General features: G+C 43.7%; 2 protein-coding genes across 2 annotated transcripts in view; both read right to left on the reverse strand.

Annotated features, from left to right (window-relative positions):
- Window positions 1-13480, reverse strand: part of SLC25A22 (solute carrier family 25 member 22) — a 219944-nt gene extending 206464 nt beyond the window's left edge. Inside the window, exon 1 of the mRNA XM_068260274.1 lies at window positions 13131-13480. The gene's annotated coding sequence lies outside the window, so the exon portion shown is untranslated. The remainder of the gene's footprint in view (window positions 1-13130) is intronic.
- Window positions 13481-38835: 25355 nt separating this feature from the next.
- PIDD1 (p53-induced death domain protein 1) lies at window positions 38836-97881 on the reverse strand. Its single transcript, XM_068260270.1, has 16 exons — window positions 97697-97881; window positions 82849-83177; window positions 81232-81645; window positions 80126-80332; window positions 77233-77287; window positions 71046-71247; window positions 70733-70867; window positions 65027-65203; window positions 63077-63224; window positions 59920-60055; window positions 54901-55051; window positions 49193-49316; window positions 48450-48568; window positions 45543-45650; window positions 45252-45457; window positions 38836-40070 (listed from the first exon to the last, which is right to left on the reverse strand). The coding sequence occupies exons 2-16, from the start codon at window positions 83105-83107 to the stop codon at window positions 39827-39829; spliced, it is 2685 nt and encodes an 894-aa protein (XP_068116371.1). The 5' UTR covers window positions 83108-83177; window positions 97697-97881; the 3' UTR covers window positions 38836-39826.
- Between the last annotated feature and the right edge of the window lie 4876 nt (window positions 97882-102757).

Here is a 102757-nt window from a genome sequence, read left to right on the forward strand (position 1 = left end):
ATAGGGGATGCAGAGGTTGCGGCCTCATCAGGGCCGTTGGGCCAGAGTGGCCCCGAGGGGCCCTCCCTCAACTGCAGTATTAGCTCTCTATTGGTCCTGTGCTGGTAATAATCACTGCTATAGGTACTTTGAATAGTTGTAATCATTAACAAACTGCTCCCCATCCCCTTCTTGCATCTCTGACACCGTAGTTGCCATTGGCAGGTTTTGGTGTCATATCAATTGTTATGTATAGAGTGCTTGTGGGGCCCCACTGTAAAACTTGCATCGGGGCCCACAGCGCCTTAGCTACGCCACTGCATGAAGTTTCTTTGCTCATATCAGCCAGGTGTCTAGTGGTTTCATTATTAATTACAGATGTGTGAAAGGTATTTAAAGCCCTAGTTCAGGTTCATGTTCTTAAAATGCACATAGTGTGCAACGTCTTGGTTACAGACCTCAACAGAAATGGCCAAGGAACATCTAGCCCTTGTTGCCTTTTCTGTAAAATAATAGGCTTCTGTGCTATGACTGGAGCTACTATAAGCTTGAGAAGGAGAATACAGAGGTAAAGCGTCATGAGGTCTGGATGTGTGTGGTTCTTGGGGAAATTTCTATGGATCTTTGAATATGCTCCAAAACTTCAGGCAGCACTTGGTCTGTCTTTGTGGCCTGTGGTGGCTCGACGACAGATGCCCAAAGGAAGTCTTGCTGTTGTCCATCTACCATGGTATCTGGCTTGGCTACTCCTATTCCTCACATGATACTGATTTGCCACCTAGTCATCTATCTCCCTTTCTTATTGGCCATGTGGGGATGTTGCATGTATACTGAACTATGTAACATAATGGTGTGCTTGCACCAGTCTGCTAATATCACACACTTACTGTCAGCTGTTGCTATTTAAAGTTTATTTTGGTGGGGTTGGGCATCTTGGAGGGGGGATCTGGAAAGCCTCTGGAGCATCCAAGGGTTTCCCACTACTTAAGTATCTAACTTTTTAATTTTTTTTAAGTCACAGGCTTACTTTAGTTAGAGACACTACAAGATTAATAAAACAGTATGAAAAAGCTTCCCAATTCTGCTAGGGTGGACATTAGACATGTAGCGTAATTTGTATGTTACTTGGGAGAACGTGCAGCCTAAACATTGTTTTTGTGACATACCTGCTCAATTATATTATAGGATATACCATACCTGCTTAAAGGGGCTCCAAGCACCTCTCATGGGTATGCCTTTAAGCCAGACAACTTCAAACAAAGTCGTACTATGACCCCTCTGTAGGAGCCTCTTGCAATGGCCATGTATGTCACTTCCTCTTCCTGCTTCATTCAGTGATGCACTTCGCTAATAGAGAAGATGGGGGTGACCCAGAAGTTATAACATAGCGAAGATGGCCACCGCGATATTTAAATTTAAATCGAATGAAAACTATTTGGTGTAGAACGGCGATTCAGGCATCAAATGAAAGAGGAGAGCACAGGCTACAGAAAGGTATCCATCTTTAAGTATTTTGCTGGTTGGAGTCTTAACTACTTTTAGACCGCCTCACGCCAATGGGCAGGAAAGCAGCAGCAGCCCCAGGACCGCCTAACGCCAAATGGCATCAGGTCCTGGAGCCGGCTACTGAAGGAGATTCGCGTGCATGTGTGTGCATCTCCTTCTTGGGGGGGGGGGCGGAGCTCCACCCCCAAGACTGGGGGACAAGAGAGCGATTGGCTCTCATAGGCAGAAGCCTATGACAGCCGATCGCGTGATTGGCCGGCTAGGGGGAGGGAGGGGATTTCTTTAAAAAAAAAAACAGTAAAAACACGAACATAAATATTTATTTAAAAAAAAAATAAACACAAGGGGGGCAATCAGACCCCACCAACAGAGAGCTCTATTGGTGGGAGGAAAAGGGGGGGGGGGGAGGAATTCACTCGTGTGCTGTGTTATGCGGCCCTGCAGCTTGGCCTTAAAGCTGCAGTGGCCAAATATGAAAAAAACAGCCTGGTCTTTAGGGGGGGGGGGGGGGGGGGGAGGACCACTGTGGTCCTCAAGTGATTAAAGGCATGCCCATGAGTGGTGCTCGGAGTCCCTTTAATTATCATCTAGGATTTCTGGTGTGGTGTTTGGTGTGGAAAACAGTACATACACTATTTTATTACATGGCTATTACATGGCTAGTGGTATGGTATTTAGGGCCCTACTGTTTTCTTCCAGGGCTGGGGAACCAGGGCACCCAGAATAATATTGTATTTGGGTGGTAGGGCACTGATGTCTAGCTATACCTCTACCATGTGCATATATGAGCATCATGCAGAAAGTCAGGTTAAGCTCTTCTCTTCCTGTACCACTTGTCACATGACTGCAGACGGATGGCAACTGTCTGCTAAGCCAGAGAAATTCCCTTCGGAAAAGTCAGTCATGTGACCCCATAGAAAGCATGAAGCTGCCAGCAGAGTGGGTGTTCCATAGTTACTCCATCTGCTGCTGTGAGATTCACCCAGCACAGGAAGAAGACGACCTGAGTTACATGAACTCTGGGCACAAGGAAAGACGAGCTGCTGCTACACACAGCTAAACCACAATTACCTCGTGGGGGCAACCATGGAATAGGAGAGAATTCTGGGCAGCCTTTTCTACAGTAAAATTTCATTATCATCTTTATAGGAAATGGAGTGGCAGAAGCCAGCCAGACGGGTACTGTCAATATAATCAATGTAAAAGTACACAGGTGCAATGCACAAAACATTGTGCATTACTAATTCATGCATGTTTACTAGCATAAGGCTAAAACATATTGAAGCCAGAACTAAGGGCTCCTGGGATTTCTCTAGCCCTGGTGGAAGACTTATTATTCTTGATTAAATTGAGAGTGGCCTTATGAATGGATGACACCGGTTATGTTTTATCTCTTGTACCTAACAATAGAGACATGCCTAAGCCTGTGTATTGACATTTCAGTATGATGTGTGCTGCAAGATCAAGGCTAATTTACAGCTATAAAACACGAGGCTTATTATTGAGTACAATACACTGTGCCAGCATGAGCCTTAGCTTTACACAGAATGCTCAGGTGCCATATTCCATATTGCAGAATTTCCCATCTTTGAATGGCTAATGACTTTTGCTAATGCTTTATTTATGTAGTTGGACAATGCATGAGGATAACTGAAGGGTCCAGAGCCATCTTTTACCAGGAAAGCATGAGACTGAATGCCTTTGTTTGGTCCATTAATGCAGCATTTCTACTGAATCACACCAAGTCAATCTACAAAGCACTGTTGTTCTACACTGAGAACTGTAAGTACATTATCTAGGAGAAATTGAGAAGTAGAGGTAGAAAGGAGAGAATCATCATGAAATGAATATCTAGCTTCCCGAGGTGGAAGTCAGGAATGGTCACCTCCTTATTCAGCTATCCCTAAAGCTCATGTCCTGGTAGAAATAAAGCTTAAAGATAAAATGTTCATCTAAGGGTGCATTCCAAGCTACGCGCTTTGTGCAACACAAAGTGTACTGCGCACATAACACAATGTGCACTGTGTGCTGCAAACTGCACATCTTCTCTCACTGTCTCTGTTGATCTCTATGGGCTGTACCCGTTTTGTATACTGTACTATAGTAACATGCTGCAGTCAACACATTACCAGACAACATTCATGCGCACACTGCCCATAGATATCTGCAGGTAGTAGGAGGACACTGCATGCGTAATGCACAATGCATGGTTGCATTATGTGCACAATATGCCATAAAACATCTGGCGTAATTTACACACCACCTTAGTCAACATTAGGGCTACATTTACATATCCAATGTGGATTTCCTCCCATTTTGCATACAATATTGGTTGTAAACCTCTCAGTTGGCGAAGCTCATGGCCAATCTACTAATTACCTGTTTCCACTCAAAATCTTAAGTTGCAAACTCACTACAATGCGATTGTAATTTTTCCAAATTTTAAAATGCACTTTAATAAGCAGTTCCACGTGATTTTCTGGGTATTTTCTGATGATCCATTAATTTAAAACAATGTAAACGGAGATCGCAAAAAAGTTGCATACCATTTGGCATGCAATTTTCTTGTGCTCTTATTGACTTTAACCCAAACATAAATGCAGCAGACACTACTGTCAGGAACCGGCCCGCGGCACGCCTGCGTATACGGTCCCCGACTGCGGGATTGACCAGATCAAGCGGGGGGCAGCCTTATTCAAGCTACAAACAAGGCTGGGACCCCTCAAACAATTCCCACTGCCACCACTAGCCGTTGCTAGACACGTCCACTCAGCTGTCGAGTGCTCAACACGCAATCCGCGTTTTAGTATTCGGGTCAGCTTTGTGCTTTAGGCCGAATACGGGAACGCCACGCACACACACACACAGTTGCAATCTTACACTGTAGTGAGGCAAAACCACTAACAGTCATTCCGAACGATACTGTTAGACTTCCCACTCCGCTGTCGAGCGCAGTGCCCCATACACACAATGCAATTACAAGCTCATACGGTAGTGTCGCTCAATCATACAATCAGGCATGAACCTATACACGGTTACACTTCAGTCTCTTCTAGGCTATGAGTGTTAGTTTAGTACAGCAGAAGTCAAACCTATTAAATAAGAATTTAATATTCCAGGAAAAAAATGGAACAATGCAGAATATATACAAAAGATTTACAAAAACAAAAAACAGTAAAACTTACAAAATTAAGAGTTTACAAAGGTACACACAAGACAGGTTGCCGAAATAAAAGAGAAAAATAAACGTTACCGCGTTGTTTGAACGTGTGGGAGAACGCCGCTTCGACCAGTAGTCGGGCAGCCCTTAGCGTCCTTGCTACCTCCAGAGAGCTACAATTTTTTAGGCATCTGGCCCTGCTTCTTATACTGGGATATATGCCTGGAGGCTGCAACTTCATTGGAATGGGAGGAACTAGTTTTAAAAGTGTCTTTTACAGCAGATCAAAGGTGGGGACTCGACTGCTCTTGGCATAATAAGCCATTTCCTGGCCAGAGGCAGTCTCTTGCCCCAAGACTAACGCAATTTCCCCGTTTGTGACATCACGGTCTGCCGAGCCACTTGTCACATCTGGGCTAGCTGTGACATATGAATTTCAAGGCTTTTTCCTGTACGCTTTTGATCTTTACAGAGATTTCCCATCGTCAGGAGACAACTTGAGCAAGGCTTTCATATTCCAGCAGGATGTCATATGTAAAGTCCTGGCTTAGGCTGGTGTGAGCTGCTTCAACGCATACTGCAGCCAGTCCAGGTGACAATTGCTCCCAAGCACAATACACCTCTGAGACAGTATTCAGACAACACGGTCTGACCACCTGTATAGGCTTCAAAGCAACTGTCTGATTAAGTGTTTCCTAATTACCTGTTTTCTGGCTGTCCAGAGGAACTGTATGCTAATGTCCAAGCCCCCTGCTTCCAGAGGAATTCAATGCAAATGTAGGTCTATTGACCCACACACACAAGCAATCACATGAACAGTGCATGAATCTAGCCTGGCATATCTACACCTTTGACATAATACACAGCAGATTAGAAAAATGATAGAATATGTTCCTGTATTATCCCAACCTCATAACTAGCTGCTATATCATGACAACTACTTTTCCATTTGGGGGAAAAAATCAGATTGCATTAGTGGAGAATGTGCACCATTATTTCCATTGCCCTAGTGTCAGGTAGTGTCAGCTGCACCATGATTTCCATTGCCCTAGTGTCAGATAGTGTCAGCTGCGCCATGATTTTCATTGCCCTAGTGTCAGCTGCGCCATGATTTTCATTGCCCTAGTGTCAAGTAGTGTCAGCTGCACCATGATTTCCATTGCCCTAGTGTCAGCTGCACCATGATTTCCATTGCCCTAGTGTCAGGTAGTGTCAGCTGCACCATGATTTCCATTGCCCTAGTGTCAGATAGTGTCAGCTGCGCCATGATTTTCATTGCCCTAGTGTCAGCTGCGCCATGATTTTCATTGCCCTAGTGTCAAGTAGTGTCAGCTGCACCATGATTTCCATTGCCCTAGTGTCAAGTAGTGTCAGCTGCACCATGATTTCCATTGCCCTAGTGTCAAGTAGTGTCAGCTGCACCATGATTTCCATTGCCCTAGTGTCAAGTAGTGTCAGCTGCACCATGATTTCCATTGCCCTAGTGTCAAGTAGTGTCAGCTGCACCATGATTTCCATTGCCCTAGTGTCAGATAGTGTCAGCTGCACCATGATTTCCATTGCCCTAGTGTCAGATAGTGTCAGCTGCACCATGATTTCCATTGCCCTAGTGTCAGATAGTGTCAGCTGCGCCATGATTTTCATTGCCCTAGTGTCAGATAGTGTCAGCTGCACCATGATTTCCATTGCCCTAGTGTCAGCTGCGCCATGATCTCCATTGCCCTAGTGTCAGCTGCACCATGATTTCCATTGCCCTAGTGTCAAGTGGTGTCAGCTGCACCATGATTTCCATTGCCCTAGTGTCAGATAGTGTCAGCTGCACCATGATTTCCATTGCCCTAGTGTCAGATAGTGTCAGCTGCACCATGATTTGCATTGCCCTAGTGTCAGTTAGTGTCAGCTACACCATGATTTCCATTGCCCTAGTGTCAGGTAGTGTCAGCTGCACCACGATTTCCATTGCCCTAGTGTCAGGTAGTGTCAGCTGCACCATGATTTCCATTGCCCTAGTGTCAGATAGTGTCAGCTGCGCCATGATTTTCATTGCCCTAGTGTCAGCTGCGCCATGATTTTCACTGCCCTAGTGTCAGGTAGTGTCAGCTGCACCATGATTTCCATTGCCCTAGTGTCAGCTGCACCATGATTTCCATTGCCCTAGTGTCAAGTAGTGTCAGCTGCACCATGATTTCCATTGCCCTAGTGTCAGGTAGTGTCAGCTGCACCATGATTTCCATTGCCCTAGTGTCAAGTAGTGTCAGCTGCACCATGATTTCCATTGCCCTAGTGTCAGGTAGTGTCAGCTGCACCATGATTTCCATTGCCCTAGTGTCAGATAGTGTCAGCTGCACCATGATTTCCATTGCCCTAGTGTCAGATAGTGTCAGCTGCACCATGATTTCCATTGCCCTAGTGTCAGATAGTGTCAGCTGCACCATGATTTCCATTGCCCTAGTGTCAGCTGCGCCATGATCTCCATTGCCCTAGTGTCAGCTGCACCATGATTTCCATTGCCCTAGTGTCAAGTGGTGTCAGCTGCACCATGATTTCCATTGCCCTAGTGTCAGATAGTGTCAGCTCCGCCATGATTTTCATTGCCCTAGCGTCAGGTAGTGTCAGCTGCACCATGATTTCCATTGCCCTAGTGTCAAGTAGTGTCAGCTGCACCATGATTTCCATTGCCCTAGTGTCAAGTAGTGTCAGCTGCACCATGATTTCCATTGCCCTAGTGTCAGCTGCACCATGATTTCCATTGCCCTAGTGTCAAGTAGTGTCAGCTGCACCATGATTTCCATTGCCCTAGTGTCAGGTAGTGTCAGCTGCACCATGATTTCCATTGCCCTAGTGTCAAGTAGTGTCAGCTGCACCATGATTTCCATTGCCCTAGTGTCAGGTAGTGTCAGCTGCACCATGATTTCCATTGCCCTAGTGTCAAGTAGTGTCAGCTGCACCATGATTTCCATTGCCCTAGTGTCAGATAGTGTCAGCTGCACCATGATTTCCATTGCCCTAGTGTCAGATAGTGTCAGCTGCACCATGATTTCCATTGCCCTAGTGTCAGCTGCGCCATGATCTCCATTGCCCTAGTGTCAGCTGCACCATGATTTCCATTGCCCTAGTGTAAAGTGGTGTCAGCTGCACCATGATTTCCATTGCCCTAGTGTCAGATAGTGTCAGCTGCACCATGATTTCCATTGCCCTAGTGTCAGATAGTGTCAGCTGCACCATGATTTCCATTGCCCTAGTGTCAGTTAGTGTCAGCTACACCATGATTTCCATTGCCCTAGTGTCAGGTAGTGTCAGCTGCACCATGATTTCCATTGCCCTAGTGTCAGGTAGTGTCAGCTTATCTGTTCCACTGGGATTTCCAGACCCAGCAGCAAACACTATACGTAAGTACTGAACTCTAAAATGTTACACCAGGACGGTCACCTGCAGCCCTCAATTACTGGGCTGCGGGCACCTGCAAACCTAAACCTATTCAGTCCTTGATGTGGATAGTGTTGCCTCTAGGGTCTTCGCACCCTCAGGAAGTGCTGAGCTGCCGTCCCTGGAATAGATCACTGCTGATCGACGGCCTAATGTGTATTATTATTATTATAATAGATCAGGTAAACAATAATTATCTACCTCATACTGATAATTTATCTGGTCTACTTACTACATTTCAACACCAGATATTAGCCAAAACCTCAGCAGATACCTCTTCCGAATTTTCCCATCTTGACTGTGGTGGTGCATAAGAAATAAGTGAAATGCCTGGACTTGCCGGTGGCCACTTCCGGTGCGGCCGTCACCGGCCGACAGGCTGGGAACGCGGCGTTCCCGACCGCAATAGCATTATAGAGGGCGCTATTGCGGCCGGGAACGCGGTAATCAGCCGCGTTCCCAGCCTGTCGGCTGAAGACGGCCAAACCGGAAGTGGCCGCCGGCGAGTCCAGGCACATCGGAGGGACACGGCGAGGGCACCGTTCAGCTGCAGGGGGCTGAGGGGAGCCCCGGGTGAGTAAAAGTCTTTTTTTTTAGCAGACTTAAAGTGAGTGTTTACCATTTAAAAAATAAAAAAGTCGGATACTCACCTAAGGAGAGGGAAGGCTCGGTCCTAATGAGCCTTCCCTCTCCTCTCCCGGTGCCCGGTCCCGCGCAGGATCCCCCGTGGCAGTATTCGAACAGTTCGGTCAAATACTGCCACTTCCGCATGCCGAAGGGAGCTTTCGGAAGCCTTCGGGAGCACTCGAGCTCCTGAAGACGGGCCGCTCCATACTACGCATGCGCGAGCGCCCTCTATGACGCACTCGCGCGTGCGTAGTATGGAGCGGCCCGTCTTCGGAAGCCCGAGTGCTCCCGAAGACCTCCGAAGTCCCTGCGGCGGCGGACGCGAACGGGGGAGCCAGCGCAGCACCGAGGGCACCGGGAGAGGAGAGGAGAGGAAAGGCTCATTAGGACCGAGCCTTCCCTCTCCTTAGGTGAGTATCTGACTCTTATTTTTAATGTGGTACCCATTGGCCCACTACTAAGTATTCCTTTAAGAAGTATGCTAGCTGCACATTTACATGGTAGATGCTTAAAGTGAACCAGAGACGAAGCACCTTCATGTATTTTACCATATAAATCAGTGGGAACATTAGAGAAAACCCCTAACCTTCTCTCTGTTTCATTATTCACTGTTCAGCTTGCTTCTTATCAGCCCTGATAAAATCCCCACTGAGCATTCAGTCTGGCTTTGCTCAGGAATCATCATAGCTGAGTCATTATAGCAGAGCCAGAAGGGGGCAGGCTTGGGCTTAAAAAGACATCAGAGAAGACAGACAAAACAGACTAAGCTATAATGATTCCTGAGCAAAGCCAGACTGAATGCTCAGTTGGGAATTGTATCAGGGCTGGTAAGAAGCAAGCTGAACAGTGAAGAATGAAACAGAGAGCAGGGTAGGTGTTTTCTCTAATGTCCCCACTGATATATATGGTAAAATACATGAGGGTGCTTCGTCTCTGGTACACTTTAAGAAGTATGCTAACTGCACTGCATGAAATCAGATTGTACAATCTTTGTGCAATATCACCATATCAACAGGATATAATGACCCTCCTAAACAATCTATTCCTATTACATTTGTTAACTGTATGGCATAGGTTTTAATAAGACTGGCTTGATACTGTACACATAAGATGTGATGGCGTGCGTCCATTATTAAAGCACCCAAGCTTCTCTTAGTGGTCTATGGTGGTAAATGCTATGCATTTCAGTTCTTAGGCCTCTATAGCTACTGTGCCTGTAATAAGGATCAGGGAAGGTTAGGGCATGCATGTAATTAAGGTGCCAGGAAATTTGGGCGCAGGGCAAAGCCACAAAACGGCTCACCCTGCTCCTGCAAAAGTCCCGGCGGCATTAATTACTATTCCCCATTCAGGCTGTTTGTAAAGTGATTTTGGCTTCGCCTTTTGTTGGTGCTCAAATTACTGTCTGATCACCACTATAGCCGTAATTCACATTATGTTCTTTGGCGGAGCATGGTGCAGCCAAATTTCCTGATCCATTTCTGCCTGTCTCGGAGGTTAGGATGATTACTGTGAGGGCTTTACTTATTCTTGGGGATATATTAAGGTTACGTTACATTTATTTGTGGGGACACTATTGAGCTAGGATGGGGTTAACCTCCTGAGCGGTATGGACGAGCTCAGCTCAGCTCGTCCATCACCGCCGGAGGCTGCCGCTCAGGCCCTGCTGGGCCGATTTTCCTCAAATAAAAAGCAGCACACGCACTTTGCCAGCCGCGTGTGCTGCCTGATCGCCGCCGCTCTGCGGCGATCCGCCGTGAGCAGCGGCGAAAGAGGGTCCCCCCAGCCGCCCGAGCCCTGCGCAGCCGGACCAATCAGTTCCGGCCAGCGCTAAGGGCTGGATCGGAGGCGGCTGACGTCAGGACGTTGGCTGACGTCCATGACGTCACTCCGCTCGTCGCCATGGCGACGAGGAAAGCCAAACAAGGAAGGCTGCTCATTGCAGCCTTCCTTGTTACTTATGCTTGCCGGAGGCGATCAGAAGAACGCCTCCGGAGCGCCCTCTAGTGGGCTTTCATGCAGCCAACTTTCAGTTGGCTGCATGAAATAGATTTTTTTTTATTAAAAAAAAACCCTCCCGCAGCCTCCCTGGCGATCTCAATAGAACGCCGGGGAGGTTAATGAAAGCTCAGAAAATGCGACCAGATTGGGCATTTTAAAATAATGAATGTTAACCTTTTGGGGACCGCCCGTAGTAAATCCTACGATGCACTTGTGGCTATCTAAGCCTGATGCAGGATTTACACCCGCCATTTTCGCTCCCAACGCGATCGTGTGCACCCGAGAGGGGAGATTAAGCTGTTAAATGACAGCTGACATCTCCCCTCAGTGATCAGGAGCCATTACGATTGGCTCCTGATCACGTGATCACTACAATCACTTGTGTTCTAGCCTTCTATTATACGCAGCATGTCTACAAGACCTTTATTTGGTCTTTACTGACATATTTTGGAGAGTTATGACTTAAGAATTGGAGGCTTAAAATTCTTGAAAAAAAAAATGTACTGCTTTTAGACCCATAAATCCAGACAAAAATTAACCGACAGGGAGGTTAAAGAGGATCTGTAACGTCAAAAGATCCCCTGGGGGGTACTCACCTCGGGTGGGGGAAGCCTCCGGATCCTAATGAAGCTTCCCACGCCGTCCTCCGTCCCTCAGGGGTCTCGCTGCAGCCCTCCGAGAAAGATGACGTCAATATTTACCTTCCTGGCTCCTGCGCAGGCGCTCTGACGGCTGTCGGCTCCGAACTACACGGAAATACCCGATCGCCGTCGGGTCTACTCCACTGCGCAGGCGCAAGTTTCCGGTGCCTGCGCAGTAGAGCAGCCCCGACTGAGATCGGGCATTTCCGTATAGTTCGGAGCCGAGAGCAGCCACGGCGCCCCCGCTGGAGCCTGCAAGGGTAAATATTGAACTGACAGTCGGGTCTGTCGCCGGCTGTTCGGAGGGCTGCAGCGAGACCCCCGTGGGACAGAGGACGGCGTGGGAAGCCTCATTAGGATCCGGAGGCTTCCCCCACCCGAGGTGAGTACCCCCCAGGGGATCTTTTTGACGTTACAGAGTCTCTTTAAGTTTGCAGATGGCAAGTCAGGAAGCATCTACAGCCAGCCTTCTATCTGCAAACTAGCCCACAGACACTGCAGATCAATGTCGCTAAGTAAAGCCTATTGGTCATGTGATGCCCTCTGATGCTCAGCAGAAAATAATCCATTTCAGAGCACTGGCTTTCAGACAGGAAAAATCTTTGGTCCAGCAGATTGTTGGGCAATATTGGCAATTTCAGCCTACCAGATAATCCTATCTACATGCATCAATAGTGTAAGATGGGTCAGGAGTCTAGGAGGACCACTATGCCAGGTATAGGAACAAAATGTCAGATCTGGTACTCATCACTTAAATAATATGGTGCCATAGTCATACATACAGCTCTAGAATACAAGAAAGATAAAATAATTCAGCAATTGATTCAACTGAAACTGTAACTAAAATATGATATGTGTGTGAATTGTCCCTTTAAATACTCTACACATACAGAAATTACGATCAAGATCCTGCACAGTAATGATGCATGGAGTCTTATGAATGGAAAGAAAACCTCCATGACTTATGGTGGCCATACATGGTACCATTTTTTTCATACAATCTTACCATTTCTATGTAGTATAAGGGTCAATTAAGTGAATATACTGAAAGGATAATTTAGGCAGTTCCCCTCTACTACATAGAATTGGTAAGATTGGATGAAAAAATTGTACCGTGTATGGCCACCTTTATAATTATGCAAAATGGACAGGAGCACACATACCACAGACAGACTGTATAAAATACATTTAAAATAAAAACACAACAATGCACCGCTTTGCATGAAATGGACCATTTAGACCTGGTACACCATCTCAATTTTGATTGGCCAATCACTGGCCAATTTTACCACTGCCATGTAATATAAGGGTCAACCGATTTTGAATATCATGAGCAGATTGCGCTCTTATACTACATGGAAGTGGTCAAATTGGCCAATCATTTGGCCAACCAAAAGTGGATGTGTGTACAAGGCTTTAAGTTCTAAAGTAAGTTCATCAGCATCAGTGGAGCAAAGAGCAACCACCTTTCACCAGTAGGCTGCTTGGAGAAAAGGAAAGGCAGAAGGTGACTGGCTGCTATGAATTAATACACATTGGTGCTGGACACAAATGATACAATATCATCCATGCCACACTGTCTGCCAGCCTATGCGCTAAGGTGATGACAAGAGAGACAGCCCAGCACTGCCAGGACAAGAGCACAATCCACTCTCTCCTGCCTGGCACACATCCACACACACGGAATTTAAATAGTACACATGAATTAATAACGTAGCTGCAGGAGGAGGGTGAGCTGAAGAGCCCTCCGGGCAGCAGATCTATTCATCAGTCTCTAGGCTGCATCTTACCTGCTGGTGACAGTGCTGGAGGGAGAGGTCCTTGTCACTGAGAGGTAGCAGGAATCCACTGCCTGGTGTGTCTATAGAGGAGATGAGTAGAGGGGAAGACACAGGCATCAGATTCAGGCAGCAGCAGGAGGAGGAGGAGGAGGAGGAGAGATGCAGAGGAGGGGAGACAGAGAGAAAGGAACTCTGCCCCTACAGGAGAAGCACAGGCACAGGAGGGGGAGTGACAGGCAGCAGCGAAACGCACACCACTCATTGATTTCCACGGGAGTGGAGGACAAAATGATAGCTGCTGCTTACTGACAGTAATGAGCCATCAGGAGACAACAACGTGCGAGTTCTATGATGTTATAATAGTCCTGCTCTCTGAAGGGCTGAGGCTGGACGACAGAGCTGGCACACAGTGGCTTAGGCTGTAGAGCAGACTCTCTTTTCAGGGGTTAATATAATGAGGCTACACACAGGGAAAAGGGGGAAGTCTGTTATCATTTGCGGAAGTCAGCGGCTCAAGTTCATTTTTTTAGGCAGTGAAAATGTGCAGCATCAGACAATCTGCCACTTGTTCTTATCGGCTGAGCTGGAAAGTGGTATTTGACCCAATAAACGGCCGTAGGTGAAGTTGCTTTACGCTGGCTGAATGGGTGCCAGGAGCTAGGCCACTGAGGCTAGTGCTCTGACGCCCTCTGCTGAGCAGTATTATGTATTGTTGTACCATAAGAAGGCAGTAGAAAATTAAATCGTGCAGCCGTGCTCACACTTCACATTTAAAGAAACAGGTTTTTTTTCTTCAGGTGTCCTATCAGGCTGGGCGCACTCATAACATAAGGGCCGTTTCTATTAGAAGCCGCGTCACACTGCAGGTGTCCTGAAACACATCCACGGCAATAGAATAGTTTCCATTCCATGCATGTGAATGTATGTTAAACAAGGTGTGTATGAGGATCTGCAGATATCATAGACTTAAGCCGCATCTACACGCGTAGATGCGGCAGCGATGTGGCTTATCAATCGAGCCACTGATCTTATCACCGCCAATTCCCTGCTCGTTCCCCGCGAGGGGACAATGGCAGGGAATCGAGCGGAAGATAAGCAGTTCCGGTGGGGACGAGCGGGGAATCGAATCCAGCGCACGCGCGGCAGGCGGGGACGCGGAAGAGGCGATCCGGCGGCTAATTGAGCCGCTGGATCGCAGCCTCATCTACCCATGTAGATGAGGCTTTAGAATGCATTTTGCAGGAACGGATCTTTTGCAGATACTGATCTTTTGAATGTATACAGCATCTGTGTGTGCAGCATCTTGCAAAGATTTCTATCTGATGAGGAGTTCAGCTCAATAGAAGACTGTGAAGGTATGGCTCTCATACTACATGGAAGGGGGTAAAATTGGTCTGTGATCTTTCATTTTCCAAAGACTATGGTCTGATGTGTGTACGCACCTTTACACACACCCTCCCCCCAGTGACCAGGCTATTTTTTACAAATTAGGCCACTGCAGCTTTAAGGGCTCACTGTAGGGCCGTACAGCTCAGCACACAAGTGATTCCCCCCACCCTTTTCTGCCCAACAACAGAGCTTTTTGGTGGTGGACTCTCATCCCTGCCGGCATGTTTGTTTGTTTTTTTTCTTTGTCTATTTTAAATAAATTTGTCCTTTTAAAAAAAAAAAAAATACTCCCTCCCTCCTCCTGTCAACCAATCACAGTGATCGGTTGTCATAGGCGTCAGCCTATGACAGTAGATCACTACTGTGCCTCCCCAGGGGACAGCCAAATGACACGGCTGTCCCCAGTACAGCACTACCTTAGATCGCAGTGCTGTACATTGCAAACAGACATCGCTTTCGCTGGGAGACGCTCCATCATTTAAGCGGAGATGCGCACACATCGGCGTGTGCGATCCCCTGCAAAACACGCCCCCAGGACTTCACGCCAATTTGCGTTGAGCGGTCCTGGGGCTGCCGCCACGTTCACGCCAATTTTCGTGGAGCGGTCGGCAAAAGGTTATAGGAAACCTGTAATAACTTAAAAAGAGTGTTTCACTTACCTGGGGCTTCTGCCAGCCCCTTGCAGCCTCCCTGTGCCTGCGCCGTCTCTGAACTATCGTCTGGTCCGTTCCCCTAGTGTCTAAGCTTCGTTATCACCAACTTGCAAGTTGATGGCCACTGCGCCTGAACGGCCCTGGCTGCGTATGTCATTCATGCTCCCGTTAGGAGAAAACCCTTGTACTGTGCCAGAACAGGATGCTCCCAGCGAGGGGAAAGCAAATGAGGATGCGGATGGCCAGGGCAGCGCAGGCGCAGTGGCTGTCAATTTGCGATAACAAAACTTTAGCATGGCAGGGACCGGAGGATCATTCAGAGACGGTGCAGGCACAGGGAGGCTGCAAGGGGCTGGTGGAAGCCCCAGGTAAGTAAACTTTCTTCTTAAAGGCTGCCATACACTTGTCAATTGCCACCAGATCGACCAGCAGATAGATCCCCCTGTGATTGAATCTGCAAACAGATTTTGAATCCCCCCCATACATTACCTGATCCAGCCGGCGCGAGTCCCCGGTCTCCGCTGTCTCTTCTTCACTCTGGGCTCCAGCTTCACTTTACTTCCTGCCGGGGGAAGTTTAAAGGGAACCTAAACTGAGAAGGATATGGATTTTTCCTTTTAAAAGAATACCAGTTGCCCGACTCTCCTGCTGATCCTGTGTCTCTAATACTTTTAGCCACAGCCCCTGAACAAGCATGCAGATCAGGTGCTCTGACTGAAGTCAGACTGGATTTGCTGCTTGCTTGTTTCAGGTGTGTGATTCAACCACTACTGTAGCCAAAGAGGCCAGCAGGGCTGCCAGGCAACTGGTATTGTTTAAAAGGAAACATCCATATCCCTCTCAGTTTAGGTTCCCTTTAAACAGTAGAGGGTGCTCTACTGTTTAAACTTACTGTCGGGACAGGAAGTAAGTGAAGCCAGCCAGAGCCTAGCGCGGAGAAGTGACCGCAGGGACACGCGTCGGTCGGAGCAGGTAATGTATTGCCGCTAGCGATGGTCGTCGGACATTCAAACGCCGCTATCGACGTACTCCCGACCCGCCAGCAATCGAGCAAAATCTTCCGCATGGACAGATCGACGGGAACGATCGATTTTGGACGGAATCGATCGTTCGGTCAGCGTTTGCGCAATGATTTCACAGCAGATTCAATTACAGTGATCGAATCTGCTGTATATCGGCAGGAAACTCATTAAGTGTATGGGCACCTTAAGTCATTACATGTTTTCTTTAAAGGAGAACTGTAGAGAGAGGTGTATGGAGGCTGCCATATTTATTTCCATTTAAGCAATACCAGTTACCTGGCTATTCTGCTGATGCTCTGCCTCTAATACTTTCAGCCATAGGCCCTGAACAAGCATTCAGCAGATCAGGTGTTTCTTAAAAGGAAATTAAAATGGCAGCCTCCATATACCTCTCACTACAGTTCTTCTTTAAGGCTTGTTTGCATTAAATGCATTGTAGAACAGTGCAATGTATATGGAAGGCTGCTGGCTGAACATGAACATTGAGAAACTGTGGAATTGTGCGAAAACACAATCATTTTGCCGAAATTGTGTCTCGCCGTGTTCATATTTTCATGTGCATGTTTCTGGAGGTGCCTGGCTCTTCTACTGACCACATATGCTATTGCTCCGTTGTTATTGCCTGATGAAGCGGGGTCAAACCTGCGAAACGCATTGCATATTTGGCGTTCATAAATAAAATATATTGACTGTCTTTGCTATAGTCGTTATGTGTCTACTTGGAGGAGGTAAGTCCACCACTACCTCCTCTATTTACCAAGAATTTGGTTTTTTAAGCTCATTTAGCTTCCTTTTATCCTTTTGGCGCCTCTGTTCTCCTGCATAATATTGAGTCCACCCTGGTTAGAGGGTTAAACCCCCTTTTTCTCATCTACAGAGAGAGACTTCTTATTCCTGAGTGGGGTCAGGAAAATCTCCCCACCTGCTTGTACAGTGGTTGACTAATGGTAACCCCGGTTTCTGAGTATTAATATTTAGAATCAGAATCATTTATTTCCCCAAGTACAACGGGGGTTGTACCCAGAATTATTTTGGGCACATACAGGATCGGTGATGGTACATCAAATACATACAGTACTACATACAGTAAGTACATACAGTAGAATGTTCAAAGCATGGCATATACACAAAGACATAGTGTAGGAGGACCTAGGAGCGGGCTTTTGAGTGCTATGTTGAGTGGAGCTGCCACAATCCCATTGCGGCGCTCAACAGCTCTGCAGCAATTCAGATGCTCTACAGAAGGTCTTGAAGGGATAGTGCAGAGAGAAGAGAATGAGAGAGAAGGATAGAGAGTAGGAGAGAGCGAGAGAAGAGAGAAAAGAAAGAATAGATGAGAAATGAGAGTCTGAAAATCCCCTGGGGTTTCGATGGTGGCTGGCAGATTGGAACACTGCTTTGGTTGGAAAGTCCCCAGGCTTGCGGCCTAGTCTAGTGAGGTTGGATTTGTAGGCCCAAAGAGTCTGACAGGAGCCCAAAAGGAGGCCTTGGGCAGAGGAGAGCATCCCTGGTGCAGATATTCCTAGATGCCTGCTGGCTGCAGGGTTCCAGGGCATGGAGATGCTGTGAGGCCATCGCACCAAGCCAGGGACACAGGATGCACACTAGGCTGAGGTGGACCCAGGGGGCCACAGTGAATTTGCGTTGCTGCTGAGGGGAAGACCTGGTGGCTGGAGCCAGGGGCTGTGATGCTAGTGGCATGTCTGATGTTCCCATTCACAGGCTGGGGGATAGTGGGTAGAGGTAACTGATTTGCTCTGGCCGCAGAGATAGAGCAGCAGTGGCAGACATACCTCCCCCCACTTGCAGCGATGGAGCAGTCCGCACGTAGAGTTCCGGTGGCAGTATCAAGCCCAGTGCTAGGAATCTCCGAGGCAGCTGGAGCCGGCAGTGTTGGTTGCAGTGTAGGCCCATGGATAAAAATCAGGCAGGCCACCACAAAGCACCACAGTCCTCTCGTCTATTTTGTTGTGGCTGGCCTGCAGAGCGGTGGTGCCCAACCCCCCACGGGGCAGGCGGCGGCGATTGCTGGTCTGTCCTGAGATGGTGCAGCTGTGGAGAGGAGAGGCGTGCACAGCGTGGGCACCCCTGGCTGGTATGATGGAGCAGGAGCCGGAGGGAGCTCCTGTCCTGGCGGCTGCTTACAGCTGGGGGAGCAGCGGTGCACAGACCCTTACGGCCTCCTGCTTGTCCTGGCGGCGTCCTGGTCTCACTGGGCAGCGATGGCGTAGTAGTCCATGTGATGCGGATCACGTGGATGCTGAGCCCGGGTGGCCGGCTCTCTCTGGAGTCCTCCACGTGGTGAGCCGGTCCTCAGAGCGAGCGCAGGGGGAGCCAGAGCCCGGAGAGCGAGCGTACCGCTCCGCACTTCGCAGCGATGGAGTGAAGTTGCTGCAAGGAGCCTCTGTGCTGAGCCATGGCCAGGGGGGACCCAGGGAGAGGAGAAAAAAAAAAAAGAAGTTGTTGCCGGAGCCCTGTGGCTGTGGCTTCCTATCCAGGTGCCATCTAGTAACCATTTACCAGTACATATTACACTATTGGGGCTCTTGGTGTTCCTTGTTTTTATTTGGGATGTAATAAATGCATGAACTAAGGTTGGCAGATCTTCTGGGGGGATGAGGTGCTTGATTTTTGCGATGTTATTCAGGTGAAAATAGGATGATTTCACAACAGCATAGATGTGAGTTCTGAAGTTTAAATCCACATCAATTATAACTCCCAGGCTACGCACGTGATCAGAGCTGTGTAGATCCGGGCCGCCTATTCCCAGTGGTGAAGACTGCAAGTTAAGTTGTTTTGTTGTCATGCGCTGCAATTCGAAGATGTCAATCCTCCATGGGAGGGAACCTAACACAAACTAAATCCTAACCTATGTATATGCATAGCCTGGGTGCGGCTAATCAAGTACATTCGAAATTTGAAAACTGCGCAAAAGGTGGATGAGCGCATCACCAGGCTGCCTCCGAATGGCCTCGAATCAGAGGTGCGCTGAGCCCCTCAAGAAACTGCAAACGCAGTTTGACTTCTTCGCAGTGGGAAGGACGAGTACTTAATAGGTTGCATGCAAGCTGTTACGAAAACCAACATCCTCCAGTGGTAGACAGGTCATGTGTACGTTCAGTGTGTATTTTATCCCACAAGTGGGGCTTGCACTCTTTTGCAGGTAGGCACTTGTCTGTTTTTAAGTACCGCTGTTCATTTTCTTGCCATGTACTAATTTAATTCATTTTTGGTCAGCTGCTCCCACTTAACAGCTTTGCTTTTGGTGTATATGCAGAGCTTCCGTTTGGGTTCAAGGTGCGATTGCAGTTTCTGGAGGGGCTCAGCGCACCTCTGATTCGAGGCCATTCAGAGGCGGCCTGGTGATGCGCTGATCCACCTTTTGCGCAGTTTTCAATTTTCGAATGTACTTGATTAGCCGCACCCAGGCTATGCATATACATAGGTTAGGATTTAGTTAGTGTTAGGTCCCCTCCCATGGAGGATTGACTTCTTCGCAGTGGGAGGGACGAGTACTTAATAGGTTGCATACAAGCTGTTACGGAAACCAACATCCTCCAGTGGTAGACAGGTCATGTGTATACTAGGTGTGTATTTTATCCCACAAGTGGGGCTTGCACTCTTTTGCAGGTAGGCACTTGTCTGTTTTTAAGTAGCGCTGTTCATTTCCTTGCCATATAGCGATGTATTGGCAGCTGGACCAAAAGACACAGCTGATTCAATCAGTTGCCCATACACCGCAGGCTAATTTCTAATTGATGTCAGCATGAAATCTCTAGGGGATTGGCCTTGCTGATGTCCCCCAAATGTTAATGTGCCCTCCATTGCCCATGCATTCAAATCTCACCTGCTCTGGGTCTCATCCGTAGAGATGTAGCGAACGGTTCGCCGGCGAACAGTTCCAGACGAACATTGGGGGTTCGCGTTCGCCTGCGCCAGGTAAACTTTTCCGGAAGTTCGATTCGCCCCATAATGCACTATGAGGGTCAACTTTGACCCTCTGCATCACAGTCAGCAGGCACATTGTAGCCATTCAGGCTACACTAAGCCCTGGAGCCCCACCCCCCTTATATAAGGCAGGGTCCGGCGGCCATTAGCCTCACTCGTGTGCCTGCTAGAGAGAGGAAAGGGACAGCTGCTGCAGACTTTTTCTCCTAGTGACAGATTAGTTAGGTTCCAGGCTGCTTTGCTTGCTCCTGACTGATTATTATTGATTTTAAAGCACCCAGCAACAGCTCTTTTCAGAGCTCATCCTGTACATTTTTTTTTTCTGTGTGTCAAACTGACACTTTTGTTGCATGCACAGCCTTGCTAATTGATATTGTGTGTGCCACTGCCAGCAGCCCAGCACATTCAGTGACGACCTGTGTGTGTGACAGGGAACTGCACATTGTACTACCCAGTACTGCATATACCCTAGTACCTGTTGTGTTTACTTAACCCACCTCATCACTGCATATACCTAGCGTTGTGTTGAGTGAACCCAGCTCACTACATATAACTACCTGTTGTGTTGAGCGAGAACCCACCTCACTGCATCTTAAAGGGACACTTAAGTCAACCAAAAAAAATGAGTTTTAGTCACTTGGGGCTTCCAATAGCCCCCTGCAGCTGTCCAGTGCCCTCGCCGTCTCCCTCCGATCCTCCTGGCCCCGCCGGCAGCCACTTCCTGTTTCGGTGACAGGAGCTGACAGGCTGGGGACGCGAGTGTTTCTTCGCGTTCCTGGCCACAACAGCGCCATCTATGCTGCTATAGCATATATCATATACCACATAGCAGCATAGAGGGTGCTAATGTGTCTGGGAACGCGAAGAATCACTCGCGTCCCCAGCCTGTCAGCTCCTGTCACCGAAACAGGAAGTGGCCACCGGCGGGACCAGGAAGATTGGAGACGGCAAGGGCACCGGACAGCTGCAGGAGGCTATTGGAAGCCCTAGGTGAGTAAAACTAATTTTTTTTGTTTGACTTAATAGCTCGCCAGCTATTACCATACAAGCTGGTGGAGTCGGAGGCTTTCCGTGAGTTTGTGGCCATTGGTACACCGCAGTGGAAGATACCAGGCCACAATTATTTTTCACAAAAGGCCATACCCAAACTGTACCCTGCAGTTGAGAGGCAAGTGGTGTCATCTTTGGCACACAGCGTTGGGTCAAGGGTCCACCTGACCACGGATGCCTGGTCTGCCAAGCACGGGCAGGGCCACTACATTACATACACAGCCCATTGGGTCAACCTGGTGACCAATGGCAGCAAGCAGGGAGTACGTGGCTGCGCAGAGGACCGACCTGTCACACCTCCACAGCTTGCAGGCAGGCCTCCAGCCACCTCCTCTCCACCTGCTATCACCGCTTCGCTGTCGTCATCCTCCTCCTCCTTGGCTGGTGCCGCCATCTCCTCTCCAGCTACACAGCCCCAGCACCCCAGGGCCTATGCTGCATGCCAGGTGCGACGGTGTCATGCAGTGTTAGACATGTCTTGCCTGAAAGCGGAGAGTCACACTGGAGAAGCTCTCCTGGCTGCTCTTAACAAACAGGTGGAGCAATTGCTGACACCGCACAAGCTTGAGATCGGCAACGTGGTGTGTGACAACGGCAGCAATCTCATTGCTGCGTTGAATTTGGGAAAGCTGACACACATACCCTGCATGGCTCATGTGCTTAATCTGGTTGTGAAAGATTTGTGTCCAAGTACCCAGGCTTAGAGGACGTCCTGAAGCAGGCCAGGAAGTTGTGTGGGCATTTCAGGCGCTCCTACAAGGCCATGGCACGCTTTGCGGAGATTCAGCGTAGAATCAACTTGCCGGTGAGACGCCTGATTTGCGATAGCCCGACTCGCTGGAATTCCACCCTGCTGATGTTCTCTCGCCTGCTAGACCAGGAGAAAGCCGTCACCCAGTACCTGTATCATTACAGTACAAGGACACAATCTGGGAGGATGGGGATGTTGTGGCCCAACAACTGGACACTGATGCGAAATGCATGCAGGGTTATGGAGCCCTTTGAAGAGGTGACCAAACTGGTGAGTTGCGATGAGGGCACCATCAGCGACTTGCTCCCCTACGCCTACTTCCTGGAGCGTGCCGTGCGTAGAGTGGTGGATACAGCTGTGGAGGAGCGTGAACAAGAAGAGTTAGGGCAGCAGGAGTCGTGGGAGCCATTTACACACGATCCCGATGTTTCCACAACACCGGCGGCAGCACAGAGGGGGGAGGAGGAGGAAGAAGAGGAGTCAGACTCTGATGATGGTGATGATGAGGAAGGTGTTTCTGTGGAGGAGGAAGAGGCGGCGGAAGGAGAACAACCGCAGCAGCCATCACAGGGGGCTTCTGCTGCTCCACGTTCCCGTGGTATTGTTAGTGGCTGGGGGGAGGAAGAGGAGTTGCGTCCCGTCACTGTGGAAGAGCAAGAGGAGATGGAGAGTACGTCTGCATCCAGCTTTGTGCAGATGTCCTCTTTCATGTTGTCCAGCCTGTTGAGGGACCCCCGTATCAAAAAACTCAAGACGAATGACCTGTACTGGGTGGCCACGCTACTAGACCCTCGGTACAGGCACAAAGTGGCGGACCTCTTAGCAACTCAACAAAAGGCGGAAAGGATGCAGCACTTGCAGAACAAGCTGTCGATGATGCTTTACAATGCATTTAAGGGTGATGTGGCTGCACAACGCAATCAAGGTACCACTGGCAGTAACCCTCCTCCTCCCAAGTCCACGCAGGCAAGAACAGGACGCTCCAGCGATCTCAGGGTGATGTCGGACATGCGGACGTTCTTTAGTCCAACTCCTCGCCATAGTCCTTCCGGATCCACCCTCCACCAACGCCTGGACCGGCAGGTAGCCGACTACCTGGCCTTGAGTGTGGATGTAGACTCTGCGAAAAGCGACGATGAACCCTTGGACTACTGGTTGCGCAGGCTTGACCTGTGGCCAGAGCTGTCCCAATTTGCCATACAACTTCTCTCTTGCCCTGCCGCAAGCGTCCTGTCAGAAAGGACCTTCAGTGCAGCTGGAGGCATAGTTACTGAGAATAGAAGTTGCCTAAGTCACGACAGTGTTCAGTACCTGACCTTTATCAAAATGAATGAGGAATGGATCACGGAGGGCTACTGCACGACCGAAGACTAAGTCAGTCCCCACACACAGCATCTCTGCCTGCAGGCCGCTTGACTGCCTTCTCCGCCACTACCAACAGGGTCCAGGACTCTAGGCGAATTCCTGAATTTTTAAGGCCGCTGCTAGCAGTGGCCGCTACACAAATTTTTCTGGTGCGTGTACATGTGCCCATCCCCCTTCGTGATCATTACCTTGCCGCGGTGAAGGGGCTTGCGCATCACAATGAAGCAATGACCGCCGGCTATTTGAGTGTCTCGGGTGGGGGTGGCACACAAAAGATAATACGGTCGTTGCTTCATTGTGGTCAGACCAAATTTGATCAGCTGGACAGTCACTGTTCTGTCATTCAGCTACATCAGCCGGGCGAGCATATGGGCTGAAAAGCCACCATCTCGTCATGGTGCGCACCAGTCCAGCACGGCCGTCACTACACAAACGGCTGTTTGCAGTCACTGCATACCTTTCACTGCATCTGTGACTGCACATTATACCTGGCAGTCAGTGCATAACTTGCACTTGAATGGATACACTTTTAAACAATTTAAAAATACAACCATCTAAACTTTCAAACAATTTAAAAATACAACCATCTAAACTTTCAAACAATTTAAAAATACAACCATCGATCATTTTCAAAAAATTGAAAAAAAAGGGCAAAAAAACTTGCCCTCCGTAAAACATTCTTGGCAAATGCTTTTGACTTGGTTTGTCTTCCGCTGGCTCAAGGGTCCATCTGACCACAGATGCCTGGTCTGCAAAGCACGGTCAGGGCAGCTACAGCATGGGTCTCAGCAGGCTCCCACATCGGGCCGGAATCCAACCTTCATTCCCCGCGGTGACAATGGCAGACTTGCCCTCCATAACAGATTCCCGTTAAAGGATTTAAAGTTAATTCATTTCAATTAGGGCCGCAAAAGGTCCTCCTGAGTCCTGTATTGTTATTTTTGGTCACTACCTCGGGGCGGGCGTGCATGCCTGCCTGCCTCCCTCCTTGCCTGGATGTGTGGTGGTAGACGTTGATAAGGCTCCAACTCCGGAACGCAATACAAGAGGGAGCTCGTCCTCAGAAACAGCTGGGGGCAGTGTCCGGCGCCATGTATCGCCTGCTATGGCCAGACAGCCAACATGCTCTTCAACGTCAGCTGCTGATGCCACCGTAGCGGCATCAGCCCAGGGGGGCTCAGCGGTTTGGAAATTTTTTAACGTGTGTGTCTCAGGTCGGAGCAAAGCCATCTGTCGTCTCTGCCAGCAAAAATTGAGCCGTGGAAAGACCAACTGTCACGTAGGGACAAGTGCTTTACGAAGGCACCTGGAGAGACGGCACAAACAGCTATGGCAAGAACACCTGAGGAAAAGCAGCACCCCTCAAAAGACAAGCCGCGGAGAACAACTGCGGCAGCCGTCACAGGGGGCTTCTGCTGCTCCACGTTCCCATGGTATTGTTCGTGGCTGGGGGGAGGAAGAATGGATACACTTTTAAACAATTTAAAAATACAACCATCTAAACTTTCAAACAATTTAAAAATACAACCATCTATCATTTTCAAAAAATTGAAAAAAAGGGCAAAAAAACCTTGCCCTCCGTAAAACATTCATGACTTGGTTTGTCTTCTGCTGGCTCAAGGGTCCATCTGACCACAGATGCCTGGTCTGCAAAGCACAGTCAGGGCAGCTACAGCATGGGTCTCAGCAGGCTCCCACTTCGAGCCGGAATCCAACCTTCATTCCCAGCGGTGACAATGGCAGACTTGCCCTACATAACAGATTCCCGTTAAAGGATTTAAAGTTAATTCATTTCAAATACACAGCAGGGCCTCGAAATTGTTAGTTTTGGTCACTACCTCGGGGCGGGCGTGCATGCCTGCCTGCTGCTCTCCTTGGATGTGTAGTGGTAGCCGTTTCTCAGGCTCCACACCGGATTCCATCCCTCATTCCCCGTCCATTACCCGGGGTCACAAATGGCAGACTTGCCCGCTTCCATATGATTCTCGTGAAAGGAATGTGGTGTCATCTTTGCCCGCCATAACTGGTTCTCGTTAAAGGATTTAAAGTACATTCATTTCAAATACACAGCAGGGCCTCGAAAGTCCTCCTCCTGTATTGTTATTTTTGGTCACTACCTCGGGGCGGGCGGGCGTGCATGCCTGCCCGCTGCCCTCCTTGGATGTGTAGTGGTAGCCGTTGCTCAGGCTCCACACCGGATTCAAACCCCTCTTTCCCCGGCCATTACCCGGGGTCACAATGGCAGACTTGCCCGCCTCCACAGGATTCTCATTGTAGCGGTACTGAACAAGTACACAGCAAGTAGAAAATGTAATAAAAAAAAAACGTAAGCTTTTTAACAGTGCCATGGAAAGTTGAGAAGGAAGTCATACATTACCTGACATCACTGAGTGAGGAAAAGCAATCTCGCCATGTTGCGCAGTAGTCCAGCACGGCCGTCACAACACACAACAGACAGCTATTTGTGGTGCGTTACACAGTGAGTTTGGTGTGTCAGTGTGAAGCAGTACTCTAATTACACTCCCTGATTGATGTATACACATGCAAGATGTTTGAAAGCACGTTAGGCCTGCAATTTAGCATTCAATGCGATTTCTGCCCTTAAAACGCTGCTTTGCGTCACATCCAGATTTTTTCCCCGGGACTTTTGGCATGTATCCCACTCCGCCATGTCCCCCTCCAGGTGTTAGACCCCTTGAAACATCTTTTCCATCACTTTTGTGGCCAGCATAATTTTTTCTATTTTTCAAAGTTCGCCTCCCCATTGAAGTCTATTGCGGTTCGCGAACTTTTCCGCGAACCGAACCTTCCGCGGAAGTTCGCGAACCGAAAATCGGCGGTTTGCGACATCTCTACTCATCCGCTGCTTCCCCATGAGCACCGACGTCACGAGGTAGCCGCCTATAGCCTGGCAGCCCTCGGGAGAAGCAGGGCTCGAGACCAGGAGCAGCTGGACAGTGCAGCAGCTGGTGCAGGTGAGACATCGCACGCCATTACCCCCAGAGTACCCAATTCACCACGTTGGCCCCAGATTTTCCAATATGCTCGATCGATACATTCAACTGATTTCATAGTGAAATCAGTTGAATAGTTTTCTTTATTGTTTCTCAATTTTTATAAATTGTTATACCCATTTTTAACCCAAACCTGTGAGGTTTGCGCAGGAGGGGATCCTCCAGAGGATTCCCAGTCTTCCTCCACCAAGCCTTTCAGGAACAAGGACCATTATCTTTTTCTTAAAGGAGATCAGTCATGGAAATGTAAGTAAATAGTGGATTGTATGGCTAGCAATAAAAACATATTAAGATAAAAAAAATAAATACACTGCGTTCCAAATTATTATGCAAATTGTATTTAATTTTCATAAAGCTCACAAGCAGAAACAGCTGCAGTGGGCCCAGAACTACAAGAAGACTAATTTTCAAACAGTCTTATTTACGGATTAGTGCCGTGCAACTCTTTATGGTCCAGATGGATGGAGTGGTGGATGGTTGGTTAACAGCCACCATATCCCAACAAGGCTGCAATGTCAGCAAGGAGGTGGCAGAGTAATGTTTTGGGCAGGAATCATGGGGAGAGAGCTGTTTGGCCCCTTGAGGATCCCTGAAGTTCACGCCTTCTCTGAAAAGTATGTGGAGTTTGTGACTGACCACTTTCTTCCATGGCACAAAAAGAACTGTGCTTTCTGTGATAAAATCATCTTCATGCATGACAATGCACCATCTCATGCTACAAGGAATACCTCTGCATCATTGGCTGCTTTTAGCATAAAAGGAGAGAACCTCATGGTGTGGCACCCATCCTCCCCTGACCTCAGTCCTACTGAAAACCTTTGGAGCATCCAAAAGCAAAATATATATGAGGGCGGGAGGCAGTTTACATCCAAACAGCAGCTCTGGGAGGCTATTCTGACAGCTTTCAAAGAAATTCAACCAGAAACTATCCCAAAATCACACAAGTTTAATGGATGCAAGAATTATGAAACGGATATCAAATAAGGGGTCATATGTTAATAAGTAACTTGACCTGTAAAGATGTTTTTGATTGAAATAGCTTTTGATTTCAATAAATATGACCTAATGCAGAAAATGCTACAAATTATCATTTTCAGTTTTTCACAACCTATAAAATGTTTTGAAACTGTTGTGTGTAATAATTTGGAACAGTGCATTTTAAGTTTTTTATTTTTGAAAAATATACCGTTATTAGAGGTTTGTTCAGTAAAATTAGAATTACACTTTAATGGTTGATGACTCACACATTATGCTGGAACAGGTGAAGTGAGGAGCACCTTAACAAAAATGGGTGTGCCACGACCCCGTCCCAGTGCCTCTTGGGACCAGTACAATCAGAAAAATGGATGGGTCGGCACCACCAAGATGTAACTATAGCTGTTTATTGAGTCATAAGACTGCTGTCTTATGACTCAATAAAGAGCTATATTTATATCTTGGTGGTGCCGACCCATCCATTTTTCTCACACATTATGCTGACTGCCACTTGCATCCAATATGTAGGAAAGCCAGAGAAAAATATAATATGCATGATAATTTGGAACGAGGTGTAGTTGGCCTCACACACGCAACTGGAGGGGTTTTGCTAATACTTTGGCCCCTTTCCTCTGTGTGGGGGCGGGGGCACGGATGGCATTTGTCTGTTGTGTTTCTTTTATTTTCTTTTTTCTCAAATGTTTTTTATTATTTTTCCAAACCATTTTGGTCATAGACCATATGAAAATACAAACAGGTTGGTGTGCAACATGCACTATTTGAACAAAATAGACATTTCAACCCCCCCCCCCCGAGCTACCCATCCACCCCCCTACCCTTAACCACTCTCTGATTTCCCTATCTAATTCCTCTTTGGTCTCAGCATCCGATTTGGAAGTCTGTATGTCCAGACCTATTCTATATACTAATCGCCAAAGTCCAGTTGTCCTAGAGTATTAGCTATTCGTCCTCTGAGATACCAAGTAGTATACTTGAAGGGAGTCACCATATTTCGCAGTTCCTCTTTTGACATATTGTCTATTAGGAAAGGTTTCCATTTCTTGAAGAACTTTATAGTGCCTTTGTCTTTGTTCATACTGGCATCTAGTTTTTCCAGCATCATCAAATGCCGTAGTTCCTCTTTAAGATCCCAGAGAGACGGAAGGGAAGAATAGATCCATCTGTTATAGATTACCTTTCTGGCAGCAATAATAAGCACATGTATCATATTTGTAATTTTCATGCCGTTTTCCCCTTCTAGTATAGAGTTAAAAAGCAGAAGCATGGGGTCCTTTGGTAACGTACATTTTCCAATTTTGTTTGCATAGCCTATCACCTCATCCCAGTATGCTTGTATTTTCGGGCAACTCCATATACAATGTACCAAGTCAGCTCCAGGGAACCTGCATTTGGGGCAGTGGTCGTGTTTCTTTTTCAAAAAACACTCCGATTTAGTCCCTAGGGTGAACCTGGACTGATAAATTTGACTCCTGCTTAACATTTACATTTTTTTAAGTGGTGAAAACACACACAAACTCATATTATATTTTCTAATATTTTATTATAAAATTGTACGACTGAAAATGTACAGTATATATAATAGTATATATTGTAACAGGTCCCAAATGGCTCATTTAGTCACATTATTCTGAAACAGCTATATAAATATGTATATGTATATACAAATCATTACAGACTAACTAATACTAACTGATTTCCATAGAAATCCATTTTGTGGATGGTTCCCAGCTTAATAATAACCACGGTTTTATATTACTAATAACCACAATTTTAAAGTCTTATTGTACTTATACTAAACTGCAATTCATACATTTCAAAGTGGGGCTCCAATCAAGGGTGTGGTACACGTGTACTGTATTATGAATTTTACCTCAATTTCACAATACAAGCATTTCATTCTGTTTTTACAGTAAACCCTTGCTCCTTGCTAGTTGTCATCCTGAGGGGAAATAGAACATGATAAAGCTCTAATTCAGACATCATTTCTTTATATGCTTTTAATGTTAGAAAATGTTTTGGGAATAAAAAGATATATAAAAAAAAAAAAAAAAAAAAAAAGCATTGCGATTTTTGAAAAATAAAGTAGGAACATTCACAGCTTCGCATTTCCTCCTTGGCAATCTTTACGTGGTATGATTACTCCTATCTCCTCCCACCTGTCAATGTGGCTGTTTAATGGACAAATCTGTCAGGGTATAACAGTCGTACGTATAATATTTGCCTTGTAAAACTGGAAGTTGGAGATTGATAAAATGGGGATTTTTGAAGATTTGCAACAAATAGATTTTCCAGTCATATGTCCACAAGCAATAAAATAAATCTGTAGTAAGGAATATGGACATATGTTTGCTGAATTTCCTTTACAGCATATTCACACTGTTCAAATTGCTCTGAGCAATAATACTTCTTGGGAACTCCTTGTTCCCCAGGGCTGTATTTAGGGTTTGTGCTGCTCTAGGCATTTCAGACCTATGACGCCCCCCTCAAAAGGAATTTAGTGATGGTAGGCATGGGCGTGGTCACAACAGACTGTGGGCGGCACCAATGAAAGTATCTTAGTAAAAGTGTAACCAAAAGTCTGTGGGCAGGCGTTTCCTCCCAAAATATAAGTGACCCTCAAACTAGTAACTAGGAAGTGTTTCCACCATAAGACCCTGAAAGGTAAGTAAATGCCTACCAACCCATCCCCCCCCCAAGATACACTGCATTTACAAGCCATTTTTGGACCCGTCAACTACATGACTTCTCAGCCCTCCATACAGTTGCCAGCCGCTAGCGACACAGATGGGCTGACACCTTTCCCTCCACTGTGGATTCCCTCCAAGGAGACCAACAGTCACGTCTAGCTACACCTCGCCTCCCTACCTGCATCCTCGACTCCTTGCTCAGCTCTCGTGCCAGATGCTGACTGGAGAGCCCGGTCCCCGACTGCCATCTAAGAGGGATCCAAGCTAACTTAGGCTGATTCTTACCAACAGCCACTATATTCCAAGTGAGACCTGTCCTGGATAGGACAGTGTTATTGCAAACTTCTGCCAGCCTCAGAGTGCTCTTTTTGTTTGTTTTTACCCATGTTTATTGGCCCACAGAGCTGCATGTGAGCAGGATTTCCTGATCGCGCCAAAAGTGGATACTCCAAAACCCCATTCTACCGGACCTGGGGAAAGACATACACTGAAGAAGAGAGGAAAAACCAGGAGGTCAGCTGGCACATAACCTTATCTAAATTGTCGGGAGCTCACACAGGGCTTCTGTCTGCTCCAGACACTAAAGAAATCAGCTAACAATATTATTACCAATATCACTGGTTTCTGCAACACCAGCATTATTGATTAAATATTCTGATCAGAATAATGAATCAATAGCTAAAGTGAACCAGAGATTAAAGGGATACTTAAACAAAAAAAAAATGAGTTTTACTCACCTAGGGCTTCCAATAGCCCCCTGCAGCTGTCCGGTGCCCTCACCGTCTCCCTCCGATCCTCCTGGCCCCGCCGGCAGCCACTTCCTGTTTCGGTGACAGGAGCTGACAGGCTGGGGACGCGAGTGATTCTTCGCGTTCCCAGACACATTAGCACCCTCTATGCTGCTATATGGTTTATGATATATGCTATAGCAGCATAGATGGCTGATAAGTGGCTGCCGGCGGGGCCAGGAGGATCGGAGGGAGACGGCGAGGGCACCGGACAGCTGCAGGGGGCTATTGGAAGCCCCAGGTGAGTAAAACTCATTTTTTTTTTTACTTAAGTGTCCCTTTAATGTAAAGCAAAAATGTATACATACCTTGGGCTTCCTCCAGCTCTTTCAGCCCGATTGCCCCCCCCCCCCCCCCCGTCTCCTTGTTCATCCGCAATCCTCCCGGTAACTTTGGGCATTCGGCACACACGCTCCCGCATTGTATTCCTGCGGTCAGGAGAGGTCTGCGCCTGCGTATTATTACTGCACCGGTGCAGAACACTCCCGGGGACAGGAGCGAGATGGGGAGCACGCACGGCTGGGCCACACATGCGCAGTAAGCAACTACTTTCTGTAATTACCGGGAGGAATTTCAGACAAATGAGATGGTGAGGGAGCAATCAGGCCAAAAAGAGCTCCAAGTATGTATACATTTTTGCTTTGCCACCATCTCAGGTTTACTTTAAGGGCACTTGGGTGTCAAAGTAGCCAATGCACATAACAATGACGACACTGGCAGTGATGGGGAGAGTGAAGCACTATGCCAGCTGCTGACTTTTTGTTTAAACATGCTTGCCTGAATGGCACACGGCTGTCCTCGTCCTGCCACCTATCCCTGATAAGTGTCTCAGTGGAGCTCCACAGTTGCTGCACAGTACTTACACTGCTGCTGTGGAAGTTTAGTCACTGCTGTTCGAGTGGTGGTGCAGTAACTTTTGTGTCCCAGAGACAGATTGAAATTGCCGCTGTGCAGCCAGTAAAAATGGGTCAGGGAGGCATATCCATAAGTACAGGCAGAAGCACAGCGATGTGTACTGCCTGCAGAGGTCTGTAATGCTGGTTGTTTAGCTGATGCTTGGGCAGGGCTGATTACAAAGGCACTCCAGGCCTGTGCCCAGAATGTGCACAAAAATGACCCTTAGGTGCCTGTATGACAATGACAGCTACGATCTATTGTGGGATGCTGGAGGCTCTGTACCACCCATGTTGACAGTGGAACTCGTTGAGTTAAGCCATCCTCACTTCTAGAGACGTTCTCCATTTCAAATAGAGAAAGCGCCAAAAGCTAGCCGATCTGGGGATCAGGGAGATATTCAGAAGGAAAAGACTCAGCAGGTTGTTATAAGTTTATAGTAAAAGACGAACAATGTGCAGCCGTGCTTTCAAAGGCATAAAGAGATGATTTGCATATTGGGGAGTGATGCATCATGGGAAACCACAGTTGCTCATTTACATCTAAATTATTGCAAATACCTTCCGTTTTACAAGGGCAAAATTACATTTAGCATTTCTTTTTTACCACTAAAAACCACAGCAATTTTCATACATGCTCCTCCCTTTCTTTCGCCAATAACTTTATCGTTACTTATCACACTGAAATGATCTCTATATATATCTTTTCGCCAAAAATTTGATATTCTTTGGGTGGTACTTTTTGCTAAGTATTTTATTTTATACACACTTTAAAGGGAATAAGTAAAAAAAAAAAAAAAAAAAATACAAAACCTTATTTCTTAGTTTTTAGCCATTATAGTTTTAACCACTTCACCGGCACCCTAACGGACCAGAGGAATTTGCACCCATAAGTGCTCCTTCCTTTCATTCGCCAGTAACTTTTTCACTACTTATTACAGCAAAATGATCTATACCTTGGGGTTTTTTTTCGCCACTAAATAGGCTTTTTGGGGGTAATATTTGCTTTCAGTAATAACTTTTCTTTCTATGCATTTTACGGGTGAAAAACAAGGGGAAAAAAAATGAAAAAATACACAATTTCTCCAATTCCATCCCCTATAGTTTTTAAATAAACAATGCTACCATACATAAAACCCACACATTGTATCTATCCATTTGTCCTGGTTATCACAAGATTTAAATTATGTCCCTAGTACAAAGTATGGTAACAATATATTTAAAAATAAAGGTGTGTTTTTTTCTATGTTGTGGTTTTTGTTTTCTTATTGCATACCAATGATTACAAGCCCTTATTAGCAAATATAACAGTAATACACCCTCATGGCATACATATTCAAAATGCTGAGTCCCTAAGGTAAATATTTATGCATTCTCTTTTCAATTCTGTCACTTTTAGGTTTTTTTTTTTATTTACAAGTGTTTTATTTTGGTACAGAATGTATGAAATGTATGGGGTTAAAATTTCATTAAAAAGGCCTACCACAATCAAAGTTCAGTCTCTCTACCAGCTCCAGTCACCTCCGATTGCTGACTGACCGCATCTGAGGTGATCAATGAGCTGGGAGGGAGATACACATACATGCCTTATAAAGTCGCGTATAAGCCTAATTTTTCAGCACAAAAATGTGCTGAAAAGTTACCCCTTCAGCTTATTTGCGAGCCAGTGGAGCAGAACGGATGGTGGAGCAGGTTTTATTACTAGCATTGGAGCGTAAGGATCGTGCAATAGTAATCCTGCTCTTACCAGCTGGCTCCCTGCTGGGTCCGTACCCCCCATCCCCTGCAACATGGTGTGCAGAAAGCGTTGCTCAAGACTGCCTGTGTCCACTGGCTTGTGGAGCAGAGCATTACAGCAACCTTTCAGTAGTGCAATGATCGGGAAGTCTTCTTGTGTGGCAATCGTTGTGTCTCACATCTATGACGCCATCTAGTGGCATCTTGAGACACAGATGTATCATCCTTGGGGCATATGGGGGGGGGGGGTTGACTTGTACTGGGAGCACATCTGGCTTCTGTGAAGGGGCTATACTGGGGAGGGTACTTACTGTATACGCAAGTCAATGACTTTTCTTTTCATGTTTATATGGTATTTACAAACATTTTTAACACAGATCGCTGTTACTGGATAGTAACAGTGATCTGTGTCCATATTTGGACCTGATTGGTTCAGGGAACTTGTTCCCTGACCCCAATCACAGGTACAGAGGTTTCTGCAGGTGCACGAGTATGCACGTTCGCGTGCATGTGAACACGCGTAAAACGATTTTTTAGCGCTGGATGTTTTAAAACGTCCATTATCAGGGACCAACTGGACGTTTTAATACTATTGCTGGTCCAGTAGTGGTTAAACTAAAATGTGCTACTGTAGCTAAAGCTCTCTAGATTGTAAGCCTTTGGGAGGCCCCTCTCACCTTGTGCATCATACTTGATTGTGCACTCTACCCAGAATATGTGAACTTGTATTATTAGCACTACCACTCCAGTGTATGATCTGGCATTGAATTCCTACCTGTATTGTGTTGTGTATCATATTGGTTATTACCTGTAGTGTTGTATCTATTGTCTATTACCTGTATTGTGCTGTTGATTACCTATGTTAATATTGTCTGTAATCCTATGTATTGTACATAATATGTTGGCGCTGTATAAATCCAATAAATAATAATAATAAAGCTAAAACCCACACATTTTATTACCTTATTTGTCCAAGTTATGACAACATTTAATTTATGTTCCTAGTACATTGTATGGTGACAATATTTTGTTTGGAATTTTGTGTTTCTTTATACTACATCCATAATTATAAGCCATTATCTGTAAAAATAACAGTAAGGGCCGGTTCACACTTGCGGTTTTGCAAAAACCGCACCGGATGTCCGGACCGCACCGGAGCCGGATCGGACCTGAACCGTACGGTTCCTGTCCGGATCCGGTCCGGTTGCATACGGTTTCCGTGCGGTATGAACACGGTTGCGGTCCGGATCCGGATTCTTAAAGAGATAACAACCTGTAAAAAAATGTTTGGGTCTGGGAGGTCAGCAGAAGGGGGACCTGTGGAATCAGGCCCTCTGCTGTTTAGCACTCACCTCCACCTCCGACATGCTGCCAACATCTCCGGATCCGGATCCAGCTGTGCTGCTCCACTCCAAAATGCTTGCCCATGTGTCCCCAGCCAATATCGCCGCAAAAATCTGCATAGGAAGTGGGGTAGAACATCCGGATTTTTTGCCAGTGTGTTGTGCGCTCTCCGGTTCTCATTGGTTTCCATTGGCCGGATGGTGCAGTCCGGCTCCGCCCCGGATACGGCTGCCGGAGGAGCCGGACCAAAAAATAGCGCATGTTGGAACGGACACCGGAGTCCGGATCCGGTCCGGCTCCGGTCCGGATGAAACGGACACATGTGAAGCCTGGCATAGACTTACATTGCTATGCCGTGCGTCCGTTTCGTCCGGCCAGCATGCGGTGCGGCTCCGGCACGGCTATTCCGGATAGCCACCGCTAATGTGAACCGGGCCTAACACTGGCCATACCATACACTGGCCCGATTCGCCGCCATTTCGACAGCAGATTCGATCACTGGGATCGAATCTGCTGCCAATCGTTTGCGCTACACGCCGAATTTCAATTCTTTTCGTCCGATCGCGTCGATCGCGCCGTGCGGAAAATTAGCGTCGATCGCCCGCGGGTAGGGAGCGCATCGCTAGCGGCGTTCGAGTACCTGACGACCGACGCAATAGAGCCGCATACATTACCTGCTCCGCCGGCACGTCTACGTCCGGTCACCGCTGCTCTGTGTCCGCGCTGGTCTCCGGCATGCTTCAGTTCCTCCTGCCCAGCAGGAAGTTTAAACAGTAGAGGGCGCTCTACTGTTTAAACTTCCTGCCGGGCAGGAAGAAGTAAAGCATGCCGGGGCCGGAGACCAGAGCGGAGACGGAGCAGCGGTGACCTGGGGACTGGAGTCGCGCCAGCGGAGCAGGTAATGTATGCAGGCATGCGGGCGGGGAGAGCGGCGGCAGCACCACCACAACAGATTGTGAACGGTTTCAGGCTGAAATCTGTTCACAATCTGTTTGCAGTAAAGGTAGCCATACGATCCCTCTCTGATCAGATTCGATCAGATAGGGATCTGTCAGTTGGTCGAATCTAATGGCAAATCGACCAGTGTACGGCTACCTTAATATACCCTCGTGACATACATATTTAAAAAAAGTGGAGTTCCTATAGTAATTATTTATGCACGGGGTGGGCAAACTTTTTTTTTTTTTGCAATCGGGCCACATTCCTCTTGAATGCAGCCCACTCCCTCCCTCCCTCTGAACTTGTGTGGCGGAGGAGTGATTGGGTTAAGCCACCCAAATGCTCAGCGACATCCATGGGATGGCGGCATGCAGTGGTATGTAATGACAGGACTCCACCCTTACCATAGAGATCACCACTGGAACAAGCGATTGGGTAACATTAATTGTTGTACGTGCTCTGCACATATATTTTAACCACTTAAAGAGACACTGAAGCGAAAAAAAAATGATGATATTATGATTTGTATGTGTAGCACAGCTAAGAAATAAAACATTAAGATCAGATACATCAGTGTGATTGTTTCCAGTACAGGAAGAGTTGAGAAACTCCAGTTATCTCTAAGCAAACAAGCCATTAAGCTCTCCGACTAAGTTAGTGGTGGAGAGGGCTGTTATCTGACTTATTATCTCAACTGTTCCTGGACTATTTACTTTTCCTCTGCTAGAGGAGAGGTCATTACTTCCCAGACTGCTCTGAAAGACTCATTTTGAATGCTGAGTGTTGTGTAATGTGCACATACTATAGAATGATGCAATGTTAGAAAAAACACTATATACCTGAAAATAAAAGTATGAGAATATTTTCTTTGCTGCTAATCTTCTAGTAATTATTCATAGTACACAACCAATTCACTATATCATATTTTTTTTTTCGCTTCAGTGTCTCTTTAAGCTCTCAGTCGTTTTCACTTTATGCATCCGAGCAATGTTCACCTCCCATTCATTAGCCTATAACTTTATCACTACTTATCACAATGAACTGATCTATATCTTGTTTTTTTCCGCCACCAATTAGGCTTTCTTTGGGGGGTACATTTTGCTAAGAGCTACCTTACTGTAAATGCATTTTAACAGTAAGAATAAGAAAAAAAAATGAAAAAATTCATTTGTCGTCAGTTTTCAGTCCATTATAGTTTTAAAATAATACATGCCTCCATAATTAAAACCCACGTATTGTATTTGCCCATTTGTCACGGTTATTTCACCGTTTCAATTATGTCCCTATCACAATGTATCGCAACAATATTTTATGTGGAAATAAAAGCATTTTTTCCGTTTTGCATCCATCACTATTTACAAGCTCATAAAAAAAAAAAAAATACAGAGAAATATTTCATCTTTACATAGATATTTAAAAAGTTTTGACCCTTCGGTAAATATTTATGTGTTTTTTTTTTTATAGTAATTTTTTTTTTTTTTTTATTAAACATTTTATGTGGACATTTTTGGGAGGGTGGGATATAAATAGTGTTTTATTTGGGGAAATATTTGTGTATTGTAATGTTTTTTTACTTTTAGATGTAGTTTTACTTTTTGGCCACAAGATAGCAACCTCGAGTTTGTTTACATGACGTCACTCTAAGCGTACAATGTACGCTTAGAGGGGCATAGCTTCAGAAAAAGCGTAGCTTCTGAGAGAAGCTGTCGCTTTTTCAGCGGGGGAGAGGAATCCGTGATCGGGCACCATAGCCCGATACATTGATTCCTAGGCTACCGAATCCGCGGCCGAGAGTGCGCGTGCACGCGCGCATGTCCTCCTTGACGTTTTTATACGTCAAGGAGAACAAAGTGGTTAAAGAACGGCGGAGGGGAGAATACAAATTAAAAAAGGCATTTTTATTAAAAAAAAAAAAATTCTAAAAAAAACAAAACAAAAAAAAAACAAAACTGTGGAGCGATCAGACCCCACCAACAGAGAGCTCTGTTGGTGGTGGTGGTGGTGGTGGGGTCACTCCTGTGCTTTGTTGAACGGCCCTGCAGCTTGGCCTTAAAGCTGCAGTGGCCAATTAAGTAAAAAATAGCCTGGTCTTTAGGGGGGTTTAACACTACGATCCTCAAGTGGTTAATTAAACAGCCTCTCCTAGGAACAGTGTAACATGCCAGGAGTGTCGGAAAGGCAGAGCCAATCGCTATGAAAACTAATCCGGTTAACTAAAGAACATAAATAATTCATGTACGTTTTATACACTTTTGTAAAAAAGGTACTTTTTCTGCCAGTAACTTAATAGTTAAAATGCAAATATTTTACAATAGTACTCCTTTAAAGTCATTGGGAACTGCTTTATAAAAAAATAAACCAGATACTTACCTAATGAGAGGGAAGGCTCTGGGTCCTAATGAGCGTTCCCCTCTCCTCTCCCGATGCCCGCGGTGCTGCGCTGTCCCCGGGAGCAGTATTTGACTAAATTGGTCAAATACTGCTCCTTCTGCCAACGAAGGTGACTTTGGAAAGTCTTCAGGAGCCTGAGTACTCCCGAGGGCGGGCCTCTCCATACTGAGCACGGGCGAGCGCCCTCTATCACGCCATCGCGCATGCACAGTATGGAGCCGCCTGTCTTTGGGAGGACTCGGCTCCCGAAGACCTCCGAAGTCCCCGGTGGCGGGGGATTTGAACGGGGAAGCAAACGATGCACCCAGGGCACTGGCAGAGGAGAGGGAAGGCTCATTAGGACCCAGAGCCTTCCCTCTACTTAGGGAAGTATCTGGTTTCTTTTTTTAAAAAGCGGTTCCCAATGACTTTAAGGTGCCCATTAACAGTACAATTTTTAGTGAACGATTATATTTTCCATCAGGTTATTCAGATTGTATTGTATGAAAATGCTGATGGGCCCAATCAATCCTGAATTATCACATTAGCCATCGTTTTCTTAAAGAAATGGTCGATCAACATGACATTTTTCTTAGATACGATCGGAACTGATTTAGATGTGATCGCAATTTGGATTCCTTAATGCTGTGGATCTACTAAATAAGATGGTTTTTTTTCGATCTGAATGAGGTTATCAAAATTGAGATTGTTAGCTAAAAAAAAAAAAAAAAAAAAAAAAAAAAAATAACACTATTAGGCACCTTTATACCTGACACCCTTAAATAAGCTTTGAACAGGTATGCCCTATCACCACTGTGTTACAGGTTAGGACAACCTTAGTAATTCTGGCCCAATATACTCTGGCAAAGCATGTTTATGGCCAATATCTAAAAGACTCCAGTGTAATAAAAAAAATGTGTACACTATTTACATGTTTGCACATGAAATATCCAGCAGCTCTGTATATTTCCTAACAACATCCATACTTTGCAGAGCAGGTACAGAAATATGCAGCATACATTCTCCAGTAGTAAAACACTATTTATGTGGAGCTTCTCATGTGTCCTGGTCATGATACTTTCAAAGAAAACTTAAAGTAACTTTAACTGGACCAACATAAAACTCCACTCTTCTTGGGAATCTGACCCTGTATAGAAAAATACATAAAGTGCTTTGCTAATAGCATTTAAAACCATTACAGGCCCAAGTGTTTCTTCTAGACTTAGCAGGAACTCCGCTGCAGAGCTTCTTTCCTCTGTGTAGACGGTCCTTGAGTAACTCATTAGATTGTCAGTTCCCCAGACTCCAGTTACTTCCTGCATTGTCACTGCTGCAGGCAGCAACCATCTGAGAGACAGCTTCTGTGGATTCCTCCTTACAGTCTAAACAGCAGGATGATACAATCCAGGCAGCAGCCCAAACCACAGAGTTTCACTCTGTCTCAACCCTGCAGCTTCTGGTCACTTGATAGATTTTTTTTAGTACAGGTATTTTAACTGCAGAAGGCTCATTTCACACAAAAAGATTTAAACACTCTGGCTACTAAACTACTATTATATGGTATATTTTTTATACCGCATTTGTACCTGGAAACGGACATGACTGGTCTAGCTAACAGGTAATAGGTCATGCTTAGTATGGCGCAGATGTTGTGTAATACCTGCTTTGGAGTTGGAATTTCCCCCTGAAGCAATGGAAGTTAGATACAGTACATCAGCAGTTCATTATCCATGTCTATCATCTTCTATGCATTCTATCCTCATGACTGGCTCATTGCAATAGCTGAATCTTCACTGCTGTTGCCTTGGTCTAGGCCAACTCTCTGGATGGACTGTCTGTACTTTTCTTTTCCTAAAGCAATCACATCTTCTATTTCATCTGCAATATCGTTCCTTCTGCTATTCCGCATGGCCTCCACCAGCTTCTGTACACAGTCCGGCTGTGTACTATTCTTCTGAGCCCATGTAAAAAGCATTTCTAACACCAGCTGCTGCAAGTCCTTGCTGTAGGGGCAGAGACTACAGTTAGTTTACCTTCTCACAATCTTACATGAAAAAAATAGTTTTGGCTGAGATTATTCATTTTGAATGTTCACAAATTGTTGTTCCATATACTCACTGGCCCTTCTTCAATTCACTTTTTCTCCTTTTTCACATCGAATCAAAATGCCTTTCAAGCCATCAACAAGCAAAAGAAAATACTCTAAATTCTTTTTGGTACTTTTTCAATTGCAGAATGCAAAATTTATTTTAAACAAAATATTCAAAATGATCTCCTAGGAGATAACTTAGGACAAAAAGTGAATTGAATAAGGGCCATTTTGTCTTTATTTAATGGTGTTAAAATGAACATTTTATCCTGAATAAAGCCATGGTATTCGATTTAAAACGCATGCTGAGTTTTGTTATGAGGAAATCGATAACTGCATCAATTAAAAAAATTACAATAAACGACTAGCATACTGTGGTAGAGTATTACCTACACTAAAAACTAGCATCAAGGCCCATATGCAATTTACTTTTTCTCTTGAGTTTTTTCCAAGGAGATAATTTTTCAACTTCTTTTTTAAATAACTTTTCAGCACTTTGCAGTTGAAAAAGTATCCCCAAAAATAATTTGAGTATTTTCCCGCTTGATGATGCTTTGACCTACATTTCAATGCTCTTATACAGGTGCAGAACGCTTGGAAGCATGACAGGGGTGCGTGCATCACTGTGAAGAGCGACTGAGCCAACGTACCAGGCCGTCCAGCAGGAGGACGGGAGTTGCCTGGAGAGATCGAACAGCATGAAGGGGGCTGGAGGAAGCCTCAGGTAAGGATAAATCCTGGGACATTATTTGTCACAGGTACCCTTTAAAAGGCATTGTATTCATAGGGTGTGAAAATATCACCTAGGAGAAAACTAAAGGTAATCATACATCTAGCAATGTATGGGCAGGTTTGACCAAGAGACATTATTATTATTATTTATTATTGAATCTGATAAGAGAGAGAACTGACAGCTGCCCATACACCACAGGCCGATTCCCAATCAATTTCATGCTGAAATCGATCCAGAAGCTGCCTTTTACACCACCCCAACGCCGGTTTCCTCTAATGTAAATGATCCCCTGGTGCCCAGCGTAAAGTATATATTACCTGTCCGCGGCCTCCGCTTGTCTCCGGTTGGCTTCCGGGATTCCTCCACTGCTTACACACATGACGTCACACGTGTGCCCTTACTAGGAAACCATGTGGGGCGTGCCTGTATGGAAAGGAGAATGCACCCGGAGCAGCGGAGGGACAAGCGCAGGCCTCGGACAGGTAATGTATATGTTACACTGGGCACCGGGGGAACATTTTTCATTAGGGGAAACAGCGTTGGGGGTTTCATTGCATTCGTCGACCATCTGGAAATTGCACGCAGTTCCTTCTGCGCACCAGATTGAGCAAGTCAGCCCAACATCCTGCAGCATGCGCGATCAAGAATGCGACCAATTTTCGTCCCAACATTGGTCGCATTGTCGGTCGGGCATGCACTTGGCGGCACAGATTTTCATCCAATTCGATTATGTATGGCCAAGTCGCCTGGTATATGGCCACCTTTAGGAAAAAAAGTGAATTGAATAAGGCCCAAAGTATCAAACATATAGACCATGTGATATTTGTGTGTGTCTCCTCAACCTTTTGGGCATTATCATCAGGCACACAATATTAGTTTTCAAAAAAGGTAATATTCTAGCATAGTGCGTTATACCTGTCATTCATCATTTTCAAATGACTAGTCTTGTAGGCTGCATTGTGCCTCCCAGTAGGGAGTGTTATAATGTCTATTTATCTAAGTTATTTGGCTTTACTTATAATTATGAACCAATCACTGCATGCCTAAAGACACTGGACACAGTGAGGTGTTTGGATGCAGCACTCTGTCCCCAGGGTTGCCACCTCATCCCTTTAAATACAGGCACATATGAATTATACATGCCTTGTGGCTAGTTAGATGCAGTTTAGGCACTGATTATGTGTGAGTAACCCCATAACCTGTATAACTTAGATGTGTCGGAATTTAAAGGGATGAGGTGGCAACCCCATCTGTCCCCCCAATATATACCAGACAGATCTGTCGTTCCTACCACACTTATCAGCTGCCTTTTATGTAAGTAATTTAATCTGATCAGTGTTGTAGAACTTGCAGTTTTATTTGAGCTCAAAAGCGACATGGATATATCCTGCTCCTAATGCAAGTGTTTGCAATGTCAGAGCATTACCACTGGTCTAAACAAAAACCTCAGAGGTACACTGCTGCTGAAAAGATATAATGCTCTGACATATCATCTGTGTACTAAGATTCAACAAAGGCCCGTATCAGCTGGGTTCTGTTGTGTAGCTCTACTTGCAATAAAATGCTTCAGCCTTCTCTATATCTGATAAAGGAAATGCCAAGACCATGTTCTGCGAGGGGCGGAGCTATCTGGCTTATAAGGGTCTCCAGTGAATCTTATTACACAGGCAATGTCAGGTTATTATGACTTCAGCAGCAGCATTCCTTAAGTTTTTATTTACTCCAGAGATGCACTTTAACAACCCTGACAAGCAAAAAGCTATGAGCATAGTTTCTCATTGATCACGGTTCATGTTATTGGGATGACGTTTGCTTTAGTGTTCTGTCTTATGACGGAGTATATTTTTATCTTATTGGTTTTAAGATTTTTCTAAGAGTTTTCTAAATAAAAGTATACATTTTAGATGGATATTATTTTAGATATTAAAATTTTATGTAAAATCCCTCTGAGAACCTAAAGAGGAACTGAAGCATATTATACAGTATAATTAGACAAACTGGAGGCATGTTTACATAAAGAAAAAGGGTACAAAGACATTTTTGGGTGGATGGAAAACTTTCCTCCGATACAATATGACTACGCAAAACTTTTACTGATGACTCTGTTCAGATATACATCCAGGTACGCCAAGGAAGAGCTCAAAGGCGACCTAGGACTAAAGGGGCAATACACTTATAGATTTATTATATATGCTCAGCGCAGAGTCCAAAAACAAAAGACGAGTCTTCAGCAAAGGATAAAAGCAGGCAAATCTCCACCACAATAAATATTGGGTTCACGGCACAGCTCTGCAATCATGGATACCCAAAAAAGGAAAGAGGCTTACCAGCTGGTGACAACCCACATTATAAGGTTGTATCAACGCTTTGGTAGGACATCAGGAAGCAACAGTCTGTCCAGGATCCACCAATTCAGCAATGATTCCTCTCACGAATGGATATCAGTAAACATCATAAAAAACAAACAAAGGAGACAGGCGGCACCTTCATACTGTCCTTTACCGCTGACCCATACACGCGTGCAACTTTCTCGGGGTTCCCATTGCATGGGCCCCGTATGTAAGTTTTGTTTTTATGCTATTTTTATGCTATTTTTAAGCTGTTTTTACTATGAAAACTCTATATTAAACGGTTTACACTTAGAGTTGCCGTTTGTTTGTTTTTTATGATGTTTACTGATATCCATTCGTGAGAGGAATCATTGCTGAATTGGTGGATCCTGGACAGACTGTTGCTTCCTGATGTCCTACCAAAGCGTTGATACAACCTTATAATGTGGGTTGTCACCAGCTGGTAAGCCTCTTTCCTTTTTTGGGTATCCATGATTGCAGAGCTGTGCCGTGAACCCAATATTTATTGTGGTGGAGATTTGCCTGCTTTTATCCTTTGCTGAAGACTCGTCTTTTGTTTTTGGACTCTGCGCTGAGCATATATAATTTATCTGTTTGTGAACTCTGGACATCGTTCTTCTCTCAGCAGCGGCCACTTTGTTTCCTTGGCGCTGATACACATATGCACACTTATAGATTTGCAGCAGATTCGACCATTAGATAGATTTCTGTCAGATGCCTGTCAAGTCTAATCTGACAGAACAGATTGTGAATCGATCTATATGCATTATTGGACCATTAGATCCAATGCAACTCTATGGGCCATCGATCTGCTGCCCATAGATTTTCCATCCTGTCAGATAGATCAAATAGATCAAAATTGATCGAAATCAACCGCAAATCGATAGATTTGATAGAATTGATTTCCGATCGATCGATTCCATAGAAATCGATTGTGCAATGGCTGAAATCGACCAGTGTATGGGCTCCTTTAGGAACAGCTGCAGACCTGTAGGGCATTACCTATCTGGAGGCTGCTTCAGGTACTTTTTAGCTTTGAGCAAGGAGGAAGTGACTGGGAGGGGGGTGGGGGGGGGTGTTTGGTTTGGGGGTGAGGGGGGAGAGGAGGTCTTATTTTTGCTCTATGGATACGAACAAAAAGTTTGATAAAGTTTTGAAAACATATATGCATGTTTTACCTGTTGGTTTAAGGTGAATGAAACCCAACTAAAACATAAAAAAGGAAGCAAAATGATGTTTGTAGCTTTATTACAACTGCTTCAGTGTGGTTAGTATATTTATGCTCCTCCGATAACTTTGTTACCATTCCTAAACCTAACTCTGATATAATTGGTGTTTATTCCCTTCAGTTTTTGAATGTAACTTTTCTACTGTGAAATGAGGAATGAAATGTACACCATTAGTAGAAGCAGGACGTGCCTCAGCTGCCCAGTTCACCAGTCGGTAATACTAGTAGATAAATACAAACCTAGAACCGTCTGTAATTATGTACTCTTTTATTAAAGTTTTCTTCACTTAGACTGCCACATGTGTAACAAAGTTTCAGAGCAAGTTTTTCTACTGTTGGATTTTGTTGACGTCAGGTCTTAAAGAGGAACTCCAGTGAAAATAATGTAATAAAAAAAAGTGCTTCATTTTTACAATAATTATGTATAAATGATTTTGCCAGCGTTTGCCCATTGTAAAATCTTTTAAATCCCAAATTTACATTCTGACATTTATTACATGGTGACATTTTTACTGTTGGCAGGTGATGTAGCTGCTGCATGTTTTTTTGGCAGTTGGAAACTGCTGTAAACAGCCATTTCCCACAATGCAGCAAGGTTCGCAGACAGGAAACTGCCAAGAGTACGTACTTTTCTTGTGGGAGGGGTTTCACCACAATATCAGCCATACAGCGCCCCCTGATGGTTTGTTTGTGAAAAGGAATAGATTTCTCATGTAAAAGTGGGTATCAGCTACTGATTGGGATGAAGTCGAATTCTTGGTCGGAGTTTCTCTTTAAACTCACCTGTTCTTATAACGGATACGTTCCAACTCCATGTAGGTTAGACCCAGGTTGATGCCAATGTTCATCCATTCAGAACCAATCTGTGTAGCAATGCTGAGCAAGTTGGTTTCAGTGAGATAACCCATCTCAGCATTGCCTAAATTCAAGGGACGGAGCGTGTAGCTAGTCTGCTGTCTCTCATCCTCTCCATTAAGGCTTCTTACTTTCTTCACATAAAATAAGAGATATGAAGTGTTACCATTCATTAACAAGGTTAAATTGGTTTGCTTGGTCAACAAAGCTTATTCTTACCGGTAATTTGATTGGCAGTGTTGCCATCCAATCAGAATATGCACCTTTCCTGCGCTTAGTGGCTTCCTCCGGTATATGATTTGGTACTGACCCACGATAAAAAGACACCTAATGAAGAACCAGGTTAAAAAATTACATTAATACATAGGTTACCGTATATACTGGGATATTAGTGGACTGCATGTATAAGTCAACCCAAATATTTGACCCTCTTAAAGTGAGCCACAGACGAAGCACCCTCATGTATTTTACCATATACATCAGGGGAAACATTAGAGAAAACACCTACCCAGCTTCCTGTTTTATCCTTCACAGCTCAGCCTGCTTCTAATCAGCCCTGATAAAATCCCGACTGAGCATTCAGTCTGGCTTTGCTCAGGAATCTTTATAGCTGAGTCATTATAGCAGAGCCACAAGGGGGCAGGCTTGGGCTTGAAAAGACATCAGAAAAGACAGGCTCAGCTATAAAAATTCCTGAGCAAAGTCAGACTGAATGCTCAGTTGGGGATTTTATCAGGGCTGATTAGAAGCAGGCTGTGCAGTGAAAAATGAAACAGAAAGCAGAGTAGGTGTTTTCTCTAATGTTCCCACTGATATATATGGTAAATACATGAGGGTGTTTCATCTCTGGTTCTCTTTAGGCTGAAATTTTTTGATGACTCAAGTATAAGTTGACGCAGAAAGTATGCCATTAAAGGCTTAAAGAATACATGAGACATAAAAAAAAAAAAAAAAAAAAAAAAAAAACCTCTCTTTACTTTCCTCAGGGCATTCTCCAGCCCCTAAAAGTCTCTGCCCTTCGCCTGCACTATTAGAAGTGCAGGTAGGTAAAACCCTGAACACAGCTCCGATATATAGAGGTGCATCTCTAGACTAAAGCATCCCTTGCATTTAACCTGCACTTTTGATAGTGGCACATTAAATATGTAATACACTACAGCTGTACTTTAACAATACTGTTTGAGTAGACCTCTAAACCGCAGCACTTGGAGGTACCTGCAAGACTGTCTTTCTGCACTGATGCTATCAGACGCTTTGGGCACCAGCAGTGCCGACAGGAAGACACACTAATAGGAAAAGGTACTGTGGGAAGAGGCGGAATTAATTATTGTATATTTTCACAGTGGAAATTGCATTTTACAGGACTAAGAGTCAGAAATGTGTAGGCCTGTATAAGTCGCCCACTATGATTTACTTTAACAAGTCAGACCTACATTTCTAGACTTATACTAGAGTATATACAGATAATTTAAGGTTACCTAATGCTCTCCCAGTTTACACACTGTAAATCATAGCAGCATGGAAAGAATTTGCTTTCTTCTTTATTTACCCTTTTTTGCATTTTTTTTTATACTAAATAGTTTTTAATCTTAAAAAGGAAACCTCTGTTGGCGTATTGATTATGGCAGGAACCATGACAGACTTCCCTTTATCGGGGAGGGAGCTTATGATCTCCACTATCCTCACTGTTACTTAATAGAAAAGGCAAATAAGATGCACAGTATTTACATTTGCATGCAAATATATGCAGCTTAGAATTGGAGCAATCCAAATTGGCATAAAGCACATTTTATTGACCAAACTCTAAAGCCCAATCTACACGATACAATTCTATTTACGATTTGATTACGATTCGATTTACAATTCGATTAAATCCGACATGTCCGATCCTGATTCGATTCGATTCAATTCAATTCGATTTGCCATTGTTTTGCAATGGCAAATCGAACTGAAACGAATCTAATCAAGATCGGACATGTCGGATTTAATGGAATCGTAAATAGAATCGTAATCAAATCGTAAATAGAATTGTATCGTGTAGATTGGGCTTTAAGGTGCATACACACATCAGACTATAGTCTTTGGAAAATGAAAGATCACAGATCTATCTTACCACCCTTCATGTAGTATGAGAGCATTTCTACACAGTCTATTCTATGGAGCTGAACACCCCATCAGAAAAAATCTTTGCAAGATGCTGCACACAAACATGCTGTACAGACACAAAAGATCAGTATCTGCAAAAGATCAGTTCCTGCCAAAGATCCGTTCCCGCAAATTGCATTCATAGTCTGAGATATGCAGATCATCATACACACCTTGTTTAACTGACATTCATCTGCAGATCAGATCCACCAGGATGGATTTTCAGATCTGCAGATGATTGTCTGTTAAACAAGGTGTGTATGAGGATCTGCAGATGACTGTCTGATCTGCAGATGAATGTCAGTTAAACAAGGTGTGTATGATGATCTGCAGATCTCATAGACTATGAATGCAATTTGCAGGAACGGATCTTTGGCAGGAACAGATCTTTTGCAGATACTGATCTTTTGTGTGTGTGCAGCATCTTGCAAAGATTTTTTCTGATGGGGTGTTCAGCTCCATAGAATAGACTGTGTAGAAATGCTCACATACTACATGAAGGGTGGTAAGATATGTCTGTGATCTTTAATTTTCCAAAGACTATAGTCTGATATGTTTATGTACCTTCACCTGCATGCAATTTGCCTAAAGCCTCATCTACACGCGTAGATGAGGCTGCGATCCGGCGGCTCGATTAGCTGCGTCTTCCGCGTACCTGCACGTGCCCGCCACGTCCCCGCTCACCGCGCGTGCGCCGCATACGATTCCCCGCTCGTCCCTGCCGGCGCCGCTTATCTTCCGCTCGATTCCCTGCCATTGTCCCCTCGCGGGGAGCGAGCAGGGAATCGGCGGAAGCAAGATCAGTCCTGTTGGATCTTATCAATCGCGGCCGCATCTATGTGTGTAGATGCGGCTTAATGCCTAATTAGTTGATTGTGGGTTGAATAAATAGCTAACATTCATCTTTGCAGATGTAGAGGATAAAACTACAGTGTCGATATTTTACAATGGAAACACGACTTCTTATAAAAAGGAACTCACCTGCCCTTTAACGTCTTTCTCTGTCCTGTCCGCAGATGATGTCACGTACATCTCCTTCATGTTTTTCATTCTTGAATAGAAGACAAAAGACACTTTGCCATCCGCACAACCTGGAAGTTCTAAGACAAAATGAAGGCTTTAAGTCTTAGCTTTAAAGACAATTCTGTGGGCTACAAAAAAACACAACAGACCTGATTTACCAGGCTTCTTCAGAGACCTCAAAGCATGAATCCGTTTAATCTGTGTGTACAGGATCACTAGAGCCACCATAGAGCTCATGCAAAATAACTTCTGTTTTGCATAGCATTTTATTAAGGAGGCTTCTTGGTCTCTTTCAGCCCCTTACACACTCCTAGGTGTTCTGGTTCACCATGAGCTTGCGAAACAGAGGATTTCGGCGCACGGCGCTCAATCTCATTGAACACATCTCTAGTATTAATTTGCAGTGCCCTATGAGAGAAGCCGTGGCCAAGACTGTCATTTTTAAGCCTTGCGGTCTATGGCCAAAGGAGAGCACATACAGTGGAATAGTGTGTGCAAAGTAAGTATTTAGCGAGTTATTTTTTCATGGGACACTACTTGAATGTTCAGAAAGTAAGGGATGTTATTTATGCTTTTTTATGGTCCTGGAATTCCACTTTAAGAATAAATGTATTTTCAGCATAACCTGGAGAGCCATTGTGTAATGGATTTCTGTTCTAGAATCAACAATATAGTTATCATAGAGCTACAACATTTCACACCTGAGTGCAGCTTTAGTCCCTGTTCAAACGCTGCAAAGAACTGTTCCCCTTCCACAAGTTCCACCAAGTCAGATGGTTCAGGTCCTCTATATCTGTCCTGCAGCCTCTTCACTGTGGAGTCCACCTAGGGGGAGAGTGAGGCTTTTTAGAACAAGTTTCATCTAAGAGAAACATGTGGACAAAAATCATAACATTGTGCTGGACTTCCAGCATAAAATATAGTACAGTATCAATGCTTGTTTGCCCATCCTCACCTGAAGAGAAGTCCCATAACCATCCAAGAAGGGGAAACATCCAATACTGAAAACAAGAATGTTACTACTCTCAGTAACCCTATGCTGGTCTAAACCACAAGTTAAATCATAAGCTCCTAACCATAACACGTAAAACACTACACAATATTGTTTTTAATAAATTAAATGTTAAACCCTTTTTCAGGGTCAATGTTATTGACCCTTATTCTATTCACTTTTTCTTCTATGTTTTCTCCTAGGTGATATTTCACACCTTATCAGTAGAATGCTTTTTGAACTACTAACAAGTGATACAATACTCAGAGTCATTTTGACAGTACTTCTTCACCTACTTTTTGGTACTCTTTCAATTGTAAAGTGCTAAAAATTCATTTTTAACAAAAGATGAAAATGTATCTCATAGAAGAAAACTTAGGAATACAAGTGAATTGCATATGGCTCATTGAGTCTAATGCAAATCTATTAAAACTATAGCATTTATGATCACCAATATTCAAATTAAAATATTTATTAAATACTGATTGGGAATGCCCATATTAGAGACATCTTGTCTAATATCTACCAGTGCAAAGCAAGAGGTAAACTAGGTTAATGTTAATGAACAGTATCTAAAGAACATTAATGGTTTCCCTGATCTTCTACAAATTGTATAGTGTGTGCCTGAAATTAACCCTAAAGTGTGTTGGACCAGAGACCGCTAGTACAGAAATGGCGGAATCCTGGCAAATCGCCACACATACCCGCCGCAACCGCGACACGTCGGAAACCTGGGCCACCCACTCTGCCATCTCTATGACGGCAGAGTTCCTGTGAGCCGGTCAGGAGTTGCTTTCAATGGCTCCTGACCCTGTCTTTCCATGTAAGCCAATGGGAGTTGCTTACAATGAAAGACAGGGCCAGGAGCCAATGAAATCGGCTCCTGACCCGCTCACAGGGCTCTGCAGTCAGAGACAGGCAGAGCGAGTGAGCTGCAACAGGAGACGGTGGGAATTCAGCGTCAAGATTGACGAAAACGGCGGATGCACGCATCGGCAGTTAATTGAAATCTACACCCTAGCAGCCAGTTAACCATCAAAACAAGGCATATATTTCAATTATCAAGGTCCGTATGTAGTTAAAAAGGAGGTTAAAAAACTTCAAGTTTATTGTATTATTGATCAGGGCCTTGCTCAAAGTTATTTAAAGTGAACCTGAACTGTTGCACAGAACACAAGGAAAACAAGAGAAATGCACCCTGTATACATTTAGAAAGTTTAGCCTGTTTAATTCCCACTCATTTGTGTCTAATCACAAATTGTAGTTTGATTTCTCCCTTTTGTCACCCTACTGCCACGGCAAAGATGGCAGATAAGCTAATTTGAAAGCACAGGATGTTAACAATATGTCGGCTTTCATGAATCAGGAAGTAGAAACTGAGCAGATTTATTTTAGTTTTTGCATCAGCTGTAACAAAGAAATGTTTTTCTTTAACCTCCTCAGCGGTATGCCGACACTGTGTCGGGCATACCGCCGGCTGTCCCCAGGAGTCCCCCATTAAAATTTTGAGTGATCAGATAGTTCTAATATCTTCAGCTAGCACTAGGCTAGCTAGCAGTGGTGGTCGGCATCCTTAGATTACGTCTGATCCCCACCCCCCCTCCCCTGATCGCCGCTAAATACATTACCCCCCCCCCCCTGGATCCAGCGATCGCGCAGCCTCCTGGCACATCTCTGGTCCTCTCTATGGGTAGGATCAGGTCTGCGCATGACGTCATGACATCATGTTCGATCCTCCCCATAGAGAAGAGCGGAGCTGTCCGGAGAGGCTGCAGCGATCACTGGATCCAGGCGGGTAATGTATTTAGCGGCAATCGGGGGGGGGGGGGGGGGGGCTGGGGGGAAATCAGACGTAATCTAAGGATGCCGACCACCACTGTTAGCTAGCCTACTGTTAGCTGAAGATATTAGAACTATCCGATCGCTCAAAATTTTAATGGGGGACTCCTGCGGCTGCAAACCCTCCGGCGTGCTTACCGCCCAGGAGGTTAAAGGGGAACTGAAGAGAGAGGTATATGGAGGCTGTCATGTTTATTTCCTTTTAGACAATACCAGTTGCCTGGCAGCCCTGCTGATCCTCTGCCTCTAATACTATTAGCCATAGCCCCTGAACAAGCATGCAGCAGATCAGGTGTTTCAGTGGTTCAGACTTATAAGTCTGATCTGACAAGACTAGCTGCATGCTTGTTTCTGGTTTCAATCAGATACTACTGCAGAGAAATAGACCAGCAGGGCTGCCAGGCAACTGGTATTGATTAAAAGGAAATAAACATGACAGCCTCCATATACCTCTCTCTTCAGTTCCCCTTTAAAGGTAGTTATGCTGTTGCGGATCAATTAGAGCAAGGAGGAAGTTTTGAGTTCAGGTTCTCTTTAGAACCAAATGATATATACAGCTCTGTTTACACCATGCCAAAGTAGCAGTGTCTGGAGATCAATGGCAGTGACCACTGAACCTGTGAGTGGATAAGTGCCATTCTATGGGATATATATGGCAACACATTGGCCGTCCAAAATGATCACACAGATCAGATATGCATGTTGCAGAAAAGCAATGGACTAACCTGGATACAAATGAGACAGACGTGTGAACAGATCCATGCTACTACCATGCTTCCCCTAAAGTAAGACATCCCCTGAGAATAAGCCCTAGCAGGAATTCCTAGCATTCTTGAAATATAAGACATCCCCCGAATCTAAGCCCTAGTAGCAGTCTGCATGATACCAGCAAGTCACGCTCAATACAAAGCCTGGATACAGGAGAGCCGCAGTATAATGCGAGTTCTACAGTCCTGTATATGTGTCAGGCAATTTGTGTTTTTGTTGGAGCCATCCCTACTGATCTGTTGTGATAAGCATCAGCAGCACTTCACCTCTTTCCAGGACACATACACAGCTCATCCTATCATAGCTCTGGGGAGCCTGACAGAGGTCTCTGCCTGCAAGAAATAGACTCTTACCCACATGATCAGCAGAATCAATTTCTTGAAAGGGAGAGCCGATAGCTCCAAACCCCAAGCTCTGTGCGTGCTGTTTGTGTTTCAGCATGGCATGCAGTATTATACATTGTGTATAGGAAAACTACCAGTGTTTCCCCCAAAAATAAGACATCCTCAGAAAATAAGCCCTAGCACATCTTTTGGAGCAAAAATTAATATAAGACCGTGTCTTATTTTCGGGGAAACATGGTATATAGGAAGGCATGCTACATTCAGCCATTGGCCATACATTCAGCCAATGTCCATTGGTCCACTGCAATCCATTGGGGGAACCAGTCCGGCATTGGAACTGGTGTTAACAGGTCCTAAGTTTACTACTTAGTTACACTTCAATATCACTTAAAATAGCAACATAAATCACAGTGAAAAATATACAGCAATGCTGATGATTAATACACAATATAAAAACAAAGAGAAAAAAGGAGCAACATTAATCTAACCAAGTCCACCCCTGTAAACCCCTTGCACTCAAAACAATACATGCAGCAACCAGTAACAGACAAATATAAAGAACCACTGAATATATTAGATATTGAGGATGTTTGCAGTGTTCTTATGCCAACTCACCAAGTTTCAAGGTTTCCTCGCCCGAGGTGGTCCCTAAACTAACATCACTCCTCAAGCACACACATACTTTATGCATCTGAACTGTGTTCAATTCAGGTGTAGTCAAGAATGACTCCTTCCCTCATGGCATGAGCATCCTAAAGGTTGGTGTACTTATAGTGATCCAATTCAACTGACGGTGATCAATAAATGCGTACATTAAAACGCGTCCAGCGCATCAAATGAAAGTAGGTAATCCATTGAGTACAACCCTCAGGTAATTGTTCAACCAATTTTTCCTAGTACATTGCATAGATGGAGTAACTGAACTTTCATGTGTATGGCAACCTTAGATGCAATCATAGTCACATACATAGTTAGTTTGGCTAACAAAACATCCATCCAACAGATGCAATCTGTAGGAACTCTAAGAACTTAAAGAATGGATGGAGCTGAAAGACAAAAACACATGCAAAGAGCAGATGTATTTTGTCAAGGATACCAAACATGCACCATGATTTTCCAAACTTTAACAAAACAAAGCTATATAGAACCAACTGGCAGATAAAACAAATGTCACAGCAACGTACATGCAGTATTTCAGCAATGATTATCATTTGATCAAACTAACAATCCATTAGAGAAGACAAGGGCACAGCAAACACAGAGAAAAGACATGCAGTCTTACATGTTTTTACCTAGCCGGCACTAGATGAGGTTTCTCATTTGTCAGGTTCTGTGACGCTACAAAGATATGGATTTCTTTCTCAGATTCAAATGGAAGTACAGTTTGTAATTACTGGAGTCAGGCATGTTATATATAGAGACAGACAATATGTGCACCATGCAGAGCCCGGTAATTTGGGCACCGCCATAGACCGCAATGTTAACTGCGGCTATACCAGTGCCCAGTGTATAATTTGTGCACCGGACTTCTAGCCGGTAGGAGGTAATATGCAGGAAGGGATGGGTAGTGTTAGGGATAGGGTAGGACTTGGTCAGTGTTAGAAGTAGGTAGGTGGAGAGTTGGTGTTAGGAATAGATAGAGGTAGGGTGAGAGGTAGGTTAGATAAAACTAGTAGAATACCAGCAGCATTGCAGATATTCTATACCCAATGCCCACATTTCCTGTAGCCCTTTTCAAATGTATGCGTTATGCTTGGCTACCTTCACTGTCTAACACGCTCCACTTAATAATGGAAGCCTCATTTAATCATTGGTAGCAAAGAATGCCTTTGGGATACTGTACATCCAAATAATGCAGCATGATACATATCTGTGTTAATGGATATATGGCATGGTCTACATACTGGCTATTACAAGGCAACGCACAGCAATTTACTAATAGTAAAGTGAGAACAATACCTGTTAACCCATAAGCGCCACACACATTACCAGTTTAACACACGTGTTACTATAGCAACTATGACAACTCACTCATTAACCCTGGTAACGGGCATGGTGCTAATGGGTTAACCAGCTGTGTGTGACAAACTACTGATTCATTAATCAATTCCTTTATTCACAGTGCGTTTCACCGGACACAGCTGGCTTCAGACGACATCTCAACTGCAAATACAGTATATGAAACTCCTAATCGCCTCTTTAAGGGAGCCTCTTTATTGTAGTTCTAAGTAGGATAGTAATTGAACACACACATGGTTATCTCTTCATACAAGTGTCTGATAGTCACACAGAGCGGAAACAGGGAACACTGAAAAATGTAAATGGTAGTGAACACATTAAGGTCGGGCTGGGCTTCCCTGCTCCTGGGTTCATAGTTAGTCACTGTGCCTGCTATGGCTATTACTACGATCCTGACTACATTACATTAATTGTGCTAGAAGCAGAGTGGAGGTCATTATAAAATTACCTTATGCCTGAGGGTACACTGCAGCAAGACCTGTTCTGGATCTCGTTTCCTCTGCAGAGCAATGAAGTTCACCTGGTACATGCGTAGCCGTTTATACACACTCCTGGCTAATTCACCCACATAGGATTTTGTGGTGTACCACAGCCAATACCTTAAAAAACATTAAAAACTCAGATCAATTGTTCATATGTCTATAAAGATTTTTAAAGTGTACCAGAGATGACATGTGACATGATGAAATAGACATGTACATATACAGTGGCAAGCATACAGACACTTATGCTGTGCTCCTTCTCTTTTTTCCCTGCCTGAAAGAGTTTATAATTAGCTATGAAACTTCTCCAGTTAGGACCCCGGCTCACTGATAACAAATTACAGCTATAAAAACACTTTCCTAAGCAGATACCTGGGCTTTTTACTGTGAGGGGAAAAGAGAAAAAAGGTCAATAGTTCATGTATTTTCACTCTGGTACTCTTGAGACACTGCAATTAAGCAGAGACTATAAAACATCTGCTTTGTAAATGTTTATACATAAAATAAAACCTTAAGATATCTAAAAGAGTCATTTTAGGAGTAGAAGGACAGATCCAATTGTTTATCTCATTTGTTTATTTTCATCTCTGGTTCACTTTAAGCTAAATGGTAATTTAGGTGAGAGGGATATGCAGGCTGACATATGTATTTACTTTTAAACAATGCAGATTGCCTGGCTGTCCTGCTGACACTGCCTCTAATGCTAGGTACACACCATACAATTTTCTGGCAGATTTACCTGCCAGATAGTTTTTTTTATAACATGTCCGATCTGAATTCCGATTGATTATCCGATCGTTTATTTAATTAGTTTCCCGATCGTTTTTTCAATCGATTTTCACAGAACTGAATGAAAATCAATCAGAAAATAGTTAGGAAAAAACGATTAAAAAAAACTGGAAATTGAAAAATCAATCGAAATTCGGCCATGTTGGAAAAAATCGATCCGGCAGGTAAATCTGCCAGAAAACTGTATGGTGTGCACCTAGCATAACACTTTATCCATAGGCCCTGAACAAGCATGCAGATCAGATGATTCGGAGTCTGACTGTATTAGCTGCATGCTTGTTTCAGGTGTGTGATTCAGCCACTACTAAAGCCAGAAAGATCAGCAGGACTAACAGGCTCTTACTTCAGGTTCCCTTTAACCACTTCATGCAATGCAATGGAAGTTTATAAACATCCTATTTGTGCACCATAAGTGCAAAGAGGTCTGTGTGCAAGTGCATTTTAACCCTTTAATGTATGGCATAAGGTGGTTAAAGTGAACTTGAAGTGAAAAACTTTTGAGATAACTAATTTTATGTGTACTACCAATGAAAAATAAAAGCATTAGTAACATAGAAACGAGCTTACACTTGTGGATTGCATAATACTGTCACAGCTACTGTTTAGAATCCACTTTCTGCCTTATTAAAGTACTCCTGTACTAGAAGTTTCAGACCCGTGTAAAAAAAAAAAAAAAAAGCACCACTAGGAATCGTGATAACTGCCATATCCTCCTCATCGATATTCAATGTTCCAGTTAGTCGATGATTTTGACTACCTAGAACGGGGACCCTGGGGACACAGAACTAAGAGAATGGTGCTGTGACATACATTGCAGCACCATTCACAAAACAGCACCTTTATTAATCAAATCCCCTCTCAGTTCAGGGGTACTTTAAGCTAAAAAGAAGCAGAAGTAATGACCCTTTGATTTTCCTGCAGTAAGATATTATTATTGGTTTTTCCCTGACAGAGAATAGGCTTTTTGCTGCTATTTACTTCTCAGAAAACCAAGCTGAATTCAAAAAGCTGTTCAACAAGCTCTTTTGAATAGATAAGGTTTTTTTTTATTTTACTTTTGCTGTACTGGAAAACAGAAAGGAACTGCAGAACATTTCTTAGTAGGGCTAGCACCATATATAACTGTGTTTATCTCATAAGGTCACGTCAGTTTTGCTTTAAAGACAACTGAAAAACCATTAAAACCCAATAGGATTTTAAACATGAATTCGTTTTTTTTTAATGTAAAAAAAATGTGTGTACTAACTTACTGTCGCAAAGTGGATATTAAAATCAGATTTATTTATTTTTTTTAAATCCTGCAGATCTATTTCCTTTTCTAATGTGCTGGTGTCTAATGGAATTATGCCTTCCAATACCTTTTCCCTGGGTGACATTTAGATACCTTCAGAAGAAAATGGTGGAATTTTTACGGGCTTCTAAAAAGCCTAGAGTCAAGAAGAATATACAGTACTGTATCAACTAACGTCAGAGGTAGGACTAGTACCGCCACCGGTGAGTTGGATGTAGGTTGAGCCAAATGACGGTTGACCCTGTCCTCACTAAAATTCCTGACGGCATTAAATACAATTAACCCTCCAAGTCATAGCAACTCAAAGGCAGAAGTAATTCAGGGTCTGGCAATCTCTGGCTCCCTAATTAATAGTGTGCGGGCCACGGTCTAGAGCACTGCAGCTATAGCGGTGCCCAATTCAAATGCCATTCAGCCGTGTTCATGCACCAAGAAGATCTCCTTTGAGACTAGGTTTACCCAACCTCAAACATTATTACCAGGCAGCACAAGTGGTTGCTTGGCATGCTAAGACAGAGAGGTCATGATGGGTGGACATAGAGAAACATAGTATAGACCCCACTAGAATCAGTAATTTCCTATGGATTGCTTCTCCCAAACACAAAAGGACAAGTTGAGCAGGGTGATGAACCAGTGCACCATGAGGGGGGGGGGGGGGGGGGAAATCCCTCTCCCTACATCTGTTAACCCTGTCAGTGAGATAGGTCTCACTAGCTTAACTGCGGCTGCTTGTGTCTCTCTGAATAAGCTGTCTGCACGGAGAGCAGAGGAAATGTATCTTGTTTATAATTTTGTGTGAAACCTGACACCTTGGGCTTTTCATGTAACTCTGTAGTCCCCTTTGCAAAGAACAGCACTGGCTGTGCAATACTGAAGCAGAGACTCACATTTGCAAATGAATTATTCCAATGCAGCTACAATCTACACACAACACATTAAAACTTTTGCCTCCGATATTTAACATGAAAAGTAGGAAAATGTTAACAGAGCTTCTTAGACATTATTTGTACATTGTCATTTTATTATTATTATTTAGTATTTATATAGCGCCAACATATTACGCAGCGCTGTACAGTGTATATATATTGTCTTGTCACTAACTGTCCCTCCAAGGAGCTCACAATCTAATCCCTACCATTGCCATATGTCTATATTATGTAGTGTAAGTACTGTAGTCTAGGGCCAATTTTTAGGGGAAGCCAATTAACTTATCTGTATGTTTTTGGGATGTGGGAGGAAACCGGAGTGCCCGGAGGAAACCCACACAGACACGGAGAAAACATACAAACTCTTTGCAGATAGTGCCCTGGCTGGGATTCGAACCAGGGACCCAGCGCTGCAAGGCGAGAGAGCTAACCACTACGCCACCGTGCTGCTGTTTTAGAACATTTGGTTATTGATAGTGTTCCTTTAAAGAGACACTGAAGCGAAAAAAAATTTATGATATTATGATTTGTATGTGTAGTACAGCTAAGAAATAAAACATTAAGATCAAATACATCAGTCTAATTGTTTCCAGTACAGGAAGAGTTGAGAAACTCCAGTTGTTATCTCTATGCAAACAAGCCATTAAGCTCTCCAACTAACTTATGCTGGGAATACACGGTTCGTTTTTGCCTTCGTTTCGATTGTGCCTTTTGTCCTTTTCGATCCCGAAATAATCGGTCATACGGTTAATATCACCACCCACGGTTTCGGGTTTTTTTCGATTCTGATGGTTTCGTTTTTCCAATGATCGAAGGCTGCAAAGAAACGAAACGAAAATCCCTTTTTACAGGGACGGACTAGCATAAACGAATATATAATCGATCTGAACAGCCATCAAGCCTACCAATGGCTCGATTAGATGGATAAAGAGAGATAATATCAAACATGTTCGATCACTAGTCGTTCGTTTTTGGGGTCTATTAATCGAAACTATAATGAGATTATGACTATTTTCACATACGTTTTCAACACTCGATTCGTTTACCGAACGAATCGAAGGTTTAAACGAAGGCAAAAACGAACCGTGTATTCCCAGCATTAGTCGTGGAGAGGGCCGTTATCTGACTTTTATTATCTCAACTGTTCCTGGACTATTTACTTTTCCTCTGGCAGAGGAGATGTCATTACTTCACAGACTGCTCTGAAAGAATCATTTTGAATGCTGAGTGTTGTGTAATCTGCACATATTATAGAATAATGCAATGTTAGAAAAAACACTATATACCTGAAAATAAAAGTATGAGAATATTTTCTTTGCTGCTAATCTTCTAGTAATTATTCATATTACACAACCAATTCATCATATTTTTTTTTTCGCTTCAGTGTCTGTTTAACAATGATCTATGACCTCTCAACAGACAGGGGATTAAGACATTTGAAGATCTGCAGGAGGCCAAGCAAATACCAGCTACAGTGCCATTTTGAAATATGCAAATAGCCCCCTTTACACAAGGGCAGCTAGGAGCTACCGATTCTTCTTTAATGAGAACAAGTTTCAAACACAGTTGTGCAGATGACATTCTCTCTTTAGGGTTCATCTCTTTGTTATGTTGGAGAAGCAGGACTATTATGTTGCTAAAGAGGATGACACCAACATCAGGGAACATCAGGGAACACCTGTAGTCATGATAGATTGTCACTCAGGAAAACATGAAAATTGTTTTGGTGATCAAAAATCTACTGTGTGTATGTATCTTAGGATACATCTTAGCATCCTGTGTCAGAGTGACAGCAGGGAAAAGCCATCTGTAGAAGTAAGAAGTAGATAAGGACCGGGTACCAGAAGATGCCCTGCTGGTGAGAATTTGGTTTTCGCCCTACAGGTAATTTTATTTTTTCAAAGCCCAGATTTTTAAAAAGCCAAACAAGAATGCCTAAGAACAAAAAGGTAAATATACAGTACATGATGCAGACTCACCATGAAAAGTGATCCACTTGGAATCGGGCATAAATATGAGTAATCTGCAGCACCACCTGACCAGTAACATCTGTCCAGGTTTGTGCCCGACAATCACCATGCAATAAAAACAGGCGGGATCGATCCAAAGTATCACCTGCAAAGATGCATCAACAGAGTTACAAGGAGGGAAATCACAGGAGGGGAGATTTTCAGAGACTTATATAGGGTCTATTCCACATCTCCATGCACTGCAATCTTTATGTAGATTAAAAAAAAAAAAATCAGTTTATATTTTCTTCTGTGTACACATAAATTACAAAATACCATAATGTATATATATGAGCTTTAGCGGCTATACTATGGCATTTGATTGTGTGGAAAAAAAAAAGGAGGGCTACATTGAAAAGCACAGATAAAACAAAACCCCTGATCGTTCTTGTACAGTGCATATGGAAAGTATTCATAACGCATCAATTTTCCACATTTTGTTGTGTTACAGCCTTATTCTATGGATTAAATTCCTTCTTTCCTCAGAATTCTACACACAACAACCCATAACGACACCATGAAAAAGTTTACTTGAGATTTTTCCAAATGTATTAAAAATAAAAAAAATTTGACAAAGCACCATGTACATTATGTACATAAGTATTTACAGCTTTTGAGATGAAGCTCAAATTGAGCTCAGGTGCATCCCGTTTCCCCTGATCATCCTTGAGATGTTTCTGAGGCTTAATTGGGAGTCCACCTGTGGTAAATTCAGTTGATTGGACATGATTTGGAAAGGCACACACCGGTCTATAGAAGGTCCCACAGTCGACAGTTCATGGCAGAGCACAAACTAAGCATGAAGTTAAAGAAATTGTCTGTAGACCTCCAAGACAGGATTGTCTCGAGGCACAAATCTTTGCAAAGTTGGAGAAAAAATTCTTCTGCTTTGAAGGTCGAAATGAGCACATAGGCCTGCATCATCAGTGGCTTCAGGATAACTCTGTGAATGTCCTTGAGTAGCCCTGCCACAGCCCGGACTCAAATCCAATTAAACATCTGAAGAGAGATCTTAAAATGGCTGTGCATTGACGCTTCCCATCCAACCTGATGACGCTTGAGAGGTGCTACAAAGAGGAATGGGTGAAACTGGCTAAGGATAGGTGTGCCAAGCTTGTAGCATCATATTCAAAAAGACTTGAGGCTGCAATTGCTGCCAAAGGTGCATCGAGTGTTTTGCTACTGATTTGATAAACGCAAGTTTATACGCCATTTGAGTGCCTCCTTCATTCAATACAGTATTTTTCCATTGTGAAGTGGTAACTCACAGAGGGATTATGCACCGGCAAACCAGGTGTCATACCTTTTGTAGGAGTTCAGCAACCCTCTTGCTGTTGCATCGACAAAAGTATTGAGCAAAGGCTGTGAATACTTATGTACATGTAATTTCTCGTTTTATTTATTTTGCAAAAGTTTGTGAAAGTCTGCGAAAACCTCAAGTAAACGTGTGTTCATGTTGTCATTATGGGGTGTTGTGTATAGAATTCTGGAGGTAAAAAATTGAATTTAATCCATTTTGGAATAAGGCTGTAACATAACAAAATGTGTAAAAAGTGATGCGCTGTGAATAATTTACGAATGCCTTTATAGGAACATACTGTAAGTAAAAGCTCCAATGGATATAAAAGAAACAAAAAATTGGCAAAAACTGGCAAAGACACTATAAACTCTTATCAACTTATTTAATCGAAATTTTAGAAACAGGTAGGAGGCGCCCGGTCTGGATAAGTCCTTGCAATCGTTGTACTATATATAGATATGTATCTTATATAAATCTATAATAGTTCTAATTCAAAATAAGGAGCATCATTAATTTGTCCTACCTTGATGGTGTGTGGTGGGACATAAACGAGTAGAGGTTCAATTTAGATAGATCAATTTTTATTGTGCACTGGACAACGCGTTTCGCGGCCCGCAGCCGCTTCCTCAGGTCTATACAGTAAGTGCCTGAGATGCCTAATGTCAGAGTATCCGGGCGCCAAGACAGTCAAGGTAGGACAAATTAATAATGGTCCTTATTTTGAATTAGAACTATTATAGATTTATATAAGATACATATCTATATATAGTACAACGATTGCAAGGACTTATCCAGACCGGGCGCCTCCTACCTGTTTCTAAAATTACTGTAGTCCCTTACATTCTAAGGGTGATTTCAGTCGAGAGTCTACCCGATTGATATATATCTATTTTCGGAGCAGCGACCGTCCGGAAAGTCAAAGGCCGAGTGGGGGCGGTATTCTCCCCACCTGCGATTACGAGTGGTTGCCTCTTTCGCAACCCACTTTTGTGAGTATATTTTCAAGTACTGTCTCACTTATACTGATCTTATAACGATATTGCACCAGATTGGGCTCCCGGACGTCTCTGTGTTTTTTCCTCTACCACTATATTTAATCGAAATAAACTTTATTGATGCAATTGTACACAGTTTCATTTGGCAACCAAAAAATACACAGGTAGATTAACAAAGGCTTATGGAACAATAGAGATTACTGAAGAACATAAGTGATCCTGCAAACATGAACTTTTTATTTTTTTAACAAAAAAAAAAACCACTGCATACCCTTGCTTGGAAAAAAAAAGGACCAGTTGGCATTTATGTATTAGAGCTATCTTGCCACTAGTATCTCTGGAGGTTGATGCTGTACTTTTTATAGTGACGCCCTGTCACTGGGTCACTCCTATGTGTTGATGATGGTTTGAGAGGATTTAGTATATACTGCACCATTAAAGTGTTTACATTTTCATGGTATTTCCCATTGATGAAGGATTAAAGGTGAATTTAGTTGGATGACTGCATACTACTTCTACAATTCCTAACCAAAAGCAAATGCAGGGGACGAGGGAATGGAGGCTGCCATGTTTATTTTATTTTAAACAATGCAAGTTGCCTGGCTGCTCCTGATCCTGTTTCTCCAATATTAGCCATACACCCACATGTCACATCTAATGCAATTCTGGTCCCTACCTAAATATCACGTGAGATAAAAGCAAGTGAGGGTAGTTCTAAAATATAGAGCAAAAAGAGATACTTTGCCCTTCCACTGCAGCCAAATCCTGGCCTGCCCTTTGTAGACTACCTCCCCAGTGTAACAGAAAGCAAGAAATCAGTTTAGTTCCTAACCTGTAACACCTGGTGGAAGGGGCAGCTGGATGTTGACAGGACGTAAAAAGTTGTCTGTTGAACTCTGTGAAAGACATAATAGTGGACTAGTGGATGACTCATTATCACCTGTGATCTTCCTCAGCAACGTTCTACCAATTGGTAAAACCTGAAAGATTCAAAATAAAATAATTTGTACCATCATAATGCAGCTTATTAAAGCAAAAAAGAAAAACAACTGGCAAAGAATAAGATACAGTACATAAAACATAACAGTATTAAATAAAGTCAAACGTATATTTACCATAGCCGTTTTGGTAGCTTTTATGTTCTTTTTAGTCCCTTACAAACCCCTAGTGGTTCTGGATAACCATGACATAACTATCTGTAACACTCCTTCTTCCCATGTTCTACCAATAGAGTGATATCAATCCGTACCAAGTGAAGCCTGAAACAGCTGTCTGTAAGCTGGATTGGTATGGCTCTTTAAAATAAGGAGGGCACAGGCATATCATACACCAATGGCTCTGGATGTCTTCCTGGCTTTTCAGGGACATCAAGAAATCATTTGCATATATATGCATCATGGGAGTTCCTTGTTGTTTTACATAAAGCTCCATAGTTGAAAATATTATTATGAACACGGATTTATATTGGCGTAGAGATATGGGATGCACAGGATGCAACAGCACCAGGGCCCTTGAACCTCCTCCAAGCATGTTGGCAAGTTGGTGCTGTACTGTTCTTTATATATGCTTTGAATAGTGCTTACCATTAAAGGACAACTGAAGTAAGAGGGATATGGAGGCTGCCATATTTCCTATTAAACAATACAATTTGCATGGCAGCCCTGCTGATCTATTTTGCTGCAGCAGTGTCTGAATAACACCAGAAACAAGCATGCAGCTAATGTTGTCAGATCTGACAATAATGTCATAAACCCCTGATTTGCATATACTTGTTTAGGGTCTATGGCTACAAGTATTAGAGGCCTAGGATCAGCAGGATAGCCAGGCAACTGGTATTGTTTAAAAGGAAATGCATATGGCAGCCTCCATATCCCTCTTGTTACAGTTGTCCTTTAAGAAATCATCCCTCCTCCTCTGCTTACACCTTTCTCACATAGTGGTTTGGAAAGCTGATTTAGTTCATCTGTATCACACAATAATTACACTAATGTTTAATTTTTTTTTACAAATCATTTTTATCTGTTTTGAGCATTGTGACCCCACACATGTAGAATCTGCGCAATGCAGCCACCTCACACCCCTCAAAGTGCATATGGATTATAACTGCTCAAATGTAAATCAAGGAAACCTAATAAATCCAACTGATCCAGATGCAACTCAGCATATGTATCCAAGCCACCCACTTAGTGGGTTAGACAGAGAGAGTACAGAATAATATGTCTCGTACTGCCCCATCACATGGCATAATTATAAACCCTCACTCAGGGCAAATTACGTTTGTGTCTATATTATTATACCATGGCGACCAGATCTTATCAAAAACTTTGGGGAAAATTATGATTCCTATATGTCAAGCATTAAAGGGGAAAGGCCATAATGACCAACTTTTACCTGTAATTTATAGATGGTGGTCTATCACTCTTTCCACACGCGTAGCATATCATTGCAAGCATAATAACACAGGATATGTACCATGTATTGAGAATGTTTCCCAGAGGAAAATCCCCATTCAGAAGACCCATTAGTGTCACTCTGGGAGAACTTATTAAATGCAGACACAGAATATCATTAATCACAGTAAATATTTCTTCCCAGAAAGGCGCCATCATCGTATAATTTCGAAACGTATGTAACAATGTACCCTTCTCTGTTGGACATTTAGGGCATTAGGGGAAGTTTTAGGATCTTTTCAATCCCACAAAACTCTAGTGGTGCTTTTTTTGCTATGACTTATTGGGTACTTGTAAAAAAAAAAATGTATAAGACAGTATATGTAACTGACCTGCATACGAACTGTTCGGGTCCTGTCTGTTGCTCCAGCAGGAAATTCAACCCGCACATTCTGGTCCACAGTGGAGAAGAGGAGTTCCCCCTCTCTGGGAACCTCACAGCTGTCTTCTACTAAGCGTGACACCACCAGGAACCAGGAGAAATGACGGGTGCTACAAGTGGCCTCCATCTTGTCAAACAAGACAAAAAAAGTTAATTTTATCCTATCAATTCACATAACGAAGAAAAAAACTACAGTACTCACATTAAATGTCACATTCTTAAATGGAACCCAAACTGAGAAAAATATGGAGGCTGCCATTATTTCCTTTTAAACAATACCAGTTGCCTGGCAGTGCTGCTGATCTTTCAGGTCAAAAGGATCTAAATCACACGCCAGAAACAAGCATGCAGGTAATCGTTTGAGATTTGTCATAGACCTCTGATCTGCATGCTTGTTCAGGGTCTATGGCTTAAAATATTAGAAGCAGAGGATAATCAGGACAGCCAGGCAACGTGCATTATTTAAAAGGAAACAAACATGTCAGCCTCCATATCCCTCTCACCTCGGGTTCCCTTTAAACACAAGTTTACATCTAATCTTTTCCTCACCTTATCCATTTAATACCTTCTTCTTATATAAGAAGTACTACTGGTACCCAAAAATGTTAACATGGGTTATATTCAGCTTCAGTTAATTAGGGCAAACATTTTGAGGTCATTTGCTGAAAATGTATTATAAAGGGGGTAGATGCATGAAAGTACAGTAAAAGTGGTGTGTGCAGATAACATGCGGCAATTAACACACTGTATTTATGCAAGCAAAGTAATGTGCTTTGCAATCTTAGCGCAAGTCAAGTTATACACAATGTGCATTTTTTTCTAGTATAGCCTGCATTATGCAGATGTGTTTCCGCACATCAACAAGTGCAACCAGCTTAATTGAAATGAACACGGAATCATTGTATGAAAAGTGGGACTTAACGAAAAAATACAGTTGCAAGAAAAAGTATGTGAACCCATTGGAATTATATGGATTTCTCCACAAATTGGTCATAAAATGCGATCTGATCGTCATCTAAGTCAAAACAACAGACAATCAGTGTCTGCTTAAACTAATACCACACAATATAATTAAATGTTTCCATGATTTTATTGAACACACCTGTCATGGAAGAGCTGTGAGAAAAGAGAACACAATCGCAATCGGTTTGCTGCACCGATTGCCGTTGACGTGCCAGATCAGAATCTGAGGTTTAGGGCTTAGAAGGCAGCCAAGCCTGGGGGTCTCTGTTTTCTTCACAGCTGCTAGAGGAACTCTTTTCATGAAGTATGTTTGTTTAAATTAACTTGATCAAAAGACGTTCCTTCATGGGCAGTGACACCCAAGTGTGAACATGCCCTTTGAAAAGGATACCATTTGGTGAGCCCCAGCAAAGCGAGCTTCTCACAAAGCAGGGCTGTAGACACAGTGGAGCTGTGGCCAGCCTTAGACATACATGGAGTTTATGATTTTTAGCCTGTTTAAGGAATATCGTTCATATGAGAGGTATGAAAGTTATCTCATTCTGCTGGTCTGGATCTGGTGAATATTTTAATATTAAATTGAGGCCACTGACATACCCAGAACCCGAGGTATTCCGCTATTTCGTATTCAAACATGCGACAGCAACAAAGTTTGATGTCATATGAACTGTCATATTCTGAGGAAGATGAATTTGACTGTGTGTGCGGGAAGCGTAAGCTGAGATATGGAAAATGTCATATTTGGTGGGCACAAGAAATCCGCCCAGGAGGTTACCCGCACCCTGTCCAGCCCCTGGGCTGAACCTGAGACCCCACCAAAAAATGTGGGTCATTCAAGAGATCTTGCCAGGAGCTCCTCCCTTAGTCCTCCGAATTCCACCTTCATGGGAGCATGCTACTGCTTTGAGGACGAGTAGCGTACATTTTTGTTTGAACTTTGCTCTGGAAACAAAGAAACTTCATGGGTTTTTTTTCCCAGATAGGACATATTTTGACCTGACCTTAAGTATACATATTTTCTTCCCTTTTTATTTTCATACTGCGCTATTATTGTCTCTATAATTGTTGATTTTAATGATTTTCTGTACATATTAATTATTTATATTGCATTTATAATAAACGACTCAAAAGTCATTGATTTGTTCAGCTACCCCTGCTATTTAGCCGCACAAACCGAAACCTAACTTCTGAAGAGTCGCTACTACTCTTGATAGCTAGATAAAATAGAGTGTGTTTAACTGTTTTATTTGCAGGTATTAGTGTCAGTGTAGTAAAGGTTTCCTACCCTTCTGTAGGAGTGGTGGCAGTTATACCCTGAAATAGTGTGTAATTTGTATTACTGTAACTCACAAGCTCCTTTCTAGTTTGTCTGCTGCCAAAATTGCAGCGGTTTCTGCGCACCGATTGCGACCACAGAGTGCATGGTCTGTGTGCTGAAACTGATTGGAAGGCATTGTGCGGTCTGGCCACTAGGGGGCGTGTGACAACACCATATAAACATTCACAGTGCAGGTCAAAAAAAGTATGTCACCTTTGGATTTGATAACTGGTTGAACCTCCTTTGGCAGTAATAACGTCAACCAAATGTTTCCTGTAGTTGCAGATCAGACGTGCACAATGGTCAGGAGTAATTCTTGACCATTCCTCTCTACAGAATTGTTTCAGTTCAGCAATATTCTTGATATGTCTGATGTAAATCGATTTGAGGTCATGCCACAATCGGGTTGAGGTCAGGACTCTGACTAGGCCACTCCAGAAGGCGTATTTTCTTCAGTTTAAGCCATTCTGTTTATTTCTTCTACGCTTTGGGTCTGTGTCCTGTTGCAACACCCATCTTCTGCTAAGCTTCAGCTGATTGAGAGATGGCCTGAAGTTCTCCTGCAAAATGCCTTGATAAACTTTGGAATTCATTTTTCCTTCCATAGAAGCAATCCGTCCAGGCCCTGACGCAGTTGGGATGAGGTTTTGATGTTGGCGTGCTATGCCTCTTTTTCTCCACATATAGTGTTGTGCGTTTCTTCCAAACAACTCAACTTTGGTTTAATGTGTCCACAGAATATTTTACCAGTACTGCTGTGGAACATCCAGGTGCTCTTTTGCAAACTTTAAAAACGTGCAGCACTGTTTTTTTTTTTGGACAGCAGTGTCTTCCTCTGAGATATCCTACTATGAACTCCATTCTTCTTTAGGTGTTTTACGTATCGTAGATTCGCTAACATGGATGTTAGCATATGCCAGAGACTTTTGTAAGTCTTTAGACTTGAGCATTCTGCGCTTTCCTCTTGCAGTCATCTTTACAGGACTGCCACTCCTAGGGAGAGTAGCAGCAGTGCTGAACTTTCTCCATTTACAGACAATTTGTCTTACCGTGGACTGATGAACTGCAAGGCTTTTGGAGATACTTCTATAACCCTTTCAGGCTTTATGCAAGTCAACAATTCTTAATTGTAGGTCTTCTGAGAGCTCTTCTGTGCGAGGCATTATTCACATCAGGTAATGCTTCTTGGGAAAGGAAAACCCAAAACTGGTGTGTGTTTTTTATTGGGCAGGATTGCTGTAACCAACACCTCCAGTATCATCTCATTGATTGGACTCCAACTGGCTGACACCTCACTCCAATTAGCTGATGGAGATGTCATTAGTCTAGGGGTTCACATACTTTTTCCACCTACACTGTGAATGTTTACACGGTGTGTTTAATAAAACATGGAAAACATTGAATTGCTTGGTATTAGTTTAAACAGACTGTGATTGTCTATTGTAGTTACTTATGCAGGGAACACACGGCTCGATTCAGAACTGATAAGATGGCTCAATAGATAATTTCCGACGTGTCCGATCACCGTTCACTTCAATGATGAATCGAGCGGCAAAATGATCGAATTGAAAAAAAAGATAAGAAAAACAAGCGGAAGATAAGAGAATCGAGCAGGCAAAATGATCGGGCGCAGAATCGACCAGTGTATTTCCAGCATTAGATGAAGAGCAGATCACATTATATGACCAATTTGTACAGAAATCAATATAATTCCAAAGGGTTCACCTACGTTTTCTTGCTACTGTATATATTACGCCTACCCCAGCTATATTAACCCTTTTAAAGCTAATGTTAAGCTTGAAAAAAAACAAAACAAAACAAAACCTGATACTCACCTATGGAGAGGGAAGGCTCTGGGTCCTACAGAGCATTCCCGCTCCTCTCACGGTCCCTGCATTCCAGTGATGTCACCCCGGATTGAATCCCTCGCCCCAGGAGGCTTCGGAAGTCTTTAGAGCCCAAGTGCTCCCGAAGATGGCAGCTCTCTACTGCGCATGCATGAGCGCGAGATCGAGCACACTTGCGCATCCGCAGTACAGAGATGTCCGTCTTTGGGAGTACTTGGGAGTGCTCCCGAAAACTTCTGAAGCCTGCAGCTGTGGCAGAGAGCAGTATTCGGCTGATTGGTTGGATACTGCAGTGACAACACTGGAACACTGGAACCAGGAGAGGAGCGGGAAGGTTCTATAGGACTCAGAGTCTTCCTTCTCCATAGATGAGTATCTGTTTTTTTGGGTTTTTTTCTAACCTTCTTAAAGTGGTCTAACACCCAGCATTTCAACTTTGCTTTAAAAGATTGCTTACAGCTTATAAACTATTATGCCAGATTTTTTTTTTAGCAGAAATTCAGTGAATGGATTAAACATGACATTTTAGTGCTGCATTTAGCTAGAAATCCTCCTCCGTGCTTGCTTGTTTAGTTACAAATGTATCTATCTACAATGTAACAAACAAACACTGCTTTGAGAGAACAAAGAGGGCTTCCCCGGCAGGCTTTTCAAAGGTCTATTTGTATTCCAAATAAAGATACATTTGTAACTAAAAGATAAGAACGGATGCGGATTCCTAGTTGAATCCAACACTAAAATGTCATGTTTAACCCATTCAGTGAATTTCTGCTTTAAAAAAATCTGGCATAATAGTTTGTAAGCTGTAAGCAATCTTTTAAAGCAAAGTTGTAATGCTGGGTGTTAAACCGCTTTAACATTCACTTTAACAACAATGTAGGTTAGATGACCAGGAAGATGAAACAAAATAACAGCTCAGATGACTTTTAACTTTAACGTGGAAAGCCAAATTATCCCTTGCAAAGAAACCTAGAGTCAATGTTATAAACAAGGAGCTCTGGCCTTTCTCTGTGTGCCTCTGTGTGATGTTAGTAGTATGGGGTGGTTTATCGTGTCATCTGGTCACCTTCTTAACAAGAGGGACATAATAACACCTCCACCAGCTAATAAGTAAACCAGGTAATTTACAGCCCCTTACATACTTCCCACAAAGGGCTAAATATAAAAAATATAGGTGTGTGTGCATGGGTATGAACATTGGTTGTGAAAGTATTAACCATCTGAATAATTTAATTTCCCACAAAAACTTCCTACTCAGCCATTTGCTAGGACCTTTGATGACTATTAAAAAATGGTTGTTTCTATGAATTAAAGTGAATCGGCAACAACATATGTTGTTGGGGGAGTTCCTGCAGAGGATTCCCAGAAGAATGAAACAATATACTGATCCTGGAGCTTCTGGTCAGTTTTCAGTGAGGGAGTGGCCAGTGCAGATGGCAGGGCAGTGTTCGTCAAGCAAGAAAGAAGATATACAGTTAAAGTACAGAAGAAAACAATATTGAGAAATGGAGGCAGACTGCGGTCTTACCTCACGCATTGACTTATCCTTTGTTAAAGTGCTCAAGTCTGTCCATGTTTCGGAGAAGTCACTGAATGTCCTAATAACCACTTCACGTTTTCGGCTACTCTTCAGGTATGTAAAGGGGATAGAGATGTCTACATTCTGTTAAACAATAAAAAAGGCAGCTTCACCAAAGTGATCGCTTGAACTGGAAAAATAGTGTCGACTGTTCTAAGATCTTAGTTCCAATTCTCCAGGATAAGAACAAATCATTCTACTGCCCTCCTACAGATCACAGTCTAGTCCACAGTGCAGTCCAGAGCCCCACCTGCTGGCTTACCTGATGGAACTGAACACCATGAGGCTGTAACTCCAGGGTGCTACTGAGTAGCACATCATGATGTCCAAGTCTTACGTGCTGCAAGTCTGGTGGGAATATCTGGAAAACAATTTTCAATGGGGAAGACACAGCTCCTGGTGGAAAACTAAGCTGAAGGCCATCTGGTAGGAATACCCAGCATCCCTCTGATGTGACCAAAAAACTGGAAAAAATAAAAAATGATTTGATATAAAGTGGCCAGTACTGCAGGGAAATCAAGTCACTTAAAAGAAGTGGTCCAAACTGATCATACTTAAATATAGAACAGGTTAAACGAAAACCTTTTAATTTCTCATGTCGATCTCGTGATAGCCATCACTCCTGACCACCCTCCCTTCTGAAGGCAGGACTATGCACCCCATGTGAACGAAACACTCCGAAGTGGCTAATAGCAAAAAGCTGTAGCCATCATGGACACTCACCCTACCATACTGCAGATGGGAGAGGTGCATATCCCAAACTGACAGGCCCCTGAGGAGTGCCTGGTGCTTCAGGCAGAAGATAGAGTCCAATGGCTAGCACATAATCACTGGGTGAAAATGCTAAATAAGGTATTTATATAGATATTCTAAATACTGAAGTGCAGTAGTTATGTCCAACCTTTACTATAAACAAGCAAAAAGCTGCACATGCAATACGAATAGGTTTTATATAGCAACAAACAGTATTTAAAAGAAATACAGTTTGTATGTTACATCAATAAAATTCTACTAAACAATTTATCTATCAAAACATATAATGTGGTGCATCCAATCACTGATAAAACCCCCTGACATGCGTTGCATCGCTCACAGGGACAACTCTTCAGAGGCAAACAATGTTTGTAAAAGAGCGCCTTTTAAAACATTTACCACCCAAGGGCTAAAGGATGCACAACAGACTCGAGTTCAGTGGGTCATCTGCTATACTGCGCAAATTATAGTGGGATCATTCAAGAGCCAACCATTTATACCATACCAGATGTAGTCCAACCACCACCAAACCACGTTTGCCCAGTCGTAGTTGTATAAGGAAGTGCCGTGACCAAAAACATCATCTGGTCATAAAAATAAATGAAATTAAAAATGTTGATGTAGGTTGAGTGAAATGTGCAATATTGCACAAAGGCCTCAGAATTACTGTAAAGGTCACAGATCCATGTTAGAAATTTTAGGACAAAGCCTCATTGCCATAGGGTTAAAAACGGGTATATCTCTAGAAGGGAATATCAAAGGCTTTGTATACTGTATCTTTTTTTTCCCTTTTCCTTCCTTCCCTTTTGAACTCAGCTAAGTAATACCAAGCTTCATAGGTACCCTCTTTTTGTTTTGTTTAGAAAATACACAAAATGCAAAGAAAATGGAGAGGACTAGCACTGAAGGATTCAAGTAGATGCTTTATTCACATTCAAATAGTGAATAAATATTGCCAGACATCCGATAAATATGACAGGATGTAATTTCCTGTCACAGTGCAAATGAGAATACTACTATTCAGTCACAAAATGGCATACATCACAGGAAGCTATAAGGCCAGTGATGGCTAACCTTGACAGTCCAGCTGTGGTGGAACTACAAGTCCCGTGAGGCATTGCAATACTCTGACAGCTCTAAGCATAACTCGGGAAAGCAGAGGCATGATGGGATTTGTAGTTTTGTAACAGCTGGATTGCCAAGATTAGCATCACTGCTAAAGGCATAGATGTCCTGGCAACCTCGACTTTGCCCTCCATGAACCTACAAACCCCCGCAAAACTGCACCACAAGTTTGAAGGCTGGTCCACCTGTCACTTCTTGCCCGTAACAGCTACAGGTGTTAGGTAGCCAGAGGTAGCCTCAGTATTAAGTAGCTAGTGGTGCCCCCGACTGAAGGGATATCTCATCAGTGGAATGCCAAAAGCTGAGTGAGTAACCTCTCATTTATGCTCTGCTTGGGACTCTGCATAGAGAAGAAGGGAGGAAAAGGGAGAGGGACAGGGAGGGGATTTAGCCACCTTTCCATCATTAGGAGCCTGTAGGCACGTGCCTACAGAGCCTTATGGTAAATCCAGCTCCGATTCTAGTGAATATATTAAAATAAAAATATTGAACCTTTATGTGTATATCCAAAATAATGATACTGTATTATAACATGTGTTAGCTGCATAACCGACTTGACTTATTTCCATCTGGTGGAAACCACTTATTGCACAAATAGTCATAAACAAAGAGAGGGGGAAAAGGTAGGAAAGTAGTGGAGGAGTGGGGGAGAGGTTCCTGGACCACAGGCGCTCATCAACATTTAGTTACCGTAGATTAAAATGAGAGTCAGAGATGTTGCTGGGTCTAGCTAATGGTTCTGAGAATTAAATGGACTCATTTTTTAAAAGAAGTGATTTGTTTAACTAAAATTTAACGTTAATTGATCAGCTAAGGAACCTCTATGTTAATCCAGCAGGTCCACGTCACAACATACGGTACTTTTCCATTCTATTTTGTGATAAGTGGACTAACTCTTCCATTCTCATTAAGTGCTTTATGGCTTTAACCAGTTCTGGAAGTTGTGGTATTTGTGGATTTCCAGTGTCTGGCTAAACCTTGTCTGGAAGCTACAAAAATGTGTCTTAACAAGGATTTCTTTGCTTTGGATATTTAGACTGGCATGTTTGAAAGAAGTGCTATTTGAGGGTTGGGTGGTTTAGGGATGCCAACAACTTTGGACTGTAATTCAAATGCGAGGTTCCAGAAAGATTGGGCTAGTCTACACCCCCACCACATGTATATTGGTCCCTTTGTTCTCTCTGCATCTCCAGCATAGATCTGGGATTTCTGGGTTGAATTTGTTTAGAAGGACTGGAAACCTAAACCATCTAGCAAATATTTTATAGTTTATTTTCTGGGCAAAACAGGCCCAAAATGTTTTATGGGCGAGAATGCAGATTGTATCCAAGCTCTCCGGTGTGATAGTCATATGTAGGTTTTTTTTTCCCATTTTGATATAAAAGTGTTAACGTAGCTCCTTTAGTAAGGCATACAAGCAATATTTGATATACTTGTGTGTGTGTGCTTGTTGTTTGTACATAGTAGTTTAGATGGAGGGAGTCGGTCTGTATACATTTCCTAGAAGGGTTAGAGATATATGAAAGCTGGCTAGCTGTCTTTGAAATATCCAAGTGCATTTGTAAGTTTAAAGCGGTATTGTCACCATAAAAATCAAATTTCAACAGCAACTGGTCTGAGTGTATCAAGTGATAAAGATGCTAATCCTGCATTCAAAACTTGCAAAACTTTTTCTGCTCTTATGGTTTGTAGTTATCACATACTTTAGGAGCACTGGCCCTAGTGCCAAACAGTTGAATGCTGAGAGTTATTTTTATCTATAATATATTCCTTCTCTTCCATTGATTTTCCCTGCCTAGCTGCTTATCAGAAACACCCTCTGATTACTTGTGTTTACAAGCAAGGCTGAGGTGACTCAGTGATTGGATGTGTAAGTAAAAAAAAGTCAGTGCAGTTGTTAGTATACACCTCAGTGGGAGTGTCTGAAGACTCTGGGAGGAGGGCAGCTAATGAATACACAATGAGCAAGAGAAAGGAGGGGGGGGGGAAAGAGTCAGGGAGGATATGATGTCAGCATTTGCTAGGCAAGATGGTCACTGCCTAGAATAGGATTTTCTGCTTTTCCTTTATAAAATTCACTGGGATCATTACGTGGATAGCACAATACATCTGTTATGTAAGTAGAAGTATTTATCTACTTATATATGTGTTTTTTATTTCTAGGTTAGCATGGGTGTCGCTTGTTCTTTAAGCGGTGTATCACCATTAGGGCGAGAGGTGAGGTTACTTGATGCATTGAAATGTCTTGAGGCAAACAACATACTCCGGTAAGAAAGGTTAGAGATTGTCTAAAAGTGCTATAAATGGAGCATGGATATGAAGATAATTTGTCCCAATAGAATAGTATTATGTTTTCCTATGTTTGCCCACCAGGAGATTTCATTTTGGGGTGGTCTCAATGTTTTAGAAATCCATGTATATGGGTCTTGGGTCTAGGCCACTAAGATTCTTTCTGATATATTGACCGCATGAATATAACTTTTTTCTTTAGCTTACGGTATTCTTTTTGCAGTTTTCATCCAGCAATGATATCTAGCCTTTAATAAGTTCCCCAGCTCTGCACCAGATAAGTTATTTTTATGCTTGGCTACCAGATTATTTTGTTTAAACAAAAGATTGGTAAACCAGAGTCAGGTTAAGATCACCGATGATGATCCTGTCCTTGGCCATTCTATTGACTTTATCAAGAAATGTTTTAATTTGAAGTGTTTGCCCTCTATTAGGTGCATAAATGTTGGCTAATGTAACAGGTTTGCCAATTCTCCCAATGAAGTTCCTATGCTTCTGCATCATTATATTTTTTGTAAAACACATGATAACTTGGAGTTAACTATTGCTACAACTTGATTTTTTCCAATCGTTCGAACTTCTCCAATTGTTAAATCTCTTATCAAATAAACAGATACCTTTCCCAGTTTTGGAGTGAATTTCTTGTATGAAACCTGTATCAATTTTATTTCTTCTAAATTCATGTACAATTCTACTTCTTTTAAAGTGGATCTGTCAGTCATACTATCTCAGAAAAAACAACAACACATATATAAGTAGATAAATACTTGCTCTGCTTACATAACATACTGTATGTACTGTATTGCACTGTCCACATTTTGATTTTAGTGATTCTTCTATAGTAAAAAAACAAAAAGTGATTTTTAAACTTGTGGATTGCCTGGTTAGCATCCTTATTACTTGTTTACTAGATAAAAATAAATAATTAATTGATATTTGATTTTATACCCGACAGTTACTCTTTAAAGTAAATCTGAAGCAATTTTACATACAAGAAACAGATACTTACCTGGGTTCTATAGAGCATTTCCGTTCTCCTCACGATGCCCTCGTTCCACCACAGGCTTCTCTGTTCAAATCTCCCGGCATGGGAGACTTATTTTATTTATATTTATTTAAGTATTTATATAGCGACATATTACACAGCGATGTACAGAGTGTATAGCCTTGTTACTAACTGTCCCTCAGAGGGGCTCACAATCTAATCCCTACCATAGTCATATGTCTATGTACGTATTGTGTAGTGCATGTATCAGTCTAGGGCCAATTTTTAGGGGGAAGCCAATGAACTTATCTGTATGTTTTTGGGATGTGGGAGGAAACTCGAGCGCCCAGATGAAACCCATGCAGACACAGGGAGAACATACAAACTCCTTGCAGATGTTGACCAGGCTGGGATTCGAACCAGGGACCCAGAGCTGCAAGCGCGAGTGCTAACCACTACGCCACCGTGATGCGGAAGTCTTTGGAAGCCCGAGTATCCCGAAGACAGGCAGCTTTGTACTGTGCATGCGTGAGTGGGTGAGAGAGGACACTTGCATGTGCGCAGTGCGGAGCAACCTGTCTTCGGGAGCCCGAGTGCTTCTGAAGACATCCAAAGCCCAGCCAAAGCGGTAGAGAGCAGTCTAGGACCGATCGGTCTTAGACTGCTAACGGGGGAGCCTGCGGGGACAGTGAGGAGAAAGGGAAGGCTCTATAGGACCCAGAGCCTTCCCTCTCCTTAGGTAAGTATCTGTTTTTTGTTTTGTTTTTTTAAATTTTGCTTCAGAAAGACCAGAATTTGCTCCTTTTACATTATAGGTAGTAATTCTTATTATATTCATATTTCTTTATTTTTGTGAGCATAATTCAAAAAGGAGAGAGGCCAGAAGGATCAAGAGAGAGATATTCAAAAACAAACAAACAAACAAAAAAAAAACAAGCGAACATTTAAAGGCTTCTTATATCTAATGAAAAGGAGAATAGTATGGGGTCCTTGGCTTCAGGACTTGTTAGCTGTCTTGCATTTTTGATTGTTGACCAGAAACAACAGAGCACAAGATGTGTGGGAGAAGCTGCTGCTGCTCAAGAAGACACAGCCTTAATCTCTCTGAGAAGACTGCAGCCTATAGCAATGACAGACCAGAAGGCATGAAGTGGCCACAGTCAGGACTGCTGACCAGGTACTTTAGAAGTAATTTACCAATATTCAAAGGCTGTACCTATATCCAGATACCAGGCAACAAGTCCCTTGGTTAATGCGCTAAATCAATGGCATACAAACAGCCAATAAATAAATGTACCTTTTTTCATCAGATTTCACATAGATCTTCTTTATGTCAGTGTAACAGGTCTCATCTGCAGGAAAGAAATAAGTCATTATTTATACATAAAGTAAAAACCATTTAAAACTTTATTAAGCTTGCTATTTAAAAATATCTGCACTACAAGAGAAAGTGCTACAGATTGAAGCATAGGAAAACATAGAAAAACATATTTATTAAGATGGATTATATTAATTCTCATGTATGTACAATCAACAAAATTATAATACCGCCTGAACACTTTTTAAAAATCGCTCCCATTCACTTTCATTAAGGGGAAGGAGGGTGTGTGTGTGTGTGTGTGTGTGTGTGTGTGTGTGTGTGTGTCTGTGTGTGTGTGTGTGTGTGTGTGTGTCTGTGTCTGTGTGTCTGTGTGTGTGTGTCTGTGTCTGTGTGTGTGTGTGTGTGTGTGTGTGTGTGTGTTACGGGGGGAGGGGGTGTGTGTGTGTGTGTGTGTGTGTGTGTGTGTGTGTGTGTGTGTGTGTGTGTGTGTGTGTGTGTGTTACGGGGGGAGGGTGTGTGTGTGGTGTGTGTGGTGTGTGTGGTGTGTGTGTTACGGGGGGAGGGGCTGGGGTGCAGCGGCATAGCTAGCATAGTTGCCCTGGTATAGGGAGTTTAGTTGCCCCAGTATGGCTAGTCTAGTTGCCCCAGTATAGCTAGTATAGTGCCCCAGTATGGGTAGTATATGGGTAGTATAGTGCCCCAGTATAGCTAGTATAGTGCCCAGTTTAGCTAGTAAAGTGCCCAGTATGGGTAGGTAGTGCCCCAGTATGGGTAGGTAGTATAGTGTCCCAGTATAGCTAGTATAGTGTCCCAGTATAGCTAGTATAGTGCCCAGTATAGCTAGTATAGTGCCCAGTATAGCTAGTATAGTGCCCAGTATAGCTAGTATAGTGCCCAGTATAGCTAGTATAGTGCCCAGTATAGCTAGTATAGTGCCCAGTATAGCTAGTATAGTGCCCAGTATGGGTAGGTAGTGCCCCAGTATAGCTAGTATAGTGCCCAGTATGGCTAGTATTGCGCCCAGTATACATTCCCCCGCCGCTGCTGTTACCTTAGCTCGTAGCCGCTTCCTATATTTCCCTCTCCTGCGTATTTTGATTCACAGCAGCGCGTCTCCCGGCTGCAGTGATGAGGCAGAAGCAGGACAGCGGCTTCCTGTATCGGCGCTTTCCTGCTTCTGCCTCATCAAAATCAAAATACGCAGGAGAGGGGAATATAAGGAAGCGGCCGCCAGCTAAGGTAACAGCAGCAGCGGCCGCAGGGTGCGGAAGGCGCGGGGGGGTTGGCGGGCTCGAGGACAGACCCGCGGCCCAGCTGCAAACGCCCCATGGACCGGCAGTGGGCCACGGACCGGGGATTGGGGACTCCTTCTCTAAATAACATCACACGTGCATTTAGAACTAGAAGCTCAAAAACAGTAGGGCGTATTTACCAATCAACCAATTATTGGTTTGAGCCATGCTTATGCGCTTTGAGTCTTACAGGAGAAAAGCACTTTACATGGAGGCGAATTGGGCACTGTCTAAGTCCACAAGTTGCCCACAAATGAAGTTCAGAGGTCTAAACAATTTTACTGTTAGCACAGCATTAAAAAGTTAGGGCTTCACTGGTGCAGAATCTCAACAGTATGGGAGGGTTGGCATTGCCTTAATTTCAGAGATACTATATGGCTGCATAAACTAAAATTGTAATGTGGTTTTCAAAGGACACAGACGTTAATCCAGAGCTACTGAGCTATAAGGCCTGAGACACACTGTGAAAGCTTTCTGAGCACTTTTCTAACCATCATAGCTGTCTGAGCATTTAAAAAAAAAAAATATGCTCCCATTGCCTTGCATTATGATCACAGCGATTTTACTGTGGTTTTAATGCAAGTCAATAGAACCATTTTTAAAACAAATGCTCAGACAACATTGATGGTCTGAAAAGCGCTCACAGTGTGTCTCAGGCCTTACAGAGATAAAAACTAAGAACATGTAATATTAGCTATATTGAGACTATCCATTTCTAATGGTAATGAAATATCTCCTAGGAGAAAAAGTGAATTGGATCAGACCCATTGCTTCTACAAGAAAGACTGTTTATTAACCACCCTGGCGTTCTGATTAAATCGCCAGGGTGGCTGCGGGAGGGTTTTTTTTAAATAAAAAAAAAACTATTTCATGCAGCCAACTGAAAGTTGGCTGCATGAAAGCCCACTAGAGGGCGCTCCGGAGGCGATCTTCCGATCGCCTCCGGCGCCCAGAATAAACAAGGAAGGCCGCAATGAGCGGCCTTCCTTGTTTTGCTTATATCGTCGCCATAGCGACGAGCGGAGTGACGTCATCGACGTCAGCCGACGTCGTGACGTCAGCCGCCTCCGATCCAGCCCTTAGCGCTGGCCGGAACTTTTTGTTCCGGCTACGCTGGGCTCAGGCGGCTGGGGGGACCCTCTTTCGCCGCTGCTCGCGGCGAATCGCCGCAGAGCGGCGGCGATCAGGCAGCACACGCGGCTGGCAAAGTGCCGGCTGCGTGTGCTGCTTTTTATTTCATTAAAATCGGCCCAGCAGGGCCTGAGCGGCAGCCGCTGGCGGTGTTGGACGAGCTGAGCTCGTCCAGACCGCTCAGCTGGTTAATTAAGAAATACAAAGTCAGGGCCCTCTGAGCAGAGACTGGTGAGCAGACAGGTGCCAGGGACATTTCTCACAGGACAATAATGAAAAACTGCTCCCAATAGCTAAAGGTATTGATTTTCCCATGTTAATTTCACAAAATCGATCACTTTATCGATCAGTAACAGGTCGCACACGTTGGAAATCATCAGATTCTTATCAGTCAGACGGATAACTGAACCTAGCATGAGGTAGAATAACTATAGAGTGTAACTTACCTTCAGCTGGAGAGGAGGGCTCAGGCTCCCCAATAGGATTGCCCTGCAGACGTACACAGGAGCACAGTGTGAGCTCTACTGGTACAGAGCGCAGCTTATTGTTCTGCAAACACAGCTGTGTGAGATGTGGCAGACTGGCCAGACCCGCTGGAACAGTCACAAGGCAGTTGTTAAACAGATAAAGCTGCTTCAGGGACACCAGGTTACCTGTACAGGAAACAAAAGAATGTCTGGATTTCTACAAACTTTACACTAAGGCCCCCCTCACACTTGTAAACGCAAATCACAACCACAAATTAATATCACAGCAGCAGATATTGGTGATTATCTGCTCTGCACTTTTCTATAAACTTCAATATCACCAGATTTTACTTGAGAAGCCCTCTCCATCAATATATCTGAAATTAAAAATCCCTGCTGCTTCTTAACAATGAATCAGTAAGTGGTTGATCCACTATTCATAGCGCAAGTTATATCCCCTTCCGGGGGCTAATGAAGTAGCGTGACAACCACTCTGCGACAGCCTAACACAGATCGGCAGCCGCAGAGTGGTTTCCTTATTCCTCCTGGATGCACAGGTGCGTCATCTCACGATGCGCGAGATTTCAAACGCAAGCTTCCGTAAATAAACAGACTCTGATCAGCTTCTGCTCATAGATCAGAATCTGCTCATAGTTTGTGCTCGTTATACAGCAATCGTGATAGAGGACCCCCCACTGGGAAGACGTGAATTGGCACAAAATGTTTGTTTTGTTTTTTTGCTAGATGGTAAAATCTCCAGTAAGGGTCCTTTTCTAACTTGATGCGATCTGCTCAAAACAGCGGGCGGCTCACATTTTGCTGATCGCTACAGCACTGCGGCTAACATGTAAATCGCGGTGTTCCTTTTCCATTAGTGCGTGCGGCCAGCACAATTTTAGGTGCGATCCCGCTCCCGATGGTTCACAGCACGTGGGAAATTAAAGGTTGCGCGATAACATCGCAGTGCAATTTTGAATGTTATTGCGCTACCTAGTGGAAAAACAGCCTAACTGTCATGGAGGATAAAAATGAGTCTGTAGGACTGGCTGGACTAGTATAAAAAAGCGCACTACATTAAAACTTACATAGAGCATCTGGGAGATTGGTGAGAGAGTTCCCAGACAAGTCTAGCTCCACACACTGCTGCAGATCCCCAATCTCCTCTGGTAGAGACACCAGCTTGTTATTAGATAGGTCCAATACTTCCAGAGTATTGAACTGCCCTATGGATGCAGGAACCCGAGTCAGCTGATTGGACATAACCATCAGGGAAGTCAAGCTCTTCAGCTGGCAAATGTCATCTGGGAGAGCCGTGAGCAGGTTGTAGCCCAGGTGGAGGGTGGACAGAAGGGGAAGAGCAGTAACACATGCTGGCAGCTCTGTGAAGCTGTTGAAGCTGAGATCCAGGTGTTGCAGCAGGGAAAGCTGGCTGAGGTCTGGAGGGAGAGAGCTCAGCAAACCCTTCTGACAGTTGAAGTCTTCATTCAGTAATCGCCCCCCTGTGAAGTGCAACATGATAGATAAGCATCTCTTATGACTACCAAATAATAAGCATGACTGAGACATCTAATGAGAACAAGGTATAATTGTCAGAATTAAAATCTTACATATATCATTTCCAACAGGAAACCGGTCCTAATTTTATCACATTAAAATTACAACAAGGCCCGGTTCACACCGGCACGGATGGAAGACTGATCCATGTAAAAACTGATCTGAGGCACAGATCAGTTTTTAAAAGGCATCAGTTTTCCATCTGTGACCCGCCATTCCATCGGTCCAGAAAATCTTAATTACAAAAAAAAAACAAAAAAAAAACTGCTGCAGACCCAGACTTGCGGTCCATTCAGTGTAACAGACCGAACGGATCCATTAAAACGGAGCAATGTGAAGGGATCCTATTGATTAACATAGGATCCGTTCACCTCCATTAGGGTCTGTTCCGTTACAGTCCGCTAAATGGACCTTTTTTTCCCCAATGTGAACTAGACCTTAGAAGTTGAAAGAACAATAAAAAATCATATTTTCCATAAAGTGGATATTTATTTTATCCACAAACGGTCTTTCTGTAGTATTTTTTGTTGTGTTCATTTTTTGCTTTAACTCCACAAACCTTGTGAATGTGACGTGTGCATCCAAATCAGAATTCACACCTGACATGTGATAATCTCTCATTGCACACATTCTTCAATGTAGAATCCGTATCTGAAATTATATAAATACTTCATGTGGTGGTCTTGGATCCATGAAAAGAAAGTCAAATTACATCTTAGGCTTTTAATACACTGGGACTTTGTATTGCACATCCAGCAAAAGGAGAATTGCAATGCAATGGAGGGGAAAGGTCTCATTGTGTTACGCACGTGATACGATGCATACAGTGAAGCATACATTAAATGAAAAGTATGCTTCACTGGAACATTAAACGGTAACGCACGAAATGCCATGGGTTATTCCAACGCATCCCGCCGCACAGACGTGAAGGTACCATTACAGCATAACCACATCACATCTGCTATGCGATTATATTGTCTGACGGGATGCAGCACTGTGAACGAAGACTTTTTCCATGTGTGTATTTTGCTGTGCTAGGGAAGTGTGGATATAAATGATGATGAAAGGGGTATATACTGTATGCTACACCTGCAATGGTCCTGATAGAGCACTGCACAGACATACAATTAGACTGGATTGCTTCTTACCTCTCAGCGTTAATGATCGGAGCCTGCTGAACATTGGCAGAGCAGTTACCACTGATGTGATCATCTCGTCATGGCTGCTTAGTGCCAGAAACTCCACTTCCTCAGCCTCGCTCTGCTCTCCCTCTGTCACCTGTAGGAACCTCTTGCAGCCATCTGGGTAAACATCCAGGATAAGTCTGTTGCCTGCAATGTGCGGAATGGGAGAGGTTGGCTCCTCTGTGCCGCTTCCGTCCCACTGGGAGTCCAGAAGGAGCTCCATCTCTCATTGTCTGAGCCTGGCAACACGGGCATGTCACAGCTCGCCCAATGCAGAGACGTGGCCGGGTACACTGAGAGAGAAACATGGAGATGATTAGAGGAAATGTGTAAAAATATGCCAGTGAATGCAAAGAGATGTAACCGAATGGTATGTGCACACACTATACAATACAAGTACTGTTACAGCGCTCCTTATTCCAATAGATTTATTGTGCAGAAATGAATGTGAATAATAATCATTCAATATACAGTGGGATGCAAAAGTTTGGGCAACCTTGTTAATTGTCATTTTCCTGTATAAAACTTTGGTTGTTACGATAAAAAATGGCAGTTAAATATATCATATAGGAGACACACAGTGATATTTGAGAAGTGAAATGAAGTTTATTGGATTTACAGAAAGTGCACAATAATTGCTTAAACAAAATTCGGCAGGTGCATAAAATTTGAGCACTACAAACAAATAAAAAAAATAAATAAATTATATATATATATATATATATATATATATATATATATATATATATATATATATATATATATATATATATATATATATATATATATATATATATATATATATATATATATATATATATATATATATATATATATATATAAAGACGTAGGGTTGCAGCACACAGCTCTTTTTTTATTTGGAGCAAAAAGCATAAGGTACAAGCAAACAGTTTCGGTCGTCCCCGACCTTTCTCAATGCCAACACAAAAAGAAGTGAATCAAATCAATATATACCTGACAGGCAGGAAGTGACATGCTAATGTGGGACAACGCCCAATAACAAGGAGGTAACATATGTTAATTATGGGATCATGCCCAGTATAGAGCAAACAGTGTTAAATTTCACACTTAGCTTCAAAATAATCAAGTCCAATCCAGCATCAGTGTCCCATCGTTCCTGATCCAATATAGTCGCATCATATAATCTGAAATTTACAGAAACAGATGGAGGTCAAAATCTTTGTTAAGACCCTCAGGGTGTAAACATTTCAATTTATGTATCCACATAACCTCCCTTTTCCTTAGGAGGAGAACTCTGTCCCCCCCACGTCTCGGTTTGGGTTGATGGTCAATGACAAAAATGTCGTCAATGTAGCGCCACCACGCACAACAGTGTGTGTTGAACGCCACATTGTTATAGACATACATATTTTCAAACTGATGCATAAATGCACCTGCAAACGACGGGGCGACATTGGATCCCATAGCTGTACCCCGTCTTTGGAGAAAAAAGTCCTCTTTAAACAAGAAATAGTTGTTGTCAAGAACAAAGTGGAGAAGAGTCTCAAAAAAATCAACTTGTAGTTCAGTGTACTCTCCACTAGTTCTGACAAGGTCAATACAGGCCTTGATCCCCTCACCCTGTGGAATCGATGTATATAAGGACCGTACATCCCAACTGACCAACCAAATCTGCTCAGCAGGATTCAAAGTCAAATTAGACACCTTGTGGAGAAAGTCAGAGGTATCTCTGAGATAAGACCTAGTTTGTTTAACCAAGGGAGACAATACCCGATCCAACAGGGTGGCACAGGGTGTGAAAACAGACCCTATGCCAGCCACTATCGGTCGGCCAGGGGGTTGTGTAGGATGTTTATGTACTTTTGGCAAAGTATATAAAACCGGTACAATAGGATGTTGTACAAACAGAAAGTCACTCAAATCTCTGGTTATCACCTGACTACACATCGCCCTATCTAGAACTGCTCTTAGCATTGTTTTAAGCCGAGGGGCGGGGTCACCTGGTAATCTACTATAGACATTTGTATCCGCAAAAACATTGGCACATTCTAAGTAGTGCTTATCCAGAGATTCCCGAATTCCGCTCTCCACCGATTCCTGCCTATAGGCGCAATGCGACCGTGGGCAGCAAATTGGTCAGAGCGGACTGGTCTTTTCCTCTTAAAGACACCACTTCACTTACTGGCATCAAACGTGTGGGTTGTTATCCTTGCCTATCTTGCAGTGAATGTACCCATCTCATTAAAGGCACCACCTTTGGTGGAGACTATAGGATAAGACACTTTCTTACCTGCCAGAGCTCCTATGTTGTGTATCTATTGATTTGCCCATGTGGCCTTTTGTATGTGGGTGAAACCACACAGAAGGTGCGAGATCGCATCTCACAACATAGGAGCTCTGTGCGGAGCAAGACCTCTGAGCTGCCAGTAGCCAAACATTGGCGCAATGCAGGTCACAGAGACACTGAGTTAAAGTTTATGGTCATTGACCATCAACCCAAACCGAGACGTGGGGGGACAGAGTTCTCCTCCTAAGGAAAAGGGAGGTTATGTGGATACATAAATTGAAATGTTTACACCCTGAGGGTCTTAACAAAGATTTTGACCTCCATCTGTTTCTGTAAATTTCAGATTATATGATGCGACTATATTGGATCAGGAACGATGGGACACTGATGCTGGATTGGACTTGATTATTTTGAAGCTAAGTGTGAAATTTAACACTGTTTGCTCTATACTGGGCATGATCCCATATTTAACATATGTTACCTCCTTGTTATTGGGCGTTGTCCCACATTAGCATGTCACTTCCTGCCTGTCAGGTATATATTGATTTGATTCACTTCTTTTTGTGTTGGCATTGAGAAAGGTCGGGGACGACCGAAACTGTTTGCTTGTACCTTATGCTTTTTGCTCCAAATAAAAAAAGAGCTGTGTGCTGCAACCCTACGTCTTTTCTCTATAATCCAGAGGGGATTGGGCACCCCTGGCTGCGTGCACACCCACCCATTGAGGGTTCACTGTGACAGCTGCTGACCTCCATTGGACTATATATATATATATATATATATATATATATATATATATATATATATATATATATATATATATATATATATATATATATATATATATATATATATAAATAATTTATTTTTTTAATAGATCCTCCTTTTGCAGAAATGACAGCCTTTAAACGCTTCTGTCACAGGAGGCCCTAGTGGTCAGACCGCAAATGGCCTTCCAAACGGTGCCAGCGCACGGATCGTGCGAACTCTGGTCGCAGTCAATGCGCAGGAACCGTTGGGAACAAACCGCAGACAAACCAGAAGGGAGCCTGTGAGGTACGGTAATTACAACTTACACACAATTCCAGGGTATAACTGCCACCACTGATATGGGCCAGTGGACCCGACTGCCTGACTGATCCTGCGAATAAAAACGGTTAAAACACGCTGTATTCTGTCTAGCCGACAACAAACAATAGTAGCGTCTCTTCAGAGGCCAGGGATCAGTTGTGTGCGTGCTGAATAATAATAGGGTAGCTAGAACAACAACTGACGATAGCGTCGGTTTATTGAAAGCAATATAAATAATTAATATAGACAGACAATTAGTAAAATCAACAATTATTAAAACAGTAATAGTCAGTATGAAATAAAAGGGAGAAAATACTTGGGATTTGTGGAAATATGTCCGTTCTGGGAAAAACTTGTAGAGTTCCTTTAGTTCAGTTCCAGCAAAGTTTAAAATCCACGCAAACATGGAAAATGTCCTTTGTTCAGTTTCAGCAAAGATGGCCGATCAAAGATGGCCGATCAAGATGGCTGCTAGCCATGTGTCCTCTGGCAGGTGGAATTTGGAGGACTGAGGGCGGAGTCCCTTGCAACCACTTTTGAACAATGCCCATCTTTGAGTGGAGCCTCAAGTACAGCCCAGGGGTTGGACAGAGGTGGTGAGCCCCCTGGCTGAGTGCTCTATGCCCACCAAATATGACATTTGTCATATCTCGGCTTACGCTTTCCTCACACACATGACCATCATATATTCATATTTCTCAGACTAGGCCAGTTCATAGGATACCAAACTTGGGCATGTTTGCATGCCCGGTTAAAAAACAGTGGAATCCCCCAAATTCTGGTTATGCCAGTGGCCCCAATTTAATATCAAAATACTCACAAGATCCGGACCAACAGAATGATATAACTTCCACAGCTCTCCGATGTATGGTACTTCTAAAACATGCGTAAAGATCATAACTCTATGCTTCCCTATTCTGGCTGAATGGTTCCGCTAAGTCTGCCTCCTGTTGGGATTAGCTTCCTTGGCTCTGAAAAGACTCCTGGTTTGTTAATTAACATCTGAGTGTTACACCTCTGGCTTAATTAGCAAGTCACAGGGCCAGGTTTCCTACCAGCTGGTAAAGGGGGGGGGGGGGACCGCCTTTTTAAAAAAAACAGGAATGTCAGTCTCTAATTGCTTGCCCGACTACAATCAATGGCAATCGGCGCAATAAACCGAGTGCGTTCTCATTTCTCACGGCTGTTTCGTGACAGCTTCCTTTAGGTTCTAATGAGAGTCTGGATTCTGGTGGAAGGTATTTTGGACCATTCCACTTTACAAAACATCTCTAGTTCATTCAGGTTTGATGGCTTCCGAGCATGGACAGCTCTCTTTAATTCACACCACAGATTTTCAATTATATTCAGGTCTTGGGACTGAGATGGTCATTCCAGAACGTTGTACTTGTTCCTCTGCATGAATGCCTTAGTGGATTTTGAGCAGTGTTTAGGATCGTTGTCTTGTTGAAAGATCCAGCCCCAGCGCAGCTTCAGATTGGTCACCGAGTCTCCAGAATCTGCTGATACTGAGTGGAATCCATGCGTCCCTCAACTTTGACAAGATTCCCAGTCCCTGCATTGGCCACACAGCCCCACAGCATGATGGAACCACCACCATATTTTATTGTAGGTAGCAGGAGTTTTTCTTGGAATGCTGTGTTTTCCTCCATGCATAACACCCCTTGTTATGCCCAAATAACTCAATTTTAGTTTCATCAGTCCACAGCACCTTATTCCAAAATGAAGCTGGCTTGTCCAAATCTGCTTTAGCATATCTCAAGTGGCTCCGTTTATGCTGTGGGCAGAGAAAAGGCGTCCTCTGCATCACTCTCGCATACAGCATATCCTTGTATAAAGTGCGCCGAATGGTTGAACGATGCATAGTGACTCCATCTGCAGCAAGATGATGTTGTAGGTCTTTGGTGCTGGTCTGTGGGTTGACTGACTGTTCTCACCACTTCTGTTTATCTAAGATTTTGCTTGGTCTGTCACTTTAAGCCTTAACTTGAACTGAGCCTGTGGTCTTCCATTTTCACAATCTGTTCCTAACTGTGGAAACAGACAGATGAAATCTCTGAGACAGCTTTCTGTGTCCTTCCACTAAACCATGATGGTGAACAATCTTTGTGTTCAGGACATTTGAGAGTTGTTTTGAGACCCTCATGTTGCTACTCTTCAGAGAAAATTAATAGAGGAGGGAAACTTACAATTGACCCCTTTAAAGGGAACCAGAGAGGATGCAATATACATATCTGGGGCTTCCTCCAGCCCCATACGCACGGATCGCTCCCACGCCGCACTCCTCCGCTGCCTGGATCAGCCGCCACCGGGTCCCGTCATTGCCGCGAGTCGGCAAGTCGGCCGCGGACAATTCTCCGCATCACAGGGTGCTCTCCACATACAGATACGCATGTGGCTGTTAACTGCGCAGCCGCATGCGTACATGTATGGAGGGAGCCCCTGTGATGCGGACAATTGGCTGCGTCCGCCGGAAGTGACGGGCCCGGTACCGGCGGATCCAGGAAGCTGAGGACGGCGGCGTGGGAGCGATTCAGGCTTATGGGGCTGGAAGAAGCCCCAGGTATGTATGAAATCTTTTTCTTTTTTCACCCCCCCCCCCCCCCCCCCCCGTTCCTCTCCGGTTCCCTTTAAATACTCTTTCTCATAATTGGATTCACCTGTGTATGTAGGTCAGAGATCACTGAGCATACCAAGTCAATTTGAGTTCCAATAATTACGGTAGTTCTAAAGGTTTTGGAATTAATAAAATGACAACAGTGCCCACATTTATGCACCTGCCTAATTTTGTTTAAACAATTATTGCACACTTTCTGTAAATTCAATAAACTTCATTTCACTTCTCAAATATCACTGTGTGTCTCCTATATGATATATTTAACTGACATTTTTTATCGTAACAACCAAAGATTTGTACAGGAAAATCATGACAATTAACAAGGTTGCCCAAACCTTCGCATCCCACTGTATACAATATAATGCAGGTCCATATACAAGCAGCTGCCTACATTGTTTACTTAAGGCTTCTTGCACACAGGGACGTTACAGGCGCACGTAAGGGCAGCCTGTAACGCTCCCCCAACGCACAGCAATGTAACACAAGTGGGCTGTTCACACTGCCCACGTTGCGTTACATTGTAACGCAGCAAAGTGCTGCATGCAGTACGTTATAGGCGGCTAAGCCGCGTTAGACTGTTTGCACATGCTCAGTCATGTTGGGGAGGAGGGAAGAGCGGCTGGGCACATGGCTAATTAATATTCACTGCACTCAGTGACGTGCAGTGTTTACTTCCTGGAGCGGCCGCTCTGTGCGGCGATTGGCCGGGCGGGACCACGTGATGCCGCATGCGTCCAAGAGTACGCATCACGGACGCCAGAGAGCGCTGCACAACGCGGCTCACTCCGACGTCCACACCAGAGAGCACTAGGCGTTGCGTTAGGGGTACGTTATGTGCCCTATAACGTCCCCTAAACGCATGTCCTGGTGTGTAACTAGCTAGTTTACACCAGGACGTTGCGTTTAGGGAACGTTATAGGGCACCTTACGTGCCCCTAACGCAACGCCTGGTGCTCTCTGGTGTGGACGTCGGAGTGAGCCGCGTTGTGCAGCGCACTCTGGCGTCCGTGATGCGTACTCTTGGACGCATGCGGCATCACGTGGGCCCGCCCGGCCAATCGCCGCACAGAGCGGCTGCTCCAGGAAGTAAACACTGCACATCACTGAGTGCAGTGAATATTAATTAGCCATGTGCCCAGCCGCTCTCCCCTCCTCCCCAACATGACTGAGCATGTGCAAACAGTCTAACACGGCTTAGCCGCGGAGAACGCACAGCATGCAGCACTTTGCTGCGTTACAATGTAACGCAACGTGTGCAGTGTGAACAGCCCACTTGTGTTACATTGCTGTGCGTTGGGGGAGCGTTACAGGCTGCACTAACGTGCGCCTGTAACGTCCCTGTGTGCAAGAAGCCTAAAAGTAGATGGATCTACCTCCTACAGCTACAATAGACCTGATTCAAGGCCAGAGTCAAAAATCCCAACAAATATAAAACAAATGTCTTAATAATAGGGTTTAAGTGTATATCAGGCCATGCATTATGGTTATATCTACCCTTTAACTTTTCATCTACAATGAAATTAACGGTCTAACCAGGGCTGTGGAGTCGGAGTCGTGGAGTCGGAGTCGGGCAATTTTGGGTGCCTGGAGTCGGAGTCGGGAAGAAATGCACTGACTCCGACTCCTAATGAATTAGTAACTGTAATTAAAATAGAATATATGATAAAATGTTCTATTTCTCAGATAATAGTCATTAAAAATAATGTATATATACAGTAATAGCTGTGCTTAGTCCACAAAAATGAAATAAACCAATCAAAATTAGTTACTTGTGCTGCTTCAATAAAGCAGTCCCCGTATTTTTAAAGGGAACCTGAAGTGAGGAAAATTATTTAAAATAAACACATGATGTACATACAAATTAATATTACATACTAACCTCACCGTCAGTTCCTCTCAGAAGCTCACCATTTTCTTCTTACAGTGATCACTTCCAGTTCTGACAATATTTTGTCAGAACTGAAATATACCAGTTGCTGTCAGTTACAACTGAATGTTCAAGGTAAAGTCCATGTTTTCCTCTGGCTCAAGTGGGTGATATTACAGTTTAACAGTGTGCTGACCAGGAAGCTGTTATGGGGTAATGATCATTTTCAAAATGGAGGACGGAGAATTCCATTGATCACAGTGGACAAAAAGGACGCAGGAGAGGAGAAAGAGATTGATGAGCAGACTACATGGGAGGTAAGTATGACCTGTGTATGTTTATTTTGACTTTTTATTTTTCAGTTCAGGTTCTCTTTAAGGTCAGATATACATATCTGATTGTGACTGTATATATGATGTGTACACAGGAATCTCATATATACTAAATAACATTTATGCTGTAAGAATTAAGCCTGATTTGTAGCAGTGTCACTAATAGAGATGGTCAATGAGATGGAAATAATTCTGCATTGATGCTGATTTATGCAAATGTATGCACTCCCTTTGCTGATGAAATCAAATAATTTGATATGTTGTTTAAATTTGGTTTAGTGACTGCAAATTAAAGGGTACCTGAGACGGATGAAAAGTAAAGTTTTATACATACCTGGGGCTTCCTCCAGCCCCCTTCAGGCTAATCAGTCCCTCGCTGTCCTCCACCACCCGGATCTTCTGCTATGAGTCCTGGTAATTCAGCCAGTCAGCGCTGTCCGGCAGCATGCCGCTCCCACAGCCAGGAACATTCTGCACCTGCGCAATAGTGCTGCACAGGTGTAGTATGCTCTTGGCGGTGGAGTGTGTGCATGCGCACTACGCCCGACTGGCATAAGTACCTGGATTCATAGCAGAAGATCCAGGTGGTGGAGGAGGACAACGAGGGATGGATTATCCTGAAGGCGGCTGGAGGTAGCCACAGGTATGTATAAAACTTTAATTTCATCAGTCTCAGGTTTACTTTGTTACACAGTAGTACTATACTCTACATATGCACTCCCCACAGAGCTGCAGGGAATCCACTGAGAATGCTGTGCACATTGAACACAGAGGTGTTGTCTGTTTACAATCTCCTCATTACCCTGCAGAGTACCTGCACATCATTCTTACATGTACCCACACTTACATTGCCTAGGGCCTGAAAGATGTTCTTTGTTCCGGTTTGTACCTTTTACAAGTACTCTTACCAAGGACTAGTTTTAGTCTAAAGGGAATAAATATAGTAGTCTACATATCCTTCTCACTTCAGTTGTCTTGTAAAATTCCTAAGCGTTGGCAGTTAAGAGACGAATTTCACGTTACATACTTTTAATCAACAAAATTGTAATATGCAAATTAGAGGAGTCGGAGTCGGAGTCGAGGAGTCGGAGTCGGAGGAATCCTAAACTGAGGAGTCGGAGTCGGTGGATTTTTGGACCGACTCCACAGCCCTGGGTCTAACAGTAGTACACTAGTCTTGACTTGAAGCAATTATTCTTAGAGCTCAGCTGTAATACAAATAGAAAACATTGTTTTCAGGTAAGTAGTGTTTTCATTGCATTTTTATGCCTCAGTGGTTGATCAGCCTCAGGGATTGCAATGTCTTTCCATTAAATGCTTTCAAGCTCCTATCAGGTCCATGAAGTCTTAAAGACCCCTTCTACAGATCTTACATGCTTCAGTAGCATCTCGTTATAGTATACTCTGATGTAGTAAACCTCTGGCTATAGTAAACTCAGTTCCCAGGTATACTATGCATGACCAATCCCGATATAGTAAACTTCTGTTATAGTAAACTACTTGGCCAGGTCCCTTGGAGTTTACTATAAAGGGATTCTACCGTATTACAGAGACCATAAAACGAATCGGTTATCATCCCACAATGCATTACCCGATCACATTTTAGGGCCAGTTTTGTGTTTCTTGTTGGGGGCTACGTGGTAGAGAAGAAGAACTCTACCCATGCCAATATATTTAGTGTGGGTGGAGCAGCATACAGTTTAATGATTTATAGTCACTGCAATAAAGGCCTTTTCCCCACTGTCAGTAAGGATGTATCACATCATAGACGTTTCATGTGAACCACTCTCCCCTGCTATCCTACGCATTCTGTTTAATGTTCAAATTTACTAGGAATGATTATGGAAAACCTGTAGATGGACTAGGAATGTTTACGTGTCTGGAATGGAACTTAAAAGAGAAGCTGAGGTGAACCTTCAGTAAGAAAACACATACTTACGGAAGAAGAGGGTAGCCTCTGGAAGTTGTAGAGGCTTCTTGTGTCGTCCTCTTCACTGCTGCCGATCACTGGGATCCTCTGGATGACCCAGGCTGCCCTTCTTTTCATGCACAAGCACAGCCATGCCTGCACAGTAGCAAGTAGCATGGGACCCCTCGTGCACAAACGGCTTCAACTTACTGTTCAGGCGTGGTCCTACTCGCCCTAGAGCAGTATGGCCATGCTCGTTTCTGAAGAGGTGTGCTTGCCCTGATCTTCAATCCAACAAGCCCTTGGTGGATTTTCTCTGAAGGGCAATGGAGGAGGGCGTTGGAAGCCTCTACAGAATCCAGAGGCATCCCTCTTCTTAGGCAAGTATGCATTTTTTAACTGAAGGTTCGCCTCAGGTACATGTTAACAGGTTCTGGACCACAGTGATTGAAATCTACACCCTGTTTGTGTACGGTCATTCCTGATAGGGCTTAGATTTCAGATTTAACTTTCTATTAGTACTTGTTAGAAGACAATTTCCTTAACATCAAACATTTGGTGAAAAATACAAATAAAGAACAAAGCAGAACATTGCATATAGTATTCGCAATATAACGTTGTTGCTAAATAGCTAAACTTTTACACATAGCTTTAGCTGATTATACCATTGATCATTTTAGCTGGTCATATCTCTTAGTAATTATTGTTATAAGGCAAATATTTTGCTAATGTCTTTGAAACAAATGCGGTCTCGTCACTCTCGACCTTCATGCTGCTGTTTCGTTGCTGCACGCTCTAGCTTTGCTGTCAAGTTGACAGCAGAGCTCCTGTATGTCAGTCAGCAGACAATTTTATTGGCTCCTGCCCCCCGTGATTACTGTGAGCCAATCACAGTAATCTCAATGCAACATAGGAAAAGGATGGCTCTGGTTCTTAAGCGGCCAGAACTGTCCGGTACGCAAGCAGTTAAAGTACACAGTGGAGATTTGCATGACAACAAACAGGTGCACTTTAGCAGTACAGGCTGCTGTCACAAACTGGGCTCTGCTAAAGCTACTGCCTGGCTTCTCCTCTTGATTCAGAAACACACCCTCCTGTTTTTTTTACATGCCCCCAACAGCCCTTGCAAGGCTTCTCCTATGCTAGTCAAACCTTCTCACCTGCAGTGACATCTCCTAATTTGTGCGCTAGCACTGATGCTAGGCAGTGATCACATGGAGGAAGGAAGAAAGTTAGTAATATTTACTGAGGCTTAAAGCACCCCTGAGTTGGAACAAAAAAGTCAATTTTCACTTTCCTGGGGTTTCTTCCAGCCCCCCATAGTCTTTCAGGTCCCTCGTTGTCCTCGGAGTCCCCTCCATTGTGTCACTGCCCCTCCAAAAGATCTGCCAATGGAACTCCAGTCACAGCTACTGCACGTGTGTTCCTGTCCGCACGCCTCCTCAACTGCACTCCCATTGCACACATCATTCTGCACAGCTCTCCGTGGAGAATGCTCCCAGCAACAGGAGCGCGATCAAGGAGGTGCAGGTCCAGGGCCGCACAAGCATAGTGGCCACTACTGGAGTTTCAGTCGCAGATCATTCAGGGGGACAGCGGCACAATGGAGAGGATGTGGAGGACAGGGGGGGGCAGAAAGACTATGGGGGGCTGGAAGAAGCCCCAGGTAAATTACATTTTACCTTTCTTTACGAAATTCAGGTTCATTTGAGATAGCTGCCAAAGCTGCTGAATCAGTAAGGCTGAAATATATATATATATATATATATATATATATATATATATATATATATATATATATATATATATATATATATATATATATATATATATATATATATATATATATATATATATATATATATATATATATATATATATATATATATATATATATATATATATATATATATATATATATATATATATCTAGGCCCGGTTCACACTTGTGTTAAAAAAATTGTCTGTTCATGGAACGGATACTGTACAGTTGGAACGGATGCGAACGGATCCAATGTCAACCTATGGAACTGTTCACATCCGTCCGTTGTAATGGATCCATTCCGTATCTTCCGCTGAACGCAAGTTTCTCACAGCACCAATTTTTCCAGACACCGCAGCCCTGCGGACCTAAAACGAAAGCTGAGGCTCTGCATTGAGGGCAATGAGAAAACTGGATGTTTCTTCACTCTAGTGAAGAAACGGACCGTTCTAAATAGAAAAATACACATTGGGGGTGGAGGTCTGGGAGGATGTGGGGAAACAGAACAGAAACAGAGAGGCAACGGAGTGAAAACGGATACGATCGACCAGTGAGCAGATCTGTTTTCACAAATCTGTTTGCCACCCCAAGGCAAGTGTGAACCCGGCCTTAATCCAACATTAGGAAGCAGTGACCCACTACGGGGTCACTATAAAGAGGTAGCGCAGTACACAGTACAGAGGATAAAAACTGTGCAATTGCACATGACAACACACTGATTTTTAAAAATGAGAATACCAAGAAGGCCTCCAGTGAAGGGGGTATTCATCTCACTCCCGTACGCAACTCTACCTATGCCATTGTATGTCAATCAGTTCTACTTTAACCTGCCAGTACCTGTAGTATATTTTGGGCTGTGGGAGGAAACATGCAAACATGGGAAGAACAGAGAAACTCAATGTAGACAGTTGAAATTTGAACCTGGGCATCTAGTGCAAGGCAAGCATACTATTACTAACCACTTTGGTTCCTGCGGGAGAAAAGCGCTTTCCAAATGTTTTGTTGTTGAAAGTAAAAAGGCAGCCTTAAAGAGTACTCGAGCCGAAGCTCGGGTACACAGAATTAGATACTTACCTAAAGAGAGGGAAGCCTCAGGATCCTATTGAGGCTTCCCACCCTGCTGTGTTGTCCCCAGTTGCAGAGTGCAGCCCCCAGAAGATTAGCGACAATGCATTGTCGCTAATCCTAACAGGGCCATGCAGCTCTTCCTGCTCCAGCGTGGCCACGTTATAGCTGACCCAGCCCACATGCGCAGTAAGACGGAGCTGTCGGCTTGAGCTTCGGTTCTGGATCACTTTAAGTTGCTATGATTTTCAGTACACAAGTTCAGCTCTGCTCACGTGACAACACGTGATCTGACCCATCAAAGGCTTTTCAAGCAGATTCCAAACACATAGACTTCTGTAAGGCTAGTTGAGTTCACACACATTTGCTATAGGTAAGGACATTTTCAATAACAAGGCCATATATTTTCAATAACAAGTGCAGTATGTATTGTGAAGCCCATAAGAATAAATAGTATTCACACAAACAGTAGGAGCTAGTATGGTTTAGCAGACTCAGCGAGAAAGCCCATAGGAACATTTTGCTACTTTGATTGGGTGGACAGCACCCTCCTGAACTTTTTAGGTTTCAGATAGGTTGTAGTAAAAATACACCCACACTTATTCAGCCAATTAGAATCAACTTGTAGACATTGCTGTTATTGGAGAACTGTTCCCTATTGACTTTCTCACTGGGTCACCTAAACCATACTAGCTTCCAAAAGTACACATTGTAATTGAACCAGTAATCCCCACCCCCTTCCCTATTCTTTTCCGCCACATGCCTGCCACAGAGCCCCCACTGTGCGTGCATTTACACTGCCGCGAGTGCAGTAGGCAGCAGTTATAATGGCTATCATTCATGAACAGGCTGTCGGTAAACAGAATCAGTGCGGGAAAACACCGCTGGTGGAGTTTTAGACTTCTGGGTGGGCATTCATGAAGATGTATCCATGTGCGGAAGCAGTGCGGAGATTCCCCGAACTAAGCTGGCGGTAGGCTTGCGGAGACACGGAAGCTGCCTAGTTGATACATTTCTCCGTGTTCCGCTCTGCTGCAGCTGCCTGGGAGGTCTGCGTGTCTCCATTCACTTACATTGGTATCGCCACATCAGAGGCAACGGTACTTCCCGACCTCACACCGCTTGCGGTGTTCTTTCTGAATGAACATTTTGCTACATTTGTACCGATAATCACCGCACAAGGCGGTGATTTATCACTCTGCTCGGTAGTGTCATTTTTCCATGCGGAAAGAGGCTTTATGAATGCTGACTTTGCCGAGTGGTCGGTAAAGTCAGCTGTTTTAAGCATTTCCGCATGCGGAAATGCTTTATGAATGATAGCCAATATGTACGCCCAGCACTGCGTCCACACCATGCATATTACACCTGCCTTAATTATTTAGATATTTACTCACAAACATGTTTTTAGCACAGGTTCAAGTTCTCAGCCACAAAACCAAAACACAATGAATAAGAATGGATAAAAAAGGAGCAAGTTTATTTACATACTGTATATGCATATCACATGTCATGCATACACATTGCAGTTAAAAGGCAACTGAAGTGAGAGGGAAATGGAGGCTTCCATATTTATTTCCGTTTAATCAATACCATTTGCTTGGCTGTCCTGCTAACTCTGCCTTTAATACTTGTAGCCATAGGTCCTGAACAAGCATATGCATATCCGGTGTTTCTGACATTATTGTCAGATCTAATAAGATTCGCTGCATGCTTGTTTCTGGTTCTATTCAGACACTACTGCAGCCACATAGATCAGCAGAGCTGTCAGGCAACTCATATTGTTAAAAAAGAAATCGATATGGCAACCACCATATAACTCTCATTTCAGTTGTCCTTTAAAAATGTTACAAACCAGAGTCACAGCAGAAAATGGATGTATTAGATAATAACAGAGAATCTGGCAGTGGCTGCTGTACTTACACAATGAAGGCAGAGCTGGGGCTCAGTTTGGGGCAATTAGGAATTCTTTTCTTCATGAATCAGAGGAAATAAGTCTCTCCACAGAACATTCATTACTTCTTTTGCACTTTTCTATAACCTCTAGAGGTTTAGTAATTGGAAATGCTTGACGTCTCAGTGCTCTGATTGTGCTGCAGAATCTTCACTTTGTTTAAACTTCCTGGTTACATGATGAGGCTTCAGTGACGCGGAAGAGGCGGGGCTAATTTGAAAACTGAGTACATGGGGCTTACCTCTTCCTTTCTCTGTGTCATTTATTCACACAGTCACAGTTACACACAGCAGCACAGCAGACACGTGACCACTTCTATATAGCAAAGCTTCAGCAAACTCTTGCTTTGTGCTGAGCACAAGCACTGGGCGAAATTAATTAGCAAAACCACAACATGTTTTAAACATCTTTTATATTAAAACAGGATCATCTTACAAACAAACGAATGGCAACCATCATGTCAAGACTATCAGATTTCGGAGCATGAGGATGAGGGACAAAAACTCCACATTTTCTCATTACTGTCTTATTTTCTGGATAACGAAAAATGATTTTAATTATCTGCTTGTGTGTTTATGTTACTGAGGAAAGGAAAACATTGTAAAGCTAAATTGGCCCTAGACTACTATACATACACTACATGATATCATATAAGACAAATAACATTTATATCGCGCTTTTCTCCTGGCGGGCTCAGAGCTGCAGCCACAAGGACGCGCTCTATAGGCAGGAGCAGTGTTAGGGAGACTTGCCTAAGGTCTCCTACTGAATAGGTGCTGGCTTACTGAACAGGCAGAGCCGAGATTCGAACCCTCGTCTCCCATGTCAGAGGCAGAGCTTATGACCACGGTGGGGATTACATTGAGAGCCCACCTGAGGGACAGTTAGTGACGACAATATACTCTGTTCAGCGCTGTGGAAAATGGCGGTGCTGTAGCCTCTATAATAAAACCCCTGTGTTTCTGCGTCCCGTGTCCGTGTGTGTGTGTCCCTGCATTTGCGCTATTGCGCCTGTGCCGCGGGGACAAGCTTTGGACAGGGAGCAAGACAGCCAGGGAACGGCCGGGGGGACGTGCACGCGCACAGGATGGGCAAGCGCTGGCAGCGGTGATGGACCTAGCCCGTTTTTAAATGGGCTAAGGTCACTAGTAAATAATAATTCCTAAAACATTTTTATAATATAGTATTGTTATTATTTGCCTTTTAAAAAGAAGAAAACATATTGTTTAAAAAAAAAAAAAAAAAAAAAGAGCGTGCATCTTTGTACACTGAAGTCAGTAAATCTGTATTTTCAAACTGTGCCCTTATTTTGTTCAATGTCCTTTGATTAAATTACACATTGTAGTTTGTTTTCATTGAGAGCTGTACAGTGAATAAACAGGTTGAGAAAATCCCCCATGGACTGCAATCATGGTAATGCTAATTGCGGCAAATGCTGCACAGCTACAAGTCATCAACAGCAGCACCCGTAACTGTAATTAAAAGGTTGCTAGGAAAATGCAAGCCTGCTCTTGTGATGAGCTATTACCTCTACCCACCTCCTACCACCTGAAGGAACTAGATCCTTAAAGGATACCTCAACTGACATGTGACATGATGAGATAGACATGTGTATGTACAGTGCCTAGCACACAAATAACTATGCTGTGTTCCTTTTTTTCTTTCTCTGCCTGAAAGAGTTAAATATCAGGTATGTAAGTGGCTGACTCAGTTCTGACTCAGACAGGAAGTGACTACAGTGTGACCATCACTGATAAGAAATTCCAACTATAAAACACTTTCCTAGCACAAAACGGCTTCTGAGAGCAAGAAAGAGATAATAAGGGGAATTTCTTATCAGTGAGGGTCACACTGTAGTCACTTCCTGTCTGAGTCAGCCACTTACATACCTGATATTTAACTCTTTTAGACAGAGAAAGAAAAAAAAGGAACACAGCATAGTTATTAGTGTGCTAGGCACTGTACATACACATGTCTATCTCATTATGTCACAGTAATTCAGTAAGGAGTTCATTGGGCAAGACTCCCTAACACTGCTACTGCCTACTGAGTGCGCTCTAGTGGCTGCCTCGCAAGCACTTTGAGTCCGACAGGAGAAAGGCGCTATACAAATACTGCCATTATTATTTCAGTTCGGGTATCCTTTAACAGGACTGGCGCTATCATAAGGGCAAACTGTCCAATTGCCCCAAGGTCCCTGAGCACAGTCGGCCCCCTCCTCAGGTCCCATCCCACCCCAACTTTATAGTTTTCCCCTTGGCCTTTGCAAAGTATTCGGCAGTTTAGCGACTCACCTATCCCAGATGCTGTGGACTATGAGATAAATAAGTAAGCCAGAGCCGGTTCTAGACAGGCACTTATGAGGGGACAGCGAAAAATATGAAGGGTGTATTACAAGGAAATTTGTGGTGAAAAAATGGGTGCGGTCATGACATCATGTGGGCGGGCTAACTAATGTAGTTATACCAGCTAGTGTAGTTACAAATATACATATATATATATATATATATATATATATATATATATATATATATATATATATATATATAGTAAACATCAATCTTGCTGGCTCAGGGAACTTTCAGTGCTGCCCATAATTATTCATACATCTGGCAAAGACAGTCATGGCTAAGACAAAGGAGCTCAGTGAGGACCTGCGGCTGCACATTGTGGCTGCTCACAAGTCAGGAAAGGGCTATAAGGCCATTTCTAAATGTTTTCAAGTTCCAGTGGCTTCAGTGCAAAGTATTATTTAAAAAATACAAGATGTTCCACACTGTGGAAAACCTCAGAGGATGTGGTTGGAAGCCAAAATTGATACCTGTGCTGGCCTGGAGGATAGTGAGAGAGATGAAAAAGAATCCAAGGATCACCACCAAGGCCATCCTGGTGAATCTGGGTTCTGCTGGTGGCAGTGTCTCAAGGCAGACAATCCAACGGACACTGTACAGTGCTGGGTTCCACGGATGCAGACCAAAGCAGATGTCTCTTCTCCAGATACAGCACACAAAGCTTGCTTGGCTTTTGCTAATGCTCATCTGGACAAAGAAGAAGACTTATGCACTGTGCACACTTCAGATAATTGCAGGATTTATCAGGTGCTACACAGAAATATTTTTCTTTAAAGGTTAATATGCTGTATTTTTCACAGCAAAGAGCACGTTGACTGAGACTCTGTCGGGGACTGGCAGTGGCCCTGGCCGAGTGGCCCGTCTGAGCGATCTATCTAACTGACTGCCTGCCTGGTAGGCACTGGCAGAGTGGCAGAGCAGACTAGAGGCAGCTTAGGCAGCGGTGGCAAGCAATCAGTGTACAGTACACTAGGCTGTAGTACTGTACAATGTACAACAACAACACAGTTTGTGTGTAACACACACAAAATGGAGGAGAGGAGATCAAAAGAATGTACACACTGTACAGTGACAGGTGCACGCAGCACACAGTGAGTCAATCTCAGTCAGGTCGACAATAAAATCGAAAACAAGTTGCTTTAAACAACACAACAGAACACTTTCTACTAGTGCGCAGCAGCCAGCACTCAGAGAGTCACTCAGAGCAGCAAACAGAGTGTGAACACAGCAGTGTCTGTGACACAAATGGCGGGCTGGCGTGGCGTATATGCTCAAGCGTATGATGTCATACACCAAGAGGAGGACTCAGAGGAGCGAGGACCAATTGAACACAGCCGAGCGCTCATGTGACTGAGCAGTCACATGACCGCTGCACACCTCCCCCAGATGACGTGCCGTCTCCTCGCCGGCTCTGCGTTCCAGAACCAGGAAACAGGTGGAGGAGGCGGCCGGCTTTTCCAATTTGAGCGACTTCAGTTAAAGGGAAGATTCACGGTCCCTAAAAAAAAATTAAAATTGCTAATCCACTTACCTGGGGCTTCCTCCAGCCCGTGGCAGGCAGGACATGCCCTCGGCGCCGCTCCGCAGGCTCCCGGTCTCCTCCGGTGGCGCACCCGACCTGGCCAGACCGGCTGCCAGATCGGGCTCTTCTGCGCTCCAAAATGCGCCTCACGCGGGCGCGCTGACGTTATCGGACGTCCTCCGGGCTGTACTGCGCAGTTCTGCGCAGTACAGCTCGGAGGACGTCCGATGACGTCAGCGCGCCCGCGTGAGGCGCATTTTGGAGCGCAGAAGAGCCCGACCTGGCAGCCGGCCTGGCCAGGTCGGGTGCGCCACCGGAGGACACCGGGAGCCTGCGGAGCGGCGCAGCCTGCCACGGGCTGGAGGAAGCCCCAGGTAAGTGGATTAGCATTTTTTTTTTTAGGGACCGTGAACCTTCCCTTTAAGGGGGCAAAGTATTTAAGGGGGCGATGCCACCTCTTGCCCCTGCGTATAGCCGGCTCTGCAAGGAGTGTGCAGAAAGGATCATAAAATATATAGGGGTTGATTCATAAAGGTTACTTATTTACGTACACACTTCGGATTTCTTCAAACGATGGGTCGTCAGACCTGCCTGCGGATCGGTCAAAGAGAGCCTTATCAGCCTTGAGTTAAGTTAGAGAAGGAGAGGGAGATCATGAGTGAGATAATTTAACAGAAAAGCTTTGTGAATCAGGCCCCATGTGACCAGCAGCTAGCATTTCTCCCCATGTGACCAGCAGCTTCACTCCCCTTCCCCGTCCAGCTTAACCCAAAAATTCTCCATTCTTGCCTGCTGGTGAAACTTGTTTTCAACTAGAAGATCTGCACTACAGGAGGTTCCGGTTTCTAGAAACCCAGGGGTTGATTCATCAGTGTGATTTACAAGCGGTGCTTCAGCATCACTCATGAAAAAACAATTAGCGGCCACTATGCACGCTACGCTCGCTCTTTGCAGGGTAGTTCGCCTTACTTAGTTACACTCGTTGCTTCCTTAGCAGCACGCGCTCCTTAAATAGTGGCCGCTGCTGTGAAATATTGCGACCGTGATACTTCACAGCAGCGCCTGCTATTTCAAGGAGCGTGTGTTGCTAAGGAAGCAAGGCGCATAACTAAGTAAAGTATAGGTGACTAAGCATAAGAATGCATTCTTCTGTGAAC

Source organism: Hyperolius riggenbachi, chromosome 11 (genome assembly GCF_040937935.1).
Source record: "Hyperolius riggenbachi isolate aHypRig1 chromosome 11, aHypRig1.pri, whole genome shotgun sequence".
Lineage (NCBI taxonomy): Eukaryota > Metazoa > Chordata > Amphibia > Anura > Hyperoliidae > Hyperolius > Hyperolius riggenbachi.

What these genes read in the sequence shown, in the direction of transcription:
- PIDD1 (XM_068260270.1), bottom strand. Translation starts at nt 83,107, where the DNA reads ATGGAGCTCCTTCTGGACTCCCAGTGGGACGGAAGCGGCACAGAGGAG. An exon ending in AGGATAAGTCAATGCGTGAG is followed by an intron (nt 65,204 to 70,732) that starts GTAAGACCGCAG and finishes TTGTTTGACAAG; the next exon opens with ATGGAGGCCACTTGTAGCAC. An exon ending in CGTATCCGTTATAAGAACAG is followed by an intron (nt 40,071 to 45,251) that starts GTGAGTTTAAAG and finishes CTGCCCCTACAG; the next exon opens with CAAGGACTTGCAGCAGCTGG.